Source organism: Bidens hawaiensis, unplaced genomic scaffold (assembly GCF_021521415.1).
Source record: "Bidens hawaiensis isolate Kalapana, Puna unplaced genomic scaffold, B.hawaiensis_p1.1 tig00012940_1, whole genome shotgun sequence".
Classification (NCBI taxonomy): domain Eukaryota; kingdom Viridiplantae; phylum Streptophyta; class Magnoliopsida; order Asterales; family Asteraceae; genus Bidens; species Bidens hawaiensis.
This window is the reverse complement of record NW_027492078.1, coordinates 70811-214989: the sequence shown is the minus strand read 5'-3', so window position 1 is coordinate 214989 and position 144179 is coordinate 70811. Positions and strand designations below refer to the sequence as shown.

Sequence of the window (144179 nt, the reverse complement as noted above, 5' to 3'; positions counted from 1 at the left end):
TACTAGACCAATCTGCTCAAACTGTGGAAGGAGACACCATGGGAGATGTTTGAGATCAAATAACATTCCCAAAACCAATCCATTTGTCACATGTACCTTCTGCAAGAAAATTGGTCATTCAGAAGATGATTGTAGAAGAAAAACAGTTATGTGTTTTAATTGTGGATAGAATGGGCATTTCATCACAGAATGTCCGAAGAAGACAAACAATGTAAGTGGAAGCGGAGCCAAGAAAGGAAACGCCAGAATCAATATGTTAAACATGCAAGAAGCATCTGGTGATCAAGAGTAGAAGTAGATAAGAGTATGCTGAATGAATGTGCAAGATTCCAAGGCATTAGAAATAACTAATAGTTAAGTTAGCTCTTATAAACTGCTTGTAACTCGTTTTAAACGAGAAGTTTGTAACCATAATCGGGTCTTTAAATCCCTAAATGTAAATAAAGAAAGATATTAGCATATAGATCGTGTCTTTACACAATAATGCTTATATTCATTAAAGAGACGGTTTTATCCGAAATACAACAAGAATGTAAAGACTATATAATTAATATAGTCCATCATCCGGAAAGATTAAATAAAGGATGCAACAAATCGGATAAAAAAGGAGTATGTTTTTCGGTTACATGAACATGGGAAGTTCAAAGAAATAACCGATGGACATAGACTGAAGAAATCCGTCAAAGTTCATAAAGCAAAGGACAACGTGAGACCAGTAGAAGTATCTTGAAAGTTATCAGGATAAATAAGTTGAAAGGATTTGATAAGTCTGAATCCAAGAAGATATTTTATTTAACATCAGTAAATGATTAGAATACAAAAGGTAAGGTAAATAACTAAACACAACTGGCCATTGTGCTTAGCAATTTACAATTACTTATGATATTCTGAACCATTGACTGATAGTATTAATTAAGATGTCATTTCAAGATTAAACTCGACAATCAGACTAGAAAGAATCTAATCATACAAACCTAAGTCAGCGAATCTCGAGGACGAGATTCATTCCAAGGTGGGGAGGATGTAACATCCAAGAAAAATCCATATTTATTTTGGACTAAAAATGTCAACTTTGAAAGTTGGAGGATTAAAATAACCTCAAAATCAAGTAATGGGAAAAATGAGATAAAGAAAGTTTAAGCATCTTATGTTTAAGGAAGTAGGAAAATCCATCCCACATGGATAGATGGAAGAAAAAGGGAAGCATTCCATGGGTATAAATAAGGAATGGAATTTTCATCCCACATGGAAACAAACAAAGAAATGGGAGCTCTTTATAAGGAAGCAAGTTTCCATAAAAATGTTTTAATGTGGCTAACCACCCTCCATAGTCCTAGCGGAGGGTGCGAAGCAACCAACGCGCACGCGCACGGACTCAGACGATGGGCGTAATGTGGCGTTTTGATGGCGCACTTTGCACTTCACACGTTCGCATCGCCGCATAAGGGCCGTTTTAGTATTTTTGGAAAATGGAAGTATGATCAGGAAGTGGCAGGTTATCAAAGACGAAGGACTATGTAACATCCCAAAATTTCTAAAGTAATATTTATTATATTATTTTGTCGGGTGAAATAAACAAGTTAGTGGAACGATAATAATAATAGCAAAATATGAAGACTTAGTAGGATAATTAGATGGGATTAGATATGGACCAAAAGGAAATATGGGCCTTCGGTCCATGGGCTTAAGGGAGTATAAATACCCCCTTAAACCCCAATCCTTTCCATTCCATCCATTTATCCATCCTAATCTCTACACACTCCAAAACACACACAACCCGAACCAAGATCCAAAGGCGAGGACCCGAGCTCGTTGGTGCTAGATCGTCGTGACGAACCAAAGCAACAAGACCAGCTCGTGTTCGTAGTTTGACTCATTTACGGTACGTTTATATCGAGAACATGTTCGTTTAGGTTTGGATTAGTATAGAAATGATAGATCGGTGTTTGTATGGTAAAAACGAATCCTACAAAGCTAAACTTACTGAAAATGGATATGATTTTATGGGTTAATCGATTGAAAAAAGAACCCGTAACCTATATGCCTAAATCGCACCCCTTAAACATCGATGTTAGGTCGATTTGATGGTTGGGGTTTGTAGGCGCTTGTCAGACGATTCCGTGGATACCTAAATCGAGTTATTTGGTTAAGAAACGAAGATGAATAAGGACGAACAGTAGCTGCAGCCGACAACTTCGCCTGCAAGCTAAGTTCGCCTGATGAACTTCGCCTGCAAAGCTAAGTTCGCCTGATGACAACTTCGCTGCAAAGCTAAGTTCGCCTGATGACAACTTCGCCTGCAAAGCTAAGTTCGCCTGATGACAACTTCGCTGCAAAGCTAAGTTCGCCTGATGACAACTTCGCCTGCAAAGCTAAGTTCGCCTGATGACAACTTCGCCTGCAAAGCTAAGTTCGCCTGATGACAACTTCGCCTGCAAAGCTAAGTTCGCCTAAGGTTTAACTTCGCCTAAAGCTAAGTTCGCTTAAGGTTTAACTTCGCCTAAAGCTAAGTTCGCCTAAGGTTTAACTTCGCCTAAATCTAAGTTCGCCTAAGGTTTAACTTCGCCTAAAGTCAAGTTCGATTAGAAAATAAATTAAAAACGATAAGTAAAAGTAAGCTAATACTAGGCCACCAGATTAAATCATGCGAGTATTGATGCGTGTAACTTATACAGTCAGCCGAGCTCAGTTAAAGAAGGGATTTACAACTATCGGAGGAAGAAGCAGAGTTCAGGTGAGTTCTAGCCCCATTTATGTGTTATGTTTTCGGGGCTGTGTGCATACTCGATATGTTTGTTAATACGCTTATCCTAAGAGATAAGTGTATGCCTTATGTGAATGATGTGATATGTATGAATGATTGCTTGATGGTACGTGAACGATCTTCGGATATTGCATGTACTGTCAGGTTGTAACGCTATGTATAAGGTAAGTATGATATGTATGCTTATGTGTATGAACGTGATAAAGTTAATAAAAGAAGGAAATGGTGGTTGTATGGTTGTATGGTTACGAAAAGGGTACCGAGCCCTAATAATACTCGAGGTATGATGTATGGTTGTATGGTAACGAAGAGGGAATCGAACCCTACTAATATTCGAGAACTAGGGAACCGAACCCTACTAATATTCGAGGAAAGAGGGTACCGAGCCCTAATAATACTCGAGGAAAGAGGGTACCGAGCCCTAATAATACTCGAGGAAGGAGGGTACCGAGCCCTAATAATACTCGAGGTATGATGTATGGTTGTATGGTAACGAAGAGGGAATCGAACCCTACTAATATTCGAGAACTAGGGAACCGAACCCTACTAATATTCGAGGAAAGAGGGTACCGAGCCCTAATAATACTCGAGGAAAGAGGGTACCGAGCCCTAATAATACTCGAGGAAGGAGGGTACCGAGCCCTAATAATACTCGAGGTATGATGTATGGTTGTATGGTAACGAAGAGGGAATCGAACCCTACTAATATTCGAGAACTAGGGAACCGAACCCTACTAATATTCGAGGAAAGAGGGTACCGAGCCCTAATAATACTCGAGGAAGGAGGGTACCGAGCCCTAATAATACTCGAGGAAGGAGGGTACCGAGCCCTAATAATACTCGAGGAAGGAGGGTACCGAGCCCTAATAATACTCGAGGAATGTAGGGCGTAATGCTCTTTATAACGTAAGATATGAAAGTAAGTTAATACAAAAGAAAGTATGAAAGTATGAATGAAAGAATATAAGTTTATGTGTATTGTATAGTGTATGATTAACTAGAACTCACTCAGCGTAGCTGACTTTTAGTATGCACGCAGGTGAGTAGAATGAGACAGCTAGCTTGAGCGGGCACATGGTGGGCGAATAGGAGACTGGCATCTGAAGACTCAAGATGTTTTAATGTAATTGACGTTTATTTTGAAAGACAAGAATGTTTAGTTGAGGCAAGTTTTGGATTGCTGTAACGTTTCATGAAAGTTTTTATATTCCGCGAAAGTTTTAATGAACTCTGATTTGTACGAACGGTGTTTATGAGTAAATCCGACGCTAAAGTAGGGCTACCGGGTTCGGGGCCTTACAAGTTGGTAACAGAGCATAAGTTCGAGAGATTTAAGCATCCTACATGCTTAGACTCGAACAGAGAATGAGATTTAAAATGAGAAAGAAAGAAGATGCCAGTTCAAGATAGCCATGTGTCACTCAAGCAAGCTCAGTAAAGGTAAAGTGTATGGTAAATGGTGTATGTTAATGTTGGCTTATTTGCTAAATGAAGAATGAGTGCAGGTTAGGGATAGGATTAATTGATCTTAACTGATTAACTGTTTAAGGGTATAAACAAGCACAAGTGAAATCATGAAGGGAAGTATATAGAACCTGAGGAGTAACGCAAATAGTTAATTACACTTGATCAACGTCATTAACTACTTACTTACAAATCATGTGCTAAATAATTCCTAGAGTGATGACGTTTGTGTTTTCCCTTTTAGAATACTAATGGCTTGAGCTGGAGAAATTGTTGGAACCGGAGATCGCACTGGACATCGTGGCAGGCCTCGTCTTGTCCGGCAACCCTCGGTAGAAGAAGCTTCCAACACCGGAGACGAAGGAGGCGCAGCTGGAGGAAACTCGAGCAACAACGAAGGACATCAACTTGACCCTGCTGTTCTAGCTGCCATTGCCCAAGCTGTGGCAACTGCCATGAAGACTGGGAATCCCGAAGGATCTGCTGGAAGAATTGCTGAAGGATCAGGAGAGAATGGTAGGAAGGATGGTGAGGGAGGGAAGGGTGACTCGAGTGAAGCTGGATCTGTCAAGGTTGGTGATGGAAAGAGAGGTCGAGGTGGGTGTAACTACAAGTCCTTCAATGGATGCGACCCGCCGAAGCTGACTGGTTTGGGAGACGCAATCGCTACTCTTCAATGGATAACCACTATGGACAAGATTATCCGCATTAGCGAATGCCGTCCCGACCAAGCTGTGGGTTATGTTACTCAGTCATTTGAGGAAGAAGCTATGTATTGGTGGGAAAGTGTGGAGCAGAGAAAGACTAGGGATGAGATCAAGGCGTTGAGATGGGACGATCTGAAAGAGTTGGTGATGAAGAAGTTGTGTGCAGATGCCGAGGTTGAAAGGACGGAGATGAAGTTCCTGAATTTAAAGGCCGGTATGATGACGCATCGTGAGTATACTACTGAATTCAACCGACTAACTAGGTTGGTGCCTGATATGGTTGACACTGAGGTCAAGAGAATCAAATGTTATGTGAGGGGATTGCCACAAAAAGTCCGCATGTTAGTCAGGGCAAATAAACCTGCGACTTTTGACTCTGCTGTTGAACTTGCAGAAGTGGTTTATGCTGACCTGGCTGAGGACGATGTGGTGGTGGAGGAAAAGAAGGAGAAGAAATGGGCTACCTCTGCTAAGCGGTCTGGCGAGATGGTGACAACAACTGATGGGAGGAAGGCCAAAGTTGGGAACAAGGATGCATGTAAGACGTGTGGGCAAGTGCACCAGGGAGAATGCAGGACTGGGACAGATAGGTGCTATCGGTGTGGAAAGAGTGGGCATTACTCTCGAGAATGCCCTGATCGTCCAAAGTGCTTCAAATGCGGAAAAGCTGACCACATGGCTAGGGATTGCAAGGAATCAGGGGCGGGAGGTGCGAAAGGATAAAGACTTGGGGAAACTGCAGAGAGGAACACTTGATGAAGGAATAATTGCTCATGCAATAGTTTTATTAAATTACATTTGCTTAAGAACTTGTTTTGGGTTAAGGTTTAAAACTTATGTTTATCAGTGACGTGTAATATATTGAGTTTGGTTATGAATGATTATTATGTTATGATGAAATGTTGTTTTAGACAATAGTGTTAAAAGTACTAATCGAAGCCTTGGAAGGATGAGATGAGTCTTGGTACATCGAGGGTCTCATGGACAAGCTACCTTAAATAGCTAAAACACATGACCACCATTCGATGGCTGCAAAGTCGGGAGTAAGAAGGATAACTCAGAAAGCAAAGGTGATTCAATAAAGTGTGCGATTATAAAGAAAAAGGTATTCCTTTTACAAAGGTATTCCTTTTAAAGAAATAAGCTAGGTTTCGGGGACGAAACCTCTTTAAGGAGGGAAGACTTGTAACATCCCGAAATTTCTAAAGTAATATTTATTATATTATTTTGTCGGGTGAAATAAACGAGTTAGTGGAACGATAATAATAATAGCAAAATATGAAGACTTAGTAGGATAATTAGATGGGATTAGATATGGACCAAAAGGAAATATGGGCCTTCGGTCCATGGGCTTAAGGGCTTATAAATACCCCCTTAAACCCCAATCCTTTCCATTCCATCCATTTATCCATCCTAATCTCTACACACTCCAAAACACACACAACCCGAACCAAGATCCAAAGGCGAGGACCCGAGCTCGTTGGTGCTAGATCGTCGTGACGAACCAAAGCAACAAGACCAGCTCGTGTTCGTAGTTCGACTCATTTACGGTACGTTTATATCGAGAACTTGTTCGTTTAGGTTTGGATTAGTATAGAAATGATAGATCTGTGATTGTATGGTAAAAACGAATCCAACCAAAGCTAAACTTACTGAAAATGGATATGATTTGATGGGTTAATCGATTGATAAAAGAACCCGTAACCTATATGCCTAAATCGCACCCTTTAAACATCGATGTTAGGTCGATTTGATGGTTGGGGTTTGTAGGCGCTGGTCAGACGATTCCGTGGATACCTAAATCGAGTTATTTGGTTAAGAAACAAAGATGATTAAGGGATTTAAGGACAAACAGTACCTGCAGCTGGACAACTTCGCCTGCAAGCTAAGTTCGCCTGATGAACTTCGCCTGCAAAGCTAAGTTCGCCTGATGACAACTTCGCTGCAAAGTTAAGTTCGCCGAATGACAACTTCGCCTGATGACAACTTCGCCTGCAAAGCTAAGTTCGCCTGATGACAACTTCGCCTGCAAAGCTAAGTTCGCCTGATGACAACTTTGCTGCAAAGCTAAGTTCGCCTGATGACAATTTCGCCTGCAAAGCTAAGTTCGCCTGATGACAACTTCGCCTGCAAAGCTAAGTTCGCCTAAGGTTTAACTTTGCCTAAAGCTAAGTTCGCTTAAGGTTTAACTTCGCCTAAAGCTAAGTTCTCCTAAGGTTTAACTTCGCCTAAAGCTAAGTTCGCCTAAGGTTTAACTTCGCCTAAAGTCAAGTTCGATTAGAAAATAAATTAAAAACGATAAGTAAAAGTAAGCTAATACTAGGCCACCAGATTAAATCAGGCGAGTATTGATGCGTGTAACTTATACAGTCAGCCGAGCTCAGTTAAAGAAGGGATTTACAACTATCGGAGGAAGAAGCAGAGTTCAGGTGAGTTCTAGCCCCATTTATGTGTTATGTTTTCGGGGCTGTGTGCATACTCGATATGTTTGTTAATACGCTTATCCTAAGAGATAAGTGTATGCCTTATGTGAATGATGTGATATGTATGAATGATTGCTTGATGGTACGTGAACGATCTTCGGATATTGCATGTACTGTCAGGTTGTAACGCTATGTATAAGGTAAGTATGATATGTATGCTTATGTGTATGAACGTGATAAAGTTAATAAAAGAAGGAAATGATGGTTGTATGGTTACGAAAAGGGTACCGAGCCCTAATAATACTCGAGGTATGATGTATGGTTGTATGGTAACGAAGAGGGAATCGAACCCTACTAATATTTGAGAACTAGGGAACCGAACCCTACTAATATTCGAGGAAAGAGGGTACCGAGCCCTAATAATACTCGAGGAAAGAGGGTACCGAGCCCTAATAATACTCGAGGAAGGAGGGTACCGAGCCCTAATAATACTCGAGGTATGATGTATGGTTGTATGGTAACGAAGAGGGAATCGAACCCTATTAATATTCGAGAACTAGGGAACCGAACCCTACTAATATTCGAGGAAAGAGGGTACCGAGCCCTAATAATACTCGAGGAAAGAGGGTACCGAGCCCTAATAATACTTGAGGAAGGAGGGTACCGAGCCCTAATAATACTCGAGGTATGATGTATGGTTGTATGGTAACGAAGAGGGAATCGAACCCTACTAATATTCGAGAACTAGGGAACCGAACCCTACTAATATTCGAGGAAAGAGGGTACCGAGCCCTAATAATACTCGAGAAAAGAGGGTACCGAGCCCTAATAATACTCGAGGAAGGAGGGTACCGAGCCCTAATAATACTCGAGGAAGGAGGGTACCGAGCCCTAATAATACTCGAGGAATGTAGGGCGTAATGCTCTTTATAACGTAAGATATGAAAGTAAGTTAATACAAAAGAAAGTATGAAAGTATGAAAGTATGAATGAAAGAATATAAGTTTATGTGTATTGTATAGTGTATGATTAACTAGAACTCACTCAGCGTAGCTGACTTTTAGTATGCACGCAGGTGAGTAGAATGAGACAGCTAGCTTGAGCGGGCACATGGTGGGCGAATAGGAGACTGGCATCTGAAGACTCAAGATGTTTTAATGTAATTGACGTTTATTTTGAAAGACAAGAATGTTTAATTGAGACAAGTTTTGGATTGCTGTAACGTTTCATGAAAGTTTTTATATTCCGCGAAAGTTTTAATGAACTCTGATTTGTACGAACGGTGTTTATGAGTAAATCCGACGCTAAAGTAGGGCTACCGGGTTCGGGGCCTTACAGACTAAAAGTTAAAAATCTAATTTTAAGACCCATCGCGCTACGCGATGGTGCACGATGACGCAGCAACATGTGTCGTGATCGGGGGACACATGGCTGACGCTAGGGCTGAGTCAGCAGCCATGCATCACTTGTCTGACATCGCACTACGCGATGCACTAAGCAAAGGGACCATCGCGCTACGCAATGGCTCCCAGAATCAGCTATAAAAGGGGAGGGATTCGGCATTTCATTCACACATCAAACCACACACTTTTACACACACTTAGTCAAGAAGCGTGCCGACCTCGTAATACGTTCCACGCTCCGAAGTCCCGACGATTTGAGCCTCGATACGCGATAGAAGTAGAAGCGCTGCTCGTACAAGCTTAGGCATATAAACTCCAAATACCCGCATAAGGTAGGGGTTCTGCCTAAATATTATTTTATTATTATATTACATGGCTTAGACCATAGTCAGGAGTATAGCCCAAAACCTTGATCATGATTATGTTTATAATAGCTTTATACATGCAAAGGTTATAGTTAAAATAATGTTTCTTCATGATTAAGAAACATAAGCTTTTACATACAAGCAGATATAGTAGTTTCTTCACAACTAAGAAATGTAAGATTTTACATACCAGGGTTATAGTCAATTTAATGTTTCTTCTTGACGAAGAAACCTATCAGTTGATGTTTCTTCATGAAGAAGAAACTCAACACATGATTTGTAAACAAATGAAAAGATTATGAGTCTAAATATTTTATTCAAACAAATGATCAGTCAAGGTTTAAAGCTATCAAAACCAGACTAAGGGTCTGTAGCTGGATCAAGAGACGATCCGAGTATTTATATAAACTTATGTTACATAGATCAATCATTCATTCACAAGGGTTTTCAAACAAGAGTCACCACATCATTCAGAAAAGACAATCACAATCACAATCACAGGTGAATACGTTAAACCTTTTACAGTCATATAAACGGGTTGTTTATCTTAAACAGTCAGTCAAATATGAGATTACATGATCTCTACATTTTAAGGGATTACGTGATCCCTAAGTTACAAGGTAGATAATAAAAGCAACTCAGACCGAGTACACATGTGTCTGGATCCAAACATATATGTTAACCTATCAATCAAGGCACGTGGCCGCAGGCTAACAGGCATAACAAAATTTCTCCAATGAGCATCAGTTATTGGAGAACCATAATTATGGGTGTATGGTAGTGGCACAAGTTCCCAGAAATAAGAGACGTTTCTGCTGAGTTTGTTCCAAAAACTATCTTGTCAGTCAAATGTTTTCAGAGTCAACGATTCACCAGCATATAACTGACGTATTTTTCCCCTCATTACAGGAAAGCAAGTATAGCACAGATAATAAGGGATAGAAGTCATTCTTGGAGATAGATGCTCGCAGATAGAGATGACTCAGTTTTTAATAAATAAAATATTGTAAACAAGAATAAACAAAGGTTTGTAAATCAAATACTTGATTATTTATTATTCAAGATATTTTCAAAATAAATTAATATAATCAAAAGGCTTCCACTAATAACCCGCAACTCTGATATATTTTCAAAATAGGTACCAACTATGGGTGTCACGCCTAAGCCCTAAGTCGGGGTGTGATATGCCGGCTTTCTTGGGCACTACCTGTGTCAGGCTCACCCATGAGCTGTCTGAAATGGGATAAATAATCTCTGCCTCCAACCATTTGATTACCTCTTTTTTTACCACTTCTCGCAAATTCGGGTTCAATCTCCTTTGAGTCTCCCTTGTTGGTTTAGCCTTCTCATCTGTAATTATTTTATGTATAACAATAGAAGGACTAATACCTTTTAAATCCGCAAGCGTCCATCCAATAGCTGCTTTATGTGCTTCCAACACCTTCACTAATGCCCCGCTCTTGCTCTTGCTCCAAATTCGAAGCAATGATAGCCGGGAGGGTTTCATTCTCCCCTAAAAACACATACTTCAAGTGACTCAGGAGCTCCTTCAACTCCACCTTTGGTGGACACTCCAAAGATGGTTTGGTATGCGAATTGATTTCTTTTAGCAAACTCTCCCATTGTTGTGTCCATGGTGGTCTTCCCTCTTGTAGAGCTAGCGCATTCTGTTTTTGTTCCTCCATCCGCAAAGCACAAACGTGTACCTGTTCAGAATCATCACAAAGACAAGCCTCTACACAATCCTCATCGTATTCATGAGGATTGCAATGATCCACCACATCTGCCAAAAAACATTCTTCACCACTCAAAGAATTAGTTACATTAGTAAAAACATTTAAGCGCATTTTCCTGTTGCCAAAAGCCATGTCAACGGTACCATATCTACAATCAATGATTGTATGGGCCGTGTTCAAAAATGGTCGACCCAAGATAACATTTTGTTGTTGACTTGAGTCACCTGATGAATAATCCAACACCAAAAAATCCACAGGATAATAAAAATCCTCTACCTTTACAATTACATCCCGTAGGATTCCACGGGAAAGTTTATGAGATAAATCAGCCAATACAACCGTAGTCTCCACACGTTTCAAAGGACCAAAGTCGTATTGGTCATATAAACCCCCCGGGAGAATACTCACTCCGGCCCCAAGATCCAATAACGCCCTAGATGTTTGAAAATCACCCACTTGAATGTTAATTAAGGGTGTTCCCAGATCTTGAAGCTTAGGAGGGAGGTCTCCTTTTAAAACCGCACTTACCCGCTCGGTTAAATCTACCCGTTTAGGCACTTTTTGTTGCCTCTTTTGAGTGCATAATTCTTTTAAAAATTTTGCATAAGCGGGTACTTGTTTTATTGCTTCGAGTAAAGGTAAATTCACTTTAACCTGTTTGAATACCTCCCACATCTCCTCCTTTTGAGGACCCCGTTTTAAAATCACGTTTTTCTTACCCGGATCGATCAAGGCTGAAGGAAATGGAATTGGAAACTCTCCCACTTCCTTGCTTTTATCGTTTAAAAGTTCATTTTGACCCGAATCTTTGTTTGAAAACGTGGATGGTTTAGGGGGTTGAATGCGGAAGATGAACGGGATTTGATGTCAATCACAAATGGTACTTTTGGTACCAATTATGAATAAGATGATTGGGCATTTCGTAAAGGAATGGCTCGCGCAAAAATAAACTAAATACAACTAATTAGATAGTGGTAAATGGGTGTCGAACACGAAGAGTTTGTGGAATATGCGTTACTGAGTAGCTTACAATTAAACTAATATAAATGTAAATGACAGAAAGTAATTTTCAAGTTGGTTTTTTTTATTAGATTTTAAGAACTAAATTAACTAACACGAAAGTTGTAAACAGTTGATCAAGCAAGTATTTCTCTTGGAATTCGGATTATCACGCAACACTCTTGTTAAAGTTCAATGGATAAATCATAATGTCTTAATTTTGTGTAAATGTGATTATTTGTGATTAATGAAAAACTAAGTACTCGGATTACTAGAGCGCGAGGTTGGTACTTGTTAATCAATCAATATGTTCTTAACCCTAATTCCTTTTACTAAATCTCAATTGTCAATGACACCAAGAACGTTTAGAACGAAACTAGGTTTAACACGATATGGACAAATTACAAATAATCAAACAAACATCATAGTTATACTAACATCAATAATAAGATAACCAATCCAAATTCAAGAACAATAAACATAATTGTATTGTGAATAACCTTACATCCAAGAGAAACACCAAAGGGTTTAGCCACACATGATTGGCATCATTGATTCAATATTTAATCCAAACAATCCAAGATTATAATGTTAATCTCCAATGGAACACACCCAAAATATTGTTTGACAGCACCAAAATCACCCCACAACAATGTCTAGATCGGAATGATCAAGAATGGAGCTCAAAAGCCAATTATAACATAAAAAACGAGTTGTAACCGCCACAGTCGTGCAGGCCCCACCATAAGCTACTGTGGCCATCTTAGCTTACGGTGGCTTTAAAACCACTACGCCAGGTTCTATCTGTTTACGGTAGGTTGCTACGTTGGAACGCTACCGTAGCTTACGGTGGCTACCGTAAGCTACGGTAGCCTCAGCTCCAAAAAGACTTGTTCTTCTTTGACTTGTTGACAGCTACTACCAAAGCGCAAGTCCTTTGCTCCTCTCCATCATAGTTCACTTGAATCACCATTTTTAGCACCTGTACCTGCAAACACGCACCATATACGGTAGTAACCTAAATCCTTGAAATAATACGTAAACGCTCATGTTTTGCTTAGGATTACTACATTTAAGGGTGGCTCTACAATCCACCCGTCAGCCACCATCACAACCTTTTGCTTTGAACGCAATACCGTAGCCAACCCACCCGCTCGACGATGCCGTTTTCAGCATCACAGTAGCCGCCGCTCGCCGGAGTTGAGACTATAGCCGCTGACAATAAAGAATATAGCTGAGTTTAATCGTTGGTTGCCGCATCTTTCATTTCTTTTAGGACCAAAATCATTTGTTATTCAAGGTAACAATTAGATAATCTATTTTAGTTTATATCGATGTCTATAATTGTCGTCAACATACGACTTTTTTTATTTTGGATTTTGGTAAAAACAATTGGATTGTTTGACTAGCGGTGATAAGATGATAAAAAGTTGTTTATTAACATTTATAAATTTAAATTTTATATTATTTGTGTCATAAATTAAAATTTTACATTAACATTTTGAAAGGTTCGGTTGAGCAATGATCCATTGCATTTAAGAAATCATGTTCTAGATTAATGTTTTTGTTTTTTTTATCTTTATAGGTTATATATATATTTGTGGCTCCATTTGTATCTAGGTAATTACATCTCAATATATTATTATTGTTTCTTACTATAGAACAAAAAGATGAGCACACTGATATTTGGAGCTTTAAAGGTGATTAATTCGTGTGTAGTGTAGGTTATATGTATTATATATATATATATATATATGTTGATGTTGAAATACATGTTAGGGGGTTATATGTTTCTTGTACGCTGTATGCTTCTTATGCAAAAATACAAGTGTAGTTTATATGTTTTTGTGTAGATTTTTTTTTTAGTTGACATTGGAAGTGAATATTTTATGTTTTCGTGTAGGTTATATATATGTTTTTAATGCAAAAATACAAGTGTAGGTTATATGTTTTTTTATGTAGGTTATGTATTTTGAAAGTGTAGGTTATATGTTTCCTATAGGTTATATATAAGTTTTTTAATGTAAAAATACAAGTGTAGGTTATATGTATTTGTGTAGGTTGTACATTTTTATTGACATTGAAAATGCAGGTTATATGTTTTCGTGTAGTTATATGTTTTCGTAGGTTATATGTATGTTTCTTAATGCGGAAACGCAAGTGTAGATTATATGTTTTTTTGTAGGTTGTTTATTTTTGCTGACATTGAGAAGTGTAGGTTATTTGTTTTCGTTTAGGGTATATATATGCTTTTTAATGCAAAAATACAAGTGTAGGTTATATGTTTTTTTTTGTGTGTAGGTTGTGTATTTTTGCTGACATTGAGAAGTGTAGGTTATATGTTTTCGTGTAGCTTGTGTATTTTTGTTGACACTGGAAGTGTATGTTATATGATTTCGTGTAGGACATATATATGTTTTTTTTTATGAAAATACAAGTGTAGGTTATATGTTTCTGTGTAGGCTGTGTATTTTTGTTGACATTGAGAATTGTAGGTTATATGTTTTCATCTAGGTTATATATATGCTTTTTATGTAAAAATGCAAGTGTATGTTATATGTTTTTGTGTAAGTTCTGTAGTTTTGTTGACATTGAAAATTGTAAGTTATATGTTTTCGTGTAGGTTGTACGTTTTTGTATGCAAAAATACATGTGTATGATATATGTTTTTGTGTAGGTTATGTATTTTTGTTGACATTTAATATAAAAATGTTTACAAAATTAGTTTTAAGTTGGTATTATAATGAACATTTATGTGTAGGGTAATATATATATTTGTTGTATTATGCAGGTTTGTCAACAAGAAATATTATATGTTAATGGCCATGAAGAAAACTATGCTTTGATGGTATGACGCTGTATAGATAAATTGAAGATGTAGATTAATTGAGTTGACAAAAATTTGTATTTAACTAAGGAGAAATTGTAATGTATGAAAAAATTGTTTTAATTATTATGTTTTGGTTGATTATGTTGATTGGAGAGATAATATATTTAATGTTACATTTATGCCCTTTTTATTAATTTTTAAACATTTAAGATTATAAAAAAATGAGTGGTTCAGATTGATTTCTCGCTATAATTTCACTTCTCGTATGATCCATCCCATATATATATATATATATATATATATATATATATATATATATATATATATATATATATATATATATCAAGGATCCAATACAATTATCCTTTATCATACATTACGTACGTGACATTGCATAACGTTGATTTTAGAGACCCTAAATCATAATTACACTCATCTACCCGTCCATCTCCCTCAATCCGTCTCCACCACGACTCGCCGGCATCAGCACACCTCCTTCACCATCATCGGAGTCGACAACAAGGGTCCTGCAACTCGCCGGAAAAACAAGAGCGCCGCTCCTCTTGTTTCACAGGTTTTTATTTAGTTTTTGATAATAAATGAAATTGCCATTAAAGCCAATTGATTGGTTAATCTTTGAAATCGATTCAATTAATCATCAATTTTGAAGCTTTAATCGATCAATTTTGAGTTTTGAATGATGGGTTTTGACCTTGAATGTATCAGGATTTTAAGCCTGAACGTTTAAGCCTTTTTGTCTGAACGTTTAAAGGTTTAACCTTTGAACGTTCTAAGGTGGGAATTTGCCTTGAACGTTTTATGCTTTTTAACCTTGAACGTATTTTGCGTATCTAATGTACATTAAGCTATTATTGTATGTTAACGCACCCATATATATATACGAATGAGGGAAAGTTTTCTAGGCCTCAAAAACTGTTGTGCCTTGAGTCGTCGCCTTGTCTGCCCTCCTTATGGGTCGGGCCTACCTATAAATGGGTTATAGTGACATACAACCACCAATACATAAATGTTACAATAGGTGAAATTTGCTATGTTTAACACAACATTTTATGATCAAATGAAACCTCATTCCATACGGTAGTGACGATCTCAATAACATCCCATTAGCAATCTCAGCAACAAGAGAAATCCAGACATCACCAATAAAACAACAACTATAATTCATCACAAACCATATCATTAGGATAACATAGCAAACTTATCAGCTTTAGTTGACGGTTTCAAATTAAGATACGAGATGTAACGACAGTTTCAAATTTTACATGGATATTTGAAGTTGTTTGGTGCCACAAATGGCAGAAGGAATCAGTTTCACAATTTACCTCAACGATAGGTTTAAGCTGTTCAAGAACTAGAGCAGAGCTACCCTTGGTAGGTCGGGTTAGCTGAACACCAACCTTTTATATGCATCCAGTAGAGTGTATATTACCGTATATGATTATTTTTTGATGATCGGACCCGTCGATGTTAAATGACAATTGAACTTGTTTATAAATAGAACTAGTGAATAAAGTTTTAGTAAATTAATTTTTTGATAAAACTCAAAATAAAGATATTATAAAAAAAATTAAAACCCAATATGAATTGCCCAGTTGATCAACTATAGAATCAAAGCAATGGGAAATTGGGAATGGCCCAATTAAAACCCATTGATTAATGACCCAAATTAAACAAACCTTCACAAAAACCTAATTAAATAAAACTAAATCTTGATTTTAAACAAAAACTAGTAGTATTTAGGATCAGCGTTTTGTGGCGTGGCCACTAAATTGAAACAAAATAGACGTAAATTCACTAACAATGTACCGAGATGCGTTGTGTTAACTTGCAAAATTATACTGAATATAAAACTTTTATATACAAATCTATTATGAATGCATGCTACACCAAATTAAGTAGATAAAAGTAGCATATCATAGCGGTATATTTGAAACTTTATAAAACATTATATCTTTAAAAATGCGCAAAAAAATACTAACAAGTAACACCATAGGAAAAAATTCCCGACTACTCCATTGTTCAAGAATTGTATTATTCAATCGCATTTGAAATATTCTTTGATAAGGATAAATATAATCATGGTTTAATGCAAGTGTAACAATTTGGGAAGCAATTAGGGTTTGTTTTGTCAGGGGTAATGAAATAGAGAGGGATTGAAATTGAAGGAAGAATGGAATTGACAATAGATTGAAATGACTCATTATTAGGGGTGGCAATCTTGACTCAAACCATTTTAAATGGTTCAATTTGGATTGCTTTAAAAATTATATGGGTTGGTTAGGGTCATAGATTTTAACTAAATAGGTCACTTGAAATTTCACCTTATTTTCTGGTCAAAATGAGTCGACAAATTTAAAAAAATGGGTCGATGTGGGTTAGTGTCTTAAGGAAAATTGGCAGGTTTGGGTCAAAACGGGTTTTGGATTGGAATGAGTTCAGTTTAGGTTTTGGCTCGAATCAGGTTTCGAGTCGACACGAGCTTTCGTACTGGACGGGTTGGGTTTTTGTTTCTTTTGTTTCTTTCTGGTCGAATATTTCGGATTCGTTTTGGTCGGGTTTTCAGTTTCATTTGTTCGGTTTCAATTTTTTAATTTCTCTTTGACCAATTTTTTTGGTTTCAATCAGTTCGGTTCAGTTTTTTTCATCGACTTTTCGGTCTCGGTTCATTTCCCGGGCTTTTTTAACGAAGACAACAGAGGAAACATTTTTTTTATATTTATATTTTGAGTTGTGATTTTTTTATTATTATAAAAAAATTTGAGGGGTTTTTATCTTAAATAAAATAAAATTAAATCATAACTCAAATTATAAATCAAAAACAAAAAATGTAAAAAAAAAAAAAATGTTTCCTCTGTTGTCCTCGTTAAAAAAACCGACCCGAAACCCATTTTGACCCAAACCTGTTGACCCTAACCCGTTCCAACCCGAACCAAAACAACATTTTTTTTAATTGACCCATTCCAACTCTAACCCGCTCCAACCCATGACCGTTCGACCTAACCCAACCCATTTTTTGCCCCTACTCATTACCATTCATTTGTCATGTTTAGGGTTGTTTACGAGTTGAGCCCAGGTCGAGCCAGGGTGGGTTCAAGCTCGAGTTTGAAATTAACCGAGGCAGCTCAGTCAGACTCTAGCTCGATTTTGAAGTTAAACGAGCCTAAGATCGAGCCAATGAGCCGAGCTATGACCTGGGCCAAGCTTGGGATGGGTTTGGCCCGGTTATAAAAATGAGCCAACTTAGCTCAGGTTGTTTCGAATCAAGTTTTTTTAGCTAGTTTTATTCGAGCGTTTACCGAGCGAGCCACGAGCTTTTATCGAGCGAGCCATGTTGGCTAACCTTAGAATGAATTATTACTTTATGTTGTTTGGTAAACAAAAATAAACATAGAAATGAAAAAGAAATGATAAAAATATTCCTATCTCAATACCGATGGTGGCGTAGGCAACAGCGATGGTGGCAGTGGTGTTGGTCATGCAGTGACATTGATGGTGGTGGTGATGACAACGGCTGTGGTGGCTACAAAAACGGGTCGAAGGCGGTGGTGGCGGCAATAGTAGTTGTTGTCGGGTGGTGTTATCTAGAGAGTAAGGTAAAAGAGAAATTGAATGAAAAAAAAAACAGAAAGGAGGAAGGAATGAATTTGATGGAATGAGATTTTTGAGTATTCACTTTTTCATTCTCTCACAATGATTTTCATTTCAGCCCCTATTATTACGGCATATCAAACATTAGCTTAATGCTAAATACCTTTAATTCCCCTCGTGATCATTACAAAATGTCACATGATATTATCTTTCATTGCGGCAACTGACAATTGTTGTAAATTAACTAGATGATGATAGTATGTTCGGCCTGCTTATTTATTTATCCAGTAAAAGTGTAAAACAGACTTCTTGAAAGAAAGGGAAACAAAATAATAATAAAAAAGCAATTAATTCTGAAGATAAGTTGAATATAATAAATACATTACCCTCAAGTATTTACAAGTGAGAGAATATAACCATAACTAAAAACAAACTCCCGCCTTATTGTATCTATATCTATCTATCAATAATAATATCATCTCACCCACAAGTGAGTGATCAGCAGAGTTAGGGTTTTGTTTTTCATCTCCGGAATCCTCTGATTCCATATTCTTCACGGTATTTCGATTATTTCTTCTCTTCTGTCCGATGTATATATATATATGTGTGTGTGTGTGTGTTTCTTCATTGTTTTTATATTATTCTTCAAGAATTCATGGATTCAATCAGCAACAATGGCGGCCAAAAGGTCTGCAAGTGCAAGAAGTCAAAGTGTTTGCAACTGTAAGTAGTTTTCAAACAACATTTTCATGAAATTAATGGTAATAATAATAATAATAATAATAATAATAATATTTTCTTTGTAGTTATTGTGACTGCTTTGCATCTGGATTGTATTGTGATGAAACTTGTGCATGCAAAGGCTGTTTCAATACTCCTGATTACGAAGACACCGTTGAAGAGGCGCGTAATCAGATTGAGTTGAGAAATCCAAATGCGTTTTCTTCCAAGATTCGGTATCTTGTGGAGCCTTTAATAAGACAGAATTTGGTATGTGAGTTATGTTTAAATTTGCATATTTATTGATAGATTATTAAACAGTAATTGTTTTGCAATCAGGTGGATGAAGATCAAGTGAAGCCGGTTGCAGGTAAACATAAAAACGGCTGCAACTGTAAAAAGTCTATGTGCCAAAAAGGGTACTGTGAGTGCTATCAGGTTTGTTTTCAACCCCGTGTTACGCTTGATTTCATTTCAAAATATAACACATTATCAGGTTTGTTGATTTACGCCCTGCTTGCGGTGCGCGCATATAATGTGTATATGTGTGAATCCTCGGGTGGGCAAAAGTGAAATTGCACTAATTTTGACGTTATTTTACCAATCTCGTGAAAATAACGTTAAAAGTGGCGGAAGGTTAATCAAGCATCATGTGGTGGCGTTGATAGCCGAAAGACAAGGGTACACGCACCAATCGGCCGGTGTCCCGGTGGTTGAGTGTTATGGCCTTATGTCCAAGGCTTGATGCAAAACTACTATCGAGCCGGGGGTTCTCACCGGAAGCAGCCTCTCTATTCCTACGGAGTAGAGGTAAGGCTGTGTACATCTTACTCTCCTCATACCCTACCATAGCTTTGCTATTGGTGGGATTTACTGAGTACGATGATTATGATGACGACGACTTTTTTGTTGATTTGTTCTACTAACTTTCCGAGTTCATATCAATAGGCTAGTGTAGGATGCTCTAAAGAATGCCGATGTTTAGGATGTAAAAACAAGTTCGGCAAGAGATCAGCAGGTAAAACCGATCGATATATGCATATTTTTTTCAAGATTTGAAATATTTCTTGGTTTAATATTATCTTTACGTGCATTGAATTCCAGATTACAATATACTTAATGCACCAATCCATGTGACTGTCGAAAATGAATTCGATAATCCTAACAACTCGTCTCCTAGTAAACCATATCAACATTTTGGGTAAGTTGTATGCATATTATGAATCTTGCATTATAACAATTAAACTAATAATTACCTTTTTAATGATAGCCATGAAAACCGTCCTTCGACAACCGGCAGATACATTGCTTCACCAGGATCCGCAGAGTCTGATATGATGCTAGGGTACTTTGATATGGTTAATTTAGATCAACAAGCATATCTTGATGCTTTCATGGATCAATTCGCACCTCCGGATACTACTACACATGTTAATGCCAGAAATCGCAGTTCTACACCTGGTGGGAGTTATTCCTCTGTGGGAAGTTGGCCCGGTTCACTAACGGGCCCGGTAACTGTATTTGGTGGCCCAGAAGTTATGTACTATGATGAAAGGCCCAATCACAGTTTCGTTTCACCGGGTAGTAAGTGAGAGTCTTGCATGGACCATGGGTTAGCTGTGCCTAAGGCCTAGATACCATCTTTTGTTTTCACAGAACCGGTTAACCGAATGTTAATATGTTTTGGTCCATAGTTATATGATCAGTTTTTTCTTGATTCTTCAATGCTCTTTTGTTATACAATATGTTATGTCTTATGTTCTATTTCATAAATACAAGACAATCTATTTTGGAAGATCATGTTAAACATTAGCAGGGATTGTTTTATGATGTAAGAAGATTTAATATGTCAATACATATATTCCGATTTGCAGGCCAAATCGAAGTCACGGTACATTCTTTATTAGATTCAAACACATAGAACTCGCTCTTATGCTAGATATTGTATAATACATATATTATCCCCCATAACAAAATCAGCAAGCCTCTAGATAAGCAGTGAGCCAACAACAAACATCATTAATCTCTTGTAGGCTTGTGTAATGACCAAGCCTGAAACGAAAATAAATAAAGTAATCGATAAAATAATAAGCATACATGTGAAATAGGTTCGTGACATAAATTTGAGAACGAGAATTACCCATCGTATGTCTGAAATGTTAAATTCTGAAATCCAGCAGAATACATGGTTTGAGCCGATTTCTCACCAAGTTTGTACTCGACCACATCATCAGCTGCAACAAAGAAACATTACATGAATTACATTGTTTCTATCTTAGGTTTTGTGCAATGGTGTGCTATAAGCAATAAAGCAAATACCTTGTCCATGACAAAGCAAAACATGTAACGATGACGCGCGCCTTGCAGCTTCCTGTGATACTCCCACTCTATTTCTTAAATTTCTAGAAAAAAGTTATTTGATCATCAAAACAATGTCAAATTTGTGACCCCTTAAGTGGTTAAAACTTAGAATAAAAATAGTAAGTTTGCAAAGAACATAAGTAAAACCTTGAACATGGGAGCCAACCACTGAGAGCTACAGCAGCACTAAGATTAATGGGGTATCGGTTTCCATTCCCGTGTTGCCCAACAGCTCGACACGTTGCAGAGTAGAGAGCGACAGATGCACCCATGCTGAAGCCCGCAACGCCTAGTTTAACTTTTTTAAGATAAAAATATTAAAAAGAATATATTACTTTTCGGTTTACAATTTGAGCATGCGGGTCAATTTCTGATCATTATAAGTTACAAAATTGAATTCAAATGGTCCCGTATTCTGTGCTCTTTGTATAGTGGCATATGATGATCAAGACCTTTCACTTGTTTCGAAAACGTGACAAGTGAATCTTTCCTTCTAAAGAAAAAGCACATAATTTGGACCAAAGAATAGTATATACTTGTTACAACTTGCAACGTGCCTTGTTATCCTCGTGTTCATCGGTCTGTAACACTTTTTTAAAGTACAAATTCTTTATGAAAATGCAGTTGTTAAGCATGTTGTTTGCTTTCGTGATCACTAATACACTGTCATAATCATTGCGGTTTTAACAAGTAACATAATTCGATGCGTAGTAACTAACATGAAGACATACCATCATTAGGCTCACTAATCAAGAGATTTGCAACATGTGTCGCTGAAGCATCCAAACCCTCCAAATCATCACAAGCGTCTTCTGACATGCTTGCGATATTAAACCCTGAGAATATTGGCATCTAATTTTATAAACTCGATCGTCATATATTTCATAATTGAAAATCCTTGCAGCATGGTCTATAAATACAAAAAACAAATACAACATACACGCGGTGCAAGGATATCCACCATATAGACTTAATAGTCGACTTGGCGCACTTGGACAGATCCATTTGATCTAAATCACACATAAAATTATATCTTAAAACACTAGGTATGCAAGAAATGTAACTTGCAAGAGAGATTATGGTAGAAAAATTGAATCGTTACATTTGGAAGAGGAAAAGTTTCCAAGATCTGCGTCCAACTGCAAATAGTTAAAAAAATAGACATCATTGTCATGAATAATATGTTTGTTTTTTTAAGCTACAAAAAGGAAAGGAGAACATGACTTGATGAACTCTTATGTCCCATGTCTATTGTGGTAGCCGTTAAGTAGAATCACGAGAATTGCACAAGTACTTGTACATGATGATTGTCACATATAACGAAGAGAAAAAAGGCCGGTTATGAGGTTATGCAACCACCATAGGTATCATACTTAAATAGTTAAATAAGCAATATACAGTTCTCACGATATTTCCTCTCTCTGTCTCTGTGTGTGACACGCGCACTATAACTTTTGTCAATTAATTTCTAATAGAAGATAATTATTTTACACCAAAAGCTCAAACATGATATGTAGAGCAAGTCATCCATAATCAAATGTCAAAAGCTGTAAAGTCAAATCAAAAGTCAAAAAGTCAACGGTCACCTTGAGCCCTTCTCACCAATGCCATGTAACCAAACAATAGTTGCTTTGTGAGTTTCTTTGGGCATAACAACAAAAGTCCTTCCAAAGTCAAACACATTTCTTCTAACACTTCTACTTCCTGAAAAAAAAAGTGTATTAAGACTTCCTTATGGCTTGATGCGGATGCCACAGATGATCTTGAGGCAATGCGCCAACGGTCTATTGCTTAAATATGCAAACAGGACTAACCTGGATCGCGGTTAGAGCAGTTGTGACTCATTGTCCTCAACCCCGTTAAGTTATAGCAGCACTCGGTGATATTTGAAAACAAATAAGAAAGCACCCTGCGATGGAAACGAAAGGTCGCTTGTAACTATTTATAACGACATCCTGGTAGTGGGAATTTACAGATATCGGTCGCAAACGCATGATCTGAATCATCGGCTATGTCTACACCAGTTAAACACTTCCTGAAACCACCTGCCAAAGTAGAATCAGATAACAAAAAAGCACATATGAGAATAGGAATAATAAGGTTGGAAACTTTAGTAGTTTTCAATATATAATTCCAACCAATCCAAAACAAAAAAAAATGAAAATGTAGACATAAAATGTCGCTGAGGCTGCTATGGATATGTTGAGAATATATGCTTGATTGAAACATGGTATTATGTGAACACCATTGCCACATTACACAAAAGAAGCTATCTCATATATGTTACCAACTTGTGATCTATAGCGACACGACAATATGTTCTTATGCATAAAGAAAACATGTTGATTCGGTACAAACATGTTGTGAAGTTTCTGAGTGAGATTACATATATAAAACATCGAAAGTAGGTGATGATGTGGATGCTGAGATGAAGGTTTGTAGAGGTTTGCTGTTGTAGAAAAAACGAAGGTTTTTGAGTGTAGCGTTGGAGATGCGCTAAGAGTGTCTAAAAGCTAGTGTAACATGCCTTGGCATGTGTTTACATCTTTCTACTGTATCACGTTCCTACTCGCAAATATGACAATTTGATATAGTGCCGGGCCGCGCCAAGTCTCCAAGAACCAACAAACACAAATAAAATCGTTAGAGCCTAGAGATTGAGACTGATGTACTCATCAATGTGAATAATGAAAGCCTGTAAACAAATCGAACGAACACGAACAAGGGCATGTTCTTGTTCATTCATTTAACTTTAAACGAACATGAACACTTAATCGAACAAATATTTATGTTCATGTTCGTTTATTTAAAAAATGAGCATCTGTGCTTGCTTATGCTCGTTTGTTTAAAATCTAAACGAACATAACTTAACAAAGATAAATGAACATATATGAACAAATGTAAATGAACACAAACGAACATAAACGAACGTAAATGAACAAATCGAACGAACACGAACAAGGACATGTTCATGCTCGCTCATTTAACTTTAAACGTGTGTTCATGCAACGAACATACATTTTTGTTCATGTTCGTTTATTAAATAAACAAGCATAAACGAACTTCCCGCCGAACAGTTCACAAACAGTTCGCCGAACGTTCAGTTCGTTTACAGGCCTACCTGTCGCCAAAAATAAACAATACACAATTAGTCAATTAGTCACATTTTTGTTTTACTGGAAAATTTATGCTTGCTTGCATCTGATTCTGTTCACTGTTCACAGCAGACAGTATTGCTATAAATAAATGAACTTATAAACAACTTTGGATTCTATTTGGTTTGCTTATCCATTATGGCATCTATTAAGGTTGTTATCCTAATTTTAATGTAGTTTTGATTCTATTTGTTTGGTTGTATTTTTATGAAGAGGGTAACTTTGTCTCCTACTTTTAGACTTCACCAATATTGGCAGCTTTCGGGTTGTTCATGTATCGAACTGAGTCAAGTCGGCTCATTTACAACCACAATTTCCATCGAGTTTTGAGCTTGTTCAAATAAATGATTGACATGACAAGACATTTTATAATATGATAAAAAGAACTAAAACCTTTAATAGCGTATAAGATTCTATAAAATAAATTCGATCAACATTTTATGATTTACCTGTTAATTAAAAAGAGAACATTTGAAGATTAAAGCAAAATATATTACACAATGTATAAAGTAACAAAACTAAGATTAAAATAAATTTAACACGATACAAAATATAAACAATTAATGTCAAGGTTCAACAAACTACAAGAGAAGCATATCAATATCAGTCCATGTTATGAAATCCCACACAGTTGATTAAACGAGCAATGGATGAAACTATAGGGAACCAATCTTCACATTAAAACATTAAAAGACATTTCTGTTAAATGATAAACCAGTGTCAAGTGCGCGGGAGCGTCAGGTCCTCTCACATAGAAGAACACGAACGTACCAAATAATAAATATGCTAATAGCAAATACCTATAATTATTTGTGTCCAAAATTAATGAAAAAACACATTTTCGCTAAAATTTCCAACATAATAATGAAAAAAAAAACAAGTCAATAAGTCACCCACCCGTCGCAAAGTTAGTTATTAGTGTGGACCATACTGGTGTGTCCCCTTTTGTCGGGATTAGGGACGCCGGATTTGTTGCTAGGCAGGTCGTGTTAAAGGCAGAATCAGGAAAAATTGCTAAGCACGAGAAGGCGTGTGTCGAGAATCAACACGCCGTCATTCCTTTTGCTTTCGATACATTTGGGTCTCTTGCCTCTAATACTGCTACGTTTCTGAAAAGACTTCAGCGTGTCGTGCATAATAACTCATCGACGCCAACAAAGAACGATAACTTTATTTTCAGTAGGATTGGTTTTGCCATTCAAAAGGGGGTAGCGGTGCAGCTTATTGCCCAGTTTATCTGTCTCTCTATTGTAATTGAATCCTTTTATTATAAATGTGAAGTAGGTTTTAAAAAAAAAGAAAAAAAAAGTAGGAGTATTGGATTGGGCTATAAAATATGGGTGAGAGAGTAACAATAAAGTAGCTAGAAAATAAAACATTAAAATACGGGTTTAACTTAAGCGAATGAATCAAACGAACCGAGCTATACCGAGCCAATTGAGCTAGCTCGTTTACAACTTAGTTAAATTCAAACAGACTAATTCTGAGCTGTTTCAAACAACCTTTGAGCTTGGCCTATTTTGAAACATGTGTTCTTGTGATTTTGTGGGTGTGAGAGTGAGAATTGAGAATGTGAAAGGAAATCCTAAATTAGATTATTATGTTTTACATGTTGTGTGGGCTAAAATCTTCACATGTTTGGTTCTAAAAGTTAATATTCCAAACTGACCATGAGTCATTTTATGTTGACTTGAAGTTGTACCAAATAGTTTTGGGTCAAATAATTTCCATCTAAAAGCCTTCAAGCTTTTCATTTGTAATGATTTGAATTTTGAATCCACAACTTTTGAAAGGGTGCATACGATATTACTAGACCACTATATTGCAAGATTAAAAAGATGAACCTTAATATGGGCTTGAGATGATAAAACAAATAGCCAGTCCTGCTGTTTTGATGACCATTATAATTGTAAATTTCTAATTGAGAAAAAAAGATAATGAAAAAGTGTTTTTTTTTTCACAAGTGTTTCTTTTTTTCCTTTCACAAACAAATATTCCATTTATTGTCAAGTTTTCCTTTATTTTTGACAGGTTAATTCGAATGAATGAACAAAAAGAATCATCTATTCACTACCCATTTTCTAGATAGTGAAATGTGGAAAAAGGAATCAATTTTGTATGTATGTATGTGTGTATGTATATATATATAAGAAATAGTTCATGAGAGAAATTAGATTACTGTGAGAAATATGATAAATTAATATGAACCACTAGTTTTATTTTATGTTTTAAATGTTTAAAAATAAATGAGGAAAGTATTAATGCATGCTCTCTCTTTAATTAATATAACTAATAAATATAATAGTTATCTATTCAATTAATATAACTAATCAAATTATTATAATTAGAAAATAATAAGAATTCATTTATTTTTATAACTTATTTTTTATCTCTTGAATTTTTATCCTACATAAGTACAATTTATTTATACATTAAAATTTATTTCTATCCAAAACTAATTTCTTCCAACTCAATATATTAATATCCATTAACACGTAGTTACATTGTGATGAATAGTACAAAAAACTATCTTAGACGTGTTTGCATTAAATATCAACAAAAAAGTACACAACCTATACAAAAACATATAACCTACACTTGTTCTAATAATAAGAAAACATATAACCTACACACGAAAAACATATAACCGACACACAAAACTCAGCATCAATAAGCTACACACGCACACGAAAACGTATAACCTACACACGAAAAACATATAACCTGCACTCAAAAATTTTATCCTACACAAATACAATTTATTTATATATTAAATTCTTTTTCTATCCAAAACCAATTTCTTCCAACTCAATATATCAATATTAATCAACACGTAGGCACATTGTGATGAATAATACAAAAAACTATCTTACATATGTTAGCATTAAATGTCAATAAAAAATATACAATCTAAACAAAAACATATAACATACACTTGTTCTAAGAATAAGAAAACATATTACCTACACACGAAAAACATATAACCTACACACGTATAGGACATGTGTATCCATAATTAGAGAGTGATTTATTATGATTATATTAGTTGTATTAATTAAAGAGATGGAATACATTTATTGTTGCATTTACATTTTTTTTTAAATATTTAAAACTTAAAATAAAACTTGTGGCTCATATTCATTTCTCACAGTAATCTCATTTCTCTCCTGAAGTTAAACACACACACATATATATATATATATATATATATATATATATGGAATATTTATTTTGAGAACCACTTCGAGTTTTAAGAACTCAACGTAACAATTTTTTTTTATTTACAAATTTAATTGAGATATAGCTATTGCAATTGATCAATGTGTTATGGATTATATCATGTGTTTCAATACATTCATTATTGTAAATTTTCATATCCAAGTCTTTTCTTTTGATTTATTATGCAATTGCATATCAAACATTTCCAACAAAAATCAATGTTTTAATGGACTCATAATCAACATCTTTTGTTTTCAAACTTTTAAAACTTTAACGCCACAGTAGCATTAGCCGTGAGTGAGCTCTTTTATTTGTAACTTTTTTACTAAATTGATAAAAATCAATAAATGGTCATATGTTTTTTTTTTAATTATGTCTTATGGTTTGTAATAATGGGTAATAACGAGAAGGCGTTGGCCGTGGAAATTAAGGTACTGCCACTGATGAGATTGAAGTGTAAGTAGTTACAACTTTGAAAAATATAAGCTTGCCACATCTTGTAAGTCAATTTCTTAAATTTAAGTATTTCTTTAACATTGAACTTTATGTTTGTGTCATCTTACATCTTATTTTATTAACGATACACAATAAAAAAATGTATGCTTAACAATAAGCTCAATGCTAAACAAAATGCATTGTGTGGTTGGGATCATTAGTCCTTTTGGTGGCTTATTTTATTTAACGAAAGATTATTTTTGAGAGACTAACTGCATCTATAAAAAATCTATTTTACTTTCATACTTATGACAATTTCTTTCACGAAGTTGCCAACTAATCATTTTTACTTTTCTCAAATTTGTAAATTATAAACTTCTTAGTCTTGTAGTATATATATTTGAATATATTTGTAATACATTTTTTTTACATAATTATGTTCTTATGCTTAACATTTAGTTTTTTTTATTTATTTCAAATAATTCATTGTATTAATTTGCATATTGACAAATCCCGTATAATACACGTGTTCTAAAGCTAGTATATATCATTGAATCACATGTATAATGTATTTGATTTTATGTTTTACTTTTACTTGTATGACTATATAAAACTCAATAAAGATCACTAAAATCTGAATGTACGTGATGCTAAGAAATAATCATTTTACGCATTTACTCTCGTGCCTTGGTATTTAGTTTTTATTCATTATCAACATCTTTCTTAGTTGATATAGATTCAAGTAATAACGTCTTAGTAATATAATAATGTTATAGCAGTCACTACTTCTCGTCTCAACGAGGTTGTATTAATCGCCAGATGTGCAACTTTGAACATTAATTCAGTAGTAATCACCGTCTCGCCTAAAAAATATGGTAATAATCACCAACTCCCACTTGTGTCACATTGATCACCAAACATAAACGATATAAATGTTGCAATTCAATACCTTGTAAACTACATATAACATTAGATTGCATCCTTATATATTCAAAATGAGGATTGCATGTTTAAGACTTTGTTACGAAACATATATAGTATTATAAGGCCTCGGGGTATACTTTAATGCCAAGGGCGTTAAAGCTGACTGGACATGTAATTGTTCACGAGTGAGACACAACTTTCTTCATGTGTTAAGGGGCTGAAGAGGTAGGTCCCAGCAGAGCCCAGTTGGTCCCGCAAGACTCACCTTAAACAGGGACGTCTGCGCAGAGACCAACTGGATCCGCAGGACCAACCATGCTCAGAGACGTGACGTCCTTACGCGCAGTACGCAAGCTGTTCCCGCAGGAAATGCCTCCCATGGTGAAGGACTCCGCCTGTTCCCGCAGCCTCGGATACAAGCCATGAGGGAAGGCCACCCGCGCAGCATGGCTACACGCACTAGGTACTTAACTCTCGATCATTCAGTGTCACCTGAAGGAATGAGCAAAGCCGGGAGCAATCCCGCACAGAGGCGGGAGGGGGAATACTCCCGCCCAAATAAGCCAGTCTGTATACTGAAGGACCTTTTACTGTACCTGACGAGGTATGGGCGAAAGATCTGATCAGAGATACGACAGCTCACTGATACAGTATGGCGAGCAGCATGCTCCTGTACTGTATCACTATTAGCCGCTGCCTACTCACCAACTACTGTCATACCACGTGCGTAGCCGGCAGTTGGTGGAAAGGGAATAGTATACAGCAGGCCTGGTCACTATCAGCCGCTGCCTACCCACCAACTACCAGCAGGGCACGTGCGTAGGCTACTGTTGATGAACAGGAACACTGTTGCAGCCGGCCATACCTCCTTGGAAACCTACCTTCGGCTATAAATACCACAAATTGTATGACCATCTCATCATATCATATCTTACTACATTATCATCATAATATACCTGATATCTGCTCTAGCAATCTCTTAATATACTTTTATATTTAAAGAGCAATCTAGTCTGATTCTCACGCCGGAGGGTGGTCACAAGGAGGAACCCCCCCCCTTCTCAGTGACGAGCTCACGGTGTCTGTTTTGCAGGTTATCAGAAGAACCATCTTCCAAGGGTCTAACCCCTCGTGGGAAACAGCTATCCAACCCCCAGATTACCAGTAATCTGTCGTGGGGTCCGGTTGGTGTTTCTTCATTGGCGCCATCCGTGCATAAAGCTAGAACTTTATTTTTCTCCAGTTTTTTCAAACTTCTACAAAGATGGTTAGAGAAATTCCGGTAACCACAACCCCAGCTGCTGGGATGAACACCGGCAACACAGTTTTTACGAACACTACCCGGGCTACCGAAGCCGGGGCAAGTGAAGTAAATTTTACGAACACTACCCCACTTATCAAAGCTGGGGCAAGTGCAGTAAATGATCGCTTACTGGGATCCACCGATACCCAGTTTGAGAAACGAAGACTCCCCCGTCAGACTCTCGATGAAGTTAAGGCATGGGCGGAGGCACGACAAAAGGAATTCCAGGCTGAGTTGGACGAACGCTTGCGTTCCGTGCAACAGGCCGATGAATTCGAATACTGGGAGGATGATTCGGAGGAATCCGACTCCGACACGAACCCTCGCCATAGGGCAAAAGGGAAGCGTAAGGAAACGGAATCCCAACCGAAAAGGCATTTTGGACAAGCCTTCAAACCAAAAAGCACAGGTGGAAGTCCACGAGACTTCTCTAAAACGTTCAGACCAAACGTTGCAAATGCAGGAACGTCCAAATTTGCAAGGGACATTGCTGAAGCAATCGCCCCAAAGAGTGCCAAACAAATGCCCAACATAGGCACATATGACGGTATATCTGATCCAGACGATCATTTGAACAGGTTCATAGCAGGGGCAACCGTCAGCAATTGGACGGAACCCACGTGGTGTTACATGTTCCAAATGACGCTGGTTGGGGCTGCTAGAGCATGGTTCGATCGTCTACCGGTCAACCACATCTACGACTGGGCAGACTTCCAACAGAAGTTTAGCCAACACTTCAGCCAGCAACGAAAGTATACCGAGGAGCAATGGACAATCCTCAAATGCATACGAGAGGAAGATGAATCTCTGCCAAACTTCATCACTCGCTTCAACTCAAAGAAGCTAAGTTTGGGCAATATCAGCGAAGATCTTGTTCGCGCTGCCTTCATCCAGGGCGCACATGACCCAGAGCTCATCCGCACCCTAACGGGTAAAGATGGCATGCCATCCACATGGGATGGCATCATGACAGCAGCAAAACGCTATGCGGAAACAGAGAAGCAACTGGGTAGAGATCTCCCACATAGCACAAACCTCTACACCCAGAGGACGAGAGAAGACAACGTCCTCACCGCCCGACTAAATAAAAAACGAAAGCTAGGCATTTGGCAGTCAAGGGTAAACTTTGACACCTCATCCGGCTTGCAACATCGGTTGGGCGGAAGGGATAATGTACAGTCGCACCGGAACTCCAGATGGACGCCACTCACCAAAAGCGTCACTGAGATATTCGCCACTGAAGAGCTCCCATGGCCAAAGCCTCCAATAATCCGACATCGTCACGATGCTGATCGGAGCAAATACTGTGACTTTCACAAGACAAAGGGCCACAACACTGAAGAATGCATAGATGTAAAAGATATGGTCGAAGCATTTGTCAGAGATGGGACGCTCGCGCACCTCGTGGCGTAATAAAGGCTGAGCAGGCGAGTGCGTATAGAACCCCAGCTGGGGAAAACACGAATCAATTCCAGCTTCAAAATCGAGACTACATGCTGCGTAAAGAACGAGATCCCGAACCAGGTGCGTATCGGCTCGATGACACTCCCATCCCAACATGGAAGGGAGCTCATTTACACAGTCTGCATGTAAATCAATTCCAATTTGTAAAGAAAAGGCCAAGAGCCACTTCTAATGGAAATGATTCTCTTTAAGAACACCGAAGCTGATGATTTTACATTTATACTTTTCTGAACTAATATGCCGGTTTTCACCGCATAATTACGTCGTCATTGCATGGGAAGGCGGTCCTACCCGCACGAACCCAGCAACGTGACAAACCTTCACGCAGGTCAGTTGAAGGGGAAAAAGTTCAGCACCCAAAAATGAAAGTGCCGGTCTATCCGCATGAATCATTAAGGAAACTGAATAATAACCTATCAACAACCGCGCGTCGAACGGTTAAACTATCCAACACTGGTGACGGCATTCACATTACGTGAAGTCGTTGCGTGGGAAGGCGGTCTTACCCGCACGAACCCAATAACGTGGCAAACCTTCACGCAGAGTCAGTTAAAGGAGAAGAGTTCAATTATCCCATTAAATGAAAGTGCCGGTCTATCCGCATGAATCATGAAAGGAAAATGAACACTAACCTATCGACAACCGCGCGTCGAACGGTTCAAAACAAAATTCTTAAAAAGGATAAGGAAAACCTACACGCAGGTCAGATAAGGGTAAAGTTTTGCCATCCTACTAAGTGCAAGTGAAGGTTCTACCCGCACAATCACGAAAGAGGAAGCAAAACTTCACACCTACTATCAACCACGTTCAAAGGTTCACTTATCCTCAAAAGATGAGAAAAACCTACATGCAGGTCAGATATGGGTAAAGTTTTGCCATCCTACTAAGTGCAAGTGACGGTTCTACCCGCACAATCACGAAAGAGGAAGCAAAACTTCACACCTACTATTAACCACGTTCAAAGGTTCACTTATCCTCAAAAGATGAGAAAAACCTACACGCAGGTCAGATATGGGTAAAGTTTTGCCATCCTACTAAGTGCAAGTGACGGTTCTACCCGCACAATCACGAAAGAGGAAGCAAAACTTCACACCTACTATCAACCACGTTCAAAGGTTCACTTATCCTCAAAAGATGAGAAAAACCTACACGCAGGTCAGATATGGGTAAAGTTTTGCCATCCTACTAAGTGCAAGTGACGGTTCTACCCGCACAATCACGAAAGAGGAAGCAAAACTTCACACCTACTATCAACCACGTTCAAGGGTTCACTTATCCTCAAAAGATAAGGAAAACCTACACGCAGGTCAGATGAAGGTTAAAGTTTAGCCATCCTACCAAGTGCAAGTGACGGTTCTACCCGCACAATCACGAAGGAGGAAGCGAAACTTTAACCCATTATCAACCACGTTCAAAGGTTCTTATTCTAAACACTTGGAAAATTGCTAATTTAAACTAAGTATGCAAGTCATAAGTTTATAAAGCAAGGAACCCAAAGAAGGAAATAACAATCTTATACGCAAAAAGATTAATATTTCAAGAATATATTACAAGAATGGCCGGGTAACTACCCGCCTAAAGGTATAAAACTATACAAGTCTATCTTAGCAATGGGAAGGGATCTTCAGGATCAAGCTTCAGGGCCGCTTCCACTTGGACCCGCTCCGTCAGAAGAACGGGGTGGTTCGAGGAACGCTTTGAGGACAGCTAACCCATCATCAGCAGCAGCTACTTCGTCCACCTTCTCCACCACTGGATGCGGGAAGGCGGCGTATTGGTTCAATGCTTGGTCATAAATGGCTTCGGTATCCACATCGAACAAAGGGAAGTTGGAAGGCGGGACGCCTTTCTCAACAAACCCTAGACCAAGCAGGAAGCCGGCCTTTTCCCCATCCTCATGAGAAGCGTTGAGGGCTGCGGTCATAGCATCATCGTAAGAGGTCTCTGAAAAGACCCGACGCACAACCTACAAAGAAAACACAAGTATTAGAACCTTTTCTTACAAAAGAAAAGCGTGAAGATAAAACTAAACATACCTGAGGCAACGCTTCTCGAAGAAGCCATTGGAGGGCAGCTTGAGCTTCGTTATGGGCGCGTTCGGCTTCGCTCTTGTTAAGGTTGGCAAGTAAAACTTCCTTTGCGGCAGCCTCTTCGACGCCCTTAAGTTTCCGCTCGGTGTGGTCAAGCACCCCCCTCTGGTCCAGGATTTCCTGGAGTTTCTTGGCATCTTCCATTGCCAAGGCATCATGAGCGCGTTGGAGAGCCTCTAATTTGGCCTTGAGCTCCTCATTCTCCACACGCAAAGGCTCAGCAACGGCTTCAGCCTTGGCAGCCCTCTCGGTTGCGTTTCGCGCAGTCTCCCTGGCCAGCCGAAGCTGTTCATTCACAGCTTGGGCAGCCTTGGAGTGGGCCTCGAGTCGCGCCTGAACTTCAACCTCGAGGGCCTTGAAGGCCTTCTCCTTGTCGGCGGCAGCTGCCGCCAGCTGTTGGTTCTCCTCCCGAAGAGCACGCGCCTCAGATATGTCCTTGGCGCGAGCTGCTTTCAACTTGTCGTTTTCACGACAAAGCAGCTCGACGCGCGGCTGCATCCGGGCCTGGAGAACCCGAAGCTCATTAGTTAGCCTACCCTCCTGGTAGCTAACCATGGCTTCCCCCAACGCACCCGGAGGAGCAGCGTGGCGAGCCCAGTCCACGCACTCCACAGGTGTGCGAAGGGTTGTTCCTCGGCGTATGTTCCATCGAGGAACATACACTTCATTGGAATCCGACACTGCAAAAGAAACAAAAGCAGTAAGGAAAAGATGATAAAAAACATAAGGGAAAAAGAAAGGAACCCTACGCACCTGTAGGGTCAATGACAGGCCGATAGCCGCCAAACCCATCACCTGAACCTAAAGGAAATCCATCCAACAGGTCAGGCAGACGGGAAGGTGGCAAAAATCGGCGGGAAGCCCTGCGCGTACCTGATGGTCCGGCCATCGGTGCCGGTGGCGCGGGCATGGTGGCAGCCGCCGTGGTCGCCGTTGTGGTCGCCGCCGTGGTCGCCGCCTTGTAAGCAGCAGCAGTAACCGCCGGCTCTGTGAAGGATGCTGTAAAAATCGCACTCACAGCCGGCGGTGACGTCATCTCTGCCGGAACAATTGGCTCAAAGGAATGAGCAACTGGACCAGCGGATGCAGGCGCAGGCGCCTGGGTCGACGCCTCAGGAAGGCTGACCGAGCCTACCGTCATTGGCGGGGAGATACTCCCCTGCGCTTCACCCCGGCATGCGTCAACATCCACGCCTGCACAAAGAAGAAAGTGTTAGATAAATTTATGAAGTAATAAATCTGCAAAGACATTATAATTGTACTTACGGGTTTTCTTGACCCTGAACGTACGGACGGGCGGGGAGGAACCCGATGGAGCCGGCCTCTTGGTACCGGTCACCGTCGTCTTCGTTAGTTCTCCGGAGGTAACGGTCGTAGCCTTCGGAACAGTGGTCTTCTCACCACCGGGCTTCCCCGCCACCTCTTCACTATCTGACTCCGAGTCAGATAGAACCACTGGATCAGCTGTGGAGGCCTTCTCCTTCCCCTTCACGCCGGTAGCAGCCTTCTTCTTCCGCACCAACGGAGGAGCATCTGAGGATTCCTCAGAAGAAGACAGGTCAAGAATTCCAACAGCGGGTACAGCATTAAGGGGTTGAGGAAAGAATATCGCCTTACCTGGCCGCCGGTGGCTCAGGACCTCGTGGCCCAGCGGATAGACCTCCACAAAACGATCCGCCGTTTGCTCCAGGATGGGCAACTCGCCCTCGTCCAGAGCACGAGTACCCATCCGCGCGGGACCGTCGGTTTCCCGCGGGAACAGAAGCGACTCCAAATTATTTCCCTCTGAAAGAAAAGAAACAGTTATAAGACAAACTTGTATCAAAAAGAAAGACAAGACATACCATAGGGAATAGAGCTCAAACCGTATTCGAGAAGGATGGGAACCTGAGACGCATCCTTCCACACCCGGCTCATCCCTAACATGACCATCCCGGACTCCGCAAACCGGTAAATCGGAGATTGGATCCGGGATATCTTCGAAAACCATTCCGCCTCCTGGTAGTTGGGGGCGTGAAGGCTCGGTATCGCTTGGCCATTTTTAAACTTCATGGCAAGGGGGATGGCGCGGGCAGAAATGTAGAAGAATTCCTGCTTCCACGCGCGAAGACTGCGCTCGGTGTCGCAAATCTTCAGACCCTTAATACGGGTCGTCAAGGTGTACCACCCTTGGATGCACCTCCAGGTATAGAAGGTCATCAGGCGGTCCACATGGGGCTCGATGCCCAAAATCCGGCACACCCACTCAAAATGGCGAATCTAGGCGATCGCCATGGGGTGCAGCTCGGTCAAATGAACACCGTGCCTCTCAAGGCCACGGTAAACAAATTTTGTCAACGGGAATCTAAGATTCCCATAGACAAAAAATGCAGCATAAACCCCGATCTTGCCTCTGGGGGCATCATACACGGTCTGGTGGGATTCAGGAAACTCAGGCTCGAGATGATCGAGCATGAACTTCCTGACAACATACCGGTACTGATCGCCGGGCAGAGCACACTGGCACTCGCCAGCAGTACCCCTGTCGTCAGATATAGCTTCAGCATCACGAGAAGACATCTTGCAGAGAAAGAAGAGAACGATTTCGAGAGAATGCTCGATTGAATAAAGGAGTATTCGCCGGAAATCGCCTTAAAGATGAAGAGGAGTGAAGTGTGAATTGCAAATAACCCTCTACCCCTTTATATAGTAATCGCAATTAATGCGGTGAATTTAATGCGGAGGAGAGAGAAATCGAATGTGCAATGAAACTATGACACGTGGCAAAAAGCAAGCTGGCAACAGCTGTTGAAAGGACGTGTGCCAGTAATTTCGCGGCCACGCGCCCGAAAAATCGCGCCCACGCGCCTGAAAAAGCGACTGGAATGACCATGTTCTGTCACGTCACCATAACTTCCTGCACGTCCTGACACAGTCAGAAGAAACCGTCGCACGACGTTTCAGAGGTTTGGACTGTTCTGATCTTTTCACCAACTCTTCGAATTTCAAAATTCAAAATTCGAAAATATTAAAAAGTAAGCGGGAAAATACCCCTTTACCCCTTGGCAAACAAGTAACCGTAAGACGGATGCGGGTACAGTGTAAAGGCAAAACCCTTCACATACCTAGCACCCGAAGGGAATTGAAGCCAAATAAACCTTGGCAAACAAATAACCGTAAGACGGATGCGGGTACAGTGTAAAGGCAAAACCCTTCACATACCTAGCACCCGCAGGGAATTGAAGCCAAATAAACCTTGGCAAACAAGTAACCGTAAGACGGATGCGGGTACAGTGTAAAGGCAAAACCCTTCACATACCGAGCACCCGCAGAAAATTGAAGCCAAGTACCTCGGCAACCAAGTAACTATAAGACGGCTGCGGGTACAGTGTTCAGGCAAAACCCTTCACATACCTAGCACCCGCAGGGAATTGACGCCAGGAATACCTTGGAAGTAAAGTAACCGTAAGACGAGCGCATGTACAGTGTTAAGGCAAAACCCTTCACATACCTAGCGCTCCGCTGGGAATTGAAACCAAGAAGGATCTTCTGGGCAATGCTTGCGGAAACGGAAATAACATCCCCGCATAGCGGGAACGTCGAGAACTACGTTGTGTGAAGCTCCAGGATGGAATTGGTGGTCTTAACATAATTGATCACTATGTTCAAAACTACCAAAACCTCATGGAAAATCCATACAACTGGGACTCAATGCTCCTGACTTGCGAGGAGGTTACAGACCTACCCGCATCATACCCAAAGACCAAGCAGGAAACTCGGGCATTTCTGCAAGTGACAAGGACTTCCGCGGAAAGAATCCCCATGGAAAACCTTACAAAACCCTTTTCAAAACCCTTTGCTCAAGTCCAAAAGTTCACCTCACTTTATTAAACACGCATGAGAAGAACATTGGACTGGGGGGACTTGAAGAGGTAGGTCCCAGCAGAGCCCAGTTGGTCCCGCAAGACTCACCTTAAACAGGGACGTCTGCGCAGAGACCAACTGGATCCGCAGGACCAACCATGCTCAGAGACGTGACGTCCTTACGCGCAGTACGCAAGCTGTTCCCGCAGGAAATGCCTCCCATGGTGAAGGACTCCGCCTGTTCCCGCAGCCTCGGATACAAGCCATGAGGGAAGGCCACCCGCGCAGCATGGCTACACGCACTAGGTACTTAACTCTCGATCATTCAGTGTCACCTGAAGGAATGAGCAAAGCCGGGAGCAATCCCGCACAGAGGCGGGAGGGGGAATACTCCCGCCCAAATAAGCCAGTCTGTATACTGAAGGACCTTTTACTGTACCTGACGAGGTATGGGCGAAAGATCTGATCAGAGATACGACAGCTCACTGATACAGTATGGCGAGCAGCATGCTCCTGTACTGTATCACTATTAGCCGCTGCCTACTCACCAACTACTGTCATACCACGTGCGTAGCCGGCAGTTGGTGGAAAGGGAATAGTATACAGCAGGCCTGGTCACTATCAGCCGCTGCCTACCCACCAACTACCAGCAGGGCACGTGCGTAGGCTACTGTTGATGAACAGGAACACTGTTGCAGCCGGCCATACCTCCTTGGAAACCTACCTTCGGCTATAAATACCACAAATGGTATGACCATCTCATCATATCATATCTTACTACATTATCATCATAATATACCTGATATCTGCTCTAGCAATCTCTTAATATACTTTTATATTTAAAGAGCAATCTAGTCTGATTCTCACGCCGGAGGGTGGTCACAAGGAGGAACCCCCCCCCCCCCCCTTCTCAGTGACGAGCTCACGGTGTCTGTTTTGCAGGTTATCAGAAGAACCATCTTCCAAGGGTCTAACCCCTCGTGGGAAACAGCTATCCAACCCCCAGATTACCAGTAATCTGTCGTGGGGTCCGGTTGGTGTTTCTTCAGGGGCCTTATAGGCAATATGAGTTAAAATATTAACGAGCTTTATAACCTTCTACACTCATATGCAATAATTTAAGAATTTTTTTTTAATTAAATGGAGAGAGGTTAAGTAGGGACAAACACTCAAACCACATTAATTATTTAGATGAGATGGAGTAAAAATGGTAAAATGGGGATGTGTACATAGAGTTGCTTAAAGGGCAGTGTGTTCCTACAATCATAGATCATGTCTTGCTACTTTGGGAAAAAAATATTTTATTTCAATTTCTAGTTGCTTTTTGGCTTGGTCTTCCGTTGGCAACATCTACAGTTCCTATCTGATGACGTGGCGAGAAACATTGAATCTTTAAAAATAAAACAAAGATTTGATCGGGTTGGTTATATTTGTCACTTGGTGGGTTCTTTGGAGATGTAGGTATGACTTGCTTTTCAAGAAGAATCGTATGACTTGCTTTTCAAGAAGAATCGTGACAACAAACAAACATTTTTTGTTGATATTTTACTTTTTTGTTTTTGTGATACAACAATAGGAATCAGAAATGCAAGATCTCTTAAATCGAGTGGCTTAAGAATCCATAACTGCATATGTAATGTTCTTTTGTTATGTTTTAGCCTCTCGCTATGACACTTCTTAAAATGCCGCGTTTCTAAAAAAAAGTGAATGCATATCATAGATTTTAAATGAAACCATGTCTCTTTTCTATCATTGAAAAAAAATAATAAAAACATCACCACCACACGAATGACATGATTAGTTTAGTAGTCAGCACCTACACGTATAAAAATGGTTAGCATACACCTATATGTATATTGTATCCACATTATAAGTCGACAACCCACAAAGTGATATAACCTCAAACACCCACTAATAATAGAATCTCAAAGAAACTCTACTATGTTGAGGCTTGTAGAATCACATTCTGGGGTTTTCTGTTTAAGCTTTCGTATGCCGATTGCATATCAAAAATGTACGTTCTCGTAACCTAACCATTTTATCATGTCACATACTTTAGATAAACATCCTAGTAATATAAATATTATCATTTTTGGATTTATAGATGAAAAGGTTGAACTATTGAAGACAGTGGCGTGGGAGCATTTTGACTCCCACCACCACCAAACTGTAAAACACATTGTGCTCAGCCAAAGATACTAATAGTACTGGTGTCGCAGTGGTTACGAATTCAGATATATGTTTCTTGAGTTTAAAACAATGTGATACGAATTGTATAAGTACTGACAAAACATGTGATGAAATAAATGATATTATTACTTCTATTAAAAAACATATATCTTTGGTTGAAAGATGAAAGCGAGTATAACCGAGTTTGAAAGAAGTGAGGAAATGGAGGAGAGTGGTGATGTAGTGTAGAGTCGATACGGAATGATCAAAGATAAAAAATGAGTATAAAGGTACCCGGTATTGGTTTGAGCTGTTAATCAGCATGAAGTGGAACCATCGGGACCACCGTCCCACCCTCTAATACCGATTCATTTAATTCTCGCATAGGATTTTACTTCACGAAGGTCCTCCCGCTTGACAACGGTTATTTACCATTAATTGTCTATATTTATAGCCATTAAGGCTTTTGGAAAAAAAATAATTATTTAAAACCAATGCAATTTCCTTATATATACTTTAGTATATTTTTTACACCATTTGCGAATCTATATCTTTTAATATTTCTATTGATTCACAACCCTTTAGATGGATCCAAGGTCCCCTCGTAAAAATACAGTTTAATCAGAACAAAGACAAAGTTTAAGACGGGTCTCACAAAATCAACCTAGAATCCAATCCAAACACAGTATTTGCACAATTACATCACTTTATTGCAAAAATTCATCCCAATTTCATCAATATTCTCGACATCCACAATTTCTAACACAACAATCGTATAATGAATTCCGTCAAAACCTACCCTACCCTACCCTCCCTTGTATCTATTGTATTATCAAACCTCACTTGGATCCATAGTGGATGGACTCTTTTTGTCACCTCTTTTAAACACACCTTGTCCATTTTGGTCATAATTCTTTTTGATCCTTATCAAATTTATATATGTTAAAATCATCTCGCTTTAAACTTAACCAGACACTTACCAACCCATTTTGTGAGGCTTGAATAATATGAATGACATAAGTAGTTGATTAAAACTAATGTCTTAGAAGCAGTTAGAAGATTTGGCCGTTTACCCGCATCAGTTTGATCTTATTATATGGAAACTTTAGTTTTTACCTAAAAAAATTGACTTTCTTCGATGCCGAATGCAAGATAAAAGAACACAAAAGCAGTCCATCCTTACTATACCGGCCCATCGTTCATGGGCCATGGCCCAACTCTTGACTAAGCAACCGTTTCATATACACAAACTTCATTTTGGATTTTTATCCTTTTTCTATTTATCTTTATAAAAACATATTCGATCAAATTCACAAAAGTCATGAATTTCAAGGGTTTTGTCAGTTGCGTGTAGTTACGGGGCCAAGATATATTTCTTTGGATCGGGTTTTTATGATGCTCGAATGTCTAGTAACTCGAAGTCTGAATTCTTGGTTCGAGACTTAGTTCACATATATACTTTCTAACTAGAACCTAAAAATGTTTTAGAGGTCATATACTCATATTGACCACGAAAAAGTTATGTGTAGTTCAATAATTATTTAATCAGAATAAATGAAGTATTTAATCTCATTCATATGGTTTTCTGTTTTTGTTTTTCAAATGTAACATGTATAACTAAATCTTTTTCTTATTTAACAAATATCCGGGGTCCGCATTCGAAAATCACAAGGGTCGGTAAGAAAAACCGCTATATACTTTACATATTGAATAAAAAAAAAAACTTGCAAGTCGGTTTACCCCACACCCTATAGCACACATGGTCCGTTAATGTCGTTCAAAGTTTTGACAACCCTTGTATAATTTTTAAATTTATGAACAGTCTTATACTAGTCGATTGTTATTTAAAAGTCATTCAATCTCATGAATAGCATTAGAATAAATAAATGTTACACCTTATACTTACTTGTGCCTGTTTTCATTATCACGAACCTAACAGATATCAACTAATTTCACATCACTAAACAATTACAACGCGACGAGATCGATACCAAGTTGTTACCAAAAGTCAAGTCAATCTCATAAAAAGCATTGGAATAAATCTAATCTAACAAAATAATAAAATTATTAAGCCAAAATATATATTCGAATGTGACACCAAGTAAGGTACACGTGTCAATGTATGAATAAGTGTTGATCGGACGGTGGATATTGCTGCTTGAGATTAAAGCTAACCACCTTCAGTTGGGCTCTAGGGCATAATATTTTGAAACGCAGAATCTGCACCTGTTTCCGCACTATATATACCAACAACACTCATCATACGCCTTCATCTCACACTCATCTTTCGAAAATGGTATGTATCCTCAAAACCCACAATTTTTAGTCGTTGATTTCATCTGGGTTTGCGTTGATTTGATTCAAAACATTGAATTTATGCTTGATTTAATCTGGGTTTGCGTTGATTTGATTCAAAACGTTGAATTTATGCTTTAATTTTTCTGGGTTTTGTGTTTTAGGCGCTTCCGAATCAGCAGACGGTTGATTACCCGAGCTTTAAGCTTGTTATTGTTGGCGATGGTGGAACTGGTAATGGTTTTTATTTACGTTATCCGATTTGAATCTGATGGTTAATGATTTTAGGGTTTTGTGATTAATTGATGGTTTGATAAAGGGTTTTAGGTTTAGGGTTTATGTTCATGTTCATTATATATTATGAGATTTTAATTGTGGTTTAGATTTAGGGCTTCATGTCTGTTTAAATTATTAGATTATAATATATTTTTTCAAACAATATTTTATGATATATTTTTTCAAACAATATTTTATAAAGGTAGCTGGTCAGTTTACAACTTGATTAAAGGTTTAAAACCCTATTGTTATTGTTTTGCTGCTTTTTTTAAAGCAGATTCTAATGTGTTTGCTTACTGTTTGAAATTTCAAATCTTACAAGTTATTTCTGCCTTTTTCTAGATTAAACTTTGAAAACATTTAACTGTCTTGTAAACATTTTACCCTGAACCTAAAACCATTTTGTAAACTGCTTTTTAACACCAAAAAATGTTTACCAGACAGTAATTTTTTACTTATATCTATATATTAAAGATATGAATGTTTCTGATGTTTTTATTCTGCAGGGAAAACTACATTTGTGAAGAGACATTTGACTGGAGAATTCGAGAAGAAATACGAACGTAAGAATTCATTAAAGTTTGTTACTTTTTTGAGCTTATGTAACTGTCTATTTGTTTGGTAATCCAACTATATTCTTAATTGTCACATTTAGCAACAATCGGTGTGGAGGTTCACCCCTTGGATTTCTTCACCAACTGTGGCAAGATTCGGTTTTACTGCTGGGACACGGCCGGTCAAGAAAAATTTGGCGGTCTTAGAGACGGATATTAGTAAGTACTCGACGGGCCCGTTTTTTAATAATGCTGATCTTTTTTCCATCTTTTCAAGAAACTAACTATTTGTATCGTCCGCAGCATTCATGGTCAATGTGCTATCATTATGTTTGACGTAACCGCAAGATTGACTTACAAGAATGTCCCGACTTGGCATCGTGATCTTTGCAGGTTTGTGGTTAAAGATTATTATTTCTAATGCTATCGTTTAAACCTTGAAGGGGTTATTTAACTTTCGTTGAATATTGACAGGGTTTGTGAGAACATCCCGATTGTCTTGTGTGGAAACAAGGTTGATGTGAAGAACCGCCAAGTGAAAGCAAAACAAGTTACCTTCCACCGAAAGAAAAACTTGCAGTATTATGAAATATCTGCTAAGAGCAACTACAACTTTGAGAAGCCGTTCCTCTACCTCGCCAGGAAACTTGCAGGGTATTTATTATATAATATTAACCGTTAACTATTGGTTATATTTTCATTTATGGGGTTTGATGTGGATATTTGTCGGTTTTTAGGGATGCAAACTTGCACTTTGTTGAATCTCCAGCACTTGCTCCGCCAGAAGTTCAAATCGATATGGCGGCTCAACAACAGTAAGTTTTGATTAACGTCGTCCTACTGGTTGGTTAGGGTATTGTTGGGGTCTGTGTTTATGCTTATGATGCGTTGTTGTGTGTTTTGTAGGCATGAAGCTGAGCTGTTGCAGGCTGCAATTCTACCTCTTCCGGATGATGATGATGATGATGTTTTTGATTAGAGTGGAAGATGGATGGTTGATTTGTTTTTCTTTGAATTTGGAATTGGTGTTAATGATCAAAGTGTTGAATTCTTCTTTTCTTTAGAAGGATGAAATTGTATTAACGGGTCCGATTTATGAGCACTAGGATGTTTTTAAAGAATGCATTTTTATGTTTTAATTTAAGCTTTGGCTGAACTTGCAAATGGAGATTTTGTTCTCTGTTTTTATTTTTTTTCAAGTGAAATGTTTTTGTTTTTTCATGATCTAAAATAGTATGTTTGCCTCTAGTCTGTAGAATGGTGGATTGTTTTTTCTGCATTATGATGGTTATTTATAAATTTTATTTTGTTAGTAAAATCTTACGGGGTTGCGGCGCAACTAGTTGTTCGTTTATCTGCCTCTTTATTTCTTTAACGAGTTATTTCAGTGATCTAGGTTAGAATTTAGAAAATTATGTTTCCGTACCTTGGCCATCCTTAATCTCCAATAACTATACATGTGTTTCGTCCTTTTCTTTAATCGTTGTTAGATTTTCTATTATACGAGCTGTTCTTACAATTAGAAAGCCATTTTTTAAAAATCATGATAATATTGCATGAAGAGGTCATTTCAAGATTTTTTTGAGCCATCCACCATTGATGAAGTCATTGGCACAACTGGTGCCGAGGAAAATCGACTCATAGGTGTCCAGGTTAGCGATTTGTTAGTTTAATCTTGTGTTGATTGAAGTCATTAAGCATTTTTACAAGGGTGGTGCCAAACTATACATGTTCGCATTCAAGTTTGAACCTACCGATGTGTGGGCAATTAAGGATTTCTCTTACTGAAAGACGATCGTAGGTGGGATTGAATTGACTATACACTTCAATATGATTGCTTGCCATTTTTGTATATAAACACTTGTGAGAAGGATATTTGTGGGACCCACCCTCAAGTTTGAGAGTTATGAGTATGTTTAGTAACACCCTTTCACATCAAGAATTGAAGAGAGTTTTGTATGTGATTATTTCAAGCTTAAAAGACAACGGATTACAAAAGATCATGGGTGACCAGGACTTCCTTTCTGGGCACGTTTTTTCCCGGGGCACTAGTTTTATATATATATATAGAGAGAGAGAGAGAGAGAGGATGAATCATGCGAGAAGTGCGAGAAGTCGATCTCAACCATTGATTATCTCTTATTTGTTCAATGCATTAATTCCTCTAACTACTCCTAAAATATTCTCCACATTAATTCTTGTAGAAAGTTACAAATTTGAATTATTTATTACCTTCATATAAAAAAATGTATATGTAGGTGAATTGTATTAAACTGATCACCTGCACAAGTAACATAATAATTTACACATAACTCATATTCAATTATACAAATTGTTAGTTATTCTTATTTTTATCAAAATGTAACTCGTATTTACAAACACAACTTATTTTCTCCTACACTAATTTTGTTTCTTTTATTTTTCACCAACAAATAACTAATATTTACCTACACATATATCGTATTCACCTACACAGCTTGCTAGTTCATTTTGTTTTCACATACATATAAATAATATTCATCTACACATAACTCGTATTTATCTACACATAAAAGATAGATTATAAAATAATTAAAATTATAAAAAAATATGATTTGTTCCTACATTGCGAATATTTTATAAGTTTAGGTTAATACTATTAATTGTATGTGATATCATGAACAAGATTTGTTTGTGTAGGTTAATATTCTGATATGTGTAGATAAATACAAATAGGTGGGCTATAATATGAAGTAAATTTGTATATGTAGGTTATAATTGTAATTTTTGTAGGTTAATATGAACTAGTTATGTGCATGTATAAATATTATGATATGTGTAGGTAATAACATGAACTAGTTTTTGTATGTGTAGGTGAATATTATGATTTGTGTAGGTATTTGTTTTTATAATGGTTAATATATTTATATTTTTTATAGTATGAGTATGATGGTTTTATTTTATGAATTGTTTAAAGATTAAATCAAATTAAAACATAAAAATAAAAGTATAATCATTTGTAACTTAACATTAATTAATATTAATTACCAAAAGAAACTCCTAAACTTTTTACTAATATACTTATACAATTAAATAATCCGAAATTGAAAAGAAAACTTATGATTGGCCAGAATCTTTTCTCGCACTTCTTACACTAAAAACACTTCTGAAATGAACCAAATCATATATATATATATATATATATATATATATATATATTAAGTTTGGACCCTGCAGAGATGCGAGTAGGGAGAAGGTAAGAGCATTCTCATCCCACCCTTTATCCCTAAACCAAAAATTACACTAAAACTCACTACATTTTCTCTATCTATTTCAATTAAATAATATTTTTTATACATTTTATCATTACCTTTTCTCTTTCCTTTACTCATAACCACTCTCAAAATATATTAAAAAATTATAGGGGATGAACAATAACTTTTCAAATATACAGAAAAATCACTATTTTTTCTAAAATATAAAAACTCTTCACTCACAACACCCTAAACCACTCTCTAAATTATAAAAACACCCATCACATTAAATGAGGGGTTGGATGAAAATGCTCTAAGAAGAAAAAAGAAAAATGAATTTTGACTCATCGGAAAAGTTTCAGTCGAGGGCTAAAAGGCAACGGTAGTTCCATGAAGAAGACTATAAGTAAAAGGGATTTTTACTAAAGATTTTTAATTGATTTTTTAAAAGTGAAAACGAGAGTAAGTAGTATGTAAAAAGACCTATATTATTTATTGTTTTCTTTTAACAATAAATTTAACAAATAAGACCGTCTTTTCTATATATTTCTTTTACATTTTTTACTTTGTTTAGTATTAACGGCCTTTAGCCGATGCATTTAAATCCTTAGGTTCGGCTTGCAAAAGATTATGCTAAATAAATATAGCACACCATAAAGTTAACGCAACAAGATATCTGGATTAATAGGGCTGTTAAACTTTTGACACTTGAAAATGCTTCTGCTTGCATGTTAACACGTAAACGAGTATGAGCAATAATAAAGAATGAAACACACGACAAAGGCTAAATGTAAAAAGTTATTCATGTAATTAAAGATTAAGTAACAAAAATAAATAAACGATTTTATCTTCTTCTTTTCTCTTAGGTCGTGTTCATTTCACATCAATTAATGGAATGAAATTGGATTTGGATTTGAAATTGGAAAGAATTGTATTTGGAATCTAAACATTCCAATAAAAATTGGAATTTGAGGGAATTGAAAGGAATTGGAATCCAATTTCATTCTTGATGTGTTCGTTTGACAAATAAATTTAAAATCTATCACCATGAATATCCTGCATCTTTAGCCAAGCCCACACGTTCAAGTCAAGAACCCGGGTCGCGTTCGGGTCAACATTTCGGTCATGTTCGAGTCAACCGACCAAGTCTACGGTCTGGCTCTACGTTTCTTGTTGCGTTCAGGTCTACGATTCGGGTCGAGGTCGGCGTTCCGGGGTCGTGTTTAGGTCGGTGATCCAGATCGCGTTCGAGTCGACGGTCGGTAACGTGTTCAGGACTTCAGGCCGTGTTCGCGTCGACGGTAAGGTTGCATTCGGTTTGACAGTTGAACCAAACGCACTTTGACGCGGAGCGTGGAACCAAATGCTACCGACACAGAGCGTCGAACCGAACTGACCCGGAGCAATGACCAACGCGAACTGACCCGGAAAGTCGAGCCAAACGCGAATTGACACGAAACGTCGAACCGAACGCAAACTAACCCAGAGCGTCGAACCGAACGCAAACTGACCCGAAGTGTCGAGCCGGACGCGAACTGACACGTAACGCCGAACCCGATGCGAACAGACCCGGAGTGTTGAACAAAAAACGAAAGCGTCAAACCGAAGGCAAACTATCCTGGTGCGTCGAACCGAAAGCGAACTAACCCGGGGCGTCGAACTGAAGCCGAACTGACCCAGGTGAGGAACCGAATGCAAACCGACCCGAAGAGCCAACTTGAAAACGCTACGAATCAGAGCGTTAACCCGAATATGAGCACACCCGAATGCAACCATATTGAGTTATTGACCGATCAAAGATTCCAACGAATTTACTTCAATTCCTCCATAGTTTGGAAGGATTTTGATTTCTTTTATTTAAAGGAATTTGAAGGAATTAAATTCCGTTTCCAATTCTTTGTCAATCAAACACACCAAAATTAAAATTCATATTCCAACAAAGCAAACATTCCATGTCATCAGATTTTAATTTTAATCTCTTTAAATTACCACAAATTCTATGAGTGCTTAAATTATTAGTTTCATCCGCATACTTTTTTAAATGGTACTATCATCCACTTATTAATATGTCTCTTTTAGTCACACTTAAAAATTTTTAATTTATTTAATATAACTAAAACACAAACTTTTCCTATCTTAAAAAATTCTATCGCTAAGACCTAACAGAACTATTACTTCACACTTTCTTTTTAACACTTATTTTAATTAGAAGCCAGCCTTTATTTTCTAAATATTTATTTAATGATACAGGTTTCTTGATTTTAACACCACCATTTTTATGTTTACTACTAAAATTCATTTAGAACTCAAGAACATGTCTAGCATAGTTGAAAGAAACACTGATCAAACTCAAAAGGTAAATTATGCCCTAATTAACGCCAAAACCGAACTCAAATGTAACACGTGCAGCGCCCATAAATAGTTTCAACCTAACAAAACTCGCATTTCTACCAAACTACATGGACGATTTATGTAATATATCTCTATAAAAAATCAAGCATCCAACCACCCATATTCTTTCAATCTGAGTCAAATTATGACTGCACACCAAACATGGTATTTTGGTTGCTTCCACAATAAAAGTGAAACAATTAAAAATATAATGAATCTTTATTTTCATTAATTAAAAATAAATTAAAATACATCCAATTAAAAGTTGGTGACCTAGTCTACATCTACAACATATTGCATCATCATCTTGATCATATGATATAATATTATAATCCCATATCAAGTTCATGAAAATAAGCATTGGGGGCTGAAGGGTCATTTTAAAAACCTGCAAACGGTCTTTTCACAAGCGAAATCCAATATCATCACCTTCCTGTCATGAATGAAATAACAAGGTTATCGATCACGCGATATAAATTAAAATTTGTATTGACGTTCACTTACAGTTAACCTGAGGCGTCTTCTCACGATAAACCTGCAGTGCGGTTAAGACAAACCAGATAATATAGGAAAGGTAAAACAATAATTTGTTTGGTAAAATGGCTTCTTTGCAAGCACAAACATTTTTTTAATAAGCCATAAATCATCTCCAGCATAGTGATGACAGATCAAGGCTGGCCTGAAATAGCAACAGATGAGCTAATAATATCAAACAAGCCGACACTTTTTAATTGTTTAGATAAGTGCCAAGAGGCAACAGATTGTCTTATCTGTAGCAAATGAATGCTGAAATGCCCCACTGCTTTTTCCAAATAAAGGCAGCAGAACCAGAATCTTGTTTCGACCCTTTGGAAGCAAGAGACGTATGCCTCCAATTGTGGCTCTGAAAACGTACACCATTCATCAATAAAATTCATAAAAAAAATCAAATCTTTTTTTAATTTCACCTCATAAAAGATTGGATACATTGCATTAATAATTACAAAATCAAAAAGCCTATGCAACTACATGTAATATCTCATATTACTTCTTACAACATTATTGAAATTGTACAAGATTGTCCTAATCTTAAAAGGGGGGAAAAGAAAAAAAAACCCGTCAATTCACAGTTAATCAAGAATACGGGCTCCAGATGAAATTAAATGCCTTAGCTCGGTCAAATGTTCATCATTTGAAATATTGAGGTTAATACGAAGATTGGTCAATAATGCTTCTTTTTCCCAACTTAATGGGCCAGAAGCATATAATGCTTCCAAAGTGGAACGATATGCATGCAATTCTAACCTATGAATACTGGCTGCAACTTCGTGTTCGACCCGTGAAGTATTAAAAGACTCGCCATTGCTAGAAAGACCGTCTGCATCATAATGACTAGACAACTTATTAGGACCAGGACCGTCACTAGGAACACTACAACTACCGACAGAGCACTCGTCGGCATCAGACTCGTTAGGTACTGATATTCTTGTAAGATCACATCCAACACCATATGTTTTTCTTTTCTCCATTTCATAATAACCATTTAAACTATTGTATTTGTTACCCTCAAAAGCATCTACCTTTTGAATTGAATCGCCTGAAACACGCCTTTGACTTTGACCTTGACCGCCATCTTTAGCTATGCGTTTGACTTTCTTAGCTTCAGGAAAAGATGAGCAAAACGGGGACGATCTCTTGCTCCCCGAAATCTATAAATAGTAATCAAAAGTTAAATAAATATACGATTTTTAAACAATAATCATATGTGGAAATAAGAAATTACCTTTCCGACCGGAACCCTTTGACCGTCACCCCACGACTGTCGAGCCCTAACGTTCGTTTTATGGGCCCTAATTTCATAAGCAAACCCACGCGGCCTTACCAAAAACCAACCTCCTTTCAAGATTTTTGAAACCGTTGCAACTTTCCATAAATTTTCATCAAAAACTTCCACGATATCACCGGTGACAAAATTCTGAGAATCGATTGCAGGAGGAAAAGGCTTAACGAACCTTCTAGAAACCTTTTCTCCCCCTTCTGCAACACACCACGCTTTCCGTACTTCCTTGTTCATAACCTCCACTTTGCTACCCTTTTTGAACCTCATTGCATGTTGAAATCCGTGAATAGATTATCCAAACCTGAAAACAACAGATTATACAGAAAACAAATTAGACGCGATCAAAATTAACGCGATCAAATTATACCTAAAACAGCAGATCTGCAAACACCCAAAGTGAATAAATAATCAAAGATACAGAAGATAACAGTAACACCATAACTTCAAATCCTTGTAGTGAAACACTGATTTTATCCAATTTTCTAATGAATATTAATTAGCAGATCTTGCTTTTAAAAACTATAACATCCAAATTCCAAACTGATTGCAAGCAAGCAACAGATAATCTCATAATAATAATAATAATAAGCAACAGATATTATCTGATTGCAAGCAAGCAACAGATAATAATAATAATAATAATAATAATAATACTGCAGGAAGAAAAAATATGATCAAATCAATAACACAAACATCTAATACAAAAATTGACTTAATTCCTTGAAAAGCCAAACTGATTAAGCAATAAGCCACAAATTAAAAAGAGTAAATGAAGATGTTGCATATGCAATTCAATCAAAACAGCTAAATTGGGGGAAACGATGAAAAGAACAAATTGAATGAAATTACTAACCTTTTGTTGAAATTGAAGGCGATAAGCTGATGGAATAATGTTTTGATCACCGATTATGTGATTTGTATGTTTCTAGGGTTTGGTTGTTTAAATTGTTAATAATAATAATTGTTAATAATAAATTGATGATTAAATTAAAGTTGAAGAAAATAAAAGTGAAATATATATGAGATTGGAGGGTAGAATTGTAAAATTGGAAATGGGTTAGGCCTAAAAAAAGGGATAGGGGTGCGTAATGCGCGCAGTCGTAATATAATTCTAATTCAATCGTGTGGAAGAGAAGTTTTATCTCACTCTATACCTTTCATCACCAGATTATCAAGGGCGTGTAGTACACCTCCTTTGCTTTAAGTTTGTATATTAATATCTACTACTCACTTGCCAACGTTTATAATTTTGTTTATCTTATTTCATGCAATGCAAACGAAACAAAAATAGAGACACCATAATAAGTATATTTAATCACATGGGGAGCATATTTCTTCTCTTATGTCCTTGAAAGGTTGAAATCGAGCCATAACATCATCCTTTCTTACTTTATCAAACGTTTCTCTCTCGACCGCACAGATTAAAGCATTGTTCAAATACCCATCACCCATTCGATTGCGTAAATTCGTCTTGATAAGCTTCATTTTATAAAAATAGCTTTCAACTATTGCGGTTGCAACCAGTAAAACCAACGCTAGCTTCAATTTTCAATAAAACAAAGGTAAAGTAGCGTGTTTTTCGGTTTCCACCATTATACAAGCTGGGTCACACATGCCACCTAATTTTGTAAATTTATCATCTTTCATTAAAGCGAGATAAAAGGTCGTAAGATCACCCGAAATATATCATCTTTCTTCATTACTAAAATCATTCGGATACATCTCCGATTTATTTCCAAGTTCTTAAATTTGCATATCCAAAACTGTATTAAAACTTCAATCACAAAATGATGTTGATTAGTAATGACATTCTTTCAGGGTTTTTTTTTCTTTGATTACCTTAACCATCCGTCATATCTAACATCTTAATCTTGTTTTTATTATTTTTTTTTTGCAAAAAAATATCACTCTTGCTAACATCTTGTTAAACCTATTTTGTCTTAGATTATTCAATGCTTGGTTTAACCCGCTTATCAACTTAGACACTTCAAACAAGTCTTAACTCTTTTTTAAAGATGTTTTGATTGAGTATTTGTAAGGCCTAAAATATGTTTCAAGTTCCAACGAGTATTTATAAAACACAAATTCAAGACTCTTAAAATATGATGAATACCTTTTGCATTAGATCATTGTTGCACGCTTTCTCCGTGTTTTGATAGAGCATTTATTGGGTTTTAATTGCTTTGGGCTTCAAACTTTATTTGCATTTTAATTGGTGTGAACTTTTAAATTGGTTGTGCTTTAAACAAATAGAGGTAACGTAAAATTTTTTGAAGGGTAGCGAAATACAAAAACTAACAAAAATAAAATAAAATTTACACTACCAACTAAAAGTTGAGGGGTAATGGAGGATACCCCTGGTTGTTATAGCCTTAAATCTTGTATTGATGGGATGCCTCGGGTTCGGAGACCACGGGTCGTTTTACAGCTGTTCATCTGGGTATCTTCGGATATTTAATAAATAAAAGCTTTTAAGTATAAACTCGCAGTTTACTGCAATCATTACACTCAGTTACATCAATTACAGTGAAGTAAAACCTTGATGATCCAGTGATCATCCCGCTGCTAGTCATACGTGGTCATCTTACTTGCGTCCCATACCATTAAGAACAGGATCACCTAGAGACACGACGTATGTAAACCGACAGATGGAAACTTGTAAAATCACGTGTGGTAATGGGTCCGAGGTATTGCTTGATAACGGGGGTATGTCATGTAGTGGGGAACACTAGCTAGTTAGTTGAATAATTGAACCTTAGTCGTATCTAATGGCTGCTTGGTAGACTTTGATCCTTAAATTTAGGTGGATAAACGATATCCTTGATCGTCTTAGCTGTTCATGATAAATGTGCAACAATGTTTTAATCTGCTATTTATGAGGTTTAAGTCAAGTTGGGGTGGTTTAATCCGGTAAAATTTAAAATGAAACAGGTCTTGACTGTGGGTTCCACTAGATTATATACAAATAATAATAATAATAGTTGGATCTTACTTGTCCCGGTAAAAACAAAGGCATGGGTTGAAGTGGACAACAATATCGGTGATCGCAGTTTCTGCGTTGTTCTAAATTTTAAGATAACCTATATGTTTTTAAAACTGTATTTCTCCGATTCTGATCCCATTGCATTGAAACTTTTTCAGGGACGAAAAATGGTTAAGTGTGGGGATATTTGATATAACGTTTAATATATATAAATCCCGTGTACATTTTATTTATTATTTTATTAGTTTTGTTCGATTTCTTGCAAGATTTGTATACTACTAACATGGTTTTATATTTCAGGTTCCGGGTTTCAATTGTGGTTAAAAGAGGGCGAAAAATGAGCAAAAACGAGCTAAACCGGAGAACCGGACCATCAGGAAACGAACCGGACCAGATCAGGAGTGAACCGGACCGGGACCAAGATTAATTTAGCCACGTTGCGCGGCCAAATAGGGAGTTTTGGTAGCGTAGCGCGTCCAAATTGCCCACGCTGCGCAGCCAAGTGAGGGTATTTTGGTAGCGTGGGCGTGAGCAAACTAATTTCTAGAATATTCCGGGTTTTGGGCTTTAATCACTATATAAACACCCCTAATCTAACCCTTAATCAGACCTGAAGTTGCCAGCCGAATTTGGAGAGTTCCCAAGCTCAGGATTACCGGTATAGGGTTTTCGGGTTTGGGGTGGAGTTTGGGTTTGTTGTTGAGGTTGGGGTTGGGTAACGGCATAGTTTCGGTAGTTGGTTTTGGGTTTCTTGTTGTTGTTGTTGTTGTTATTGTTGTGACGGGAAGAGTTGGAGTAGTTAATGGCTTGTGGTGCGGGTTCAACCTTGGCTTGTGGTGCGGGCTCGGGTTTGGCTTTTTCGTTTGGTTTCTTGAGGGTTAGGGTACCCGCTTTCACATGATTCTCCGATAGCGCACCAGCTAAAGTAATGGCATCCTCAAGATTCACGGGTTTGCTACTCATGACTGAGTCCTGGATTTGCATAGGTAAACCCCCAATGTATTTGTCAAGCTCACGCTCAGCCGGGGTAACCAAATGAGGGATGAGAATGCTCAACTCGTGGAAACGAAGTGAGTAAGCGGCGTTATCACCACTATCTTGCTTGAGGTTCCAAAATTCCTCCTCAAGCTTTTGAAGTTCGTGTTTGGGATAAAACTTCTTCATCATGAGTGCCTTGAGGTCGGACCATGGAAGAGCCATAGCCGTTTCCGACCCTTGGAGATGCATGACACTACCCCACCATGTTAGAGCGGTTTTTCTAAACATGATTGAAGCGAAATTTGCTTTTTCGCTCGGCGCACTTGCTATATCTAAACACATTCTCTATAGACTCGAACCATTACAACAAGGTAGTCGCACAGTTCGTACCCCAGAATTCGGTTGGGTTGGCACTAGTAAATTGCTTATATGGGTAGGATACGGGTTTGGGTTCAACGGGTGCAACAACAGATGGAGGAGGTTGGGTAGCTTGGATTTGAGTTACAAGTTCGGGAATCACAGCGGCCATTTGCTTGACGATAAAAGCAGCCATACGTCGGTTGGTGTTCTTGCGCGGTCTTAGTGGAGGCATGCTAAAAGATTATAAATAAATGGAATAAGTTTTAGGTAAAAGAAATGGATATGAGAGTGTATAAAATAAGAATAAGGTAAGTTAAATTTTCTTTTTGCTTGTGAATCCTAGAGTTAGTGAGGAGTAGATGTTAGTGTTAGATAAAATATAAATCTTTGTATATAAATAACAAACCGGAAACAATCGTAAATGATTTTGCGATTTTAAGGGGTTAAAGCTTAAAAATTTGAGATTTTGAGGTTTATAGAGTCAGAAAATCGTACATGAACCACCATGATTTGATATTCCAACTCAAAAAAAAATTTTTTATAAAACACAACGTTGGAGTCTAAACATGTGCACGAATCACCGCAACTTTTTCATGTTTTCGACTCAAATAACGATAATAACACCATAAATCGGGATACAACGTCATGTCAAAACACTAGTCCACGAATCACCGTAGTTCTATTGTTTTGACACCAAAAAATTAGGATGGCGACCGGAACGCTCGCATTCGACTACTTAAAGTATTGACATGTATAACACGGTTTGTGGCCTAGAAAACGAGCACTATAATCCCACCATTCCAGGTAAGTAAATCACCTTCGATTCTTGGAATCTTTTTGTCAAATGGTCGTTTTATAATGTCTCACTTCTTATGAGGGCTATGAACCCGATATAAATGCAACCTTTAAGGGATTATAAACAACAGGATCCAAGTTAATCTTGTAATCCATAAAACACAATGAAAATCTATTTTTTGCGTTTTAAGGTAAGGATACCTTGGAAATACTATGAAAGTGTGTGTATGTGAACATTTGGGATATTGGTGAATTTTAAACAAGTTTATAAATAATATGTAATATGAACAATCAAAATAGAGTAAACACGTATGAGCACGCGTATAGGACCCTAAGCATAACAATACTAGGTTGTTACGTCTAACCACCTATCCTATTGTCAGGGCTCTGATACCAATCTGTCACACCCCGACCAAATGCGGTGGAACATGCCAAGGTGTAACGATTGTCCATAAGCACATGACACTAATTAAAGTGACAGTATTTAATAAACTCATTTCATTTCACAACATCAAAAATGTCACATAACAATTATCCATAAAATAACCATAAACAAGATATCACAAAATATGACAAATTTGATATTGTTCATTTTTACTAATATCCTAAGGTCTTTGATGTCGTTTTCTTCACAATCATAAATCAACCAAGATGCAAACCTGCAACATTTCATAAAATAAAGTTTGTCAACACAGAGGTTGGTGAGCAATTCATAAGTTTAATCATATTAGTATCTAATAAAGATAGCCACAAAACTTGCATACGAAACGATAAATAAAAGTGGTAATTTGGATAAATAGATATCGCTAAACACATTAGCGACACCTAGCTATAAGGGGATGCCAAATAGTCTAGGATTTTATAGTTATCGTTAATTGCATTACGTTAACGACACCTTGCTATAAAGGGATGCCAAATACTCTAGGATTTTATAGTTCCACCAACCAAAAGCGATAAACACGTAGGCATATAAGCATAGAACACCAAATCGAGCAATTATTTAGGTAAAGTATACAACTACGTTTGTGGTGTAAGATTCAAATATAAAGCATTTTGTTGAATATGTATGAAATGTCACCCCCAAAATAAAGATGGAAAATAGGGTATGAAGTACTCACCTTCAAGTAGTAAACTTGAAAGATGATAATTTGGAGATTTGTCGGAACGACGAGTTTAACGCACAATGCCTAAAAAGAAAAGAAGTCTTGAATTTAGAAAGGTTGTCTTGAAGGTCTTTAAACAAAATAAATGTTGAGAAATGTAAATAATTAAAGTTCAAGGTTTAAAATGTAACTATTTAAGAATTTATAATAATAACTCTTTAAAAATGTAAGTTTGCCCGAAACCGGGTTAAAGTATCTAACCTTAATATTTACTCAACCTATGTTAAGTAATAAGGTGGGTAAAATGCAAGAATGCAAATCCCTTTGGAATGAAGATACTAAAACGGTTTTTTTTTATCGAGTGTTCGGGTTGTCGGTTCGGGTCTTGATAATTGGTCAAACCCAAAGTCAACTTTCCAAAATATTGAATGTTATGAGATAACTCAATAAAATTTAATAAGACTTAACCATGTATGTAGTTCCATTGTTTTAGAACTAATAACGCACGTTAAGCGAGTGTTCGGTTTTGTCGGTCCAAACTTTGTTATGAGATCAAGTTGGATCCAACATTTCCAAGTACTTAAGAAAATATTTAAAAATCAATTTGTAACTATTTTTAAAGAAATATACAAGCCTTGATGGCTAAAAAAAACACACTTGTGTATCTTAAGCGAGTAAGAATCGGTTTGGTTCGGTTTCCATCTCACAACAAGTTCATAGATGGTTTCCACATGTCCAAACACTAAGGAACTTGTATAATAATGTACAAATAAAAATACTTTAAGTTTTACAACCAAAAGTTAACAATAAAGTCTTTAAATAAAAGTTCGGTTTTCGGTTCGGATCGTGTTTCGGGTTAAGACTGAGGTAAGATTCTACAAACCCATAACCATAGAATTTGTAAAAATGATTTTATAAACTTAGATCTAAGTATGTTTAAACAATTATTTAACAAAACTAGTAACAAAGTTCGGTTTACGGTTTAGAGCTATTTACGGTTAAACCGAAGCATAGACTTTTAAAAACCCATAACCATGGAACTTGTAAACATGTCCAACAAACTAACATAAGCAAGATTAATATGTATGAACAAGTTATATAGATGTATATATATCAAGGACACGAAGTCCTCCATGAAGTCTTGCCTTATGAGGTCCGAAACCTCACCGACCGGAATCGAAGAAGTAACTACCAAAGGTAAACAAGGGGTGTATATTATATATATGTTGCACAACCATAAACAAGTATTAATAAGGCTACATAAACTAATTAAGATGAAAGACTAAAAACCTTCAAGAACACTTAAGAAGATAACCTTGAATCTTTGATGTTTGAGAGAGTTTTTTTTTTTTTTTGGAGTTGTAGCAAGGGAAAATGAAGAGGAAAGGTGGTGTATATATAGGGTAATGTTGGTGGTCAAATATGGGTGTGAAACACAAGAGTTTTCATGCAAAATGGATCAAGACAAAAACACAAAACAACAAAAAAAAAATAATAAATAAATAAAAATAAAAATAGGATGTTTTCAAGACCCAACAAGTGTGAAACAATATTGTAACATAAATCCATCATTTTGATTATAACCTAAGCTTCGATTTACAAATCTGGTCGGTTTACATAATAAACAAATACAAAAACGAATACATACAAGACCCGAAATTAACGAATGTCATATAATTAGTTTTTAATTATAGTATTAAATTAGTATTTTAAATAAAAACCTAGTCGTGTTTGTAGTCGAGTCTAATTAGCTAATAAACATAATTTAGAGAGTCTAGTGGTTCGATATCCGGACTTACTTAGCTTTACTAGAGTCGATCGGTTCACTTGCCGGTTAGTAGTTTAGTCAAGTTTTAGAGAGTCTAGAGTATTACTTAGTGTTTATTTTTAGTTAATTTAATTAATAAATATTAAACTATTTCAAGCACATCAGTAATCAAGTAACAGTTATGGATTGAAAATGTTTAAATCAATCATCACTTTTGGTCAACCGGTTACTAAATGTTCAAGCCGTATAAAGTTGGGCATATAAAATCGGACCGGACGGTAAACTTATTATTGAAGCTCAGTGCGTGAAACCGAACCGTTAGTAACGATTTAGTTTAAATTTTCAACGGTGAAGTTTCGGTTTTCAATGACAAAAAATCAAGCCAACTGTTTGGCTCACGGTTAGGGATGGCAAAAATCCCCGAATCCGACGGGGAAACCCGAAAACCGGCTTATTTCGGGTCGGGTCGAGTTTTGTTTTTTCGGTTTCGGGTCGGGTTTCGGAGATTGTTTCGGGGATTGTTTCGGGTTCGGGTTCGGGTTCGGGTTTGGGTACCCCCGCCCCGACCCGCCCCGATATAATATATATAAATATAAATAAAAATAATATATATATACATATATTAAAAACCTAAACCTAACAATCTCAAATCTAAACCTAACAATCGTGAATCGCCGTCCACTGTCTCAGTACCTAAACCACCAATCCACCGTGCACCACCAATCCACCACCAATCCACCGCCAATCCACCACCAGTGCACCAGTGCACCACCAATCGGCAGTCCGCAGCACCAGTGCACCACCAATCGGCAGTCCGCAGCACCAGTGCACCACTCAATCTGCAGCACCAGTGCACCACCAATCGGCAGTCCGCAGCACCATCAATCTGCAGCACCAGTGCGCCACCGCCATTCCGCCCCCGATTCACTCAATCGCCGTCTGCACCACCATCACCATCCACTCAATCGCCCCGTCTGCACCACCGGACCACCCTCCTCCTCCTCGTTCTCATCCTACCACTCTACCAGGCTACCACCTGTAATGTAAGATCCCTAATTCTCTTATCGGTTTCGGGTTTTCGGGTTTTCGGGTTCGGGGACGGGGCGGGTCGGGGGGGTACAAAAAACCAAACGGGGAATCCCCGAATTAAACCCGACGGGTAATGGGGCGGGTACGGGGATGGTTTTTGGTTTCGGGTTCGGGTTCGGGTTAAGCAAAACCCGCCCCAAACCCGCCCCGTTGCCATTCCTACTCACGGTTTAACTTAGAAACCGTTCAAACTGAATGTGAACACTCATACGTAATATGTTAATTTTTCTAACTAAAAAAAAACTTTAGCAATACCATACCCAAATTAAAGAAAATAAAATGCTTATTTTTATAGTGCATTTTTTTTAAATATTAATGTATGAAAAAGTTACAGTTGTTAGAAAATCGTTAGTGGGAAGTTGGTTTACAATTAAAATTAAAATTAATTTATATGGGGGTAACGATGAAGATCCAAAGTTGTAACTATTTCTTAAATTTACAAAAGTCGAGTAAAGTATAGGGGGCAATGTTACTGTTTCTAGGCATATTTTCTAAAGAGCAAGTTTGCACGTATCTTACACTAGGTTAGTGGCCCGTCATCACACGGACGAAAATTAATAAATTCACCAGGTAAAGATAAACATATATGATTGTTTTTTTTTGAATAAATATAAAATTATAAATTTATGTGTAAAGATGATTTTACGTAAATATTATGTTTTTTTATTTTTTTGTAATTAGAATAAACTGAATGAATAGAAAGCTATGAGAATTACAAGTTCACTATTTAACAAGTTAATGTATTCATTAGTAAATTTATTATTAAGTGTATAAGATTAGAATATCACATAATCGTTAGATGTAAAAATTTGTATGAGCAATTAAAATATAATATTGAAAAACATTAAGTTAAAAAATGTAGTAAAATCATATAGTATAATGAAAGTTATTTATTGATTTTTTTTAGTAAATTGGAAAACCCTAGAAAAACTACATAAATAAAATGTTTAGAAAACAAGGCGTTAGGAACCCTGGCACATGCCACAAGGGCACAAAAAATATACGAATTGCATTTTACTAAGGTATATGAAAGTCATTATGTTTGATAATATTTTGTGAAGAAACTTGAAAATGGAGAAATAACTTGCCAATGTCGATTATCTTATATGGTGAAATGACTTTTGATATTCTATTTTGGCTATTTATTTAGTAACATAATTTAGTAAATTATAAGTAATTAAAAATCGAGGTTATATCCGTGTTATTAGCCGGCTAATTATGGATGAACTGACAAACAAAGAAACATATTAAAACACATTTAATTTTAATTCTAATTTAAATTTTTTAAATAATTGTTAAAATTAGTAAGAGTCTATGAGACATTCTATATGAGCAGGCTAAAATGGTGTCATGTGTCCATATAGTTTTATTTTAATAGTATAGTAAGATGCTATATAAGTTGTATCTTATACATTACAAGTTGTAAATTACTTAAAAAATAGCTTTCTTAATTTGTATACAATGGGGTATTATATACGGTATAAAAATATTAGTTACCGTTTTTAAAGAGATCATGATGAATTAATGATTGTTTGATTTGAATGTTAGAATGTTTATGGAGAAAAAGATGGGAAAAATATGCTAAAGGAGCTTGAATAAAACAAATGAAAAATTGTTGTAATTTTTATAACTCTGAATGAAACTTTATGTGGACATGTAATTTAGTTATTATTTTATGCGTAGCGTAAAGTTTCGGGATAATGGAAGTTTATGCGAGTAGATGTCGTTTGCTAGTTGGATTTTTAAACTGGACGGGTTTTTACCTCATCGCACCGGCGTGCCTTCGAGCGAGTGTTCACGAGCTTTTGGCCTTAGGTGAGGCTTTTCCCCGAATAAAAAGACGAGCGCATCCTGATATGACAAATTTACCCAGTAGCTAATTTAGAAGATTCATTGACCGTTCAAAAGAAAATCAATTATTATTTTATGTGTGAATACTTAAAACACAGATAATATTCATTAATATTAACTTAAATTATTGGCAATATAACTCATATAAGAGAAAATCTTGTCTATTGAATTAACATAAGACATTTGTTTTGACCAACATTGGAACATATACATCGTGTAGAGTTTGTTGATGGAAGATAAATGATATGGTTGGCCTTGTCACTTGGTTAGGTCTTGTGACCAAACTTTGATGTGAGGCGTTGGTTCCTTTTAGGGTGTGAAAGTACAATGTGAGGGGTAAAATGTGTGCCTCAAATTTGAGTTAATGAAGTTATTCATGAGTAAATAATAAGTTTGTCGTGGTAAGTACACCGATGACTATATTTGACACTTTCTGTTGAGAAGTTAACGATGCTTTTGTCAAGGTGCGTTAACAAGGATCTGCCATTTGGCTTTAAGGCTCGAACCATGAGAAGGTATATATATTGTTTGCACTAGACCATTAGATGCTTGAATGTCACATGATTCCCAATGTAATGCTTGCCTCCATATTAATAGTTGTGTATCGTGTTTTATGTAGGGGTGTTATTCAGGTTGTACTTTCGGGTTTCGGGTTTCTCAAGTCGGGTTCCTCGGGTTCGAGAAACTTTTTTCTAGTACTCATACCCGACCCTAATCTCCCTCGGGTTATTCGGGTTCGGGTTTTATGAGTATGGTTAACCAGGTTTCGAGTATTTGACCTAAAAAACTAAAAAAAAATATACGTATGTTAAAATTCATGTAAATATATCATCTTCAAGTTTTAACTTACATAAACAAATAACAAACCATATAATCCAATCGAAATAGTCTGAAGAGCGCACTTCAATTGATGGAATGAATAACCGGTAGACTGATGAACTGAGCCTAAAAAACCAATCGATTGATTGATCAATCATCATATCTAATCTCTGGATTAATGAATGTTGGAATAGGTGGTGTAGGAATCGGAATGGAATAGGCGACTTAAAAAAAGGAATTGCGTAGGCAACGATATTCATTGGATAGGTGAAGGCAGGTGATATAATAATTGAATATAATACTTAGTCAAATGGGTTAATTAAAAAGTAATCGGTACTCGAATCCTACTAGTTCGGGTTGTACTCGGGTTCGTTAGATTCGGGTTCGGGTTTCATAAGTACAGGCACTTTCGAGTTCGGGTTAATAGTTATTCGGGTCGGGTTTCGGGTTGCGATTAAAAATGGCAGCCCTAGTTTTATGGATTACTAAATGCGTGGAAATTATTTTTTGTCATTTGGGTCACACACAACTCAAATTTGAATCCTTAATTTCTTATAAACGGCACAAGAGGATATATACCGTAGCTTATGCATCCACATGTTGATTATTTAGGTAGTTTTAATAATGTCTCAGACAAACATTATAAAGTCGCAACCCAAAATTCGAGTGACTACTTGCTCAACCATTGAGATTATAAACACATTGAAATGCCACACATCCTTATTCGATTATAAACCTAATGGCTATAAGAGTAAACTTTTAGTTATTAATACTAAAGAATAATAATAATTGTCGAAGCACGAAATGAATCTGACCTGATCCATGACGATGTTTCCACGGATTTTCGAGATGAACGAGCCACGCCTTGATCTTCTTCTCCAGCTGCTTGAGACCTGCAATGGTTTTTTGGGGGTGTGGAGGTGACTGCTAAGAAATCCTGAGGGATCTCTTGTTTACAGACACAAAAAAGTGGTGGTGGCTCTTATTGAGCATGACCCCTTAATAAGGAGGTGGAGACCTCCTTATATAGAGTCTCATGGCCACCATCATGGTACCCTAATGGGCCTAGCCCAGTTAGGGTTACCTCCACAAAACCCCCTCAGCCCAATAACATTGTATTAGTCCATATAATAAAATAAGCCAAACATGATAAATTTAGGGTCGTAAAACCGGGTTTAGTACCATACCCCTACAAGCCCCCCCAAGTCCAGTGTTGTTCCTGGACGCGCAAGCGTCTAGGTGGAGCGCTGGACTTTATGAGGTGTGTTAGGCTATGAGGCGGTTTTTTCCCTGTTCTTTGGCCTTGTCTTTATTGTCTTTGAGTTTTGGGAGATTTTCTTCATGATGGTGACGAGCTGTAAAAATAATGAAGCTTGCGCGTGAGGCGGCTTACGAGCTATAATAATAGAGCCTGCGCGAGTTGCGGCTTACGAGCTATAATAATAATGAAGCTTGCGCGTGAGGCGACTTACGAGCTATGAGAATAATAATGAAGCTTGCGCGAGTTGCGGCTTACGAGCTATGAGAATAATAAAGCTTGCGCGAGTTGCGGCTTACGAGCTATAATAATAATAAAGCCTGCGCGTGAGGCGACTTACGGGCTGTAAGAATAATGGAGCTTGCGCGAGTTGCGGCTTACGAGCTATAATAATAATAAAGCCTGCGCGTGAGGCGACTTACGGGCTGTAAGAATAATGGGGCTTGCGCGAGTTGCGGCTTACGAGCTATAAGAATAATAACAGCTTGCGCGCGAGGCGTCTTATGAGCTGTATGAATAATAACAGCTTGCGCGCGAGGCGTCTTATGAGCTGTATGAATAATAAAGCTTGCGCGCGAGACGTCTTACGAGCTATAAGAATAATGACAGCTTGCGCGCGAGGCGTCTTATGAGCTGTAATAATAATAACAGCTTGCGCGCGAGGCGTCTTATGAGCTGTATGAATAATAAAGCTTGCGCGCGAGGCGTCTTACGAGCTAAAAGAATAATAACAGCTTGCGCGCGAGGCGTCTTACGAGCTAAAAGAATAATAACAGCTTGCGCGCGAGGCGTCTTAGGAGCTGTAATAATAATAACAGCTTGCGCGCGAGGCGTCTTATGAGCTGTATGAGTAATAAAGCTTGCGCGCGAGGCGTCTTACGAGCTAAAAGAATAATAACAGCTTGCGCGCGAGGCGTCTTAGGAGCTGTAATAATAATAACAGCTTGCGCGCGAGGCGTCTTATGAGCTGTATGAATAATAAAGCTTGCGCGCGAGGCGTCTTACGAGCTATAAGAATAATGACAGCTTGCGCGCGAGGCGTCTTATGAGCTGTAATAATAATAACAGCTTGCGCGCGAGGCGTCTTATGAGCTGTAACAATAATAACAGCTTGCGCGCGAGGCGGCTTACGAGCTACTTTGTCCCGCGCCACGCGCAGATGTTGCATGCGCGTGCGCGTAGACTTTGGTTTTGTGTGAGCATGTGATGCGTAAGCATGTGTAATATGCGTGAGCATATGTGGTGCATGAGCATGTGGTATGAGGATTCCCAACCCTTAAGTTTTGGCGCGTGTCCATATGGGATATTATGAGGATTCCCAACCTTGAAGTTTGGCGCGTAGCCATATGGGATATTATGAGGATTCCCAACCTTGAAGTTTGGCGCGTAGCCATATGGGATATTATGAGGATTCCCAACCTTGAAGTTTGGCGCGAGGCCTGATGCGCGCATGCACGGCGATGGAGTGGTGACTCGTGAGTGCGCGTGCATGGCGAAGGTCTCTTGCGCAAAACCCAGATGATGGTTCTCGCGGCGGCACATGCACGGCTGCGGAGTGAGAATCTGCGGGCGCGCGTACATGGCGGCGGAAGTCTGGTAATTTCTGGATCTGCAATTTTAGAGTCAGATCTGCAACTTTAGACCTAAAATCCAGATCTGTAATCTAGACCTAGATCTGTAAATCAGACCTAAATAGATCTGAAGCTCGGAGCAGATTTAAAACCATCACAGATCCGGAGACCTGATCATTCGAATCAGGCCGTTTCTTTTTGCACAGATCTGGAAGTCTCTTTTTAAATCTATGGATCTTTTTGAGCTTTAATAGAACAAGCCTTGAAGCCTTTTTCTGTAAACTTCCAGATCTGGGTTTTTCCTGGGAGAGATCTGACAGCCGAGATGAAGATCGATGGGTAGTTCGTTGCCGTCCCACGGATGGCGCCAATGTCGAAGCACGAAATGAATCTGAACTGATCCATGACGATGTTTCCACGGATTTTCGAGATGAACGAGCCACGCCTTGATCTTCTTCTCCAGCTGCTTGAGACCTGCAATGGTTTTTTGGGGGTGTGGAGGTGACTGCTAAGAAATCCTGAGGGATCTATTGTTTACAGACACAAAAAAGTGGTGGTGGCTCTTATTGAGCATGACCCCTTAATAAGGAGGTGGAGACCTCCTTATATAGAGTCTCATGGCCACCATCATGGTACCCTAATGGGCCTAGCCCAGTTAGGGTTACCTCCACAAAACCCCCTCAGCCCAATAACATTGTATTAGTCCATATAATAAAATAAGCCAAACATGATAAATTTAGGGTCGTAAAACCGGGTTTGTGAAGTTTTTTCTCATAACATATAGATAGATAATTTGGTTAAAAAGGTTTGACAATATTCAAAAATTATACCTATGAGTAGCTAATCAAGAAAATAGAAATTAAGCCCGGGCGCGGTTAACCTCATGATCCAGAAAATCAGATATTATTACAAGTGTTTATGTGATTATTATCGTCCAAGTAAGGTCTCCAAGAAACCTCTTAGCAGGCAACAAAATCTCTATCTATATATGAGCTTTGAACAAATATCAATTTAAGTAGAAGATTGTCAAGAGATTCACACATTTATAGCAAATGAAAGGTTTGTCATTATTGATACCATATGCGATTAGAAGGGGTAAAACATGAGACACAACCGAATATACAGTAACATGATAAATATTTTTTTAGTTAACTGCAGATGAGACGAGTTTTGAGGATGCGCAAGTGAAACATGATACACGACTACAAATACAATGCATCAAACACATAATGTGAATCATTTGATGTATACAAGAGAAAAATGAATGCGCAACATGTGCACGTATGTTATGACCATGGAGATGATTCTTTCTAACACAATTATATGGGTATACAAACAACAAGTCTCTAACTTCATAATTTTATCCGATTAATTGTAGTAATACTTTGGAATAAAAATAAAATCAAAATAATGCGAAAAACTAAAATCATTGATATTAAATAATAAATACCTTTTATTTTAATAAAATCTAAACAAATTATCAAAATCCATGTGTCAACGTATCTTATATTCGAAAAAGAAATGTTACAGCCTTTGCTAATTGCTACTTTTATAAGAAAAAAAGATCTATCTTTGTACTAGCTTTTAAACCCGTGTACTACACGAGTTTTGTCAAATGATAAAAATAAATAAGGTCAATTATTTCAGTTTTGATTCTCAAATACTTGCGAATTAATTTAATGTAGACTTAATGGAAAAAACAAACAGGGTTAACGAAAAGTACTAAAATAGCATGATTTTGGAAACATCAGGTGCTGATTTGCAAGAAATTTTAAAAAAAGTACTAAAGTTGTGTAGTTGATCAAACCTTAAGTATGAAAATAACACTTGGTACAATAATGAATATAATCCACACTATGTTGTAAGTTATAATCCATTTGACAAAATGGTTTTGACCCATAACATATAAATAGCTAGAATGAATGAGATAAAAGATTAAAAATTAGATGAAATATGAACTTGACACATATGCTTTAACATTTTCTTTTATTAGTATTGTAAGATAATATAAGATGTAACTTACATACTTAATTGTTAGAAATAAAATTTAAATGTTTAATTATTAATCAGCATTTGGTCTTGTCATGGCAATCTGAGATAACAATGGCCACCTTTTGGATTTTGTACTTACTTTTTGTTACATATCTATGCACCCAATAACATACATGCATAAATACAAACATCCAACACCCTCCAAATGGAAGTACTATCTATATTCACTCAATAACCACTTGTACTTTCACATAATCAACAGGCAGGTTGAACTTGCTTATTGTCATATTCAAGTTTCTATCTTTTATGTAACTTTATTTTGTATTATGTATTATTAATACCACTGTTAAGTATGGTAGTAATCACCAACTTAAAATCTGTTTGAAAAGAAAGATGAGTTTCTCACCACCCTTTGCATTTCCACCCAACTTGGTACCCGATGAAGCGAGCCCGGAATGGATGAACAAAGGCGACAACGCGTGGCAGCTCATGGCGGCAACGCTAGTTGGCCTGCAAAGTGTCCCGGGGCTAATGATATTGTATGGTGGTGCAGTCAAGAAGAAATGGGCGGTGAACTCGGTTTTCATGGTGTTATATGCTTTTGCAATGGTTCTTGTTTGTTGGGTTTGTTGGGTTTGTTGGGGGTACCGGCTTTCGTTCAGGGATGAACTCATTCCCGTGTGGGGAAAAGCCGATGTTGCCCTCACGGAGAAGTACCTTTTCGAACAAGCGTTTCTTGGCATGTTCCCTAACGCCACGATCGTGTTTTTTCAGTTTGTTTTTGCGGCGATCACTTTGATTTTAATCGCAGGTGCGGTTTTGGGTCGGATGAATTTTTATGCATGGATGTTGTTTGTACCACTTTGGTTAATGTTTTCTTACACGTTTGGTGCGTTCACGATTTGGTCTGCGAATGGGTGGCTCAGCAAAATGGGGATTATCGACTTTGCAGGCGGATACGTTATACATTTATCTTCAGGAGTCACTGGTTACACCGCTGCTTATTGGGTAATTCTAGGATTCCTCATAAAGACTATATTGTTAAAACATTTTATGCGACTTTTTTACCCGGTCTACCTATTAGAAATTTTGGCTCGGCCCACCGACTTAACCCGGTCTACATTTTATACAACTTACTAACAAAATATTATTCAGGTTGGTCCTAGATTAACCACAGACAGGGAAAACTTCCCTCCCAACAATATTCTCATGATGTTAGCTGGTGCGGGTCTGTTATGGATGGGCTGGACCGGGTTCAATGGCGGGTCCCCATACGCAGCCAGCATGGATGCTTCCTTAGCCGTATTGAACACGCACGTCTGCGCGGCCACAAGCCTCCTCACATGGCTCATACTCGACATAATATTCTTCAAGAAACCATCAGTTGTCGGTGCAGTCCAAGGCATGATCACGGGCCTAGTCTGCATTACCCCAGGAGCCGGGGTAGTGCAAGGCTACTCTGCAATCATAATGGGCCTGTGCTCCGGCTCGGTCCCATGGCTCACAATGATGGTGGTGCAAAAGAAAGTAAAAATTTTACAAAAGGTTGATGACACGATGGCGATGTTGCACACGCACGCGCTTGCGGGAATATTAGGCGGGATCTTAACGGGCTTATTTTCCGAGCCGCAGTTGTGTAAATTGTTCTACGGGAGTTCGAGTAAATACATGGGTTTGATCCATGGGTTGCGGGTCGGGACAGAAGAAAGTGCTAGGTGGGGGTTAGGCAAATGGGGATTCAAGTGATCGGTATTTTGTTTGTTTTGGTGGTTAATATTGTTGTGACGAGTTTGGTGTGTTTATTTGTGAGACTACTTGTGCCATTGAGGATGAATGACGATGAGTTGGAAGTGGGTGATATGGCGGTTCATGGTGAAGAAGCGTATGCGATTTCGGGTCAAGGAGAAAAGGTCGAGATACCGATGTATTCAAGTTATTATAATGATATTGAAACACCGAGTAAAGTTGGCGTGTATTCTATAGAGTAGAAATGGGAATTGTTATTAGTTTGTTATTCGCGGTACTAAGAAAAAATGATGAGAATGTGTACATAAAATTGATAATTTCTACCTATGATGCCATCTATGCAAAGAACATTTTACCAACAATGATTATTTTCTATAAAACAAGTCAAAAAAGAACAAAATACCTTACAAGTTACAAACGGTTGTCATGGTCACTCGAAAGAAGTAAGTTGCGGGTTGAATGAGTCACACCAAACATAACGGTCATCAAAAGCTGTTCTTGGGCCCTCTAAAATCATACATCCTGCAAAACAACATTGAGCTTGGTGTTATTAGGGATTTAAATGGGCCTAAGACGGATTTGAGTTACGTTTTTATCTTTAATGGGTCAAACAGGTCAAAACTTTATTTTTAACGCATACAAACTCCTAAAGCTAGGGGTGTGCAAAAGGTTTCCAAAACCAAAATTCCAACCCGAAATATCCGAAAATTCGAATACGGAAATCCGAAATTTCAGTTTGGATATCTATTTTAGGAAAAAATGGATAATATGGATATCAAAATATCCGTAATATCAACTATATTTTATTAACTACATTTAATTATTTAACATTTATATTTATACTAAAGTTTTAAAACCCTAAACCCCTACTTAACATTTATATTTTTATCTAACTATTTAATATATAATACCTATAATTATACTTTCAGAATTTAGATATCCGTTTCAGTATCCGAAACCGTATCCAACATGTCGAATACGGATTCATAATACCAAGATGAGTTATCCGAATCGTATATCCTGATTTGCAAAAATCCATATTTTAACACCCCTGCCTAAATCTATTTGTTCATAAATTAGTGTATTATTGTAATAATAATTATTTATGCAATCATACTTGATAACAGTTTATAACTGGTACCAAAAGCAACTTTCCGGGTCAACTCAACGGCTCAACCCAACATATTTCAACTGTAAAAAACTGCATGTTTTGCCCAACCCACCAGACCTACCCATATTCCCACCTCTACAATTGCATTCATGATCTTGAAAATGCTAGCAATCATTAAATGGATAAAAACATCTAATTCAATTTCATGAAATAAAGTAAGATGTGCATCATAATATACCTCTAATGCAGCGCGCTAAACAACCGTCTATCAATTGAAGGGCGAAAGTCCAATCAACTGACCTCACCGAATGCCATCTAAAGTCAAAGCAGTCAAACCATCATGCTAACTCATATATCTAAACCGAACCTTCCATCATCGAGTCAACCCCTTTGAGTTTACCCGTAACGAGTATATCATACGTTCTTTCATCCGGTACAAGACCTCTATCCAACATCTCATCATGCAACTTAAACGCCTCTTGCAACTTTCCTTCCCTAAAATACCCTCCAATTAACGAATTATATATAACCACATTCGGAACCATATTCTTTTTATCCATCTCTTCCAATATTTTCCTTGCTTTCTCAAGTTGACCTTTGTTACAAAGACCATTGACCAAAACCGAATACGTAACAGCATCTGGCACAATCTTCTTTGCAAGCATCTCGGTATACATATTCGAAGCCGAAACAATATTTCCCGCTTTCAGCAACCCGTCAATCAAAGTAGTGTAAGTCGGTAAATCACATATTATCCCCTCATTGACCATTTTCTTGTGTAAGTCAACAGCTTCTTCAATGTTATCAAGATCTCTGAATCCAGTTATCATGCTATTATATATAGCCACATTTGGATACAACCCGACTTCATAAACCTCGTTAAAGATTTCGCGAGCGCGTATTAAATCCCTAACTTTGCAAAATCCGTTAATTAACGCACCGTACGATATGACATCCAATTCAAGTCCTTTGCTTTTCATCTCATTCCTCATTTTCAAAGCAAGATCCATGTTTTTACATTTGCAAAACCCGTGAATTAAAGATGTGTATGTGACAACGTTAGGCAAAACGCCCGCTTCATGCATGTCTGTATAAACCGCCAACGCGTTATTAATTGCACCCTCTTTAACGAACCCATCGATAATACTATTATACGTCATACACGTGGGATTAAACCCTCGTTCCACCACTTTCTTCAACATTAAACGAGCCTCGGATGTTTGACCGACTTTGCACAAACCGTTAATGACTATATTGAATGTGTAGTCAGATGGAAGAAAACCTGAGTCAACCATTTGGTCAAAGAATGCTAAAGCTTCCTCTTTTTTACCTTTCCTAAAATACCCATCAATCAAAATGCTATAAGTGACGACATTAACCTTAAAACCCCTTTCTTGCAACATGTTAAACAAATCTAACGCTCTATCCATATCTCCACTTCTACAATAACCGAGTATCATATTGTTAAAAGTAACAATCGTTGGAAAAATTCCGTCTTTCGTCATCTTATCAAACACCTCGCACGCTTCATCTACTTTATCCGCTTTACAAAGACACGAAATAAGATTATTATATGTAAACACATTCGCAACACCGATGTCAATTGCTTCTTCAAAAACCTTCTTCGCTTCATCTATCAAACCTGATTCAAAAAACCCAATTATTAACGAATTGACATTATAAACATTCGGCTTGATACCCTCATGTTTCATTCGAGTGTACAACTCAAAACCCCTTTTAACATCCCCGTTGTTAACGCACCCGTCAATCAAAACCAAGTAAGTAATCTTATTAGGTACAATACCATCTTTTACAATCGTTTCAAACAAACTTAACGCATTATTAAGCTCCCCGTTGACACAATACCCTTTCATTAAATTTGTGGCAACTATCAAATTCATTTGAACCCCGTTACTAATCATTTCATCTTTTAACCTTAGCGCATCTAACAAACGTCTTTGCTTCACACAAGCTCCGATCACATTCGTATAAGTTCCCTCTGAAGGAACCCATCCTTTATCTTTCATTTCATTTAACAACCCACGCGCGGTAATCGCATCCGGTTTCTTGCAAACTGCATACATAGCAGTACTATAAGTTATCGCATCAAGTTCAATCCCGCTACTCTTTGCATCCCAAAAATACTTTGCAGCATCTTCAACATTACCCTCTTTTAAGCACCCGCGAATCATGACACGAACCGTTGCACAGTCGTACGGAATTCGCAAACCTACTATTTCACTAAACAAAGCGCGGGCTTCCGTGATCATATTATTCCTAACCAATGCATTCAAAAGAACATGAACATACGGCACACACGGAACGACATTGTTTTCAACCATTTTCCTAAAACAAATTACCGCATCCGCCAACTGATCCCATCGAACATAACTACACAGCAAGTAATTAACAACCCTAGAATTTGAACTCTGATCAAACTTAAACCTCTCTGCAGTATCAACAAACTGGGAAACAAACTCACCTGGGCCAGGATCCAAACACTCTGAAACACATTTACTAATCATCTTCTTAGCAGTGGGATAATGATGTTCAGAAGACATTAGAATATGGAGAATAATAATAAAGGGGTCTCCATGGGTCTTATCTGACATAATCTTGAACCTTGTGGCCCATTTAAAGTGCTTCAGAGCTGAATTTGGGTCATTTTTATGAGAAAGAATGAGTTTTGCGAGATGGGTCTGGGTCAAAATTAGATTTGGTGAAACGGGTTTTTCGGTAATAAGATTTGGGGGTTTTGGGTTGTCGAAAGATTGGGTTTTTGAGGTGGGTTTGATCGGAATTTGTTGCTGTGACGGTGGGTCGTTGGTGGGTGTTGAGCAGAATGATGAAATGGGTTCTTTGATTGTTATAGATCGAGATGGAAATGGTGGGATTAATGGAGGATGGAATCGAGTTCTCATGTTTGATGAATCTGCAAGTGTTTCTGCAAAAAGATGAATAAAGATGAATTGAAGAAAACAAAACCCTAATTTTGGTTGAATTCACTTAAACCATATTGTTTCTTTTGTACCCCTCTGTTTCCAAAAGATAAAAACACCCCTGCTGAATGTTCTTATTCTAAGTATGGTAAAAGAATATGGGTAACTAGAGGAGATCAGGGAACTAATCAATTATACATTACAATGAAATAGTGAAATAACTAACTGGGTTAGGTTACGACAGAAAGTATAGTTCTTGTAGAAAGAACAAGAAGTAATCTTGTCCATTAATTTTGAACATGGAGGGTTGAGATTAGTTTATGGGGAAATCAAGTGTGAACATAAAGGGGAGGGCATAAAAGGAATAACACATTTGTTGACTTTCTCTATCCACATGCAAGGCACGTGCCAAATTCCACCATCATTTTGAAACGTCCATAACTTTTTTTACGGTGTTTTTATTGAAAAACAAATTCACTATAACAACGAATGTCTTTTTATCTTTTATATGAGTACCATATTGTTATATATAAATTAAAAAATTATAGTGGGTTTTTTACAAATTGTGTTTTCCAAAATTGTGTTATACAATAACATTTTTCATTGTGTTTTTTTTTCATAGTGTTTTTTCTATTGTGTTTTTTGCATTGTGTCATATAATTGTGTTTTTTTATTGTGTTTTTATCATTGTGTTTTTATATTCATCGTGTTTTTTACATTGTGTTTTCATAGTGTTTTCCATTGTGTTTTTTCGGCAACCGTTTTCCGTTGACTTTTTTTCGGCGATTTTTCCGGCAAAATTTCTCGGGGATTGTTTTCCGGTGACTTTCCGACGACTTCTCTGGCGAAATTTCCATAGACTTTTCCGGTGAGGCGGTGGCGGTGGCGGTGGCGGTGGGCGGTGGAGTGGTGGTGGTTTTAGGAGATGAGTGAAGATGTAAGTGGGTTTTGAGATTAAAGTAAGTGGGTTTTGATATTAAAGTGTTAGACTAAAATACTCTCCTTCCTAACCTTCTTAGGAAAATCAAACTTCCTATTTGAACCTAACCCCAACTACATAATCACATAAAATTATGTGATTGTCATCTTATATAATTTCACATTCACATATAATCACATTTACAACAAGGTTGGAGACTTGGAGTGTTGAATTAACTCATGATTTGTAACCGTTTGAAATTGATAAAACCTTGGATTAAATTCAATTTAAGCTAATTGGCTAGGTAGGAACGAGTTTTAGACTGGGTTTGAGTTGGTGTGTCTGTGTGAGCTTGCTTGAGAGTTCATATAGATTAGCATGACTATATTTAGCTCGTGTAATATCTAAATTAAAAGAAATGAAGTCCACTTCTCAGTTTATAAACTCTTTTACGATATATCACAGATTTTGATCCTGAATCTTTTAAAACTTCAGATGTTTCTGGAAACATAACTAGTTGAACTTATATTTATGGGTTGACTAAATGTTATGTATGATCCTTAACTCGTATCTCGATCATCTACTTTCGTCCATCTGAGGATTTTCACCCAAAAGTATACATTCAAATAATACATTAGTAATGCTAAGTAAGAACACAACTAAAAATACTCAAAAAACTTGGTTAAAACAAAACATTCAAAAATACAAGGCACCGGCATAAACCTATTCCAACTCCTACATTACACTTGTGAGCATAAAGTGTGTCATTGACGTAGTATCAACTCTTTACTCATGTTCATTACTCATTGAATCGTTCTATAAAACACTCACATGTATAGTTTCTATGTAAAAGTTATCGTTTGGATCCTTAGTTAGCAAGCGCCTACTCCATTTACTTTGGAATTCTTGAAATCAACCAAATTTCACATTTAAATTCTTGCTTTTGGGGGTAATGCCCAACTAATCAACATATTGATTATTCTAACCACTTTCATCACTAATCATACCCTGGTTAAGATCACTAAACTATTGGAACTTGTTTAACCTCAATTGGACTCTTAAGATTTGATTTTAGACCTATTGATATATTACTTCAACTCTTTTGACCCATTTAGTGTGAAACTTTCAAAATCCACACTTGATTACTTCCAATTGCATCTTCAACACTTCAAACACATTTAAACATGTGCAATTGACCATTCAAAGTAACTACTATTAGCCAAAACACAAATTTGGCTTTCCAAATCTAAGTCGGTTTAAAACATCATCTTATCCAAACAATCATATTTACAACGATTTTAAACTATGATGTATTTTGGCAACCACAAGGTCTTAACAAATAGCATCTCTCGACCTTGTGGTCGGATCTAGCTGCAAACAAATAAGTGACTCTGCATTTACATAAAACCAACAAGAAAACTAAGGTCTCCCACTACATAACCTTAAAAAACATCAGCAGCTATTGTTATTTATCAATCAATGATTGAGATAATAACAGTCACAATATCTTTTAGATGATCATATGCAAATGCCACGCTCACCTTACATGGCACAAAACTTTGGAACATCTACAGGAGTCTTTCATTGAAACTCAAGACTCCCCTCACTGAACAAATCCATTGCAGCTGATATTTCCCAAATATCTGTCAGGTGCATTTGCGGGTTTCTTTGGGCTTATAGCTCGTAAAGTTCACAGGGTAAACGGGCTGGGGTAGGTCAACAAATAAAGGGTTGTGAGAAGACCAAAAGGGTTGAGACTTGAGCATACAACACACTATGAGGTTGAACCTAAGATGGTCCCTAATAACATTAGGATCTTGAAATGAAAATATTGATAAATGGGTTTCAAGACTAATAACTAGAGGGGATAAACAAGTACATTCCACAGGTTGTAAGATAACTATACCCTAATTTACACATATTCAAGCTTGACAAAGTTAAATTAAAGTAGCAATCTAACAATCAAAGTGTCTAAATGAACAATAAATCAGCTAGTTACAGTCTCAACAAACATACCTCGAAAACAAAACAAAAAACTGCATATTAACAATGTCCATAAATCAGCGTCCAATCGACAAACTCTCAATTCCCAACTCCATATTTTAATCTTATTTGTGAATTCCATCATTTTTCGGATTGAGGCTGCCCAATGTACTTTGTAACCACATAACAGTCTGGTGGAGTAATGCGTACATAATAATTCCGGATCGTTTCCGTGATTTCAAACCCAAATTTCTTGTAAAAATTAACAGCATCTTTATTGTTTGTCTGCACATGCAAGTAAACCTCACCAACATTCTCCTTGCTGCTTAGATCAAGAACATGATTTAACAGCAGTGTACCTGTCACAATATCACGAAATGCGTAATCTTTTGGTGTTCTAATGATCCAATGTTACCATTCCACTTTTAGGGTCAAAGATTTAGCATACTCACCGATACCAAGCCTGCAATAAGGAGCCAAAACACCTAATGTCATTATGTATACACGAACAACCCCGTCTTCCCTCTTCTCAAGGCGGCATGTAATTGAGCCAACACAAGTGTCATCATAATACGCTGAGAAATAAAGGTCACAACCATTATGTGTTTCCAGGCCCGGGCCAAGGGGAGGGCGACGGACTTGGGCCCACTCTCCCGAGATGCTCATAATTGTAAAAAAAAAAATATTTTATATTTTATATATAGTTTTGTTTTAACACAAAAGCCTACAAAATGACTCTTTGGTTGAATGAAAAGTTTCCTAGACTATGGAAACAAAGGTCATACGTTCAATTTTATAGAGGCCCATTTTTTTACTTGTCCCCAGGGCCGGCTCAACGTCCCCGAAGGCCTAAAACTAACTAAAATATTGAGGCCTTTTTTTTTCTTTTCATTATGCATACTATAGAATATGGATGATATGCACTGATAATGGATATGAAGCAATCCTCCTTAGCTTGTGGCCAAGTAACTAATTCTAAAAGAACTCTACTTTCAAAATCTCAGAATACATAACTCTGATTTAAAATGGAGGCCCTTTAAAAATGGAGGCCTAAAGCCATTGCCTCATTTAGCTTACCCACGAGACGGCCATGCTTGTCCCAGGCCCAGAATTTTAAGGGTTCTCGGAGACGGCATGTGTGTTTCAGTCAGGCATTTTATCAAACACCTGGTGGGCATTCATCCAATGCATCCCATTTTGCATACAACAGCATAAAAATGGAATACTGGACCAGAGAGATGAAGGAGAATGATACCTAGCTTAGTAAAATCTCCGGACGCAAGAACATCGGCGTAATACTTATTGTTGTATCGAACAGGAAACAGAATGGAGTTGAGTTTTTTTAATTGGCTTAGGTTTTCGTCTTGCACTCCGTCTAATGAGACTGAAACCATGCTATAAGAAGGCTATGTAATCGTCACAATTTTCTATTCTACTACTTTGATTATCTTCGTGTGTGATATAATGAATACTTGGTTATGGTTATAACTGACTCGTATACAAAATAATCTTAATACGAGAACGCATAAAATAGTCACTCTATGAAAAAAAAAACGAGAATGTATCAAGCAATACCAATCTATAAAAACAAGAATGTGGGTAACAATAACAAAATATAAGCAATGTGCATAAGCAATGTTTTATAATAACAACTATAATACCAATTTGCATAAGCAATGTTTTATAATAACAAAAGAAAAGAAAAAACTAATAACAAAATAATCAAAATCAACGTCAAAATAATAACAACAAATACTTATAACATCAAAAGAGAAAAAAAAACCTTAATAATAACAACAAAATATAAATCAACAAATACTTATGACGTCTCATAACGAAAATTAGCAAATATAGCGAGCCACGCGAGAAGCAAGTTACTATAGCGAGCGGCTGGAGCAGTATGGAGCCGAGGAGCAAGGCACTTGTTTTCTTATTGATTCCAACTGCGGCGGCGTTCTTGAATGAAGGCCCTCTTTATGAATTAGAAGACCCTCTTTATGCTCTCAAAGACGGAATTTTACAGAACTAAGATTTCATAGGCCGAAACGAAGCCTTTTTAGCGTCTCTCACTTAGCTCTGAATAGTGTCGTCGCTCACAGTCCAACAAGAGTAGTCCTTTCATTTTCTAGGGGGATTACGCTTAAATGGGACAAACCGATCATCACTTCCTTTCTGTACTACAGTTTAGTTTTGAAGAAATTACTGGACAATCCATGAGGCTACGGAATCAAAATAGACCCACTTTAGCAAGGGAGAGTAAAAAGGTAAGAAAAGGATTAGTTACTAACATCATCATCATCGTACTCAGTATATCCCACCAATAGCAAAGCTATGGTAGGGTCTGAGAAGGGTAAGATGTAGGCAGCCTTATCTCTACCCAATAGGGATAGAGTTACTAACATCAACCACTTAAAAACAACAAACAAACAAACTGGTCTTGTGGCCAATATATATATATATATCCTTTAAATATTAACAAACTGGTCGTTTGTCATCATCAACGTCAATCGTGATCTCCTCTTTCTCTCTCTCTCAATCTCAACATCTCCGTACTTGATCTCTCTGTACACAGGACGAGCAGCAGATCGATGTCAGGCGCCATTGCGACAAGCTCATGGGCGAGAGCATTGGTTAAGATCTCCCCTTACACCTTCTCCGCCATCGGTATCGCCGTTGCCATCGGCGTCTCTGTCTTAGGCGCCGCCTGGTATTCCCTTAAATCTCTATACATACACACACAGATTCATCATTATATCCACTATTATTATTTGTATCAGGGGGATTTATATAACCGGAAGTAGTTTGATCGGTGCGGCTATCAAAGCTCCTCGTATTACCTCCAAAAATCTTATTAGGTAGGTACCTCATCATTTCAAGCCCTAATTTTTATTTCTATAATTACTTATTGAATAAAATTAATATCCTAAGCTTATAGTGTAGCCTAATTAACCAGAACTTCAATATGTTTCACATTAGGGATTTATTTTAGGGTTAAGTTATTATACACTGTCTCCGAAGGGTACAAAGAATCGTCAAATATAATGCAATGTCAAGGAAAAAAGACACAGTTACGAAAATAATCAAAAGACACAATAATCTGAATAAAAATTCTAAAATCTACAAGCTAGAAATTGAAAAGCGAAAATCTAAAACTAATATTGTAGAGTTCGGTAAGACGGTTCCAATGCCGTTAGGTTGAGTTCAATTGGAGTTCATTTGCCGCTAGGGCTTAATCTGTTTCACATTCGATAAGCTTTGTTTGAATGCTGTATCGCATCGTAGAGTTTAAGCTTAATCGTCTGGAAATACAGCCAATGTTATGGAGTCCGGATTATATTTATTGTGAAGTTAATAACTAATTCTGTTAATATTTACATGCAAGTGTTACTATGATAGTTTTTGTTCATAAGATAGAGATTTTGTATGTATTTTTTGGTATGTGTCGTTACTGTCTTAGAAATGCTTCTTTATTCATTTTCTTTGATGTTTTTAAACCATTACAGTGCTAACTGTGATTAATAGAACTATGTTATAACTATCATAATAATCTGAACTTACGTATTATAAAGCAATTTAGGAGGTTTGTGCATTTGAAGTGTGAATGTATTTCATATTAGCTGACGCAGCTAACCCATTTGCCTCGTTTCTTTTTTAGTTAAATTTTTTAATTTTTGAGAGTTAGATATATAAAATAATCAAAACCGACCACCCATTTGCTTATAAACGGGTTGAACTTGCCACTTCTACATCTCAGCTTATATAAACATGACATGACATCCTAAGCAGAAAAATGCTGCATCTGTTGTTGTCTGCATGCATATGCCCCTAACCTTGCTCTTGCAAGGATTTGAACCCACCAGTACCACCCCGCTTTTGGAGGGACAAACTCCATACCTCTAGACCACTAGGTCATTGGTAATTTTACCAAATTCTAGTCCAATAACACCAAACCGTAAGCTTCCGAATGCTTAATGATTCATTTGCAATTTAACCACCAAAAGCTATGTAAAATAAAATTACCCAATGCATTTCAATTTCATATGGTTTCTTTGATAAAGAGAGTAATATGCATTACTTATTTTAACAAATCTCCATTGGTATTATGATTTAACTCAAGTATGCATATGATCACAGTGTCATATTTTGTGAAGCTGTTGCTATATATGGCGTTATCGTGGCCATTATTCTACAAACAAAATTGGAAAGCGTCCCATCTTCACAAATATACGCACCAGAGTCTCTTAGAGCAGGATATGCAATATTTGCATCTGGACTCATTGTCGGTTTTGCAAATCTTGTATGCGGGTAAATGCCAAATAACTTTTCTTTCTCATTTCTAGTAACCATAAGAGCTTGTAACAGATAACTCACGGCCCCACCAATACACTGCTAATAATTATTGTAATTAATTAACGTTTTCGTTGACAGGTTGTGTGTGGGAATCATTGGGAGTAGTTGCGCCCTATCGGATGCACAAAACTCTTCACTCTTTGTGAAAATTCTCGTGATTGAAATCTTTGGTAGTGCACTCGGGTTGTTTGGTGTGATTGTGGGAATTATTATGTCGGCTCAAGCTACCTGGCCAACAAAAGTTTAATTTTGGCTTCTTGTAGCAGTTGAACACAATATCGTTGAGTACATCTGTGGTTGTCTGTTTTTATTGATTTTTGATGTATGTTAGCCAATAAAGATCAGTTCCCGTGTTTCAATTGTCTTTAGAAGCTTTGTATTCGTGTAGAGACGTCTCGATAAGACATGTTTTTATGTCATTGATTCGATCAAAAGGACAAATAATGTTATTTATGAATACAAGTGAGTGTGACTTGGTTTTGTTGAAGTAACCATTTTAGATATTTCTAACACACAGTGAATGAGACTAAAGATTTGATACTATGTTGCATACTATGCTATTTGCTTTCGGAAAATTTATAACACATAGTGAATGAGGCTAAAGTTAGTCCTCTATGTGTAATTAAACTTTGTTCAGTTAATTAAAAAGATGTTATAAATTTGAAACTTAATTCAATAAAGTTTTTTTAAAAACAACTTGACGGCCCATATGACTTATACGGCCCGTATAAGAATGTCACCAACATAGACTAGTAGCGCTGGCAGTTAACCCGATACCACCTGTATGTCATACAACTTCTATCTGGTGTACCTTTAATGAACCCCGTCGTAATCGATCTGATATATTGACTCATAATAAAAACATTAGTGTGAAGCTTTTAAATTTACATATAAGGTGACCTTGGGCTTGTTAGGAATCATAATGGAAAACATAATTAAATATAATTTACTAGGTTGTCTGTTTGGTTACAGGACTTTGTTTATCTGGGCCAACCCATAACTTGTAGAGTTGTAGGAAAGAGGGTCTATTGGGCGTTCTTGTTTGAATGCTGTATTGCTTTGAAGTTTGGTTCTTCATAGTTTTGCAACCAATTTTCAAATATTTACCTTAACTTTAGTTTAATTATTTAGAGTTTACCATTTAAGTTGCAAGGATTTATCTTTCGATCCCTCAACTAGTCAATTTTCGTAATGAAACATGTGTTCTTTCAACTTTTGTCACAATATTTTTAGTCGTATGATTTTGGCCAAAAAGCTTTTAGCGTTTCAACTTTTAGCTTTAACCGCAAAACTTTTACTGTAACGAACCAAATTGATATAAACCAAGTTCTTGCCGCGGCCCAGCCACAACGCTCGGTGAACATGTAACACCTTTATGCTTCGAAATGCAAGTTGTTTGATACAATAACCTTCCGTCAATAAGGCTGAGGGGTGTGGGGGGCTCTAACGGGGGCGCGAGTGGGGGCTCCAGCAAATAATATTGTGACGTGTGGCAGAGAGAGAAACTGGATAAGGTGGGTGTTGGAGCCCCCGCTGGAGCCCCTGGCCCTGGTGTGGAGGGGCTCCAGCAGGGGCTCCAGCGGATTTTTTTTTTATTTTTTTATAAATATATTCAAAAAACGTATTATTAAAAAAACTCATAAATTATTAAAAAAAACACACATTAAAAAAAACACATTAATATATAAAAATAAAATAAAAATTAAAGTACTAAAAAACATTATTCTTATTCTTCGGCTTGGTCTTCTTCGATCAACCTCTTTCGGATACGTTCCTTTTGCTTTTCCATCAGCATTTGATCGACCGGATTTAGGTTACTGAAGTCTCTTGTAAGGAAGTCCAAATCTCTCATTCGACTTTTTTTCTTTTTGTCATTAGAGACCACCTCCATGGTTTTGTTGAATTTATTGAGGGATTCAACAAGATCGACGATGTTTACGGCTCCCCCCTCAGCCGGTTTTTTCCCCTTGGCGTCCCGTCCCAATGGCCGCCTCCTCGGCGGTGAAGACGTTTCCTCCCCCGCAATGTTTAGGTCGAATCCAACGCGGCAATCCGACCCGGCGGAAGTGCTATACGCTCCAGACGAACTAGTTTTAGTCCGTTTCGGCCCTACTTCCGCATCATGGTCCGGCGCCACAAGCTCAACCCACTTGGAACACCTTTTCAACCTCTCCCACAACTTTAAATCGTCCCACGTCTTCACCGTCCCATACCTCCGCAAACACTCCTGCCTCCACTCTTCGACAGTGAAATTGTAAACCTCCAAATCATCACTGCCACTTGGTCTCATACGACCGGCGTTCCTGTTGAAAAGATTAGTAAACAAGCCGACAAATTTTCTGATTTCGGACCACCGACCCGAAATCATATCGGCGTTTCGCTCTGTACTCCCAACGAGCGTATAGAACGTCTCCCTAACCTTTGTCCAAAAAACCTTGCTTTTTTGGTAGTCGGCTGCAAAATGAATAATTAAATTAGATTTCCAGTTAACTTTTTTATTTAACTTTTTTATTAAAAATCATTTTTAAAAACGTTAAAACAATTACCGCAACGCCGATCCTCAGAAATGACTATCCAAGCCCGACACAAGGCTTCCTTCTCATCCGATGACCACGGAGTGGTTTTCCGTTTCGTCCTCGGAGTCGAAGCCGGTCCCGGCCCGTCCGTTGCAAGTTGTTTTTTCCGGTGGACGCGTCTTCTTGCTCCCGAAGCATCACCGTGTGATTCTTGTGTCTCTGGAACAACAAAGTTAGGAGACGGTTGTATGTTGGATGGTTGAAAGCCGGATGTTTCTTGCGACCCCGAAAAAAACATCGATTGGTCTGGTGACGACCATAAATCGTCGTAACTATAACCTGAATCTAGGTTTTGGTACCAATTTCCAGACATTTTTGGGTATTATATAGGAGTTTGGGATATTATATATGAGTTTGGAGATTGAAGTTGTGTTTTGATATGGTTGAAATGGGTTGATTTTGGGGTATTATATAGGAGTTTTTAAAGGTTTTTTTAAAAAAAAAAACGGAGCTCAACGGCTCTTTTGGGCTGGCCCACCAGCTTTTCCTCTCTCTTCTCCCGCGACCACACTCACGCCTGCCTGGAGGCTCGCGCTCGCGCCCCGTTCGCACCCAGGTCCGCGCCCCGGTGGTGTGGGGTTAGCGCCTGGGGGCGCGAGCGGAGGGGCTCACGCGCCCAGGTTAGCGCCCCACACCCCTCAGCCTAAGAAAATGATATGTGTATCACGTGTAGTTGATTAGACTTTTCAATAAAGAAATTAAGGCTGCTAAAAATTTTAATTTCTAAACACCACATGATGTTTTTAAATTATTTGTAGAAAATATAATAATAATATTAAAAAGAGATCACTCGATTCAAACTTTGTCATATTCACGTTTCATAATTATATATTCCTTTCAAATAACATCAATCTACTTCAAATTACGTCATGCTTCACAAAACCTTTTTCTAATCGTCGCCGTAAATATTACATGAGAATAGAATAATTTACTACGGGTAGCGGCGCAGTTTGTTGCCCGCTTGCCTTCTGTTTCAATGTAATCCAATAAACAATTAATATTCATTATTGTAAATAAAGTGAATAATAATTATATAATTTACTACGGGTTCTATTAGGGACATCTAGACATCTTCCTATATGCCCCATATACACTCCTTCATACGTTCCGTATAGGACTAAAGAGGAATATACGGGGACCCAATACACCCTGTATAACCCTATACGGGACGTATTAATGGATGCTTTAATAAAAAAAAGGATGTCTCTAGAATTCCTCTTTACAAAACCAAACCAACAATGAAACACAAATTTTACATTTTCTCTCGTATAATAATTAACATTTCCTAGTAAAAGGGATAATATTTCTCTAATTCTCTCATATAAATATGGTACGTTACACCCTATTAATATATAAAATTGAAATACAAAAACTTGGATCAAAGAGTAAAAATACTAAAATAGCACCCTTTTTATATACTCCTATTTTTTCCTATACTCCTGTTTTACCTAGAAAACTATCTATACAAGCAGTTCATAGTGAAGCCTCCGTATTCATCATAAATAATTAAACCAAAAAAACACGTTTTTTTTATTTATATGTTGTTTACTTTTAAAATATTTTCTATTCAACTCTTTGTCTTTATCCCTATCCAGCTATCTTACTCACAAACAACTATTTTATTAACTTTTCTCATTTTTATACATTCACAACAAATATGAAGGGGAAAATGAGCTTATAAAGATAACGGTTTGCTTAGTTTTCTATACACGTTTCTATATTATATACTAGGATAGTGGGCTGTGTTACACACGGGTGAAAAAAATTTCAAACGACATATATATATATATATATATATATATATATATATATAAAAGTTCAGATAAGAATAAAGAGTTTCCTAGGAATGGTAAGAACCAATATATTTTTGACATTTGGCATTAAAACTTATGGTAAAAGAATAATTCTATGAAACTATGTCGGTTTTTGATAATTTTAAATCTCAACCTTTGGATCCCCTAATCTAATGGCCTATAATTATTCTTGCATTTCCTATGAAACATTGTCTTTTTACAATAACCTATCCATATATATATATATATAGAGAGAGAGAGAGAGAGAGAGAGCTATCATAAGAATTTTTTACATTGTTTTCTGCAAAACCAAAAGATGTAGAAAAATATATATAGCTATCATAAAGAATTATTTAATTAGTTATACATAATTAATTGTAGTCAAATCGGTTTTTAAATCATTTGAAAGAAAATAGTTGGTTATGATTATAGAAAACATTAATTAGTGATGTTATGATTATAGAAAATATTAATCAGTGAATTATGTGTCAGTTCTAGAGATGGAAACCTTGTAAGCTTATGTGGACATCCTATTTGATGGTCATGTAGATATCTTGTTTTGCTTTAATAATATAAATAAGAAGATTAGCATTAGGATTAAAATTAATTGATTAATTATGTGAAAATTATAAGCATGGAAAGTGGATGACATGTAACATTAGGTGGACACCTTAGGAGAAAGACAAGTGAACAAAATGGTTTTCCTTTAATATACTAGTTAGATCTTTCAATGCGGCGTATTTTATTTGTTTCCTATATTTTTTCTTTATCTATAATATATATAAACGAAAACCCTAAAATCCTACGTGTCGCGATGTGGTCGCTCCCCTCTTTTATGAAAGCCACCAGATTGTTTAATTTTTAAATGGAGGCCTCCCATTGATTTAACCCAAATTCATGGGTATGAGTCTTACCAAAACCAAATAGATCTTAAACGGGTTATAACATCTCATTAAATTAAAAATTAATCTTACCAATTATTTGATATGAAAATCCTATAAAACAGGGATATACTAAAATTTAATATCCAATTTAAAAAGAAAAATATATTATTTATAATTAATAAACAATTTTATAGTAAAAAACATAAGTTGGTCACGGGTCATAAAATCCAGATAGCTTTTAGACGGGTTATAACATATTATTTATTTATGAAATTTTTTCATCATCAAACCCTAAGTATATTATTAACTTTCTTACAATAAAGAAAATTAAAATCCAAAAAAATAAATATTAAAAACCAAAAATGTAAAACAACCATTCTCTCAAGCCATCATATTGCTTTATTTGTAAATGAAGGTTTCTCACACATTTAACCCGAATTCACGGGTAAAGGTCTCACCAAACCCAGATAGCTCTTAAACGGGTTATAACATCTCATTATATTAAAAATTAATCTAATCAAATATTTGATATGAAAATCCTATAAATTAGGGATATACTAAAAATTAATATACTATTTTATTAAAATATATATATATATATATATATTATTTATAATTAAGAAACAATTTTATAATAAAAAAAATAAACGGGTAATGGGTATCACCAAACCCAGATAATTTTTAAACCGGATTATAACATATCATTTATTTGTGAAACCGTTTTATCACCAAACCTCAAGTACATTAATTATTAACTTTCTTACAATAAATAAAATTAAAATCCAAATATACATATATAAATATTAAAAACGAATAATGTAAAACAACCCTCGTAATACGGGGGATAACATCTAGTGTTATATATAACTTATATGCATAGAGGCTCTGTATGAATGCTTAAAATGACCGTTTATTTTATAAAATCTTTTTTAAATGACAACTTTACTAGAACTGTGTGTTTTTTATATGACGGCTCATAACATTTTACGGGCCCTTATTCAACTTAAGTCTATTGTTGATTTGTTTGGCTTATTTTTCTCTCTTTATTTTTTGTTTTTAAATGTTCTTAATAACATGGTACAGACTTGTGTTAATAAAAAATCTTGAAAAAAAATTCGCCGTTTAACTTTTCTATGATTTGTCTTAATCTTAATATCCCTTTTTATGTACAACACTTGGCCAATAAAGTACAACGCATTCCATATATTTTTTTATTTCTTATAGCCATGCTGATAAACCAAATTTTTACGGTCATAAGTCATAACCAACTGTATGTTTTGTAATTAGCTTTTACTAGTCAGCTTCTTGAGAACTTTGCATCTTATTGTGTCGATTCAAAATATTTCAAAGCTCGTATTCAAATTTTTTTCAAATATAATGTGTTATAATTATAATATATGATCATTTTGACCCGGCCATTTCTTTTACATGAATCATGTTTGTACTGCGCTAATAATAATAATAATAATAATAATAATAATCTATCTACCTTACTAATAAACAAAAATAATGATAATGATGTGTCATAACCACATTCATTTTATATTTTCTAATCTCCGCTCTCCTTAATCCATGCTATCAATGGATCATGTGTTTAATTGATATGACCCATTAGTTGTAACTCATATGAAAAAAGGTATTTAATATAATTTAAATCACAATAACTTTTACTAACTCGTTACATCTAATTTTACTATTAGATATAGAACGTTTAACCATGATTTAAAAAAAATCATATAAACTATTGAATATCTATAATAAGTTTAAAAATCAAACAGTGAATTATTAAATTAGTTAAATAATTATTTACGAACCATTATCGTATGATAATTAGTGGCATGTGTTTATAATAGATATTTAGTTATGTGTGTGCTTCAAATTTTGTTGAATAAATACAATATTAATAATCTTTCAATTTGTAAAACACTATTTTACTTATATTCGTATTAATCATATAAGACATCTTTAATATGCTTGGGTACCAAATAATTGATTTTATGTCATCTTAAAACATTATTCAATCTTAAGAAAATATAAAATTTAAATATATTGCATTTGAAGTGTGTGCGATTATATTAAAATTAATCTATAAATTTAAAAGAAAATCCCTCAATTACGTATGATTAAATTTCAGTAATTTGACAAATCCTGTGTAATACACTGGTTCAAAAGCTACTAATAATAATAATAATACTTAAAATACTGGTAACACTAGCATATAAGCTTACAAGTATAATTTTGACTTTGAAAGTTGAGAGTATTTATTTCATTTAAATTGCTAATTATACGTACCGATACAATTAATATTTGGCCGGTTCTATATATATAAATAGCATTTACTACCTATATCTTATATTATTGTAAGAATAATAGAAGGCAATTATTTATATAATTACATATTTAAGAATGAAAATGGCGTGTTCGTATATTTGTCAAATAATATGTACAAAGGCCCCTGTGACTTTTCTCTTGTACGACTATTAATTCAATTCCTAATTGCACATGAAGATGTTTGACCAAAAATGACATGTTAAAATTTTTATTTTTGTTTTTAAAAAAGGGAATTCATTACTAATTTTCTTTTTGAATAAAAAGGGTCGTATACAAATGTAATTTTCTTGTTACTTGCTTATGTTCATTTAAATAAATAGAGAATGAATAATAGTTTTTAGCATTATACAAAGATGATGGATTCTCGTCGGTCATATTGGTTACAATTATAGCTAAGCTTGGTTGTGTTGATGATTTTAGTGTTATCAATATGTTTAAATTGCAATTGGATTGACTTATTTTGACCAAAGTAAATTATAATATGCATCAAACAAATGAGATGTGTTGCATTACATAAATGCTTACTTGACTTTATTTTAAGTCTAAGGGGGTGTTTGGATTTCTTATTTTTAGCTCCTTATGACTTATCCATAAGTCATAAGTTATAACCGAGTGACTTATGAAACTTTTTCACTTAAATATTAACCAATTCTAAACACCTTTTTAACTTTTCAATAAGTCATAAGAAGACAAAAATAAGGAATCCCAAACACCCCTTATGTATTTAGCAACCTCTGTTTTTATAGACTTCGACCCTAAGCTAGAGAGCTCTCATGAGTACTACCCCTTGAAGGTGGTCCTGGGGTCTAAGGGGGTAACAACCCTTAACATGGTCCTGTCACGGTCTAGCAGATTATTGGAATTTCATCAAACTTTGTAAATTTTAAAAACATGAAAAACCCAATGTTGAAATGGGAAACCGTTTTCACCTAAAAACGACCCTAAATAAATGTTTTGAAGCTGTTTAGCAAAAAAAAACTAAATACGGGAATTTGGTCGGTCATTGTCTAATACTAAACAAAGAAATAAAATTGAAAATCACTAAGTCTTATCTCATTGAAAATCTGAGTGTACCATCAAACTGTTTCAATTTGAAAATGGATCACGATTCTCAAAGAAATCAATTGCTTTAAAACTACAACACAACATGATATAGTGTTTAATCATGTAAACTTTTGATCTTGATGACCACAAGACAAAAATTTATTGTTGGTCTTGTCGTTGAATGAAGACTCATAATCCAACCTCAACGTATGATTAATTATTTGATTGTGTCAATAGATAGATTATAGATTGCATGAGAGTAAGGTGCACTCAATGCATACTAGGTTGATGGAGAGGTATCTATAGGCGACGGTTGGCATTAATGACGTTTAATGTTCACATGCAATATGAATATTAGCGTCTTACTCTAGTCAAGTACAAGGTATAATCGTATCGCATGTAGACGTACGACTTCACTTATATTATCATATGACATTTAATACTCGTCTTGGCGTCTTGCTATTTCAGATGTCATTTATGGTGATGATTTGTTTGTTTGTATTTGTCTGGATGATAATATAAGACTATTTCAGATGTCATTTATGGTGATGATTTGTTTATTTGTATTTGTCTGGATGATAATATATTGGAGTGTCAGAAATGATATGATCTTTATATATCAATTGTTTCTTAGGTAGTACTTATTAAATAAACGAGATTATTAATTATTTAAATATCACATATATACTTCATGGCAGTTTTTCACTTTTCCACATCCATAGTAACATTAAAATATTTACACATGAAATTTTATTAATTTTTTACTGACAAATACATCTTACTAAAATCTATTTTTAAAACTTACCTTTAAAATCTATTTTGACTCTTTATTTTTATTATAATTCTTAACACACTTTCAACTAATCTCTAACCATCTATTTATACTAATTAACTTTCTAGCATACCATGACTCAAATTTCTGTTTTCTAGACTTTCAATCTATCTAATAAGATAAACATAAACTACTAAACCCATAAATCTAAGCATTCAAACTATCAATTTAATAGTAATTAATTAAACTCTTTCATTTAGCCTCTTAAACTTTCTCGATGTCATTTCAAGATTAACTTTCAACAACTAATATATATAGAATTGACGCAACACAAAGGAAAAATCAAAAGTATACACAAAAATAATGTTACTTATTTCTTGAGTTGTACGATAATAACTCTCTACATATAGCAGCTCTAACTTTGATGGGTATATTAAAATCATGAAATAAATACTAACCAACCATTGTTAAAATTAAATTAACCACACAATGAAAACCTTAAAAAGAGTGGAGAATTTCATCACTCATGCTATAATGAATACACCAAAAAAAAATATAAATTTTATTTATTGAAATTAAATTTAAAAAAAAAAAACTTTAATATATGAAAAGGGCAAGGGCCATGCACAACGGAAACAGTCAAAGGATGGCGGACTATAAGTTTTGTCGTTCTTTCATATCCTCGTCACTCCCATGCTGGTGATAATTTATTCCTCATCAATATGTTTTTCTAATATATGTTTTCATACGACGTAGCATTCTATAGTCTCTAATCATAAGTTCATAACGACCATGTATTGGTGTTTGGGTGTGAATATACTTTTCATCAAGTTAGCTCACTTAAAAGTAATAATAATGTCAAAAATCAATAACATATACTATAGATATATACAAGTCACAAGTGTATATATTATATTTAAAAGTATATATTTATATAGTGTTGTTTAGATTCAATAGCCTTTTCAAACATGATAGAGTCAAGTTGTTTTATTAAATGGACACTGGTATATGCTAGAATAGTTTGATTCATTTACACCCTTGTTTTTATATTATAAGAGTTATATATATTCGACTAGTTAGTCTAGTTTGATCCATCATAAAATAATTTGATCGAATCTCAAGATAGTTTGGTTGTTTCACCCGAAAACAAAATGGTTCGAATAATCATCAAGTTGCCTCTAGATAGTTATCAAGCTATTAGTTGGCAATGACATCTACTAGAGTTATAAAGAAGCTAATTTGAGTTAAAATCATGAAGCTTGCTACTTGAGTTAGGTTTATAACAAGCTTCATTTCAATCTCAAGTATGATTAGATAACTAATACACTGATTTATGTTCAGCTTCGTTCCTTTTGTATTCAACTCGGCTTGCTATACCAAGTGATCTAAATGAAAAACGCTAATACAATTTAGTGACTGTTTAATGACCTTTTCATGTTTACATAAATAACTTATATTAGTTAAACTTTTTATATGATTATAATGAGAATAGTTGCAAAAGGAAAGCTCAGTTAGAATAATTAAAAAAAGAAATAATAAAATTATAGTTACAAGAACTCTAAATCTTAATCTTAATCTTAAATATATATCAACAAAACCTTTAAAAGCTCTCTGGTTGCTTTGTACGTTATCTCAAGCTACTAGATTGTTTTATTTGTAAATAGAGGTTTCTCATGCATTTGACGGTAATTCACGGGTATAGATCTCACCAAACCCAGGTAACCCTTAAACGGGTTATAACATCTCATTATATTAAAAATTAATCTCACCAAATATTTTATATGAAAATTTTATAAAATTAGAAATTAATATCCATTTAAAAAAAACTATTATCTATACCTAAGAAACAATTTTATAGTAAAAACATAAGCGGGGGTCACACCAAACCTAGATAGCTTTTAAACAGGTTATAACATCTTATTTATGTGTGAAACTTTTTCATCATCAAAACCTAAATATATTATTAACTTTCTTATAATAAACAAAATTAAAATCCAAAAAAATATATAAATATTAGAATTGAAAAATAAAAACAAAACCAGTAATACGAGGATAAAACCTAGTAATATATATTGAATACAAAATACGAAAGTAATTTGAAGCAAGGAACCATCAAAACCAAAACAAGCCCTTGTATTTATTGGCTTACATGCGATATATAAGGCGAGCTAGCTCGCTCTTCTTTCTTTACAATTGGTTTGGTAATAAATCATGAATGATTTAATATATTATTTATAATTATTTTGTATTAATTATTAATTAAAGTGTAATAATGTTATCTTGGCGAGTGGTGATTATTTAAATAAGGATTTCATCGACATAATGAGGACCTTTTTCTCTTTGTGTTTGTATACATGGATGCATACAATATCCCAGAGATGATGATTACACATGGGTGCACAAAAGTCCACAATCATGTTTCTCCATCTTAGGATTTCCACTGTTGACTTTTATTTATTTATTTGTATATAATCATTTTTGGTGGACACAAAGCGATAGCAAATAGCTAGAGAGCGAGAATGGAATGCTTTTATCTTTTGGTGGAGTCTTGTATCTATAGTCGGAGGTATATATGGAGTGTTATGGAAGGTTTATTGAGCCACGTGTCGAAGGAATATCCGGTATGTCTATCCTGTAGTCGTCATAGTGGAGATCATAAAAGTCATTTTGCATAGGACCCACTGTATCGTACTACTGTCTCCTTTGTGTGCCTATGGCAGTAGTTCTACGTGTACCTGTTGTATAGGTGGCGCTACCCTGTTGATGCTTGTATCTGCACAGCTCTGGTACTGACGGTGGCCCCAAGTGTATCTGTGGGGCGTGGGGTAGCATTTTCCCTTCTTGACGATTTGACCTACTTGAGTTTGCATTCGGATCCAGGATAATATCTCTTTTGTGATGATGCGCGATATTTTAAAGTTTTGGTTGTTTGTAACTCTTGGTTTATCTTTTAACAAATAAAAACATGATGAAAATATATATCCTGTTGAATTATATATGTTAATAAAGATTTAAAAACCGAAATATGAAAATGACAGGGAGCAAACAAAATAGTTTAAAGTCGATGAGAAAAGTATTTGCAAAGTGGATGACTAAACCCAACAAGAATATGCATATTGGTTGAATTGGTTTTATTTTCTAACATTATTAATTAACTGATGATTGACACAAAAGTCATTTTCCCTAACTTTGTTAAAACAAAGCCAAAACTCTACTGGTTGTATTATTAATGTGTTAAGTAAATTAATAAAGGTTGTCTATGCCACAAAAGTGTTTTATGTTGTAATGATTCGATGCATTATTCCGGTACCGAATCCCTATAAATTGATGAGCGTCTCATGTTAGAAGTATAAAACTCCGGATCCACTTTTGGATATGGGGAGCGAGGGGACGGCTACCTTCCCACATCAGGTTTAAGAAACATGCTAGATGTTAAATGTCTTAAACTTAATAATTTGAAGAAGATAACTATAAAGATAGTTCTTCTTTTGTGTTCGGCTTCCTAATGGACTTTTTATTTAATGAATCTAAACTGTTTAGAAAAGAAAAGAAAAACATATATGCTAATCAAAAGGGAAATTTGGCTTATCATCATTAATGGATTTCTTATTAATTTACTATGATAAACCTAGTTCATGGCCATTATTATTAATTTTATAATATGTTTTTAAGTCACCGGGTGAACATATTGATGAAGTTCAGCTTGACGGGTAGAGCGGATGACTCCGAACATGATCATATATTTATTTTGTCAACGACATCAACCCTAAACAGAACACGCTTTTTTAAGCGTGTAACCGCACGCAACACGTGTAGCCCATATATTTAAATGAGTCAAACAAATTGACAAGTAATTATCTAGTTGAAATGGGTGATACACGGGCTGATATGTTCTAACAGAGTTATAACTATGAGCTAAACGAGTCATGGTCACAGGGCTGTGAATACCGAACCGAACTGAATAAGGTCTTGCTCATGCTCGTTCGTTAAACTTTTAGTGAATAAACGAACGGTTCACGAACATCTATCCGAAGAAAATTTCTGGTTCGTGTTCGTTCATTAAGGAACTGAACTTGTTCGTAAATGGTTCACAATCACAAACAAATAAGCACAAACAATGTCTTATTTGATTCGACTAACCGAAAAAGGTCAGTGTTAACGGTTCCGGTTCCGGTTCCGTCAAACTAACAAGTTTGTTTTGGTGTTGTTTTAACATTCCTATTCGTAATATTCATATTTTAATTTCACATATCAATTAATCACATAGTAGTGTAGTACTCATATATTTTTGTTTTATAGCTAATAATAATATTGCTTAAATATATATGATAAGATTAGAAAAATAATTCGAACAAATATTAACGAACAATAAATAGACGTAAATAAGAACATTATCGAACGTTAACGAATACAATTAAACAAACAAACATTTAACAGTTCACGAACAATTCATCGTCCATGTTATATAAAAATGATCAAGTAAAGGTGTAGCAGCTGAGTAGAATAGGGGTGCAAATGAGCCGAGCTGCTCGCGAGCTACTCGAGATCGGCTCGTTAAAAAGCTCGATCGAGCCGAGCTTAATCGAGCCCAAGCCCGAGCCCGAGCTTCACTTATCGAGCTCGAGCCGGCTCGCGAGCCTAAACGAGCCTGTCATTTATATAATTTTTAAAATATATATTCAATAATAATTAATTAATATATATAATATTATGAAAAGATAAATAAAAATAACTAAATAATATATATATTTTTATTCATAAAATTACAATAGAAAAAAAATATATAAAAATAATTATAATCATACAAAAAATAATTGATAAATAATAAACGAGCCGAGCCCGAGCTTGAGAATCTACTCACGAGCTCGAGCTTTGAAAATAGAGCTTGAAACAAGCCGGGCTCGAATTCAAACTCTGTGTAAGTTAAACGAGCCGAGCTCGAGCCTAGTCGAGCTCGGACTCGGCTCGTCTCGTTTGTAACCTAGAGTAGATCCATTTCCTCTTGCTCTCACACAACAAAATTGTTAGAAAAGGGATGAGACAAAACATCCACTCTCTAGGACAGAGCAAAACTGCTCAACAACTAGCTTTTGCTCTTTAATGCTCTTACTCTCTCTCCTCTCCAACACACAAATCTTGATTCTCTCTCTCTCTCTCTCTCCATGATGGCAATGATAATATACCATTTGCGATGAGATTATGGCTCTGTTAGACACCATGGCTCAAAACACCACCACCGATGACGTTAAACCCACTATTCTACATGACTTTCTTGGCCGTGAATGCCCCAATCCCAAATTGCCCGATGCCGGCGGATGCTCTTCCGTCTCCGGCGACGGCGGACGCGGCGGCGGCCCGGTCTCCACCGCTTCTGATCTGGGTTCCGGTAATTCATCGTGTTTCTTGATTTTATATAAAGATTCAACCTTTTCTTGATTTCTAGTTCAAATTTCAAGATTTAAAGAAGTGATCGTGTTTGGTACAACTTTTGATGCGATAAGTACATGTTATTGTAACAAATTAACAATCATTTCACTGGGTTTGGAGGACAATGTTGTAAAAAAAATATTGATTTTTTGCATAATTGAAGCTAAAATGACTGATTTACCCTTGATGTGTGATCAAGTTTTTACATTTGTGTTGTTGATTGATGAAGTTTCTTGTTTTAATCATGGCAGAAAGACAAGTTGGAAGATTTTATGAAGGGGTCCCGTTTTACGGTCAAAAAACCGATTTTTCGGGTTCAAAGATTCATTTTTCGGGGAGTAAACGCAGTCTTTCTGATTCGGGTTTCGTCCCGCCTTCAAGGTCAGATGGTAACGTCTCCCAACCGCGGCCCGGTTTCCCTGAAACCTCACATTTGATGAAGGTATATTAGTATTATTACACCTTGCATTCCAACTGTTTGATGAAATGCCTAAAAGAGATTTTCAACTTTTCTTTTGTGGTTAGATGCTTAGAAATGTGGGGGCGGACCGGCCTAGATGGGCCCACGAGGACGAACCGATCACGGGTGTGCATCAAATGAGGTCGACGCCGTCTCGTATGGTGCAACCAGTGAATGCATCGAAATGGGACCGAGCCATTCCTGTTAATGTTGGGCCTGTTTTGCAGTATCCTCCCCGCGCTGGTCCTTACGGGTATCAACCCGTTTCAAACAGGTTTAAAGATTCTAACCCGGGTCCCCCTTTGATCTCCCAATCGGCTGCTGATGAAGGTTCTAGAACCGGGATTAAAGGGTCTGGGATTTTGAGCACGGTGGCTGAACCGAGCAGCAGTAAATTGAAGTCTTTGATTAGTAATACCGAGCCCAATGCTTCAACTCCACCTTCGTAAGCATAATAAGTACATAAAGTTGACCTTTGACTTGTGTCTTTATGGTTTTTAATCTTGATTTTTGCAGTCGCCAAGGTTCTACGTCGGTCAGCCGCCAGATGACTATATTTTATGGCGGTCAAGCTCATGTGTTTGATGATGTTCATCCCAACAAGGTCAAGATTTTGTAGCTTCTCAATGCTTTTGCTGATATTAATATTAATAAGAATCTTGTGACATGGATGCATTGTTATATATTGGTTTCAGGCAGACGTAATTATGGCCCTAGCCGGATCAAATGGAGGATCATGGTCAACAAGTTTCTTACCAAAACCATCCAGTGGCGAGGCTATGCCTTTGAGTGGTGAGAATGACAGTGACTCTGGTTGTCCGTTTTGGTAATTATACTCAATAATGTCCCGACCTGGTAATTAGCCTGTTTCAATAATAAGTATAATTATCAGGCCGGGACATTAGTGGGTGTATATAACCAAGACGGATAAACAACCTAAGTATGTTGATATTCTATGAAATTATTATTCTTAATATTAACTTTAAATTTGCTATAAAAGTGTGGTTTTGGGTGCAGGAGGGCAGAGTAACGTTTCAACGAAAGATGGAAGAGAACAAAAGAGCGAAGATAAGCAGTGAAGACGGAAGGTATTTCATGGTTAAATGAATGATTATTGTTTTAGGGAGGTGGATTATGGTGTAGTTTAGGTATAATCGCGCTTGTATTTTGAATGCCAACAAGAGTCAGTTTAATATAAAGTCATCTTGATATCAGTAGAGTATTATTCTATATCATATGATCGGTTTTAAAACGTACCAGATGGTATATGTTTCTCCTACCTGGCCATATTTTTTTATCGAACCTCTTCTGTGGTGCGGTATAGGTTTTGCTATTCTTGTTTGCCTCTTCAAATATGAAGTTGAATCAGGTTTTAAGATTCATTTTCCAACATGTAATGTGGGACTTAAATAACACGAGATTGTTATTATCAAAATCATCAAACTTTATAAAAAAGTAGCGATTCATCGGTACAACTGATTCAAGTTGAACACACTAAGTCAACTATGAGGTCAACTATGATTCATCGGTACGTTTACAACACCCACGTACGGTTCCCCAGATTGGTTTCGTTGACACTCCTCGTCTACTGACGAATGTAGAACGAACACATCTCCATTGGGCACCAAATTCTATATTTAAGAACTTTAAGGTTAAGACTTTGACTTGCCAACTGACTCGACGGCTCGAACCTGCTTTGATATTATTTGTTTCCCTCTTATGATACAAAAAAAAAAAAAAAAACTTTTAATGGTAACTACGTATAGGGGATTTTAGTTTCTTCAAGCCATTCTTGTTAGTCAATAAATTTTACTTAGAAACCAAAGTCGAAATGTGAATAAACATTGACACAAGTAATTAGAAGGTGCGGATGATACACTCATTCAAAACTATTATCATTTTGATCACCTAGAAATTAGCCTCAAGAGGTCCATGACCGGAGGATATAAGGGTCATGACACGGCTGAAGCTTTCGCCAAAGCATATTTCATGTCTGACTATCAACAATTATCATCGTCAACGGGAATTTTTTTTTTTCTGAATGACCAACAAAATTTATTCGAAGCACTAGCAAGATACTAGCGAACAGCAGAACCACCCGAACAATAAATAAATTACAATTGCATACCCCCAAGTTTCACCCGATTACACTCGTAATTATGATTATACATTAAATGCACACCACCCATCCCATGTTAAATCCGGCCACTTAGACCGATTTTTTACCCACAAATAGCTTAAAGCCTTGATTTCATGATCACACTCCTTAAGTTAGGCGGTTTTCTCTCAAACACCCAACAATTTCTTGTACACCAAAGGCACCAAATTGTTGTTAAGCACACCACATAGAACGTCTTTGCCTTTCTACTAGACAATAGAGGCGGGCAAATAAACCGGTTAACCGACCCAACCTGAAAATCAAACCGAAACCGAACCGGTTTTAAACCGATTATGTAGAAACCGGTTTGGAACCGATTGAAACTGCAGGTTCGGAACCGGTTTGTTACTTTCTCCACCAAAACCGGTTCCAAACCGAACCGAAACCGGCCAAAACCTGGCAAGAACCGATCAAAACCCGAGCCAAAACCGATCAAAACCCAAACCGAAACCGATCGTAACATGGTAAGAAACCGGCTCTAACCCGAACCGAAACTGAGAATAAACCGGTTTTGACTTTTGTTGACCAAACCAAACTGGTTTCAAACCAAGCCGGTTTTGAGTTTTAAACCGGTTTGTGCACCTCTACTCGACAATAACGCATATTTATGCAATTCCAACAAATCTCAAGTCGAAAAAGTATTTAAAATAAATAAAAAAAACCAGAAAATGTGGAAGCCTGTTAAATGCCCTAGTAATAATAAAACATAATTAAACAACACTTTCTTCTTCTTCTTCTTCTTCTTCTTCCCGCTCAACCTTTCAGGGTTTATAACACATGGATCATCTTGGTCTTCGTTCCAGAGGCGAAAAGAATGTCTTCTCAGGGTTTACAACAGCCGAGGTCACACATTACACACTCTTCTCTGCAGTTATTTTTATGGGTCTCTAATTTCTTGAACATAAATCCCATCTTTAGCTGTAAAAATGCTTCCTTTATGTTATTTCCCATCATTTCATGTAATGTTCCAAAATTTCAAGAATATGTGTTTGATATGTGGTGCATTGGTGTTAGAGGGTGTTTGGTAAATTTTAATTTTTTAAGGGTTTACATGTATTTTAGCCCTAAATGGTTTGCCAAACACCTCCTTTCTGTTGTATATAATCACTATTTTTTAGGTTGTTCAGAGGGGCTTTTTGGATTTTTGAAGGGGGTTAAATCGGTGATAGGAATTCGATTAATGTAGTTTAGGAAGCTGGTTTGTATACAATGGTGGTCTTTTTTGTGGTGTAATTATCAATTTTTATACATTCTTGAATCTTTATGGCTATTGTTTTGTATTCAAGTGTTAAAAGTCTATATCTTTGTATATTAGTTTCTTAGCTCTCTTCAATATTTGATCATCATTATCATCATCATACTCGGTATATCCCACCAATAGCAAAGCTATAGTAGGGTCTGAGGAGGGTAAGATGTAGACAGCCTTACCTCTACCCCCGTAGAAATAGAGAGGCTACTTCCGGTGAGACCCCCTGCTCGAAAGTAGTTTTGCATCAGGCCTTGGACATAAGGCACATAACACTCAACCGTCGGCACACCGGCAGATTGGTGCATGTACCCTTGTCTTTCGGCTATCAACGCGCCACCACATGATGCCTGATTAACCTTCCACCACTTTTAACGTTGTTTTCACGAGTTAGTAAAATAACGTCAAAATTAGTGCAATTTCACTTTTGCCCATGCGAAGGTTCACACATATATACATTATATGAGCGCACCGCAAGCAGGGCTCTTCAATATTTGATCATCTTAAAAAATAATAACTGAAAGGCGTATGCATTCGTGCTCATGCCAAAGACTCATTAGTGAATTCTTAACTTTACAGATGGAGAAAATGGATAGAATACTAAAACAATCAGAGCAACTTCCAAATTCAGAGGTCATTAAGAAGCTAACAACTGGATTCAAGTGAGTTATCACAAATATCTGCTTTCTTTAATCTTTATATTGTTTTATTTCCATGATTTGCATAGTTGTTTACATTACAACTTATAACTTTGGTTTTTTAACAGCCGTTCTGCAGGTCGAGCTGGAAAACCGCTTTTAAAATGGCTCGAGGTTGCCCTTTTATCATACTTGTTAACATTATTAAAAAAAAAGCAAATCTTTATTCTTTTCACACTTATTTGCACTTTTAATTGTATGATTATATTGTAGGTCCAAAATTGGTTTCTTGATAGGCAGAAATGCCTTATGTCAAGAGATACATCACTTAATGGCCCCAACATGAATGAGACTTCTGATATGCCTAAAGGTATTATTTTTCTGTACAAAATTATTTATTTGCCCTCCATAGTAATAACAAAGATAGCGGTCAACATTGTATATTTTGATTAGCATGCAACAAATTTATGCAGGAGAAAAAGTCATAGATTTGTCAAAGTTGGAATATGAAGCAAAATCATCAGATGGTGCATGGTAATTATTTACATGTAACGATATATATATATTCATAAATTTAAATTCATAATCATACTAACATCGCTTATATTATTGTACACTTTGTAGGTATGATGTGGAGATTTTCATTACATACAGATTTAATACTTCAAGTGGATATGTAAGTTTGTATATTTAACAGTTAACCTTTTGAAAGTTAAATTAACATAACGACTAAAAGTTACATTTTACAAATTTTAGGAAGTTCTTGCAAGATATGACGGTTTTGGGCCCGAAGAGGACGAGTGGGTGCACATTAAAAATGTGCGTGAACGATCGGTTTCACTTGAGCATTTGGAATGCAGTAAAGTCATGGTTGGAGATATTGTACTTTGCTTCCAAGTCAGTAAGATTTGTTAAGATGTTTTAAACATTATGATTGATTATTGGAGGCTAATTTTTTTTTTTAAATTTCGCTGTGGTATTAGGAGAAAACAGATATTGCAAGACATTATGATGCTCAAGTTATTGATATTCAAAGAAAGTTGCATGATATTAGGGGTTGCAGATGCATTTTCTTGATTCGGTATGAGCATGACAACTCTGAGGTATGTAAGATTGCAAGACAGCGTAACATTTGATAATAGTTTGACTTTTGAGGTCAAACAGAAGAATTTCAACTTTAAAACCAATTATTTTACTATGACTATGCAGTCAACCATTTTCTTAAAACTGCTTTGAATACTATGAACTTTTAAGAAAATGGTTGACTGCATAGTCATAGTAAAATAATTTGCTTACACAAACAGAAACAAGTTATGTTTAAACGTTTAAAGTTTTTCCCTTGGTTTTGAAACTGATATGTGACAGTTTGACCTCAAAAGTCAACATGCAGCATTACATAAACTTTGTGTTTGTAGGAATGCGTTCGGTTGAGGAGACTCTGTTGTCGGCCAGAGTATTAGAAGCGGATTCTCATTTTCTAAACATTCATCATCTCGAAATATAATTTGAATATCATCGATGTGGTTTATGGATCATCTAGCAGCATTGTTGATATAATTGTAAGTTTGTTGCTAGTAATTGAATCACCATTATGATGGAATTTTGTGTGGAGTATGATTCCTTTGGCTTGCTGCTCTGCAATATTTGATTTTCGTATTTGTCCGAAAATGTAATATATAGACTTTGAATATTATTAAAAATGACTTGTTATAATATTGTGCATCTTTATTTAGTTTTTTTTTTTCTTTTTTCAAATTTATTCAAGTTATATTCATTTTGATATGATCTAACAAAGTATACATTGTAACCGTCTTATAATTATCAATATATGCCATGTATCGAAACAGAAGCCTAGGAAAACCAACTTGTGTTTAAGAGGCAACGATCCAAGTCGCATTTCTTTTCATAAGAACATGACATGGAAGAATAAACGTCTTTCCGTTCACATGAAAGAATAAATATGAGACAATACTTATTTAGTTATATATTTTCTATTTTATTTGAAGTTTTAAAACTAAAAATATTTTGCAAACTTTATTAGTTTTATCACTTTATGTAATATTATTTAGAGCACTGAAGCCTCCATCTTTTATTTTAACTAGAAAACCTTATTTGTTTTGAATTGTTTACTTTTCAAAAACCTTCGATATCCAACTCTTCATCTATATGTATATCTTACTCACAAACACTTATTTTACTGACATCCCTCTTTTTTATACACTAACAACAAAATATCAAGGGCTGCACATAAAGTCTCTAAATATAGATCGTGTGCTTTAGTTGTTTTATAAATTTCTCTATTATAAAGAATTCAATGCGGTGGTGTTTTAGTTGTTTTTGCTAATTTTCTTTTTATATTATAATATAGGATGTATGGCTATAGAGGCTCCAATGACAAGATAAAAGTAGTGATTTTATAATTTATATGCGAATATATTCATCTTTTAATTAGAGTAATAACCACAAAGATCTTATAAACTCAAAAGAACCAAACACATAGTATAGGAATATAACAACAAAAGAACACCATGGCCCTTCAAATATACTATGATAGTATGCAACATATTTCACTTTCTAAACCTAGTCTTTCTAAACAAAACAACTTTCTTTTGCCTTTCACAAAGTCAAACAAACGACCAGTTCACGAACACGAACGCTATGCAGTGAGCGTTTTCTTCATCATTCAACACCTTCCACGCCACAGCCCGTTCATACGACACAGGCCTCCCCATACTTGTCAAACAAACTCCACCCGGAAAACAAGCAAACCCCTAAAAAGTCAAAACCGTAAACAATCCAATCATTTACATTTGACTTTTGAAAGTCAAACATGTCAAGTCATTATTCAAAAATTCAAACCAATATATACCTGTTGTAGAACTTGTGGGAGCTCAGAACAAATACTAGTTCTACCACCTCTATCAAAAATCTTGTCAAGAGTGATATCTTGAAGTGAAACCAATGTTGTTTCAAGCATGTCTAATCCCGCTTGATTTGCAAAAGTGAAATCGGGTAACGCCTGCAAAATTGTAATGTTTTGGATTCAAGAAACGCGTGTTTTTCAGTCTAAAAGTACGAAAGATGAAAACTTTACCTTTAATGAACAACACATAATGGCATCTGAATGATGCCAAAGTGTTTTAAGCATGGAATCGCTTCGCTCATCAACCGTTTTGAAAAGATCTTCACCAAGAAAGCAACTATAACATGAAAATCAGAAACCAAATATTATATTTTGATTATCAGTTGGTACAAGTTAACCGTGTCCTGGACCCAAACCAGTTTGGGTTGGAACTGGTTCGGGTTTAGTCAATGAATGTCAAAATCGGTTCAGGTTGGAACAGGGTTAAAAGTCAAAGGATCAAGTTTGACCAGTTTGGAACGGTTTTTGACCAGCTCAGGCCGGCTTTCAACGTTCAGGGTTACAACCCTACAGTTTGTGTTGTTCTTAACCGGTTCCAAATTTGGGTCAACAAAATTCAAAACTGGTATTTGTTGGAACCGGGTTGTAAAAGTCGAAAGATCAGTTTGACCGGTTTGAAATCGGGTTTTGACCACTTCAATTGGGTTTGACCGGGTTGGAACCGGTATCAACATAGAGGGTTAAAATCCGATTTCACCTCTACGGTTCGGGCCGGTTTTAACCGGTTCTAGAACGGTTTTTTGTTCAGCTGTAGTAGTATTGATTAAAACGCTTAATTACCGAAAACTTTGACAGATCCAACTAGCTAGCATTTGGGCTTCAGGGGTGCCCGATGGGCCTTGCAAACTTCGCGGGCCAAAAGACGAAGGTGAGAGGGCTAACGCGACCCGTTGAACTGATGACACTATGCTGCGCACATATTGTCTAGCCATGGCAGCTATACTTTCTTGAAGGTGAATTTCAAACGCAAACTGAAATGCTATGGTCATAACAGATTTTGTTGACCCGGTTTGACCAAGATAATCTGGTGTTCGCTTCCCAGGCGGGCCCACTTCAAGAGTCGATGCAAGGTCACGGGTCGGGTTCTGTGAATTCTGTGTTAATGAAAGAAAATGTTAATTTATATACAGAAGTGAGATATATAGATGGCTAAACTAATTTTAACATTACATTATCAATCGGGATTATACGAAAACCCGAAGGTAAGAGAGGGGCATCGTCGGTAAAAGACGCATCGATCGGAGCAAATATAAGTTCGGCGGATGTCCCGATCGCATTTTCATCAACTCCACTACAAAGCTGGAAACAAAAAAGAGTAAGTTTGACTTTCAAAGTCAAAGATGAAAGACTCAACATAAGCCCGAGTGACCACTACTTACTTGCAAAAAGAAAATATCACCGGGCATTAACATGTCATCTGCCCGATAATGACTCGTGTTTTCAAGCTTAATAACCTCCATAAACTGTTTCAAACATCAAAACCCATAGTAATAATCATTAACTACTTACGATGTTTCAACCTTTCTGATCATATACCTCTTCATGCTCGATTGTATGAGCCAATGGAAGAATAACCTGACCACCAAAGCCCCCGGTTCCAGCAATTGGTAACCCACATTGACCACCTTTGACCGATGCAGCAGAGTAAATATCGATACCACTATCAGCCCATTCGGATCGGTGTTCTCTCAAGAATCTTGTAAGTATTGCAGGAGGCACATTCTGCCAAATTTTGACTTTTGGTCAATGGTCAAACTATTGCTTCTCTTAATCAAAATTGTCATCGACTCGACTAAAATTTTGGTACGCCCATGTCAGGTTTTCCATAATATTCAAAGTAGCTAAAACATTTCCAAAATTGTAACAAGTGTGTGACGTACTTTTTGTTTGAAAACCGGTATGCTTGACTTTGAGCAACTTACTTGTAAGAGCATTGAAGCTTTAGCACAAAGAACTGCATTGCTAATTGATGGAAACCCATCTGCATACATTGGAGTTGCACCCATAACCTTATCAGGAGACGAGTTTACGAGAACGGTAACATCATCGACGCCATCACTTTCCATCACAGTCCAGCCTTCATCAGTAAAACCATTAATGGCTTCATTAAAACCTCTGCAAAAATATTTAAAAAAAATCTTCAAAATTTCACAACATAAACAATAAAAAGGTAAAAGAAATGACAATAATAATAACCGGCTCATTCGTTGACCGAGTGCACGAAGAGCAGCCGGTCTTCGCCCCCAACTAGTGACCATCGGTTGAGAAATCTCTTGTGAAATCTGCCTTAATTGGCGAAAAGCCTAAAAAATAAATAAATAAGATTAATTTCATTTTTTAAAAAATATTTCACTTTTAAAAAATAAAAAATTTAAAATAACTTTATACCGCGAGTGTTGTCCTCTGAGCCAGTAACGTGGATGACTCGTATAAAGGGCGTAAAACTTCAGGAACGCTTCCGGCCTACACAATGTGAAGTTAGAATTTAATCTAGATATATATAATACAACAAAACATTAGTACTTTGGTTGGATTTGAAGTTAACTTCCTTTCTCATACCTCAAAGTCAACATGATCAACTATGTGAATAATCGAGCCACCACCATCGCATGGTCGTATGAGGTAACCACTTGGAAGAATTTTGGCTCTCACGAAATGTGGTACCGATGGCATAGTAGGGCCATTTTGAGTGTTGTTTAATGATCTTTCACACACCTTAATGTTAACAAAGTCAAAGTCATGACATTTCTTTAAAACAAACAAATGGAACATATTATAAAAGATAAAAAAAGTATTATTTTGCGCATACCACTAAGCTACCGTCCTCCAAAGCAGATGTATAACGCAGTAACCAGAAGTCACGTGCTGGTGCTAAAGTAGTTGGTGCATAAAGCTATAAAATAAAACATGACCATACAAAAGAGTCAAAGTCAAACCATCAAAGTCAGCACAACTTGTACAAATGCATTTTTAATAAGAGTGTAAACGAGCCAAGCCACTCATGAGCTACTAAGGATTGGCTCATTAAAATCTTGAATCGAGACGAGCTCGAGCATAAATAAAGCTTGATTAATAAACGAGCCCAAGCCTGAGCTTACTTGTTGAGCTTGAACTGGATCGCAAGCCTAAACAAGCCTATTATTTTAGATAATTTTTATGTAATATTTATCAAATATATATTTATATAAGAATTATTATTATATATAAAATTACGATAAGAATAGCTAAAGAATATATACCATGTTATTATATAAAAACTATAATTACAATATATATAATAGCCAGTGAACAGTATATAAACTAGTTAATAAATAGAAAACAATAAACAAGCAGAGCTCGAAAAACTACTGCGAGCAGAGCTCTCGAGCTCCCACAAGTTAAACGAGTTGAGCTCGACCCTTGTCGAGCGTGTGCTAACCTGCATGTAAAGCAGCTCGATGGTTCCATTATTCCCGGTTGTGAGCACATTGAGAACTTCGACGGCTCGGCAGTCACGATACCATGATGTTCGATCTTTGAGGATTTCAGCAACCTGAAATAGAAGCTTAAAAGTCAGTACTATGGTTGTGGGCCCCACTAAGGTTCCTGGTAATTAAAACGGGGGGATACTTACTCTTGTAGGTTCAAGACCGACAAGACCACATGCACGTGATGCAACACCGGTGCAACCGTGAGAAATAGCAATGATTCCATTGGAATCCGGACCAGGCTGCAAAATCGATTACAAAAATAAATTATAATTAAAAAAATCAAACTTTTTTTAATGGAGAATAACAATGAAAGTTCATATTGAAGACTTGAGAATAACAAGATCATTTTTATTTAAAAGACTATATCTGATATTAGTTAGTAATAAAAAAATAACAATGAAAGTTTATTATTAATCGAAAATTGTAAACCGGCCAATTTGAAAAATAAGTTCAAGGAAACAACATATATAATTTGACTTTTGATGTCAGCTTCATATTATATGTAAAGTTAAAAATTTGAAAAACTATTGGCAAGTGGTAAAAGTATTTCATTTAGTACGAAAAATAATACAGACAGGCGAAAGCTGGAGTCAAAATTATATAAAATCCATACCAATTTTGCAAATTAAAAAAATAAGTAACTTGTGAATGAATCAAAAAGAAAACGTAAACGAAACCCAAATAAGTAACTCTTGAATGAATTAAAAAGAAAACGTAAACGAAACCCATAAACATATTTCTTTTTATTGCCAGTTTGCCACTTGTTAAAGTAGGAATATAAACAATATCAAAGAAAAAGAAAGACAACCAAAAAGGTCGAATGTGGAGGATAATGACTCAAATGATGAGATTCTAATGTGAATCTGAAGGTTAGCAGGTCTCTTTAACAACAATTCTAATTTAATCAACAGATAATATTAATTAAAGGTTAATGGAATGATTAATCACCATTATAATATTTCAATAACACTAATTAAAGTAAGTGCAAAGAACCTTCATCCCAGGCATTTGGACCCACTCGACAGCAGTCCCAGTCGCCTTTGATATAAACTCTGTTAAAGTTTCTTCTGCAATAGACAAAAGCCTAAAAAACATACAAAGAACACAATTTTCAAATCTAAATTCATATAAAGTAGTGATCAATCAAGAACATTAAAAAAATTATTTTAAAAGAAAAAAAGGTAGGTAATAGAGGTTAAATTACTGAATTACCCTGCAGGACTAGCATCCCTTGGTGGATGTTGAGGGCTAGAGTAGTGTTGACCGCTCGTCACCACTGACTCGCAACTCGTGTCTGTGGTGACGAGCACCATCTGCATAGAATATGGTAAAAGATTAACAAAAGTGATCAAACTAAACGAACCAAACGGCCCATGAACCGTTTGGAAGGAAGTTCGTTTATGTTCGTTTATATTAATAAACAAGAGAGCACGAACAACATTTTTTGCTCGTTTAGTTAAATGAATTAACACAAACACATGTCCTGTTCGTTCATTTTTGTTCGTGAACATTCGTTTATGTTCGTTCGTTTAGGTAGTATGTTCATTAAAAAAATTAGGTCTATTACAATTTAGTCTAGTTCTATTATTTTTTTAGGCCCAATAAATTGATGAGCACGTTTACTTTTAATCGGTGTTTGATCAATTATGTTCATTTGTTTGTGTTTGTTTACGTTCGTGAACCGTTCTTTTATGCTGTTAACAAATGAACATAAACAAACACGAATACGAACAAGAAAAAACCGTTTGTTTAATTGTTCGTGTTCAGTTGTTTGTTCGGTTAAAGTTAATCGAACGAACATGAACATGCACCCTTCGTGTTGGTTTGGTTTGTTAACAGGCCTAGATCAAAGAAACATTTCAAAATAACATGAAGTGAACTTTTGACACATCAAGATTCAAAATCTTGGAAACTACAAAAGGACCCGATTTTGAAAAAAAAAAAGCTAGTTTAATTACGTTTTGAGTCTGTTGACGGAAGTGACCGTTTTCATACACCAAGTTAGAAACTTGCTTCTGCAGCCTATCATTCTCCTCCATTAATAATTTATTCATTGCTGATAACTTCCTATTCACAGCTTGCAGCCTCGATGCCTCTTTTCTTTGTTTTTCCCTACATCTGTATATACACAAATTAGACTTTTCAATTGAAAAGTCATCAAAACTCGCAAAAGATAACCACCCAATTCTTTCTGGTCCAAATTTCACATTTTTTTAAGAAATAATAATGACAGGCGTGTTTCAAGATAAAAAACTCAACTTTTAACCAAAAGAAGTCACAAAAACTTGAAAAAGATTACCGCCCAATTCTTTCAGCCTAAAAATGGTAAATTCTTGTTTCAAGATCAAGAATTTAAATTTTGACCGAAAAGAAATTAGAAAAAGCTAATTATTTCTTGTTCGAAATGGATGTGTATCATCCCATTCAATATGAAAAGGATATTTCAAGATCAAGAACTTTAAAAGTCAACTAAAAATTCACAAACTTGGATACTTTTTATGCATGTAAGAAGAAAGGGTGTGTTTCTTGATCAAGAACTTGAATCTTTAACCAAAAAATTAGTCTCAAAACTTGAAAAAGATTACCACCCAATTCCTTATGGTAAAAAACTGGATTCTTTTAATGATTTTGAGATGAAAGGGGTATTTCTAGATCAAGAACTTTAACAGTCAACTAAAAAAAGTACAAAATGGGATACTTTTTATGCATTTAAGATGAAAGGGTATGACTCAAGATCAAGAAACTGAGTCTTTAACCAAAAAAAGTCACAAAACTTGAAAAAGATTACCACCCAATTCTTTCCGGTCAAAAAATGGATTTTTTTTAATGTATTTAAGATGAAAGGGGTGGTTCAAGATCATAAGTTTATTACCGACGATTCTGAAACCAGACTTTGATCTGTTTGGGCTCGATATTCGAGAGGATAGGGCACTCGCGAATGAGCTGTTGTCTGCGATGTGAGCTCGGTTTCGGGCAATCATGGTATAATCTTTCCAAAGCTTCAACTTGTTCGGGTGTGTACCGAACATATTTCCCATTATCCATCCCCATTGAATCCCCTTTGCAGGACGAAGTAACCGCCATCATTACTCCAAAATCAGTCAAGATTGCTGAATAAAAAGATTAAGACTTTCACCCAAAGAAATACAAACAAATCCTTGAACAACACTTGATTTGATCATATGACCATTCAAACACAACTATTATTGGAAAAAACACAATCTTGTGGAATAAGAAGATCAAAACTTCACCAAAAAGAATATAAACAAGCCCAAGAACACTTGATTTGATCATATGATCATTCAAACACAGCTATTATTGAAAACCCACAAAGGGTTTCTCATAAAAACACAATCTTGCTGAGAATTTGATAAAACCAAGAATCTAACACAAGATTAAAAACCCATCAAGAATCTTAAAACAAAATAAAAAACCCAACTAGGATTTCTTCAAATTATGTGGGATTAATGATAAATGTGTAAACTTTTTACTCAACAATAAAAAAGCAAGCAAGCAAATAAAACAAGATAATAAGTGGTGAAACATATAAAGATATTCAAGAATGCTTATTGACCAAGCAAAACAATGGTAGGACAAGACTGAAAGAGAAAGAGATTAATTGGAACGATGTCGTTTACCACTGTTGCTGTTGTTAGTTTAATAGTGTTGGATTTCCCTGACAATCACGCAGCTGCAAGCACGAAATGCAGAATTGAATTGAATTGAATTGGATCACTCAACTCGTGAATATCGAGTGGGATGTTAGGGATAATACAATAAAGAGAGTTAAAAAGAAACCCCAAACGGGAGACACAGGCAGACCATTTACGGATGGATCATCATTCCATTTTGCCCACACACTTTTACAGTCAATTTTGAGGTTACAAACTTATTTGTTTCTTATATTTAAGGTGAGGATGGGTTTTGCTATTTAAACTAGTATTACCATCCGCGAGTTACAGCGAAAACTCTATTTTTTGTCATGATGATTTGATATCTAAGTTGCTTCATTCTAATGTCGGCTTCTTTTGAGATGGTCTCTTTCTCCGATGGACAAAGTATTACCAAATTTTTTTATAAAAAAAAAATAAGAAATGGAAAAGTAAAACGGGTCCGCCTTAGGACTAGTTAACTTCGGTTAGAGGTGGGAATTCTGATCCGTTATGACATGCCACACACTCTGTTGGAGCCACCGAAATCTGATATAAGCAGATGGGTCGGTTTTAATCTATGAACTTTAGCAATTTCTTACCTTACACATTAAAAACATGCTACCAGCAATGAATTCTCTAGGGTTCATATGATATACACGACAAATAAACAATTTGAAGTTTCATATTATAATTTCTACAGCGAACAAAACAAAGTTGCTAAATGAATAAATCAAAAATAAATAAGAAAACATATATACCTGTGGAATAAAATATAAATGTAAAAACGTAAAAGCTTAAATGCTCTGAGAAACTACTACTCTTCCTCTACTTTCTTTTTCATAGTTTGTTTTCTACACATGTATGTTTTGTTGCATTAAACGGTTGTACATTATGTTTGAGTGATTATACAAATGATGAATAGTAAATTATGTGAGTGTGTTGACTTTGGTTATATATATATATATATATAATAGTGGTTATAACACAGCTTACATGCCTGTTTATTGTAATTGGATCATTTTGATCACATAAGTTGGTTAAGAGTTTAAAAGATATAAAATTTTAATCTTAAAGTCTTTTCTTTTAGTATTATTTCAATTTTATCTCTTGTATTTTTCACTTTTTTTTGGGTTGTGTTTTGTGTCAATCTTTATATGAAGATGTTGTATTAAACAAATATAATTAACTCTGATAAACAACTCTAGTTATTTCCATCCATCCAGGCTGTTAAACAGGTTATGCTGGAGGGTCCGATAAACTTGAAATTTTATACGAATTAGAATATGACGCGGTTTCAAAAACTATGTCACACACATGAATCTGAACATTATACGTGTATTTACGGGTTGACATGAACACACCCCGGTTTAACTCGAAAAAATCTTTTAAGCTGTTTTTACATATTAGTAAAAGTTCTAAATTCACCCATTATTTATATTTTTTTTGAAACAATTAAATACTTCTATTTTTTAAAGTTTTTAACTTTTTGCATAAATTTAGTCAAATAGTTTAAGTTATTATTTAAAAAGTACTCAAAAGTTAAATAGGTTAACTAATGAACCCATAAAGTTGACACGCACATAAGTCATTTAGATAAACTTGTTCGCGGGTTCAACCCAAAAATAGCGCGCAGTTAAGATTTAGTGCATATATATGGAGATTGTGAAGTTGCACTTGATCGTCTCATGAAAGATTACTTCATTGATGATCAGATAATTTTTAAAATCTTTTGGATGGACAATGCATGGTACGATCGTACATCGACTGTAGTATTCCGTAGATGTTTCTTGAATAGAACTCAGCCACATCCTTAGTGATCGATACATGATCAATATATGCATCGACTGTAGTCTTGCTATATAGATTTGGTTTGTTTGGATAATGAAGGATTTGAGGGCATGCCGTATGATCATATAATTAACTTTGTGTGATTTAACTTGTATGATTCTGTTTTGTTATCATCAAAATATATAGATAATTAGTATTTAAGCATGCATGCGCCAACGCTTATAACACATGCTGCTAACTCTTGTCATTATAAAAATTGATAGATTATTAGTGGGCACATGTAACCATTTGGGTGGTAAATGCTAAGAATCTAATACCAATGAGGTCGGTATCTTACCGGTACCGATTCTGAATTTTATAAAAACTTGGTATTAGTATCACTATAAAAAATGCTTGGTTCAATACAAGTGTGGTACGGTACCGGTATTTTAGGCAAAAATTCGATAAATACCAGTAACGGTACCTGACACCATCCGCTCTTCACTACTATACTCTATAAAAATGATAATTATAAATAATAATTGTAGATAGTCATATGCCGATAATTTACTCTCAGACAAGTCAAATGCATGAAGCCAACTGAGTACCACAAGTCCACAATATAGCATCTTGAAGAAAGCAAAAATTTGTGAGGAAGGCGACTTTTTCTCAGTTTGGATGTGAATCAACATGCTAAAACCAGTCAACATTCAACAAAGTCTTAACAACTATATGAATGAAATCAACCGATACATGGTCTGACAATGAATCGACTAAACTCAAATTTGAACAAACCTTAAAATGTAGACAACAAAAGGAAGTTAGTCAAAGCATGGTACGATAGTGGATCAACTGTACAAAGTTTGGACAAAATATGATCAACTTAAATATTGTTTTCATAACTGCATGACATCAAGTATGCTATGAATATTCAACGGTCCCTCAGAGTTTGAATATTCAAAATCAATATAGGCTAAATGGCAAACTTTGGGAATGTTCCAAACTATATTGTATACTTTGAAGTTTGAACATATAACCTTTTCAAACTAGGCTAAGACCCTTACACACACATCTTTTATGCTTTGAACAAACAACTTATGCAAACTAGGCTAATTAAGGTTGTTTGATGTGATATGATCAATGTATAAACTACCTTGTAATATAAGTTTATACACAGTGTTTCATATTACCTAGATTTTGACTAAACCAAACAACCACTATTTTTGTATCAAGGTTGCTCCAACAAGAGGGTGACTGATTCACGGTTCGACCATTAGTTGTCTGCCTACTTTTTAAGTTTACATGCATGCATGTACTTGAATAACCTCTTTATCGACTCACACCATATCATTGCGCTAAAACACACCTCTCCAAGTTCAAGATCAGACAAGAGAATATAATGTTTGAGACAAATTGTATGCATTCAAACTCTACCTAAGTGGTTATTACTTTCGTGTAGTTAAACTCTTAAGTGTGTCAAAATGAAGGAGTAAATGTATATTGTTGTATTGATGATTGTAAGTTTGTAATTAGGGTTTACAAGGAAAGAAGATTGTATACTAAATTACTAAGCATTATATTTAGACAATACTACCTCTAAAAATTATCATAATTACATTGTGTGTGAAAATGGTGTATATGTATATGCTGTATTGATGATTGTCATTAGGGTTTAGAAGGAAAGATGGTTGTATGCTAAGCTCTATATTTACACAACATTACATTTAACATTTTCATAATTACGTTGTGTCTAATGCGTATTATAGAAAATTTTGCATAATCCCTGATAAAGTATATAGAGATTTTCTAAAGAAGTTTGTAACATCTCAAGCGGTTTATAACATAGAACACTTAAACCAGTATGATTTTTCTAACTCTAGATATCCTTCTAGCTAAATATTTAAGTTATTCACATCCTTTTAATGAAACATATCTATAATAATGTAAAATCTTTAATGTGTTTGCCAAGTATGTCGAATTGTACTTGTTAATTAAAAAACAAAAAATAAAGTAATGGCAGACCAATTTGAGTGCCCTTTTCTCAAGCCTTGCATTTTAAGCACTCACTTGTCACAACTCACTTTCCAAATTAGCATGTAAAATGTTAAAAAAAATAATAATAAAAAATTGTTTATATTAAATGAATATTATATCCTGAAACACATATGCAACTCATGCTTGCTAATGATCTCTGATCCAAATGGTTGAGATGAAACACTCTAAAACTTTATTTAAAAAAATAAGATATTTTGGGTTCAAGTCCCACTTGTGATCAAAAATAAAAATTAGGAGACTTCAAGTTGCACTAGGGGGTTTTCTCATTTCCTAAGGGTAGAATAAAAATAATCAGGTGAGTCAGTGGTCCGTCAATGATCCAAATGGTCGTTCAAAATAAATATGTAACTCACTTTTCAATGGTATGTAAATGTCATAAAAATATTTGATCTTTAATGTAGATGTTGTGAAGCGTATATTATGTCTATGATATGTATACAAAACCGTAATTTAATTAACTAATATAATAAAATTTGCAATCCTGTTTATTTACCCAGTGAAGAAATCACTTGTATATGGTTTTTGTATAGCTTTGATAACATGAAAAACTAATAATATGTAATGATGCACACTTAATTACCCATTTCACTTAAGGGTAAGATAAAAGCATGGTTTTTGTTTTAATTACATGGTTTTATTTAGCTTTAGCATCTAGAAAATGATTAACCTTTTTTATTTTTTTTACTTAGCCTTCCAATAACAAAATCTTTTGTTAGTATAATAAACTAATATAAATCTGGATTACTAATAAATTATTAATAGAAAAGGACATATTCCATTTTTTTTATCTTGGGTTGACAATTGTGTTATGAACACGTTGAACTAATAAATTCAAACGTGTCCACATATTTATTCAAGTCAAAAACATTAACCTTAATTCAGTTGTTTATCTCGAACATAATCCGTATAACTGTGTTATATGAAGAATCAGAGACGATGGTGCGCTTTAAATGAGTTAAACATATCATAAATGAGTCGAACTTAATATATATATTCTCATTTTAATTTATCATAAGTGTAATAAGGGAAAGGGTGCATTTTGAATTTAGAAATTGGAAATTTGACTTTTGCTTGAAAGGGGTTTGACTCAGAGCAGGTAGAGGTAGTGGTAGTGGTGTGTGGCGTGCGCTTTACGTGAGACAGAATTCAGCAGACCATATCTTTGCTTTGTTGACCCCACACGCGTGGCTCACATACATGGACACCAAAACACTTTTTGTTTTTTTAATTTTTAATTTATTTTTGCTATATAATTTTAAATATAATTCTTCGTTGATCAAATTTTAGACCTTGTATTTCACTATTTTAAGTTATATTATATCCACACACTCAACAGTGATTATTTACGTATAACATCGCACAAACGGTATGTTAACTTTTTGTGCTCAAATCAATCAACTTAATTATAGGGGTGTGTATGGGGCAGTATGGGGCGGTTTTAGGCTAAAGCCATAGTCATAACCAATATGTCGGTTAATTGATAAGCATAACCATAACCGATCCGTTATCGCGGTTTCGGTTAATTGGTTTTAAAGGTTATAACGAGTCAGTTATGGGTCGGTTAATCGTGACCAAAATAATGTAATTGAGCATAACACTTTGGTACTAAATATTACCCAAAAAAAATAAAAATATAAATGACATGACATTAACAAAATATACAATCCATAAATATTAATAATATATACTCAAACAAGCGATAGATACATGGATAACTTTTAAATAAAATTAAATCATATAGTAAAAAAAATGAGAGCATTTTTAGTTTATTACCTTTTTTAATTTTCTCTAAATTATCAACGTGATCTAATTATACTCCATAAAGTTGAGAGTTATGTAAATGGGGCGGTTCAGTTATAGCGGATTTGAAATTATTTTTAACCAAAACCAACCCGTATTTGACGGTTTTCAAAAATTCATTAAACCGACCCACCGATTATGCCGGTTATTAGCTAAAATCGGTTCGATTATGTCGGTTATGGTTCGGTTAACGGTTATGATGGTTAATTTGCACACCCCTACTTAATTATATATTTCTTTAGATTGGTTTACACAACACTATTTTAAAAACTTAGAAACTAGTATTATTCAAACATGGTAAAAGTAAGGTGTATTAACCATCACACCCGATATCACTTTTGGTTTTAATCTTTATTAATTCTTTCGCTGTTGTCTTTCGGTTTTATATATTGTATATACAGTGGCGGATCCAGGAATTTTTTTTAGGTGGTTCCCTCTTAATTTATAAGGTGGTTCCTACGCGTCTTCTATATATCCGTACACTATTATTTCGAAACCCGGGAACCACCCGTTTGTATGCTGGATCCGCCAATGTGTATATAAATATTTTTTTTCATGAGTATCGGGCGACCTGCGACCCCATCTCGTCACTGGGTCTGTGGACAAATCCCAAACATCCCATAGTTTGGGATGAAATATGATTATGATATCAGAGAGATACAAAGTTTTTTTTTATAACCAGTTGAAAAATCCATGAGATTCCGGCAATGCCCTGCTAATCAATGGGACAAAATCACAACTTGTGCGGGTCTAGTGGCTTTCCCAAGGTTATCGTAAAAAAACAATGTAAACAAGATTCAAAACTGAGAGATTAGACAGGAATCACGTGTTTATCATAACATCACCCTAGGGATGGCAATGGGTGGGTTTAGGTATTTCCAAACCCATACCCGGTTATAAAAGTCCATCCCAAACCCGTCGGGTTTTAATCGGGTAATTACCCGTCGGTCGACGGTTTCGAGTTTTTGACAAAATACTCGTCGGGTATACCCGGCTCAAAAAACGTAGGGTTTCTACCGGAGTTTTGACAAAATATAACCAATCAATTACAAAGATGGTTACCATAAAGGTAAAATATCTCAAATAATTGACATAAACAAGTTTCGATAAATAATATATTTGGAATATAGTATATATAATATATTAAGCTATATCGGGAACATCGGGTATATAATCGGGTAAATGGTTTATGTTATCGGGTAATCGGGTATATTAGAAATCCCAAACTCGTCCCAAAACCACAAAAAATTTCAAAACTATTCCCAAACCCGTCCCATTTATGTCGGGTTTCGGGTTTTCCCATCAGGTTCGGGTTTCATTGTCATCCCTACATCACCCCTTGATTAACCGTACATTATGGTATAAAAAAGGTACACAATTGATGTTTGAATAGAAGGTCTAATAGAATACGAATACATGCCATATTCCATAAATAATTCAAAATTAAATTGAACTACATTCAACTTAGTTATATTCAATGTTTTTTTACTATTAAAATAGGTCATTTTAAAAATAAGTCAAAATAAACTACATTCAAAATTGTTTTCTACTATACAATTAAAATAATAACGTTTTACATAAATGACATCTGTTCTCATAATTCCTTGCCAATGAAATAATTCAAAATTAAATTAAACTACATTCAGCTTAATTATATTTAACATATTCTAATCTACTTTACTATTCATACATGTGTTTCTTAATGAGTTCGGGTTTTTTCTTTTCAAAATTTCATGGTAGTTGTTTGTTATTTTGGTTTAATTTTGGTTTTTTGTTCAATTTTAGTTTTTATAATTTTGTTTCGTTTAAGTTTCGTTTCGGTTTGATTTTGTTTTTTTCTTTAGTTTTGTTTTAGATGTGCGCTTTTCGTTTTGGTTTTTTTACTGTTTTTATTTTGATTTGGTTTCAGATTTATTGGTTTTAGTTTTTCATTTTCATTTTGGTTTTTGTTTTAGTTTTTTTTTTCAATTTAGTTTTATTTCAATTTGTATTTAGTTTGTTTGGTGTTTGGTTTTAGTGTCTATTGAAAAATAAAAAATGAAAGAATATGAAGGGCTCACAAATTAAATGAAATGCTCACATAAGTTTCAACTTTCAAGAGGGTTGAACTTATTGATGCTTTTTATTTTTTATTTTTCGATATTCATAACCAGTTATAATGAATTCGCATTTGGTAGAAAAGATTGCAAAAGATAAGAGCGTTGTATGTGTTACTATTCATTTTTCTTCTTAGTTTTCAAGTGTATTATTTCAATTTTTATTTATGAAAATGGGCCATTTTAGAAATGTTTCGATTTGCTTTGGCTCGGGTCAAAATTGGTCATTAAAACAGTATCAGTTTAGTTATGGTCAACGAGCCAATATAAAAAAGGTATCGATTTTGTTCGGGTTTCAAAGGGTCTTTTTAAAATTGTATCGGTTTGGTTTGGGTTAAAATGGGTCATTCTCAAAACGTATCGATTTGATTCTAGCCAAACATGTCATTTTAAACAGGTTTCGATTTGGTTCTGGTTCTCAAATGCGCTTTGGACGTGCTTCAGTTCATTAGGGGGCAATACTTTTCACATGAAATGTAAAAATAGCTTTTGTAGTCAGTTAGTCATTATGTTTGTTAGATTGGTGTATGAATGTTTATATCATAAACCGTGTTCTCGGTCCAAGAAGAAAAGAAGCCCAAATCATTATTGGATGCTTATCGAGAATCTTTCCTATATGCTTATTTTCTGATTTGCTTACTTTTCAGACTAATGTTAGTGAAATTAGTTTGTTTTCTATTAATATTATTTTTTTAAAGTTTTAAATTTTCTTCGTAAACATTTTATTATGTAAGGCCATTCTTTGTAAGTTTATGCATTTCAGTACTTTATTTGCATATGAATATGAATTGCATTTAACCACTTTTATAGAGTTATGAAAAATCCTTACTTTGTAAGAATTTAAAACAAAACTATGCTTTTCATTTTTTTCTTATATTTATTTTTATCTAATAGGGATAATACCATAAAAAACCAACTAACTTTCTGTTTTTGTTCACAAAAGTCCCTCAACTAAACTTTTGCATATAAAAGTCCCTTAACTTGTTAAATTTGAACGCAAATGTAAAATTTTTAAAAAAAAAACTTGTCCTGTTACTTTGCCTTTTTATTATTAAAGAAAGCCTTTTTAACCCAATCATAAAAACTATCAAACAAACATATTAAACCCTAAAAAAAACACTGAAGCGGCACTCATGTTACAACGAACGATCGAATAAATCTCCCCCATCAGAACGACGATCAAACTAATCTTCCCTACCAGGACTACTTTCAATCGATTTGAGGTACGTAATTGGAAAAAAAATCAATAAATATATTTGGAATCAAATCATCATTGTTTAATATTATTGTTTGATATCGTGGCTTATTCTTATGCAATTTCGTGTAGTATTATGGATTTATGGCAGTTCCTAATTTCCTATCATGTGCCTTCTAGAACTAACTATCTGATGGTTATGACTTCCTGTTGTAATAAACAACTTTTTAATGTTTAGATCAATATATTTGTTACTGGGTATATGGCAATTTCCTATCAAGTGCCTTCTAGAACTAACAATCTCATGTTTTTTTCTTTTAAATCGTTAACTTGGTTGTTTTTTTGTTTTTTAACAATGGATGTACATGTTTTTATAGAATGGAGTCATACTCAAATGATAAAGAGGATGATTTTAGTGACACTACTTATGAAGCAAGTACTGAAGATGAGGAATTGTCAGATTCGTTGTCAGTGGACCTTGAAGATGAGGATCCTGTTACTACTTTAAATAGGAAAAATGATGATCCTTTTTTGAATAAACTTTGTTATGAGAATATGCGACTTCATTATGAAAATGACATTGACGACGATGTTGGTGAGACAATGGTTGAGGGAAACAATGATCCAAACGTTTATGAGGATAATGAAGGTACACAACACGTTGAAAACCGGAAACTTTATCCAATTCATGATCCAAACATGAACTGGAAAGACATGAAACCAATTCTTGGGGATAGGTATGAAAATCCTTCACAACTAAAGTTTGCTATATGTTGCTATGGAGTAGTTAATGGATATCTTTTAAGTTATCAAAAAAATGAAACAAAAAGGCTCTTGGTTGTATGTGGAAACAAAGACGTAGGTTATTCTTGTCCGTTTAGACTGTGGGCATCTTGGATGCAAAGTGAGACATCTTTTCAAATTAAAAGCCTTAATGATAATCATAATTGTAGTAGGAATTACAGTTTAGGCTCCCTAGTGACAGCCTCATGGATTGCTAAGATGTACCTTAGACAACTCATTGCAAGACCTTTCGTTAGAATAAGAGAAATGCGAGCAGATATATTGCGTGACTACATGGTCAAAGTTAGTAGAGGTTAATGTACTCGGGCAAAACTTATTGCGAATGATGAAATAGAAGGTGGGTTGAAAGAACACTATGCTAGGATATGGGACTATGCACATGAGATTTTAAGATCCAATCCTGAAAGTTCTGTAAAAGTGGGAGTGAATGGCATGCCAGATGGAAGTAATTTTTTTAGCAGAATTTATATATGTTTCAAAGCTTTAAAAGAAGGTTGGGTTTCATGTAAGAGGGTAATAGGCTTAGATGGAACATTTTTAAAAGGGTTATGTAAAGGAGAACTTCTAACAGCAATGGGTCGGGACGCAAATAACCAGATTTATCCCATAGCTTGGGTTGTTGTGGAAGTAGAGAACAAAGACAATTGGAAGTGGTTCATTGAATGCTTGAAAGATGACATTGGAATATCTGATGGGAGGGGTCTGACAGTTATGTCCGACCAACACAAGGTACAATTTTTTTAAGTTATACAATCATCTTCTAAAAATCTACCTTATTTACTTCTATGTTATTGTGTAATAATCAGGGACTTGTAGAAGCCGTAAAGGATTTGCTTCCTTATGTTGAACATAGGCAATGTGCAAGACATATATATGCTAATTTCAAGAAGAAGCATAATGAGGGAGAATTTAGGAATCTATTTTGGGCAGCATCCAAAACGACTCTTGAGCATGAATTTCTCTATATATTGGATAAAATTTAATCTATTAGTATTGAGGCTTACGATAATCTAATTGAAAGAGACCCAAATACATGGTCTAGGGCTTTCTTTGAAACTGGTAGAGCATGTGAATCTGTTGAGAATGGGATTAGTGAGTTTTAATGCTGTCATTATGAGTGCTAGAAGAAAACCAATTAATACAATGTTGGAAGAGATTAGAATGTTTATTATGGAGAGGAATTACACAATGAGCAAAAAATCATTGAAGTGGGAAGGTAATGTATGTCCGGCTATAAGGAACAAGATAAGAGACTGGTCAAAAAATTCAAGGTAAGAAGATCCTTTTTTAATCCTATTTTTGCTGTTTTTTTTTTTAAATTTTTTTTGCTTTACATGTTTGGCTGTTTTTGTGTTGTATTTTAGGCTTTTTTTTTGCTGTAATTTTGGGCTGTTCAGGTCCTGCTTCTTGCTTCTAATTAGTTTTGTTTGGGCTGTTTTCTAGCTGCATCGGGGCTGAATATTTGCTCTAATTTTAGGGCTGTTTTTTTTTTGCTGTTTTGAGATTGTTTCTTGCTGTTTTTTAGTTACATTTTGGGCTTTTTTGTTGCAACTTTGGGCTGTTTATCTGTTGTAGTTTGTAGTTATTAACTTTTTTTGTATGTTTATATCCAGGAAATGGATTGTTATCCCGAGTGGTGGCAACATGTTTGAGGTACGAGATGGATATGAAGCCTACTCTGTAGATCTTGATAATAGAGAGTGTAGTTGTAGGTTGTGGTAAATATCAGGAATACTTTGTTTGCATTCAACAACTGCTATATACTTCACCAACAATGACCCGGAGGAATATGTAAGTGATTGGCTCAAGGTTGAGAAGTTCAAAGAGACCCTACAAGCACTATATTAAACCGGTAAATGGAAGCAAGATGTGGAAGTCACCATCTTACATTAAGCCACTTCTTCCAAAAGAGAGAATAATGCCAGGTAGGCCATCAATTAAAAGAAAGAGGCATGAAACTGAAAAGCAAGGAATAACTTGCGGTAACTGTGGGGAGATAGGACATAATGTGAAAACATGCACAAATGAGAAAAAACAAGCACCGCCAAAAGAACCCAAGAAAAAAGGGAGGCCTCGAACAAGGATGACAAGAGAATGTACTGTTGGAATGCGCGGGAGAGGTGGAAGAGGTAGGAGAGGTGGAAGTGGTGGGAGGGGACATCATATTGAACAAGAAAGCCAAATATTCGATGAAGAAAGCCAAGTACTCCAATCGTTTCATACAAATTAGAAAGTAATGACTTAAGTATGTTTTCCATTTTTTGTTTAGAAAATTGTAAACGCTATCTAAATCGCGAAACCAATATTATTTTGATTGCGATGTTGTTTTTGTTATCTTATAATTTGCTTGAGAGAATATATTTATGGTCACAAGGGAACTAAAAACGAGAAACAAAAAAATCCAAGAATAACCATAAAACAAAAGGGGGAAACACAATCAAATGATCATATAACTTGCTTATGTATCTATTTTTACATGTGCATCACATTAGCAATGGATAGGCTATTATAGGTCATTTCACATTTATGTTCAAATTTAACAAGTTAAGGGACTTTTATATGCAAAACTTGAGTTGAGGGACTTTTGTGAACAAAAACAGAAAGTTGGTTGGTTTTTTGTGGTATTATCCCTATCTAATACTGCTAAAGTGCTAGGACTCTAGGAATGCTAGCTGAATAGTAAAAAAGGCCGGTCCAGGTCTAGTCTGTATCTTTTCCAAGACCGTAGTTAGAAGTTTGGCTAAAAACTTCGTCAAAAGCGAACGAACCGAACCACGAACATCTGTTATCATCAATTCATCATACTTATACATCAATTGCATATATATCTTCAAGGGTCAAATCAACCGAGTAAAATTACTCATGTTAACCCGTTACCATGCCCAACCCAAAACATCTTTCCAGCTTCCACCCCACTAGGGCTCCCGAAAAAACCCGAAAAACCCGAACCCGAGAAAAGACTAACCCGAATTCAAACCGAAGTAATTCGGGTTGGTTCTCAGGTTTGATTTATAAGTTTCGGGTCAACCCGAAAAACCCGAATAAACTTTTAGTTTTGAAATTAAATATATATTTAGGTATAATTGACTTAGTCTTAGTCACTAAAGTTATCAGAATCTGAGCCTAATCGACTGTTGTCATTCCAACTATTATGGATCAATTGTTTATTGTTAATTTATGTGTTCCGTTTATTACTAATAGAAACGGTAATCGAACAACCAAATCACGTATGATTGAAGACGATTAAGGTTCAAATTAGTTACTTAGTTTTACTCTTCTTTTGAATTGTTTTATGACTTTATCAAGTTATGTTAGTTTATTATTTGATTATTTGAGTTACGAGCAAAGAAGAATATGTTGTTTTAATTTTAGCATTGAAGTTTTTTAAAAATTTTTGTTTTTTGTTTCATTTTCTAGGATACTCGAAACCCGATTAACCCAACCCGAATTACCCGAACCCGAAAAACCTGTGAGAGATTTGGGTTGGGTTTCGGGTTGAGATTTAAAACTTTGAAACCTGAAGAACCCGACCCGAAAAACCCAAAACCCGAAAAACGAACTCGAAGAACACCCCAACACCCCACAAACATGACTTGCCCAAAATCAAACAAATAGACCGGATCACTTGCAAATCCAATAACACATTCCAACAAAAAACCATGGTAAATTTCAATTTTAAATCATCACAAGATTCAAAATTCAACAAACAAAAATTAACAAGAACAATTCTAGAAAATGAAACAATACATCATCATCATCATCATCATCGTACTCAGTATATCCCACCAATAGCAAAGCTATGGTAGGGTCTGAGGAGGGTAAGATGTAGGCAGCCTTATCTCTACCCCATAGGGATAGAGAGGCTGCTTCCGGTGAGACCCCCGGCTCGATAGTAGTTTTGCATCAAGCCTTGGACATAAGGCACATAGCACTCAATCATCGGGACACCGGCTGATCGGTGCATGTACCCTTATCTTTCAGCTATCAACGCCACTACATGATGCCTGATTAACCGTCCGTCACTTTTAACGTTATTTTCACGAGATTAGTAAAATAACGTCAAAATTAGAAAATGAAACAATAATATTATGAACTCTGACCACAACTGAAAGAGTGAATGTTTTAAGAACTCAAGTGTTGCAAGGGTTATATGAAACTGTTGCTAGAAAATCTTGTAAATTAAAGTGTCCTCTTTCGTGTACAAACCTTCTTTATCGAGGCACACTCAGACCCATCTCTGAAAAAAAAAAAGAACAGTCAGAAAGTGCATCAGTCAGGATTAAACATGAACATTTGAGAGAAATTAAGACAGGAAACAAGATTAGCAAAAACATAAGAATCTTGTGAAGATTTAAAAGCAACTCACTAATCCAATAAGTGATCCAATGGATCGGTCCATTTATATTTAACCCAACAAATATTAACCTTTTGTAAGAATTTTGGGCCCAACAAACAGAGCTAGCATACTTTGAAAACACTGCAGAGTTTCAAAACTAAACACTACAGAATATAGCAATAAAGAATCTAACAATTTTAAGTTTTGAACAACCAACGGTCTAAGATTTTTAATTTTCACTATTACAGCAACAAACAAACTTCAAACATAGTTATGCTAATTGTATTACTGAAGGCTGTTTATTGCCAAAATAGTGAAATTAAAGGTTAGGTGCGCTGGTTCTTTAAAACTGAAAAGGTAAGGTTATTTATCACTGATTTGAAGGTATTTAGCACTTTAGCCTCTAAATTCGGCAATGTTTTCAATGTTTGCATCTCAGCTGCTATTAATTATGTTGTCTTTTGAGCTCATTACTCCTGAGAAAAGTTGAAATTCTGGAGATAAATGGACCCAAAGCGAAAGCCAAACACTTGATGACCAAAATCGCATTGGTTTCCAAATATACATATATATTAAAAAAAAACCCTTAGCAGTGGTTGCTAGGTGTGTAAACAAGCCGAGCCGTTCGTGAACTACTCGAGATCGTCTCGAGAAAAGCTCAAATACAACAAAGCTTAAATGAGTTCTAGCCCATACTCAAATCTAAACCGAAGCTCGTTTAATAAACGAGCCTGGGCTTGTTGTACCAAGCTTGACTAGGTCCATGAGCTCAAACATGCATATTATTTATATAAATATAATAATTACAATTAGTTTTAATAGAAATATCTAAGATAGTAAATGCTATTATACAAATAATTAAAATACAAATAAATAAATAACATAAATTACTATATATAAATATATAAAATTATAAGTATACAAAAAATTAATTAAAATACATATAAAAATAATTAAATAAATTATAAGCAATAAACAAGCCAAACTCAAGCCAGAAAACTTTCTCACGACAGATCAAAACACACTCTAGCTCTGTTTAAGTCAAAAGAGCCAACCTCGAGCTCAGTGAGTCTATGAGTGTTAAGGGTTATTATCAAAACACTAAAACAAAGTTGGGCCATGAATCAGATCATAGTGCATATAACAATATTCATTGGCATGCCTAGTTAACCAACACGCTACCTAAAAAAAGAGACTTATATATGAGTGCATTAAACAATCTCCATGTCCTCGAACCCTAGGAGATATTGGTTATATAGTTTTATAATCTCTTTTCAGCTCCATTTATATTCAATCCAGCTGGTTCACGATAAAAGGCTTGCTGTATCAGTTTTTCGCTTTAGAGAAAGCTACTCAAGTATTTTATTTTACAATTGTTTTCAAGAAAATGCAGTTAACTCAAATAAATGTACCCTGCCCTGCCCCACCTCTTTAACATGCATGTTTCCTATTCCAAATATTGATTTTATTTCCCCATTAATCCAAATTTCCAAGGCACTATTAGAGCAAAAACTAGTTGAGAACTGCTACAGTCTTACAAGAGAAAACAAAACTATGCAAGATATGATATAAGACCACCAACTGAAAAATCTAACCGGAGAAACTTGGATGTCTCACTCTTCAGACTTGAGACATCCATACCTAACTTAAGAAGACTAAAATGAAACAGAATTACAAGTGTATAATCATGCAAAACCTAAACACGTCTATAGCCTTAATCTACTAGTCTTCTGTGAGTCTGCCTGTCTTTATTATATCAAGACTCAAGTTCATATTAAGCTTAGGCACACATTCTAATTCCTAACCAGCTATAAGCATATCTTATCACTAAGTAAGCGTATCACATTTGTAAAGATTACTAATTTGCAAAAGGTTGAACTTTGCCATAGAAGAAAATTGCTGCATTCACCCACGAGGCAAACCAAAAATCAATTAAAGCATCCGTTCAGCCAAAAAGCGAACACTATAATGCCACATTCATTTTGTAGGCCATTTCTTCAAAATTGGATTTCCAACATTCAGCTTTTAGACGTATATTGAAACAAGTATGCAGCCCGATGGCGAAGTATCATTAGGGTCAGGGATGGCCCCGGCCCCCCCTATTTTTTGCGCAGCAGTGTAAATGTATTTGTTTTTTGCCCGAAAATTTTATACGTAGTGTAAATTTACCCGTTTTCGGCCGAAATTTTGAGCCCGGTCCGCCCTGTTTTTTCGCAGTAGTGTAAATGTATCCGTTTTTCGGCCGAAAATTTGAGCCCGGCCCCCCTCGTTTATGATTTTTTTAATGCATTTTGAGTCCCCCCCCCGGCGTCCAAGCTTCGCCACTGATGCAGCCTAAATTAAAATCAACCAATGTTGCTCCAACGAAATAATACAAAGTAGTATGCTTGCTTACAGATAAAAATAAGAGAGAAAATATCAAACTCCCGGGTTGGCACTGGAAAGCATACCCTGAGACAAAGACCTTGACCCTTTCGAGTCGATCCCGAGACAAGACGTCAGTCGCGCAGAGGACACCGCCGTGTGTAACGGCAACAGAGATTGCACACAGCCTACTCGAGGAAATGACCTGTGACAAAAACACTTATACTGTTCATGAAATTGCATTCAAAAGATCAACTTTACATCTTTGAATACAAAAACTAAACTAATTATTTGAAAAACTACAATCATTACTATACATAGACCTATAGTAGATGCCTAATAAGATACAAAGCTATAGAAGCTAAAAGCCCTAAAAATGGAATTGAAAACTACCTGGTTAAAGATGTTGCTGGAGTTGAACGAGGAGTGAGAGATGGAATTGAAGCGGGTTTAGGTGAAGGAGTAGCCATGGATTTGAAGATTGTGGAAGCTGGTCTAGAAATCGAGCGGTATCGAGACGCCATTGATGATGGAGTGGAGGTTAGGGTTACGGATCGAGAAAGCCGAAAATGGTTTTAGCGAGGGTTTGTCTTTCACTGTTTAGAAAACCGAAACCGAAAAAACCGATTTGAATTCTTATTTGGATATTCGGTTTGATCAATCCGAATGCGGTTTACTTATTCGGATAATTTCCTGTTCCTTAGTCGGAGAGGCGAAGGAAGGCTGGAATGCCACCAGCAGATGTCTATTATTGATACCTGTTTGGGGAGCGTTCAATGCCAAAATCACTGAATGGGTAAGTGGTCAAATCCTTAAAACAAACTATTGGGTTATGGGCGATCATTTTACTAGAGGTTTATAGGGTTCGGATTATTTGGATGACCCAACTTATTATACTTATGGTTTTTATAATTTCTAGCTCATTCACAATTTCAAATGATTCACTTCTCGATCCTGGTCATTATAGGAAATTATAGGGATATCAATACAAGTTCCATGAACAAGTGTGATAATCTCAAGTCTTCATCCAGCTACTCGAATGCAAAGTGGTGAATTATTAATTGTCAATATATAAGGCGGTCCGCTATGGGGTGGCGTTGGGGCGCGGAAGGCGCGACACCGCCGAGGGGCGCGGAGGGGGGGGGGCTTTGGAACAACCGGTGCCTTTGGGTATAAATGGTGGGCCGTATGTTCTTCTTTCTCTTCCTCCCTCTCATACAAACGCATACACACACACACATATATATATATCGGGGCGTTCAAAGGGCTTTAAACCACAACGAAGCATTATGGAGAAGGGCTCGAAGCCCTCTTTCTTACGTAGCGATGACGTGAAGGAGCTTTAAAGCCCCTCCATAGTAAATAACGTAATTGCAAATAGTAAACGTGTAACTTAACCTTTTTTTGAAGTACTTTTATTGATAGTTGACCCCTATAGGCTATAACTAACTTATAAGTTACAAGTTGACTTCGCTTGTTGAGAACCTCAAATCCATTTCCATGGAAAACCACCTCAACAATCCCACCTTTTCAGCCTAGTTCCCCTCCATATTCCTTCCTTCAAAACCTAACCAAAACATTAATCAAATATTTTATAACTTATGCATAAATCAAGGAAATCAATTTCTTCAACCTTAACAAGTCAATACACTAATTTCCTCAAGTCACTTAAATTTGTATCAACAGCCCTCAAAATAATATATCAATATGCACTAAATACATTATTATTATTATTTTCCTACTATCACACACAGAATATAAATTCACACCAATAACATTTATTTGTATTTTGTACACTACAATATGCAACCACCCGAAACCCCTCTCCGCCTCCTCCACCGTTCCAACTCCACCTTCTTCATCCTCGGCACCACCAGAAACGTCTACACCACCACCCCGGCATGCACGTGCCCGGACCCCACCACCCCATGCAAACACATTCTCTTTCTCTACGTTCACGTTCTCTCTCTTTCAACCAACGACCCATGTCTTCATCGTCGCACTCTCCGACCATGTCAACTCACACGTCTCCTCTCCGCCAAAGTATCCGTCGAAGCAATTGCCAGTGCACCGATCAGACAACGTTTCCACGAGCTGTACCGTCGTTGGAAAGCTAGGAAGTCGTTGGTGCATGTAGAGGATGGTTCTAAGTGTCCGGTTTGTTTGGAGGAGTTAGGGGTTGGTTGTAGGAGGGTTGTGGCGTGTGGCGCGTGTAAGAATCCGATTCATGCGGTGTGTTTGACGGCATGGAAGAGTAAAAGGTCGAGGACTTGTGTGATTTGTAGAGCAAGGTGGAGAGAGTCAAGACAAGAAGACAAGTATATTAACCTGTCGGATTATGTTGGTGAAGAATATGACAACATGGTAAATAAAGTTGTTGAGATTAGTTAATGTGTTGATTAGTTATGTTTAGTTTAATTTAGTTTAATGTTTATAACAATGTCTTAAACTCTGTTTACTTTTATGGTTTAATAATATTTATAATCATCGATCTTCATGGCATATTTCTCTAATTTAAGGTGAAAAGAATATCAATTTTATACTTTTATATATGCATCTACTTACGTACTACTATACAAGTATCAAGTCCCGGATCGATAATCAAACACCAAGTAAACGAATAACTCTCGTTTATATTAATCAAAAAATATGACTCGAAAAACTGATTACAAACCCTCAAACCCTAACTCGGTTTGACTCTTGATGAACCCTAACTTTGTTACACCAACTACTTATTCTAATGTCTAACCATAACTCGGCTTATATAGACTAACCAAACTTGCTAGTCAAGACATTACCAAATATAATAAACCCTAATAATTCTTGGGCTATGCTTTACACTTGGCCAAACAACAATTGAGCCAACAATCACCCCCTCAATGTTGTATCTGACTCACCCAACTCACCCCCTAATTTCCTACTCGAAATTGGCGGATCTTCAACTTCACGCTTGTCATCATTCTCTTGATTCTCCCAAGGCTTTTCTTGATCTCTTGCAATGTTCTTTGGGCTCCACCTAGCTTGAAGTAACACTTGCTTCGTTTGATCATTAGACACCTTCCTTTGGGATTGAATCACTTTCTTGACCACGCGTTTAAGTTCTTGAACACTCTTCTTTGGACTTTGAATTTTGGAACTTGGATCTTTGATTGGAATCTGACTCGTAACCGGCTTGTCTTATTTCAGTCCAACACTTTGAAGATCTCTACCTGCAAAATTCTTCATTCCAATGATTGCTCGTTTATCGGGACTTGCTATCTTGAGGCTAATCTTGTATAATTGTTCTTGGTCCTTGCCACCTTCATCAAAAGCTTACTTGTATTATCTTTAATGGTTAGCAAATCATTTTTCATGTGAATCCGCATCCACCTTCCGTTGCTTGACCAAGACTTATGATATTGCACTGTAGGCTCGGGATGTAGTAGACATCGGTTAACAGGCGCTGCTCCCCCGTCTTTCCTTCAATTAGGACCGACCCTTTTCCCCGAATATCAATACAAGATTCATCTCTGAATTTCACCGTTCCCGTTTCTTGTTCATTCAATTCATAAAAGTACGCTTTATTACCCGTCATGTGATTCGATGCTCCGTTGTCGAGATTCCAAACATCTTTCTCCATCGGCTCGGTTTCGAAACGCTTTGGAATCACACCATCTTCATTCAGTAAAACTGTTGTTTGATCACCTTTAATCATAAATAACGATGGATCAAAACCATCAACTTTGTTCAAATTAGATTCTTTCTTTTTCTTCATACGTTCCGGGCACATAGTCGCAAAGTGACTAAACTCATCATAACGGTAACACTGAACTTGTGATCTATCATTTCTTCTCCTTTGACGATCATTGGTTCTTCTTTGTCCCTCATGACCCGGCCCACGATCTTGACCACCTCGGTTTTCGCAACCATCTTGGTCCTCATCGTCTCGGTCTTGACCTCCAGTTTCATGGCCTCTTCCACGCCCATGTGAACTCGGCCAACCCTTATCTCGGCTACCGGACTGATCATACGACTTGCCTTTATAACTACTTTCTGATCGAGTGAAAAGTAACTGACCTTGTGAATTTGAAGCGCGTTCTCTCCCTCGTAGACGTTCCTCAAATGCCTTAAGTCTTCCAATAGCATCTTCAAACATCAAACTATCAAGATCAACACTTTGCTCGATTGAGGCTACGAGTTGAAAGTACTTATCTGGAACCGCATCCAGCAACTTCTTCACCAAGACATCTTGCTCGAACACGTGACCTAGACTCGTTGCATTTGAAACCATACTTGTTATTTTTCCTGCAAACTCGTTAACTGTTTGGTTTCCGCCATCTTGAGTTTCTCAAATTCATTTTTTAAAGTTAGCAGTCGAGCCTTTTGAACTCGCTCGGCCCCAACATACCGTGCTTTCAAAGCCGTCCATATATCCCGGGCATTCTTGTATTGAGAAATCTGAAGAAGAATATTGTCACACCCCGACCAATGAAGGTGGAAACGTCGAGGCGCGACATGATTGTTCATTGCACAACGACACTATAAAGTGACATTATTTAAACAACTTATTTAAAACCATATCATCATAAATAACACAACAAGTGTTCATACAAAATACCAAATAGATAGATAAACAAATAACTTGTTCTTTCATTTTCTAATATCCTAAAGCCAAGATGATAAGTTTCTTCAAGTAATCCAATCAAACTAACATCAAACCTTTAACACTGCATAAAATAGAGTTTGTCAACACAAAGGTTGGTGAGCAATTTTCATAGTTTTGGACAATAAGTATATAGTATGAAACCCACAACTAGTATATGAAAATAATAAATAATAGCGACAATTTAGATAATAAAACCGTCAATCATTGACGAACCATCAATAAGAATACATTGACGACAATAATGAAATCGTCAATAAGAATACATTGACGACACCTTTCTATATGGGGGTACCATATATACACGGATTAACGTATGATCATACTTTGATGAGGCTACCCGCCTTAGCATTCGAGAATTTGCACATAATCATGTAAAACATATAACACCAAATCGAGCATTTATTTAATTAAACATATACAATAAGTGTTGTGATTTAAGACTCAAGTATAAATCATTTGAATTTGAATAAGTATGCAATGTCACCCCCAAAATAAAATATGGAAAAAGGGGGATGAAAAATTACTCACATTATTACTTAACATAGGTTGAGTAAAAAAAAAACTAATGAATAGAATACCGAGACCCGGTTTCGAGTAAACTTATTTTTACAAAACTCGTTTCTTTAATTTCTCAAATATTTACATTTTAAACCCTAAACTTTATTTATTTACTTTATTTGTCATGTATTTTATTTTAAACCCTTCCAAGACTACCTACTAACACAAGACCCGTCTAATATAGGTCTTGTTCGTTAAACCGATCTCTCTGATTATTCACGACACTATCTTTCAAGTTACTTATTAATGTGAGTACTTTTTCATCCCACGTTTTCTATCTTTCATTTTGGGGGTGACATTGCATACTTATTCAAATTCAAATGATTTATACTTGAGTCTTAAACCACAATACTTATTGTATATGTTTACTTAAATAAACGCTCGATTTGGTGTTATATGTTTTACATGATTATGTGCAAATTCTTGAATGCTAAGGCGGGTAGCCTCATCAAAGTATGATCATACGTTAATCCGTGTATATATGGTACCCCCATATAGAAAGGTGTCGTCAATGTATTCTTATTGACGATTTCATTATTGTCGTCAATGTATTCTTATTGACGGTTCGTCAATGTATTCTTATTGACGGTTTTATTATCTAAATTGTCGCTATTATTTATTGTTTTCATATACTAGTTGTGGATTTCATACTATTTACTTACTGTCCAAAACTATGAAAATTGCTCACCAACCTTTGTGTTGACAAACTCTATTTTATGCAGTGTTACAGGTTTGATGTTAGCTTGATTGGATTACTTGAAGAAACTTATCATCTTGGCTTTAGGATATTAGAAAATGAAAGAACAAGTTATTTGTTTATCTATCTATTTGGCATTTTGTATGAACAATTGTTGTGTTATTTATGATGATATGGTTTTAAATGAGTTGTTTAAATAATGTCACTTTATAGTGTCGTTGTGCAATGAACAATCATGTCGCGCCTCGACGTTTCCGCCTTCATTGGTCGGGGTGTGACAAATATCGCCATCCACCACTTGAAACAAAAACGATCTTGCCGTTTTATTCTTCTTCGCATCAATAACCGTACCCTCTTCTGGTTGAACAACTTCCCATAGGTCTTGATCATCCAATATCGCTTCCACCACAATCGCCGATGTGATGTAATTAGTTTCATTCAACTTTAGAACCTGTAGAGATACCTCCCCACTCGCTTTGGGTTGGATTATTGGTCTTTCTTCGTCACCTGGCATTGACGTAGAACACCTTTGCTCCACTTCTTTGAAACAAATACAAACCAATAAATTATGAACAACTTTTCAGAACTTTTTTGTTTGTGAAACCTAGTTACGAATATCTCTCCAAAAACTGAATCGTGTAGGGAAAAACTTTATTTGTAAACTATTCTTTTTTTTTCGTACCTTTCCAAATCCTTGTCCCCAAAATTCAAATAATAACTTGACTTTTGTGACCCCTTGAGTTATTAGAAAGAAACAAAATATATGACTTTTTCACCTTTCTTTGTTTTCTTGTTTAACCGATGCTCACAGCAAGCAACCATAAATTCTATCTCTAAGATTTCAAACTTGTACACCAATCAACAACTGAAATTGCTACGAGATAGACGTTCGAAAATCACCCACTTGGTTCCCGAACTTCAAAGCCAAGAGAATAGCCGCTGCTTCCGTCACCGTAAACCTACCGGAGCAACCTGTCACCGCCGGTAGCTACTCTGATTCGTAAACTCGCTCGCTGCCGTAACCTACTTCCGAGTTGTCGTAGCAAAAACAGCCCACCGTAACAGTACCCTCGATTCGGAAACCCAACCCGGCTCTGAAATACGCGACAGATAGCTCCTCCTCAAGCCACCAGTCGCTTCCTTACGATACCCGATTATCGATTTCTTGAACTTGGCTCTGATACCAATTCAAGTCCCGGATCGATAATCAAAAACCAAGTAAATGAATAACTCTCGTTTATATTAATCAGAAAATATAACTCAAAAAACTGATTACAAACCCTCAAACCGTAACTCGGTTTGACTCTTGATGAACCCTAACTTGGTTACACCAACTTCTTATTCTAATGTCTAACCATAACTCGGCTTATATAGACTAACCAAACTTGCTAGTCGAGACATTATCAAATATAATAAACCCTAATAATTTTTGGGCTGGGCTTTACACTTGGGCCAAACAACAATTGAGCCAACAAAGTATATATACAACAGTTGTTTACGACCAAATTTTCATATGCCCGAGCACGGTCTTAAACTGATCAACGCACTTGTAAGTATTATTAGGAGTCAATTGTATTGTTGTTCTAAAAGGAAAGCAATTATTTCGTCTTTAACATTCCATTTCCAAGTTTCATTTAAAGGAGGAAAGGGACTAACTTTTCTCTATGGAGGTGTAGCTCTACCCGTATGAGAGCACCGGTGGGGGTGTACTAACTTTTCTCTATGGAGGTGGCTGGGACTACACCAAGGATACACATTGAGTCCTTTTCTTTTTGTTGTATTTTTAAATGAGTTGTCAAAATCGATCCAAGAGTCACTTTCATAATGCATGATGTTTGTAGATGATATTGTGTTAATAGGAGAGGATAAAGTGAGTTGAAATTAAAAACTAGAGTAGTGGCTAGCAATCATAGAGTGCAAAAGTCCAAAGATAAATTAATCTAAAGCCAAATACCTCTACTTTAAGTTGTAACTTAAGTGGTGCAAGTCAGAAGGAAGATACTCAAATCCTTATTGAATGCCTAATTGCCACACTGACAGACAAATTCAAGTAGATACAATCGTTTGTCTAGAGTGATAAACACATAGACAATGATATAACTTTACTGAAGCTGACTGATGTTACAATGATATGTATTCTACGGAAGTCATGCGTTCAGTGTATGCGACTTACACGATAAATGAGGATGATGTACATATATAGTTAAAATGTTTGTTAATACTCAAAAAGGTTAGGTTAAACTAGGGGTGGCAAATGTACTCATTGGGGTTGAATGAGTTATATTAAAATGTATATAATGAGTCAAACTAAAAAAAAGATTGAAATAGATCAAAAGAGGTTGACATTTCTTGAGTGTTATTTTTTAATGGAACGAGAAAAACATAGGAAATTTTTATATTTTTAGTTTTTGATTTATATTTTGACTTATAATTTTTTAATTTTATATTTTTTTGAATTTTTTAATGAGTGGTTTTTGAAATATGTCAAAATGGGTTGAGATTTCAGAAACCCTCATTAAAAGATTCAAAAAAAAAAAATAATTAAAAAATCACAACTCGAAATATTAATACAAAACTAAAAAAATTAAAAAGTTTTCTCCGTTTTTGTTGTTCGATTAAAAAAAAGTCAAGAAATGTCAACCCGTTTTGACACGTTTTAATCATTTTTGTAGTTTGACTTATTATGACTTATCATATACATTTTATTACAACTCATTGGGTTATTTAACCAGGGGCAAAACTGTAATTTTCAAAACCCAAAAGGCCAAAAGATGGCGTCAATCAAATTCTATCTTCTCCATTCATCTTCAACATTCGAACCTTCAATCTCTATACCCTAAAACCTGCAAATTATTAAACACATCTCGATCCATTTAACCACAATGAGCTCTTCAACCAGATATTTCGGGGCACTTGTATACAGATTCTCCACCACTATCCCTCTCAAATCCCCCAATTCATTTCCTATTCAAGGTTAACTAATCAAACCCTATTTGTTTGATTGTTTTCTGCAAATTAATAATCTTTTTTCTTCAATTACGCTATTGCTGAGCCCATGTTTTGAATTTGGTTTTAGGTGCTCTTAGGTTACACACGAATCTGTCTTCTTCTTCATTGTACTCGTCTTGTGCAAAATGGGTTGAGTTCCAGTCTGTGGGTTCTGTCAGAAAGATTTGGACTCGAGGCCCGCTTTGTATGGGAAGAAGGTCTTGCAAGATTGCAGGCAGAAAGGTTAGGTCAAATTGAAAAAGTCAAAGCTTTTAATATTTAAATTCTTATGTGATATTTGGTACTCGCATTTTGTCATAACTAGTGTTGTGGAAATCGCTAGTCGGTGGGGACTAGCATTTAATTTGGATTAATCGGATCAGACTTTAATGTATAATTTTAAGTTATACACACACACACACACTTTTATACGTAATTTTCAGTTTTATATATACACATACGAATTTGGCTGAAAATCGGCTGGAATCTCACTGGAAACCGCTGATGATTTTAGCCGAAGTCTTACCAGAAAATGCCGACTAAGTCTGATCAATTCTGATTTTGGCTGGATTTGGCCCATTGACTGATTAGCCCAAAATTAATTAGTGGGGTGGGGATTAACCATGGTTATAACCAATGCTAAGAATAGAATGTTGCTGCTATTCATTTAATTGCAAAAAGTACTTGAATTTCGAATGTGGAAGATAATAGATTTGACTCAAAAAGTCAACTTTGCCAATCAAATGTGAAGTTGGATTCCAAATGTGAAAGATAATGCAAAATAATAATAATAATCTTACAAAAGAGAGATGATGATATAGCATGGAAGTTTAACATAAAAGTTAGTTGGAGCAAGGTTTTTATTACTTAAATATGGTTCTGCATTCATTATTAGGCATGAATGCAGGGGGTTCAAGATGCAAAGAAAGCTAAGCTTTATGCAAAAGTCGGAAAAGAAGTTGTATCTGCGTAAGTTCCTTGAATTATTTACTTATGTGCCCTTGTGGAACTTAGAACATGTTATATATAATTAAGTTGTTAAGCATGGTTACACTTGCACATTAAAAACAACAGTGTATATTTTTTTTAGTTAAGTAATTTAGTGGGTTTAGTCGTTTAACACACTTTAGCCAACTTTCGACCTGTGAGAGTTAAAACATTATTAACCCTTTATCTGATTATTGTAGCTTAACGTCGTAGTAGTCTGTCTTTTTTTTTTTGTTGATAACAATACTTTCTTTTGATTACTTGATTATTTTGGTATCAAATCAGATTTGGATAAATAGTTGTATACCAGCTGCACCCCGAAGTTGAGAGACCTTTATTTCCCATTTAACAAAAAAGTAACAAATTGTTTTTTGTTATTTTATATTAGTTCCATAAAACATTAAGATTTTCCAAACACTCAAAACATCTGATTCTCTAATATATTCAGCTTAAAACAACATAAACACTTCCAAACACTCTTTTTATTAAAATTGGTTATGTAATTCTGATTCACAGATTATCTAAACCTACAAACACCCCTAAAGCCATGGTAACTTCTGATGACATCATATCTGCCACATCATATAATATTTTTGTTCGTGACAGAATATGTAGTGTGTAAATGTAGCTTTCATATTATTCTTCACTTGCAAAACCGAAGAACAAGATCTATCATTCACATATTTATATTCTCACAAACATACCAATCACATTTTATCTTATACTAAGTGTGAAGAAAGGTGGGCCAAGCTCGATATCAAATACAGCTCTTGCAGCCATTCTCGAGAAGGCTAAAGAGCTTGACGTGCCAAAGGAAATCCTAGAGAGAAACATTAAACGGGCTTCTGATAAAAACCAAGAAGCATACATTGAGAAAGTATACGAGGTAACAAGTTCATATTTGAGACAAATAAAATCCGTCAATAAATAATAACATGGGCCATGATCAATAACCTCAGGTATACGGTTATGGTGGAGTTGGTATAATAGTCGAGGTTTCAACCGACAAAATCAACCGGTCAGTGGCACTAGTTAGAGAAGTGGTTAAAGATTGTGGCGGAAAGATGGCGGATCCTGGTTCGATTATGTTTAAGTTTAAACGGGCCCGGATTGTGAATGTGAAAGTTACTGATGCTGATAAGGACCAACTACTTAACATTGCTTTAGATGCTGGTGCTGATGATGTGATCGAACCTTCCATTGATGATGATGAACCTGAAGAAGACAAGGCCGAGAGGTACTATCTGCGTTTAGAAAAAACATGAGAAAATTAAGGATTTTTTAATTAAAAAAGCAAATTAAAGATTTTTGTGCTTAAAAGCAAATTAAAGATTGGCTAATTCAGGACATGGTAATTTGACACGTCGTCAAGTGGTACTCTGGTATAAGTTAGGGGTGTCCATGAGTCGGTTTGGGCTAAAACAAAAAAGTTGTTTATTGAGTTTCCAAACACAGTTTGGTTTCAGTTACCATTTTGACTTGAAAAGTTTGGGCCAAAAATAAAAATTGACCCAAAATAACTAATTCGGGCATTTTATATATATATATATACATATTTGCAAATTAATGATTAATCGATCTTTATACATTTGAGCTAAAATATTCGCGTTGCACTATTTATTAAGTTCTCATAAATTACTTAACATTGAAAATAAATAAAATGAAAATATATACAATCAGTTTGGTTTTTTGGTCTTATTACATGCAAAACTGAATCCAAACCAAAATTTGGTTTTTACGAAAACATAAAACCAAACCGTCTGTTTTTGTTTGAGTTCGGTAAAAATCTCAAATTTTCTTGTGAGGGAGAAATATATCTTTACAAAATTTTTTATGGTGGTTTTATTTTCGAAAAAGCTTAAGGAGATATGCTCGTTTAACATAGTTTTATTGTTATTTTAATTTTTGTAGATACTACAAAATTGTTAGCTCGTCAGAGAATTTTGCAGAAATTTTATCAAAGTTGCGTGTGGAAGGAATTACGTTTGAGCAAGATAATGGCTCTGAATTACTTCCACTGACTACGATTGAGGTATACTCGGATCATATTTTTGTAGATATATTTCATTATATCTTGTTTTCTGTTATAATCAATCAAACTCGAATCCAAATACATATCTTTATGAAGTTAAATATACTCTTAACCTAGTTTTATTTTCATTATTTATTATTAAAACTGGAAACAGTGGGTGACAAGATATGTTTGTAATATTAAAAAGTTAGATTTTGGGAATATGCCTGCAATAAATTGTTAATTTTTATAGCTTAGTTGGCGCACGTCATACTTTTGTAGTGTTACTTTTGGAGCCTTGCTTACATGATACCTCATTTGCTATTTATTAAAGGAAAAAGTGTTGCATAAAACTAAGTTAGTACAAGTGGTCCTGAATGTTTATTAAATTTACTTCTTTTAGGTTAACTTATTCTTTGTTGGTGAATTGCAGGTGGATGATGAAGCTATGGAGTTGAACAAGGAATTGATGTCAAGTTTACTTGATCTTGATGATGTTGATGCTGTTTATACTGATCAGAGATGATTGATTTTAGAATTATATATGGATTTGACCTTAATTTGTACAATTTTGTGTCAACTCTTGTCTTGAGTTGTATTATTAATATGAGAAAGACGGTGAGTTTTCTAAGAATAATTAAAGCTAGTCGATTGTAATTGGATCCTTTCGTGAAATTATTAATGGAAAATTTTTATTTAAGTAAAAAAAGGCTAGTTGATCTAGTTTTAAATCGTGTCTTTTGTTCATGTGTTGCATTGCGTTTTGTGCTTTAATGATTGTGTGACTATTGTGGAATAGTTTGTTATAGGGTTTTCCTAGAAGCAACTTGCCTTTTCTTTAGGGTAGAGATGTGGGGTTTTCTACATTCCACCATTCCGAGACTCTACTAATAGCATTGTTATTGGTGGAAATGTGGAATATCTACCGGCCTACTGGTATGATTGATTTCATCAAGCATTACACTGATTTTGTGCATAATTGTAAATAAACTTTAACTTCAAATTTAGCTAATTAATGCTTGGTTATTGATATAACACATAAATATTTATATCTAATAATAAGTAATATGGTTGCCTATGAGACGAAAAATATTTTTCCCTGTTATCTTATTTCACCTTTTATTATTCTATCTCATCCTTTATTTTTTTTAATATATACTATTTCACCAATTATTTATTAGGTATAGATTATTCTATTTCACCTCTTATGATTATTTTTCCCGCATCGTTCATCTTTACTATTATTGCTTTATATTACTTAATTAAAGTACCTTCTTACGCATAATTTCAATCATATATTATCTTAAAGTGTCGTTTTATAATATATAAATTTCTTTAATTCAGCGTGTGAAATACACAGGTTTTAACCTAGCAGTTATTAAAGGAATCTAAAAATCATATTCAAACCAATGTGTATTTGATATTGATGCGATATTTTAATTTTAATGATATATTTGTTATAATTAATCCTATTATGATGTTTAATAAACATGTGGCTTATAACACAAATTTCTGGATGCTACATTAAGAATATTTTATTAGTTTGATCACTTCACAAAAGTATATATATATATGTCGAACATCCTTGACCCGTAATCCAACTTTCTTATATTATTGCAATTATTTTCTCCCTGATGAAAAATTTTGGATCCGTCAAAACATTTATTCTATTTTTATTAGTTTGATCAACGCATACATAGGATATATTATTTCTTTCCAACACCAAACTTACACATCCATCTATAGTGCAAACTATGCCACCCTTAACCACTTTAAAAGAAGCAGTTAATTAATCACATCAATTTTTAATTTCTTTTAATTTTCTGAAAGACCAATATTATTAAAATAGAAAAAGAACAACTTTCAACTGAACAAACACAACAGAGATACAACTTACAAAGAAAAATCAAAACAAGACAAAACAAAAACAAACAACCAAATTATAAAGGAAATTTGACAAAGTTAAACTTGCAAGCGTACGCATCAAGTATAGCTTGTACGTTGTTACATTGAACAGTACCAATTGTTCGATCAAAACTCGCAACTATCATGAATCACAGTTACTGAAATATAGATGTTTTTCTTTGATAAATTATACAACCAACACACTATGCATATATGTAACACACAATTTGTAAATACAATAGCAATCCTCAACATCTTCAATTGCTTTTTTTGAAATCTTTTGGCCTAATTCTTAGGAACCCAACATCCATGAAGTCCATACGGAAGTCCGTATGGAAATTTTGCTCTTGCGATTTCTTCAAACGTTGTCCCGTCTAAGATCAACGCGTATCCTTCTCCATTTTTATCACTTATCATAGATATCACAACTCCTGTATAAATATATAAGAACCATCAACACAAACACATAACATATACTACCAATAAACAAATAAAAATTAGCAAATAATGTTAACATTATAAATTGTTATTGCTATATAATATAATTGAAACACATCATCTTCCTCGGTTGCACCAGGTCGAGCCACAAAATATGGTTCAGAGGGGACAGCACCCTCGTCATACCAGTTTTTCGCCTTTCCATCAACCAAATTTATCTGTATACCATTAACCTAACATTAATATTTGTAATAAGTTGAAGTAAATATAGTTATTAAAGTTGTACCTTGGTGAGGGTGTTAGGGAAGTTACAAGGTCGTTGAGCGCCACAAGCATAAGCATATCGATATTGTCTCCCTAAGAAGTTCGGATTGATGCTACACATATCCATCCCTCTTCCATGTTCATCTGGATTCAATGCTGCAAATAGTTCACCTTTATCGCTACCATCCAGTGGTGTCCTAAATCGCCCAACTCTACAAGTCGAAATCATACACGAGCTTCTTTACATTCCATAACAAAGGTGATCGAATATACAATTTTATAGAAAATGTTTTGTTGGATTTACAGCTAATCCTAAAAGCTAGCTAGTGGACTTATAGGAGTCTTAACTTAAAAAACTGGCTATTTGTGACCGCATTATCGGTTGCAGAATATAAATCATCTTTCGCAACCAAAAATATGGTGAGTAAAACCGATGCTCTTTGTTATTTGTGTCCGAATTTAGCTACCAATTTGCAAATTCCATAAAGCTAGAACCGAGTTCTAACCAAACAGATACATTTTATTTAGCACGAAATAATTTAGAGGGGTAAGATATACGTACCTTGCATCTGGCAGGACATCTTCTCCAGACCATGACCGGAGGTTTTGAAGCCGAAGATTGTCTAGTATAGTGGTATCCGCATAATGCTCACAGCAGTCCGCAATAACTCCGGTGATCCTCCCGTCTTCATCCTTCTCTTCATACGCATTGATGAAATGAAATGTCACAAATAAAGGAACTTCAACGCTTGCCACCTTCAAACAATTAATCATCAAACCTTTTAGTAATTTACAAAACACATATTAATAGTTATAATCACATAACTAAACTTACAATCTTGCCACTAGCTTTGCACATAACATGCATGAACCCTTTCGATTCCGGATACCATCTAAACTTATACAACGGTGTCGGTTCAGCTTTCAACAAATTCTGAGCACAATACCTCAAAGGCATCTCCGGCACTATCACATAATGTTCTGTAACCGGAAACGAATGCACCCACCCTGGAGACGGCCCACCGCGGCAATCAACCCGACCGATCACCTTCCTCTCATTCGTCCCAGGTTCCATCCTTACCACCATGTAACCAGGGTTTATCAAATCCGGCAACAACGTTATAAACTCAGAGTCAGTAACTATAGGATGAGCCGAATGAATCAACCCGCCCCATGAATCATCATACTCAAACTTTTCTAAAGTATCCAACGTATTCGGGTCGATAACAATCGACCCTTTGATGGTTTCTGTTAAACACACCACACGGCCGTCAGCTAGCTTGACCACGCCCGTGTTGGCGTTATCGGTCAATGATGCGCCCGAAAATAGGTTTGCGAGGTCGCCGATGTATGCTAGAAAGTTGTCGTGTTTAGGGACTTCGGAGAACTCACGGTAGCAAAGCTTGTTGCTCTTTTCCGCAGCTTTGTAGGCGTTGGATTCGATTTGGCGGTGACCCATTGTGAGTCGGCCGCTGTCGAAGTGGAGACGGACTAAGGTAGCGTAGCCGTCAAAAAGGTGGCGGAAGTTGTAGTCGCCGAGATGCTATAACCCTGGTCCATTTCTCAAATATGTTCCATTCTGTAAGAAAATATTAGGGCAGATTCAGCACACAGTTAGATGCTTAATTTATATATTTTGTTGTTAACTAATCATGTATTCATGTGATGCTTATTTTAGTGTGTTTTAGCACCAAAATTTATTAGCTTAATGTCAAAGATCAATCCATAGGGGCCATAGATGCTCGTTGTGGCGTCAGAAAACTAGCCAATCCGTCCAGCAAACAGTTGTCCGTGACATTAAGCTACTTACCATTTTAAATTGGCAGGGGTGGCTCGTGAGACAGCGAAAACAAGTTAGGGCTTTAGCCCCACACTTAATTAAGGCCTCCAAGTCCAAAACAAACTTTATATATAGATAGATATATTATAATGGGTAAAGTAAACTCAAAGTAATATATTGGTGTAGTGGTATACTTGGTTGTTACATATATGTTATGAGCTCTAGACTTCTAATAAGCAAAAAATAAATAAATAAATAAAAATTTTCTTAACAATTGTGATGAAAAAACCACAAAATCTTGTTTCGATTTAGGCCTCAACATTTGTTGATCCGGCCATATAGATAGGGTGTTACAAAAATTATGTATAGCCCTAAAATTTATAGGGACGACCTCACCGTTTTGAATAAATCTACATTCATGAGTGTTACTGTTCATACATAAAATAAATTAGGATGGTTATTAATAATCAAGTGAAAATAGATACAAAATCACACTTAAACCTTTTGTCCTTGTTTTCAAGTGTAATTTGGACAGTTTCCCGTTGTTTTTAAGTATAAGTATTATACCATGATATTGATATGTTGATGAAACGATAAAACATAAGCCAGAGATGTTCATCTATATACAATCATATAGTTATCATACCAGCCATTTAGGTATTTCTCCATTGACGACAAGCTCGCCTTCCCACCGTTCCTGCCGGACACTAGTCCAAGCCACTAGCTTCCCCTCATCTGTGGCTTCATTTTGAAGCGGAGATTGCGCTATCCCTGGCTTATTGGTGGCTACATTCATAATGGTGGTTTGAGTTTTCTTTGTAGAAACCATAGGCTTCCCAAAGATGGGCAAAACCCTAGCATCTCCTGAGGTTCCCATGCTAGATGAAAAACCATAGTTTTTTGCTGAGGATATTGAGATCAAAGAAGCCATTGGAGGGAGGTAAAGAGGTTAGACTTGCTTTCTACTTGGTGTTATGAGGAGATGCATGGGTAATGTTATAGGGTTTATAAAGGGTTTTGAAAAATGGAAAGGTATCTTTATTGGTGGGGTCTATTTTACTAAAAGACAGCTAAATTCAGATTTCACATACTAACAAAGGCAACACTTAAAATAATTCCAATATGACCTCATTGGAACCTAGGAATATAACTATTGTCATAATATCTGGATTTTTGTGACCGAATGGAACCGGCATTTGACAACCTAAGCAAGAGCGAACACTACAAGAGTTTTAGCATGTGCTCGTGGAATCGGCTAAACAGGCATTAGTATATAGTGATAAGACTCTATTAGATTTTTCAGTTTTTTGACCGAACAAACTCTATAGTCACGACATGTTGTTACTATAGAGTTTGCAGGGTGATGGGAAATCTAGGCGCCAAAATGAAACCTTGTTGCCGTGACAAGTTGTGTGTGTCTAGCTAAAAATCAATTTGTATTTGTTTTTTTATTTTAATATAGACATATAGATATCAAATTATTTCTCATCTGTCACGACAACACAACTTGACACTATATACATCTTTTTTATTTACTAGTTTCAACTCCCTATATAATAATTAATGGTAACTCTCGGTTTAAACCAAGCGTGCTCGAGCTCAAATTTTTGGCTCAATTTCAAAAAAGTTCCGAGCTCTGAGCTTGCCTTGACCCGGCTCTTGAACAACCCTAACCGGAGAAGGACGTTAGAAGCCTACCCTAGAGTAGTTGAGAGTTTAGACTCATCATCACTAGAATAACGGTGATGACGAAGTCGGCCAGAGTTGCTCTTTCACAGGTAAACTATTACTACATCGTCGTTGAAATGATATCGATCTAAAAAACTAAAACAATAACATAATATAAACATAAACATTAATGTTTTAAGACAACATACACTGTTTATATAAAGAACTGGTAAAAGCCACTAACATGCTTGTCAAAATCATTATATTTAAATAGACATCG

General features: G+C 36.0%; 13 protein-coding genes and 1 pseudogene across 14 annotated transcripts; 7 read left to right on the top strand and 7 right to left on the bottom strand.

Moving 5' to 3' along the window:
- Positions 1 to 20860: 20860 nt before the first annotated feature.
- Positions 20861 to 23226, bottom strand: LOC143542615 (uncharacterized). The gene is made up of 9 exons (XM_077035168.1): positions 23196 to 23226; positions 22968 to 23112; positions 22484 to 22520; positions 22322 to 22391; positions 22113 to 22217; positions 21529 to 21679; positions 21340 to 21422; positions 21161 to 21254; positions 20861 to 21072 (listed from the first exon to the last, which is right to left on the bottom strand). The coding sequence occupies exons 1-9, from the start codon at positions 23224 to 23226 to the stop codon at positions 20997 to 20999; spliced, it is 792 nt and encodes a 263-aa protein (XP_076891283.1). The 3' UTR covers positions 20861 to 20996.
- A 19172-nt stretch (positions 23227 to 42398) lies between these two features.
- On the top strand, positions 42399 to 44138 carry LOC143542588 (GTP-binding nuclear protein Ran1A-like). The gene is made up of 7 exons (XM_077035142.1): positions 42399 to 42512; positions 43061 to 43117; positions 43210 to 43327; positions 43412 to 43501; positions 43583 to 43762; positions 43846 to 43923; positions 44015 to 44138. The coding sequence occupies exons 4-7, from the start codon at positions 43437 to 43439 to the stop codon at positions 44085 to 44087; spliced, it is 396 nt and encodes a 131-aa protein (XP_076891257.1). The 5' UTR covers positions 42399 to 42512; positions 43061 to 43117; positions 43210 to 43327; positions 43412 to 43436; the 3' UTR covers positions 44088 to 44138.
- A 4838-nt stretch (positions 44139 to 48976) lies between these two features.
- Positions 48977 to 50852, bottom strand: LOC143542587 (uncharacterized). Its single transcript, XM_077035141.1, has 3 exons — positions 50495 to 50852; positions 50292 to 50420; positions 48977 to 49615 (listed from the first exon to the last, which is right to left on the bottom strand). The coding sequence occupies exons 1-3, from the start codon at positions 50816 to 50818 to the stop codon at positions 49499 to 49501; spliced, it is 570 nt and encodes a 189-aa protein (XP_076891256.1). The 5' UTR covers positions 50819 to 50852; the 3' UTR covers positions 48977 to 49498.
- A 16659-nt stretch (positions 50853 to 67511) lies between these two features.
- On the top strand, positions 67512 to 69106 carry LOC143542586 (ammonium transporter 2 member 5-like; annotated as a pseudogene). The gene is made up of 2 exons (XR_013136924.1): positions 67512 to 68126; positions 68274 to 69106. The product of XR_013136924.1 is annotated as an ammonium transporter 2 member 5-like (transcript).
- Positions 69107 to 70219: 1113 nt separating this feature from the next.
- Positions 70220 to 72896, bottom strand: LOC143542584 (uncharacterized). The gene has a single exon (XM_077035140.1). It carries the CDS (start codon positions 72894 to 72896, stop codon positions 70332 to 70334), a length of 2565 nt encoding a protein of 854 aa, XP_076891255.1. The 3' UTR covers positions 70220 to 70331.
- A 2876-nt stretch (positions 72897 to 75772) lies between these two features.
- Positions 75773 to 82534, bottom strand: LOC143542583 (uncharacterized). Its single transcript, XM_077035139.1, has 4 exons — positions 82521 to 82534; positions 77072 to 77211; positions 76269 to 76391; positions 75773 to 76175 (listed from the first exon to the last, which is right to left on the bottom strand). The coding sequence occupies exons 1-4, from the start codon at positions 82532 to 82534 to the stop codon at positions 75958 to 75960; spliced, it is 495 nt and encodes a 164-aa protein (XP_076891254.1). The 3' UTR covers positions 75773 to 75957.
- LOC143542582 (V-type proton ATPase subunit c''2) lies at positions 78404 to 80657 on the top strand. The gene is made up of 4 exons (XM_077035138.1): positions 78404 to 78523; positions 78594 to 78671; positions 79951 to 80121; positions 80245 to 80657. Exons 1-4 carry the CDS (start codon positions 78405 to 78407, stop codon positions 80411 to 80413), a joined length of 537 nt encoding a protein of 178 aa, XP_076891253.1. The 5' UTR covers position 78404; the 3' UTR covers positions 80414 to 80657.
- Positions 82535 to 95201: 12667 nt separating the features above from the next.
- Positions 95202 to 96649, top strand: LOC143542581 (protein TIFY 8-like). Its single transcript, XM_077035137.1, has 5 exons — positions 95202 to 95435; positions 95519 to 95898; positions 95970 to 96057; positions 96149 to 96245; positions 96471 to 96649. The coding sequence occupies exons 1-5, from the start codon at positions 95217 to 95219 to the stop codon at positions 96530 to 96532; spliced, it is 846 nt and encodes a 281-aa protein (XP_076891252.1). The 5' UTR covers positions 95202 to 95216; the 3' UTR covers positions 96533 to 96649.
- Positions 96650 to 98388: 1739 nt separating this feature from the next.
- LOC143542580 (protein SAWADEE HOMEODOMAIN HOMOLOG 2-like) lies at positions 98389 to 101043 on the top strand. The gene is made up of 9 exons (XM_077035136.1): positions 98389 to 98454; positions 99437 to 99519; positions 99624 to 99669; positions 99769 to 99865; positions 99969 to 100029; positions 100120 to 100171; positions 100252 to 100392; positions 100479 to 100598; positions 100911 to 101043. The coding sequence occupies exons 1-9, from the start codon at positions 98389 to 98391 to the stop codon at positions 100953 to 100955; spliced, it is 711 nt and encodes a 236-aa protein (XP_076891251.1). The 3' UTR covers positions 100956 to 101043.
- A 908-nt stretch (positions 101044 to 101951) lies between these two features.
- LOC143542623 (homeobox-leucine zipper protein ATHB-15-like) lies at positions 101952 to 109095 on the bottom strand. Its single transcript, XM_077035174.1, has 18 exons — positions 108761 to 109095; positions 107847 to 108006; positions 107101 to 107201; positions 106882 to 106972; positions 106032 to 106127; positions 105837 to 105950; positions 105228 to 105311; positions 104978 to 105133; positions 104807 to 104881; positions 104615 to 104721; positions 104341 to 104533; positions 103955 to 104140; positions 103798 to 103881; positions 103589 to 103717; positions 103199 to 103512; positions 102590 to 102695; positions 102365 to 102514; positions 101952 to 102266 (listed from the first exon to the last, which is right to left on the bottom strand). Exons 1-18 carry the CDS (start codon positions 108973 to 108975, stop codon positions 102120 to 102122), a joined length of 2508 nt encoding a protein of 835 aa, XP_076891289.1. The 5' UTR covers positions 108976 to 109095; the 3' UTR covers positions 101952 to 102119.
- A 14237-nt stretch (positions 109096 to 123332) lies between these two features.
- Positions 123333 to 126484, bottom strand: LOC143542579 (protein NONRESPONDING TO OXYLIPINS 2, mitochondrial-like). Its single transcript, XM_077035135.1, has 3 exons — positions 126352 to 126484; positions 126045 to 126163; positions 123333 to 123495 (listed from the first exon to the last, which is right to left on the bottom strand). Exons 1-3 carry the CDS (start codon positions 126480 to 126482, stop codon positions 123470 to 123472), a joined length of 276 nt encoding a protein of 91 aa, XP_076891250.1. The 5' UTR covers positions 126483 to 126484; the 3' UTR covers positions 123333 to 123469.
- Positions 126485 to 127761: 1277 nt separating this feature from the next.
- On the top strand, positions 127762 to 128360 carry LOC143542614 (uncharacterized). The gene has a single exon (XM_077035167.1). It carries the CDS (start codon positions 127762 to 127764, stop codon positions 128347 to 128349), a length of 588 nt encoding a protein of 195 aa, XP_076891282.1. The 3' UTR covers positions 128350 to 128360.
- Positions 128361 to 134688: 6328 nt separating this feature from the next.
- On the top strand, positions 134689 to 138445 carry LOC143542578 (putative transcriptional regulatory protein At2g25830). Its single transcript, XM_077035134.1, has 7 exons — positions 134689 to 134831; positions 134935 to 135089; positions 135754 to 135815; positions 136563 to 136719; positions 136793 to 137077; positions 137752 to 137865; positions 138278 to 138445. Exons 1-7 carry the CDS (start codon positions 134741 to 134743, stop codon positions 138368 to 138370), a joined length of 957 nt encoding a protein of 318 aa, XP_076891249.1. The 5' UTR covers positions 134689 to 134740; the 3' UTR covers positions 138371 to 138445.
- A 1801-nt stretch (positions 138446 to 140246) lies between these two features.
- LOC143542613 (carotenoid cleavage dioxygenase 8 homolog B, chloroplastic-like) lies at positions 140247 to 141910 on the bottom strand. The gene is made up of 4 exons (XM_077035166.1): positions 141287 to 141910; positions 141014 to 141207; positions 140474 to 140663; positions 140247 to 140405 (listed from the first exon to the last, which is right to left on the bottom strand). Exons 1-4 carry the CDS (start codon positions 141908 to 141910, stop codon positions 140247 to 140249), a joined length of 1167 nt encoding a protein of 388 aa, XP_076891281.1.
- Between the last annotated feature and the right edge of the window lie 2269 nt (positions 141911 to 144179).

Coding starts and splice junctions, on each gene's coding strand:
- LOC143542615 (XM_077035168.1), bottom strand. CDS start 23,226: ATGAGTCACAACTGCTCTAACCGCGATCCAG. Junction 22,218..22,321: donor TGGATATCCTTGCACCGCGT/GTATGTTGTATT, acceptor CAATATTCTCAG/GGTTTAATATCGCAAGCATG. Junction 21,255..21,339: donor TTTGCTTTGTCATGGACAAG/GTATTTGCTTTA, acceptor TCTTTGTTGCAG/CTGATGATGTGGTCGAGTAC.
- LOC143542588 (XM_077035142.1), top strand. CDS start 43,437: ATGTTTGACGTAACCGCAAGATTGACTTACAAGAATGTCCCGACTTGG. Junction 43,763..43,845: donor CTCGCCAGGAAACTTGCAGG/GTATTTATTATA, acceptor GTCGGTTTTTAG/GGATGCAAACTTGCACTTTG. Junction 43,924..44,014: donor GATATGGCGGCTCAACAACA/GTAAGTTTTGAT, acceptor TGTGTTTTGTAG/GCATGAAGCTGAGCTGTTGC.
- LOC143542587 (XM_077035141.1), bottom strand. CDS start 50,818: ATGAGGTTCAAAAAGGGTAGCAAAGTGGAGGTTATGAACAAGGAAGTA. Junction 50,421..50,494: donor AAAGGGTTCCGGTCGGAAAG/GTAATTTCTTAT, acceptor TACTATTTATAG/ATTTCGGGGAGCAAGAGATC. Junction 49,616..50,291: donor CAGGCGATTCAATTCAAAAG/GTAGATGCTTTT, acceptor GTACGTTTTCAG/AGCCACAATTGGAGGCATAC.
- LOC143542584 (XM_077035140.1), bottom strand. CDS start 72,896: ATGAGAACTCGATTCCATCCTCCATTAATCCCACCATTTCCATCTCGA.
- LOC143542582 (XM_077035138.1), top strand. CDS start 78,405: ATGTCAGGCGCCATTGCGACAAGCTCATGGGCGAGAGCATTGGTTAAG. Junction 78,672..79,950: donor ACCTCCAAAAATCTTATTAG/GTAGGTACCTCA, acceptor ATATGATCACAG/TGTCATATTTTGTGAAGCTG. Junction 80,122..80,244: donor TTTGCAAATCTTGTATGCGG/GTAAATGCCAAA, acceptor TTTCGTTGACAG/GTTGTGTGTGGGAATCATTG.
- LOC143542583 (XM_077035139.1), bottom strand. Junction 76,392..77,071: donor CGGAGATTTTACTAAGCTAG/GTATCATTCTCC, acceptor TTTATTTCTCAG/CGTATTATGATGACACTTGT. Junction 76,176..76,268: donor TTATTGCAGGCTTGGTATCG/GTGAGTATGCTA, acceptor ATATTGTGACAG/GTACACTGCTGTTAAATCAT.
- LOC143542581 (XM_077035137.1), top strand. CDS start 95,217: ATGAAGTTTCTTGTTTTAATCATGGCAGAAAGACAAGTTGGAAGATTT. Junction 95,436..95,518: donor AAACCTCACATTTGATGAAG/GTATATTAGTAT, acceptor TTTTGTGGTTAG/ATGCTTAGAAATGTGGGGGC. Junction 96,058..96,148: donor ATGATGTTCATCCCAACAAG/GTCAAGATTTTG, acceptor TATTGGTTTCAG/GCAGACGTAATTATGGCCCT.
- LOC143542580 (XM_077035136.1), top strand. CDS start 98,389: ATGGATCATCTTGGTCTTCGTTCCAGAGGCGAAAAGAATGTCTTCTCA. Junction 99,670..99,768: donor CGCTTTTAAAATGGCTCGAG/GTTGCCCTTTTA, acceptor ATTATATTGTAG/GTCCAAAATTGGTTTCTTGA. Junction 100,393..100,478: donor ATATTGTACTTTGCTTCCAA/GTCAGTAAGATT, acceptor CTGTGGTATTAG/GAGAAAACAGATATTGCAAG.
- LOC143542623 (XM_077035174.1), bottom strand. CDS start 108,975: ATGATGGCGGTTACTTCGTCCTGCAAAGGGGATTCAATGGGGATGGAT. Junction 105,312..105,836: donor TCGAGCTGCTTTACATGCAG/GTTAGCACACGC, acceptor TTTATTTTATAG/CTTTATGCACCAACTACTTT. Junction 105,134..105,227: donor TGGAGGACGGTAGCTTAGTG/GTATGCGCAAAA, acceptor GTTAACATTAAG/GTGTGTGAAAGATCATTAAA.
- LOC143542579 (XM_077035135.1), bottom strand. CDS start 126,482: ATGGCGTCTCGATACCGCTCGATTTCTAGACCAGCTTCCACAATCTTC. Junction 126,164..126,351: donor CCAGCAACATCTTTAACCAG/GTAGTTTTCAAT, acceptor TTTTTGTCACAG/GTCATTTCCTCGAGTAGGCT. Junction 123,496..126,044: donor GTCAAGGTCTTTGTCTCAGG/GTATGCTTTCCA, acceptor TTTTTTTTTCAG/AGATGGGTCTGAGTGTGCCT.
- LOC143542614 (XM_077035167.1), top strand. CDS start 127,762: ATGCAACCACCCGAAACCCCTCTCCGCCTCCTCCACCGTTCCAACTCC.
- LOC143542578 (XM_077035134.1), top strand. CDS start 134,741: ATGAGCTCTTCAACCAGATATTTCGGGGCACTTGTATACAGATTCTCC. Junction 134,832..134,934: donor CAATTCATTTCCTATTCAAG/GTTAACTAATCA, acceptor ATTTGGTTTTAG/GTGCTCTTAGGTTACACACG. Junction 135,090..135,753: donor GCAAGATTGCAGGCAGAAAG/GTTAGGTCAAAT, acceptor GCATGAATGCAG/GGGGTTCAAGATGCAAAGAA.
- LOC143542613 (XM_077035166.1), bottom strand. CDS start 141,910: ATGGGTCACCGCCAAATCGAATCCAACGCCTACAAAGCTGCGGAAAAG. Junction 141,208..141,286: donor GCAAAGCTAGTGGCAAGATT/GTAAGTTTAGTT, acceptor AATTGTTTGAAG/GTGGCAAGCGTTGAAGTTCC. Junction 140,406..140,473: donor TCCCTAACACCCTCACCAAG/GTACAACTTTAA, acceptor AATGGTATACAG/ATAAATTTGGTTGATGGAAA.